This window comes from Zalophus californianus, chromosome 4, assembly GCF_009762305.2.
Source record: "Zalophus californianus isolate mZalCal1 chromosome 4, mZalCal1.pri.v2, whole genome shotgun sequence".
Lineage (NCBI taxonomy): Eukaryota > Metazoa > Chordata > Mammalia > Carnivora > Otariidae > Zalophus > Zalophus californianus.
The window spans coordinates 800104-927033 of NC_045598.1; the positions used below are offsets into that span (position 1 = coordinate 800104).

The following is a 126930-nucleotide window of genomic DNA, read 5'->3' on the forward strand; positions in this document are numbered from 1 at the left end:
GCCACCTTTCGGCCATTGTGATTAGAGCTGCTACAATTGTTAGCATGCAAGTTTTTGTTTGAACACCTGTTTTCAGTTGTGGGTTTTTTTTGTTTTGTTTTGTTTTTTTTGTATTTATCTAGTCGTGGAACTGGGGTCATACATAGCTCTGTGTCTACCCTGAGGAACCACCAAACTATTTCCCGCAGCAGCTGATCTATTTTACATTCCCAACCAGCAAGCTTTGCGCAGTGGCAGTATCGTAGCCAATGAGGTTTATCCGAGGCGCGATTATTGCTAATTGAAAACTTTTCCCAATACATTCCCAACCAGCAACACACAAGGGTTCCAAACGTTCCACAGCCAACACCTGTGACTATCTGCCTTCTTGATTGTGGCCATCCTATGAGTGTGAAGTGGTTACTTCCTTGTGGTTTGATTTGCACTTTCCTAGGGACTGGTGATGCAGAGCTTCCCTTTGTGTGCTTATTGGGCACGTGCATATCTTCCTTGGAGGAATGTCTATTCCAGATCTTTGCCTTTTTTTCGAACTTTTTTTTGTTGTGGTTGTTGAGTTGTAAGTGCTCTTTATATATTCTGGACACTAGACCCTTATCAGATATGTGATTTGTAAATATTTTCTCTGGTTCTGTTAGTTGTTTTTTCACTCTGTTGATAGCGTCATTCGATGCACAAAAGTTTTTAATTTTGATAAAGTCCACTTTATCTCTTTTTTCTTTCTTGGCTATTGTGTTTCTGGTGTCACATCTAAGAAACCGTTGCCAAATCTAAGTTTTTTTTGTTTTTTTTTAAAGATTTTATTTATTTATTTGACAGAGAGACACAGCGAGAGCAGGAACACAAGCAGGGGGAGTGGGAGAGGGAGAAGCAGGCTTCCCACGGAGCAGGGAGCCCGATGTGGGGCTCGATCCCAGGACCCTGGGATCATGACCTGAGCCGAAGGCAGCCGCTTAACCGACTGAGCCACCCAGGCGCCCGCCAAATCTAAGTTTATGAAGATTTACTCCTGTGTTTTCTCCTAAGAGTTTTATAGTTTTAACTCTTACATTGAGGTCTCTGACCCATTTGGAGTTAATTTTCTTTAAACACTTTTTTTTTAAACGATTTTATTTATTTATTTGAGAAAGAGAATGAGAGAGAGAGAGAGAGAACATGAGAGGGGGGAGGGTCAGAGGGAGAAGCAGACTCCCCGCTGAGCAGGGAGTCCGATGTGGGACTCGATCCCGGGACTCCAGGATCATGACCTGAGCCGAAGGCAGTTGCTTAACCAACTGAGCCACCCAGGCGCCCTGGAGTTAATTTTCATATGTGGTGTGAGGTAGGGGTCCAACTTCATTCTTTTTTTTTTTTTTTAAGTTGAAGTGTTCTTTTTTTTTTTAAGATTTTATTTATTTATTTATTTGTGAGAGAGAGAATGAGAGATAGACAGCACGAGAGGGAAGAGGGCCGGAGGGAGAAGCAGACTCCCTGCTGAGCAGGGGGCCCGATGTGGGACTCGATCCTGGGACTCCAGGATCATGACCTGAGCCGAAGGCAGTCGCTTAACCAACTGAGCCACCCAGGTGCCCCCAACTTCATTCTTTTGTGTGTAGATATCCAGTGTTCCCAGCACCGTTTGTTGAAGACTGTCCTCTCCCCATTGAATGGTCTTGGCATCCTTGTTGAAAATCAATTGACCACACATGTGAGGGTTTCTTTTTAGGCTCTCCATTGTACTCCACTGGTCTATATGACTGTTCTTACGAATACCACACTGTTTTCAATCACTGTAACTCTGTAGATTTTTAAAAATATTTTTAATTTTAATTTTAATTAATTAATTTATTTTTTAAGATTTATTTATTTATTTGAGAGAGCGAGAATGAGAGAGAGAGAGTACATGAGACGGGGGAGGGTCAGAGGGAGAAGCAGGCTCCTCGCTGAGCAGGGAGCCTGATGTGGGACTCGATCGCGGGACTCCGGGATCATGACCTGAGCCGAAGGCAGTCACTTAACCAACTGAGCCACCCAGGAGCCCTTAATTTTTATTTTTGAGTAATCTCTACACTCAATGTGGGGCTCAAACTTACAACCCTGAGATCAAGAGTTGCACACTCCACGGACTATGCCAGCCAGATGCCCCAAATGAAGCTCTGATTTGTGGGTTTTATGCCAGAAACGTTTCAGGAGCCCATGAGTAGAGTGTCCTGGGTCAGGTGCTCACCCCTGGCCAATTAGTGGAGGACACCGGAGCATATGGCCCACAGGGCAGACCAAGAGGGACAATTTTATTTTTTGAGTAATTTCTATGCCCAACGTGGGGCTCAAACTCATGACCCCCAGATCAAGAGTTGCATGCTCTACCAACTAAGCCAGTCGGGCGCCCTTGTATAGGTTTTATTTATTTGTTTGTTTGTTTGTTTGTTTTTTAAAGATTTTATTTATTTGACAGAGAGAGACACAGCAAGAGAAGGAACACAAGCAGGGGGAGTGGGAGAGGGAGAAGCAGGCTCCTGCTGAGCAGGGGGCCCGATATGGGGCTCGATCCCAGGACCCCAGGATCATGACCTGAGCCGAAGGCAGACGCTTAACGACTGAGCCACTCATGCACCCTCATTGTATAGGTTTTAAATCGGGAAGTGTGAGTCCTCTGACTCTCCAACTCTGTTCTTTTTCAAGATTGTTTTGGCTATTTTGAGTCCCTTGCAATTCCATAGGAATTTGAGGAACTACTTTTCTTTTGCTGAAAATAAAAGGCCATTGGCATTTATCATCTACTTCTTAAAAAAAGATGAACTCAGGAGAAGGCCATGTCTTCGGTCTTCCTGCCATTCGGAGGCGGTCAGCTCCCTTAGGGCCTGTGGCAGTGAGGGCGACAAGTCCTGTCATGGTGATGGGAACCCCTGGGGGTCTAAGCAAGGGAAAGGCCCCCTCTGGCTGCCTCAGGGCAGGGTGAGCTGTGTGGAGGGTAGCACGGTGGGCTGGACAGGCTGGACAGGGCCATGTATTCTTGAATGGGGAGGCTGTGGTGGGTCAGGGATGACGGCATGGAAGGAGCAGGGGTAACACCAGGGTGCCTGTCTGAATAGCTAGGTGGCAAGCTGGGAGGGTGGAGAGGGGTAGCTAGAGGGGGTAGTCTGATGGGACAGGGGGAGAGTATGCTGTGTCTTGGATCTCTCCAGTCTGAGATGCTTATAGGTGTTGGGTGGAGAAGTGGGTGTGTGGTGAACATGCAGAGCCACAGGCCAGTGAAGGGCCGTGGGGGAGCGTGTGTAGCTGAGGATGTCCCTGAGCTGCCAATGTCCCCCCGCCCCCCAGGGGAGAGGGGTGAGAAGGAAGAGAGCCCCAGAGAGAGGGAAGGGACTTTGCAGACAAAAGGGTGGTGTGGCCAAGGAAGTGGGGCTCAGCATGGGGGGGGAGTGTCCCAGGAATGGACGCAGGAGCTGCAGGGCCCCAGAGTTGGCCTGGAATACAGCCAGGAGGTAGGACAGGGAAGGGGCTCAGTGGGGAGCCAGCTTCATGGAGGCCTTGAGGACCAGGTTTGGGGGCAATTCAGAAGGAAGGGGAGGTCCGCGCTTCCTGTCACCTTGCCTCCACTCCAGTGCCCCTCTGCAATAAGCCCCCAGTGCAGCAACCCACCTCAGCCCCGCACCACTGCCCTCTCTCCACTTCTGGTGGCATGTCCTTATTTACTGGTTCTTGCTGTTTGGGCTGTCTGGGGAGCAGAGACCCCTCCTTACCCAGGGCCGAACGCTGGGCGGGCCCTGAATAAATGAGCTGCACGGGTGGTGGTGGGGTCTTGTTCCCTGGAGGGCCCCCGGCACCTGGTCCCACTGGGCCCCCTGCGCACTGTTCAGCCGCCGGGGGGGCACCCGCCCTCACCCTGGGTCTCCTTCATCTTTCCCTTCCCCACCCCGGCGGCTGAGGGGGTTGACCTGGCCCCTTCTGCCTGTCCCGGTCAGTCGTCCCTCAGACCAGCGGCACTCATGCCCCTCTGTGCGGCCCACCTGTCAGGACAATGGGATTGCCTTGGGACCCCTGGCTAGGACCCCTGCATAGGACCCCTGCATAGGACCCCTGGCTAGGACCCCTGCATAGGACCCCTGGCTAGGACCCCTGGCTAGGACCCCTGGCTAGGACCCCTGGTTAGGACCCCTGGCTAGGACCCCTGCATAGGACCCCTGGCTAGGACCCCTGCATAGGACCCCTGGCTAGGACCCCTGCATAGGACCCCTGGCTAGGACCCCTGGCTAGGACCCCTGCATAGGACCCCTGGCTAGGACCCCTGCATAGGACCCCTGGCTAGGACCCCTGCATAGGACCCCTGGCTAGGACCCCTGGCTAGGACCCCTGCATAGGACCCCTGGCTAGGACCCCTGCATAGGACCCCTGGCTAGGACCCCTGGCTAGGACCCCTGGCTAGGACCCCTGCATAGGACCCCTGCATAGGACCCCTGCATAGGATCCAAGTTCTGCTCCGATAGCCAGAAACCCCAAACCATCTTCTTCTTCTTCTTCCTTTTTTATTTTTTTAAGATTATTTATTTATTTGACAGAGAGAGAGCCCAAGTAGGCAGAGCAGCGGGCAGAGGAAGAGGGAGAAGCAGGCTCCCCGCCGAGCAGGGAGCCCGATGTGGGGCTCGATCCCAGGACCCTGGGACCATGACCTGAGCAGAAGGCAGACACTTAACGACTGAGCCACCCAGGCGCCCCCCACACCATCTTCTGAAGTGAAGGTGGGTGTTCAGGGAGCTATAGGGGTATCTGTGGGAACAGCAAGGGTGGGGTCACTGGGTCCCCACACTCCTCTGCTCCCACTTGTTCTTGGTCACCAGGCCCTGCTCCAAGTTGAGTGGGCACTTTACACTCAGACCAGGCACCACTGCATGTGCTCTGGGGCAGGCAGAGGGTAGAGGGACTGCAAGTGCCTTTGTGCGGGGTGGGGGGGGGCCCTGCAGCACTGCAGTCTCCCACCCCCGGGGTCTCAGTCCTGCAGTGCGGGCCAGCCCAGGCTCTCTCTGAAGGTGCAGACAGCCTCATCTCTGGAGACTGCCCCTGGGGCCTGAGGGCTGTTTGTTAAGAATCCTGCCCCTGAGGGCCAGCCCAGCCGCCACCTGGGAGGTGATGCAAGGTATGCCTGGGAAGGGCAATCAGAGGCAGGGCGGGGCAGGGAGGCCATCTGGCCTGGAGAAGGGTGGTGTGCAAGGGCAATGGTCTCAGAGGCTGGAGGACAGGGCACCTGAGGAGGTGAAGGAGGAGATGGTGGGCGGGGACCCCAAGCAGTAGGAGTGCTGGGAGGAGCCAGGAGCACCCACAGGCCCTTGGGCTGCCCCTCCTGAGGAGGCTGGGCCTGCAGGCACGGGGTGTTTTGGAAACCAGCAGGTGTGGCTAGGCCTGTGGGGCGGCTGCCTGGTGCCGGGGGCCCTGGAGCTCTCGCTGTGACGCCCGTCTGGGACCAGCTGGGCCCCGCTGCAGTCCCCTGGGTGTCTGCCCGAGGCTCATGCCCAGACCTGCTCTGGGGTACCTGGGTGGGGGAGGGGATGGCTTAGCCTGCTGGATCAAACTTCTAAGGGCCTGTCTGTCCTGCCCCATTGCCCCTCCAGCAGCCCCTGGTGGCCGTGAGGCCCAGACCTTGGGTGGGCACTTTGGTGCCCAACCTCTGAGATACACCATGGGGAGGAAGCCACTGAAGAGGATGCAGGGTGAGGGGCTTTGGGTCAGCCCTGACTGGGCACCACCTGGGGCACGGCGGAGGCCAGGATCATGGGTGCCCCACCCCTGCCGCCTGGCCCTGCCCCACAGGCTGTGGGTGCCGCTTTAGGCTAGGCTGAGTGGAGAGGTAGGGTAGGCAGTCCCCCTCTGCAAGGGGCTTCACCTTGAGCCTCAGTTTCCCTTCTGTGCAGGACAGACCTCCAGGCTTCTACCCCCCTCTGGCTGCTGGGCCAACTGGAACACCCGCCCCTGCAAAGGTCTGAGGCTCTTTTTTTTTTTTTTTTTTTTCCTTTTAAGGATTTTATTTATTTCTTTGAGAAAGGGAGAGAGCGAGCACAAGCAGGGAGGAGAGCCAGAGGGAGAAACAGACTCCCCCCGGAGCAAGGAAGGAGCCTGACGCAGGGCTGGATCCCAGGACCCTAGAATCATGACCCCAGCCAAAGGCAGACGCTTGACTGACTGACTCGCCCAGGCATCCCAGGTGCTGAGGCTCTTGATGCATTTGAAACCTCTTTTAGCTTTGGACAAAATGTCTTTGGTGTGGTCACATGCAAACGAGACTGAGGGAGAGAAGAGCCACAGAGCCCCTCGGAGGAGCAGGGGTACAGGCACAGGGTGCGCCAGCTGTGAGCCCCTGGGGGCCAGAACGGTCACACAGCAGCCGGGCAGGGCCCCAGGACGCCAAGACCAGGAGCCGTGGTCCCCCTGGGTGCAAAGGGCCATCTGGGGACCGGGGTGCTTCTCTGGGGGCCTGGACATTCAGGGTCGGAGGCCAGCCCAAGGCCCGCGGCAGCTCCACTTTTCCACGGTCGGCGTCCCGCCCGGCTCCCCGCCACCTGTGTGGCGCCTTAGGGGGTGAACGAAAGGGATATTTGTGTCTATTTTTCTCCTGACACAGGTGGGACCTGAAGTGAGGTTTCGAGGGCAGGGTTATGAGTCGGAGGGCGGCACGGGACGGCGGACCCCAGACCCCAAACGCCGCGGGCGGAAAACCGGGGCCCGCCTGGCTCCACGTGGCCCACGAGCGCCGCCTAGTGCCGGCCTGTGGAGAGGCCGCCGGCCGCGCGGCTCCCGGGCGGGAGCCGGGGGCGGGCCAGCGAAGGGCCGGGGGCGGGGCCTGTGCTGCGTGCCCTGTCGGGGCGGGGCCTGTGCTGAGTGACGGATCGGGGACGGGGCCGAGGCCGAGAGGCGGACCCTAGTCGGGCCCGCGCCCAGGGACTTGCGGGGCGCGGCCTCGAGCTAGGCTGGGGCGGGGGCGGGAGAAGCGCTTTCCCGGACACCGACCGGGCGGTGGAGCTGGGAGTCTGGCACTCCCCAGGAAGAGCCCGGTGGCCACGGTGGTTTCTTCCAAGACAGAAGCCGCCCCGGTTCGGCGCCGGTTACCGGCAGCCCCTCCCTCGCCCACTCCCCCAAGCAGAAACAAACCCCTGGAACTCCTTCCGCTGTCTCCTCGCGTCTGGATTTCGAAATTAATCGCAATCTCGGTCGTCGGAGAAGGCAGTCAGATTGATGTTGACTTCAGTGTGGAGATTTCCTTGTGAATCAATAAGTGATCGATATTTAGACCCAGGGGGTGCTGGAGATTGATGTTCAGGGGCTGCGCGCTCACACCCAGCACGCGTGCAGAGCGCGGGGTGCGGAAGGTCTCATCCCGGGACGCGCCCTCCGGAGCGGAGCTGCAGCCCCGCCGGCCCCGACAGCCCTGCAGCCCTGCAGCCCTCCCAGCCCCGCCAGCCCTGCAGCCCTGTAGCCCCCTCCCAGCCCCGCCAGCCACACCAGCCCGGCAGCTCTGCAGCCCCTGCAGCTCCTGCAGCCGTGCAGCCCTCCCAGCCCCGCCAGCCCTGCAGCCCTGCAGCCCTCCCAGCCCCGCCAGCCACACCAGCCCGGCAGCTCTGCAGCCCCTGCAGCTCCTGCAGCCGTGCAGCCGTGCAGCCCCACCAGCCCTGCAGCCCTGTAGCCCCCTCCCAGCCCCGCCAGCCACACCAGCCCGGCAGCTCTGCAGCCCCTGCAACTCTCTTGGCCACTCTCCCTCCCGCCTTCCTGCAGCAGCCTTGTTTTGAAGGTTGTGTCCTGTGAACAGAAAGCCGCAGGGATCTGTTTTGTTTTGTTTTTCAGTCTGACAGTCGGTGATTGCTTCAAATGCATTGTTTTGATTATTGGTCTATTTGGATTTCTTTTTAAAAATAAACAATTTTTTTAAACCTAATTATTTATTTTTATTATTATTATTTTTTAAGATTTTATTTATTTATTTGACAGAGAGAGACACAGCGAGAGCGGGAACACAAGCAGGGGGAGCGGGAGAGGGAGAAGCAGGCTTCCCGCGGAGCAGGGAGCCCGAAGCGGGGCTCGATCCCAGGACCCTGGGACCATGACCTGAGCCGAAGGCAGATGCTTAACGAGTGAGCCACCCGGGTGCCCTAAACTTAATGTTTTTTAAGGGGGCGCCTGGGTGGCTCAGTCGGTTAAGTGTCCCATTCTTCATTTCGGCGGAGGTCTTGATCTCGGGGTCCTGGGATCAGGCCCACGTGGGGCTCCGGGCTCACAGAGTCGACTTGTCCCTCTTCTCCTTCTCCCCTGCTCATGCTCTCTCTCTCACTCTCTGTCTCTCTCAAATAAATAGATAAATAAATAAAATCTTTTAAACATTTAAAAAATTTTAAAAAGATTAATATTTTATTTAAATTCAATTTAATTAACATGTAGTGTATTTTTAGTTTCAGAGGTAGAGGTCAGTGATGCATCAGTTGCATACAACACCCAGTGCTCATCACATCGCGTGCCCTCCTTACTGCCCATCACCCGGTTACCCCGTCCCTGCCAGCCACCCCCAGTTTGTTCCCTAGAGTTAAGAGTCAAAATAAACTTTATTTTTAGAACAGTTTTAGGTTTACAGAAAAACTGCTGAGAGTACAGAGTTCCCATGCACTTCACACGGGGTCAGGTCTGTTAGGAACATCTTACATTAGCATGATACATTTGACGTCACAGTCAACCAATATTGACATATTATTATTAACTAAAGTTTATGCTTTATTCAGATTTCCTTTTTTTTTTTTTAACATTTTATTTGACAGAGAGAGAGACAGCCAGAGAGGGGACACACACAAGCAGGTGGAGTGGGAGAGGGTGAAGCAGGCTTCCCGCCGAGCAGGGAGCCCGATGTGGGGCTCGATGTGGGGCTCGATCCCAGGACCCTGGGACCATGACCTGAGCCTAAGGCGGTTGCTTAACGACTGGGCCACCCAGGCGCCCCCTAGATTTCCTTGGTTTTTAACAACTATCCTCTTTTTGTCCCAGGATCCCATCTTGCATTGAGTCATCATGTCTCCTTGAGCTCCTCTGGGCTGTGACAGTTTCTCAGACTTTCTCTTTATTTTGATGACACTGACAGTTTTGAAGATCAGGACATTTTGTAGAATGTGCGTCTACCAGGTTTTGTCCGGGGTTTTCTCGCTGTTAGACCTGGGACTGCAGGTTTCGGGAGGACAACTGCGGAGGCACTGAACCCTTCCCCTCACATTATGTCAGCGGTGCCTGCTGTCACCGTGACCCTTCAGGGCGATGCTGACCTTGGTCACCTGACGGAGTCAGCACCCGTCTCTCCCCTTCCATACTTCACTCTTCTGTGGAAGGGAGTCACTCTTGGGGCCCGGGGTTGTGTTCCCCCTGCTTGAGGCTAGGGTATCTGCACGAATATTTAGAATTCTTCTGTGTGGGAGATTTGACTCTTCTCTCCATTTGTTTATTCCACCGCTTATACCAGTATCGACCCATCAATATCTACTTATGTTTATCGTGGTGGTAAGATATACGTAACATAAAATTTGCCATTTTAACTGCACAGTTTTGTGGCTCGAGTACATTCCCGTTGTTGTGCTGCTGTCCATTTTCAGGGCTTTTCACCCTTCCCACCTCGAACTCTGTGCCCATTAAACACCAACTCCCCCTCCCCCTCCCCCAGCCTCTGGCGACGCCCACCACTCTCCTTTCTGTCTCTGTGAAGTTGATGACTCTAGGGACCTCATATAAGTGGAATCATACAATATCTGCCCTATTTATAAATGGAAGTATAATTAACATACAGTGTTATATTAGTTTCCGGCATGTAACCTAATGATCCAACACGTGTATACATTCCTCAGGGCTCATCCCCTTTATCTGTTTCCCCCAACCCCCTCCAGCCTCCCCTCTGACAACCACCAGTCTGTTCCCTGTATTTAAGAGTTTTTTTGTTTATCTATTTGTTTTGTTTCCTGAATTCCACATATGAGTGAGATCATATGGTATTTGTCTTTCTCTAACTTATTTCACTTAGCATTATACTCCCTGGGTCCAACCATATTGTTGCAAATGGCAAGATTTCATGCTTTTTTTTTTTTTTTTTATGGCTGAGTGATATCTATGCCTCCTCTTCTTTTTTTTTTTTTTAAGATTTTATTTATTTGACAGAGAGACAGCGAGAGAGGGAACACAAGCAGGGGGCGTGGGAGAGGGAGAAGCAGGCTTCCCGCGGAGCAGGGAGCCCGATGCGGGGCTCGATCCCAGGACCCCGGGATCATGACCTGAGCCGAAGGCAGACGCTTAACGACTGAGCCACCCAGGCGCCCCCCTATTTTTAATTTCTTGAGGAACCTCCATACCGTTTTCCACAGTGGCCGCACCAGCTTGCATTCCCACCAACAGTGCAGAACAGATTCCCCTTTCTCCACATCCTCGCCAACACTTGTTATTTTTTGTGTTTTTGATTCTAGCCTTTCTGACAGGTGTGAGGTGCTAATCTCATTGTGGTTTTGATTTGCATTTCCCTGATGATGAATGATGTTGAGCATCTTTTCATGTGTCTGTTGACCATTTGTATGTTTTCTTTTCCTTTTATAAGATTTATTTGTTTATTTGGGTGGGGTAGAGGAGCAGGAGGAGAGGAAGAGAGAATCCTAAACAGACTCCCTGCTAAGCAGGGAGCCTGACTCGGGGCTCCATCCCACGACCCTGAGATCATGACCGGAGCCGAAACCACGAGGCAGACACTTAACCAGCTGCGCCTCCCAGGCACTCCTGAAGTTTTCTTAGTATTTATCCTTCTGAGGCTGTCTTCCAGTTTCTTCCATGTGGTAGCAGGTGTCAGGAGTTCCTCCCTTTTAAGGCCGAATAATAACAATTCCATTGTAGGTTGCATTGTTAGGGTTCTCTGGGAAACAGAACATACCTACAGATATGTGTGTAAATGGAGACAGACGAGGAGATTGATTATAGGAATTGGTCCATGCACTTGTCTCCACAAGTCTCCAAGATGTCCCACAGTCTGCCCTCTGTGGGCTGGAGGCCCAGAAAACTGGTGGTGTGGTTCAGTCTGAGTCTGACGGCCAGAGCGGCAGGAGGGCTGACTTGCAAAAGCAGGAGAAGCTGGATGTTCCACTCAGGCAGGGAGCAAACTCGTTCTTCCTCTTCCTCTTTTTGTTTTATTGGGGCCCTCAACAGATTGGGCAATGCCCACCTGCCTTGGCGAGGACGATTTCCCTGCTCAGTTTATGGAATCAGCTGCTTATCTTTTGCAGGGACGCTCTCACAGACACATCCAGAAGTAAGGTCTGACCAGCTGCCTGGGTGCCCTTAGCCCAGTCAAGCTGACACGTACCATTAACTACCGCAGATGTATATACGATGTTTCGTTTATCCATCTGTCCACTGGTGTACATTTGGGTTGTTTCTACCTTTTACGTATTGTGAATAATGCTGCTAGGAACACGGGTGTACGAATATCTGTTCAGGTCCCTGATTTTCAGTTCTTTTAGGTACAGACAGAATTGGAACCGCTGGGTCATATGGTCATTCTGTGCCTGCTTTCTGCAGGAATCTCCATGCTGTTTTCCATAGCAGGCTTCAGTGTTCCACGGTCCCACCAGCTGTGCGCAGCGTCCCAATTTCTCCACATCTTCCCTAACACTTGTTCTCTGTGTTTTTTTTTTTTTTTTATCATAGCCACCCTAATGGGTGTGAAATGATAGATCATTGTGGTTTTGACTTGCATTTTCCTAACGATTAGTGATGTTGAGCATCTTTTCATGTTTTTCTTTGTCATGTGTGTATCTTTTTTGGTAAAATGTCTATTCGAGTTCTTTGCCCACTTCTGAATTGGGTTGTTTATTTTTGTTGCTGTTGAGCTGTAGGGATTATATATTCTGGATATGAATCCCTTATCAGGGACGCCTGGGTGGCTCAGTCAGTTAAGCGTCTGCCTTCGGCTCAGGTCATGGTCCCAGGGTCCTGGGATCGAGTCCTGCATCGGGCTCCCTGCTCAACGGGGAGCCTGCTTCTCCCTCTACCTCTTCCCCTGCTCATGCTCTCTCTCTCTCTCCAATAAATAAATAATCCCTCATCAGATATAGGATTTGTGAATATTTTCTTCCAGTCTGTGGGGTGCCTTCTCACCCTGCTGATGGTGTGCTTTGATGCACAAGGGATATTTATTTTATACTTGGGTTATAGTCTGATCCTTCTTGATTTCTTTTCTTGCTCACATTGTTCCAGCCTCAGACCCTGGGAGCTCTGTCAGGTGGCTGGGTTTACATTTACGACATTAGGGCACCTGGGTGGCTCAGTCGTTGAGCGTCTGCCTTCGGCTCAGGTCACGATCCCGGGGTCCTGGGATCGAGCCCCACATCGGGCTCCCTGCTCAGCGGGGAGTCTGCTTCTCCCTCTCCCACTCCCCCTGCTTGCGTTCCCGCTCTCGCTGTGTCTCTCTCTGTCAAATAAATAAAATCTTTAAAAAAAAATAAAATACATTTACGACATTACTTGCTGCTCTCTAGTTGTGCTGCTTTTCTTAGGCTTCCTTCTTCTTTCCTGAGTTCTGTTGGGTTCATTACATTTTCTTTATTCTTTTTTCCCTCCTAGATATGGAAGTTACACAATCCATTTCTTTTTTTTTTTTTAAGATTTATTTATTTATTTATTTGACAGAGGGAGAGAGAAAGAACACAAGCAGGGGGAGAGGCAGGCTCCCTGCCGAGCAAGGAACCCGATGCGGGACTCGATCCCAGGACCCTGGGATCATGACCTGAGCCGAAGGCAGCCGCTTAACCGACTGAGCCACCCAGGCGCCCCACACAATCCATTTCTATTATTTTAGTGGTTAACTTAAAGTTCCACATACACTGTAATCTCGGTGACCAGCTCTGGCCATTCCTGAACGCTGCTGGGGCCTTATACTCGCATCCCTTCCCCATCTGCCGTGGTTGCTGGTCCAGAGCTTGGGTTTGCTTTTACGCCCCTTGTCCAGGCTGGGCTCCCCCGAGCAGACCCCGAAACAAAGACTCAAGACTGTAGGACACGGAGTTTTTCCTGGGGTTGTAGGGGGTGAGAGGGGTGGGAAGGAGGCATTCCTGGGGCTGAGCAGGTGACACTGTGGGCAACGAAAGGGGCTCAGCACACCGGGACCCTGAGGAGACCGCGGCGCGGGTGCAGCACCGTCGCTGGTGGGCAAGGAGGCTGGCTGCAGGCACCGTGCAGAGTGTGGGTCCTGGACTGTGGCCTGCCCTGTGCTGGCTTAGGACACCTCAGGCAGAAGCTGCAGGAAGAGGGGCAGCTATGAGAACCACTGGTAGGTGTAGAGTCTCACGCCTGCCTCGGTTATGCTCCAGCCCCTCAAAGGAGCCCCTGGGGCTGCCCGTGCTCCCCCAGCTCCTGCCACCTCGGTCCATTGGTCCCTTCATCCTTCACTGTCCTTGAGCTGTCAGACCCAAGTCGTCCCCAGCTGGGTTATGCTCAGCGGGGAGCCTGCTTCTCCCTCTACCTCTTCCCCTGCTCATGCTCTCTCTCAAATAAATAAATAATCCCTCATCAGATACAGGATTTGTGAATATTTTCTTCAACCTCTGGTTGTTGGCCTAGTGGCTAGGAGGGGAGGTGGATGTCCTAATGGGGATAAGTGTTGCCTGGGGGGGTTGGCGGGGAGGCCTCAGGGTTCTATTTCAGCTGAGGGGGGGGTGCAGCTCTTCCCAGGGAGAGGTGAGCAAACCCTGAAGGTGCAGAAGGTTCAGGGGGAGTCTGGGCCTTAGAGCTGAGGGGGACAGCCACCTGGATGTCCCCCCACACACGGCAAGGTCCCCGCTCTCCCCAGCAGGGTCCTGACAACAGGTCAGGTGCTGGGCAGCCGCCACCTGGTCCCTCATCCCCCTCCTGCCCAATCCGGGACGGTGACTGTTGCAGCAGGTGAACCACCAGGGAGGAGTGTGTGCCTACCCCCAGTGGTGGCTTGTCGCAGACGGCCGGTGAGGAATCCATCTCTAATACCCCTTCTAGTTGTGCATTGGGTCCTACGGAAGCTGACCCCGAGATGGAGTTTGGGTACAAGCTGTGCACAAGGGGTCAACCCCAGAGACAGGGAGGGAGGCAGGATTGGGCAGAGGGAAGTCCGGCTGTGCTGCCTGAAGCCTCGGGCCAGCCATGGGGACTCAGCCTGCATGAAATTACCCGTTCAGAGGTTCTACCTGGGGCCACAGTGGCTGGCGACCTGGGTCTGTACCTGAGGCTGCCCTAGAAGGGTGGGGGCCTTGTGCTCTTGTCTCACTGGGGACCCCCCAGCGCCAGTGTCCATGGGTTTCTTCCCTCTTCCGGGGAGGGGTCACTGGGGAGGCACTTGCTGGTGGGAAGGGGCTGGGATCACTTTGTCACCCACGCAGCCTTCACTACACCCTGGCCTGGGTCTCCAGTCTGTGAGTTCAGCAGCTCCCTTCGGGTGCCCATGCCTCCTTCCTGCCCGGAGGAAATTCCATGTGCCCTGCAGTTGGGAGGGTGGTCCCGAAGGCCCAGACACAGATGCCCAGGTGCTTGGGGCATACTGCCTTCAGGGGCCTTCTGAATCAGTCGGAATCTCCAGAAAAACAGGCCAGTAAGAGAGGGAGGGAGAGAGAGAGTGAGGGAGAGAGGTTGATTTATTTTAAGGAATTGGCTCCCTTTGTGGCGATTGTGGGGCTGGTGAGTTCACCGGGCTGAGACCCAGGGAGGAGCTGATGTTGCAGCTCAAACCCAGAGGCCCTCTGGAGCAGAATTCCCTCCTCCTCTGGGGAGCTCACTTTTTTTCTCTTAAGGTCTTCAACTGATTGGAGGAGGCCCACCCACATTATCAGGGTCATCTGCTTTATTCAAAGTCTACTGATTTATTTTTTTTTAAAGATTTTATTTATTTATTTGACACAGAGAGAGACGGCGAGAGAGGGAACACAAGCAGGGGGAGTGGGAGAGGGAGAAGCAGGCTTCCCGCGGAGCAGGGAGCCCGATGCGGGGCTCGATCCCAGGACCCTGGGACCATGACCTGAGCCGAAGGCAGACGCTTAATGACTGAGCCACCCAGGCGCTCTAGGATGGTCAGTTTTATATGTGAGGTTTTTTTTTTTTTTTACCATATTAAAAAGATCGTGGTATGTAACAGATGTTCAGTAAATGTCACTTCTCCCTGAGTAATAGTTCATGTTGATTTTGCCACTGTAATCAATAAATATATGAACAAAACCCCCTTCTTAACGGCATCTAGACTAGTGTCTGAGCAGAAGTCTGGGCTCTGCAGTCTAGCTAGACGCACGAAATTAGCCCTCCTGCCTGCTTTCTCCTCAGGCCCCTGCCCTGTCTCGCGGCCGGTGCCCATTGGCTTCCTGCCTCACATGTTTGGGCTTGTAGAGGGGACTAGTTTATTGAAATGTTTCTGACTCCTGTTCTAGTTTGAGGTTTTCAAGGGAAGGGAGTGGGAGAGTCTCTTCTCATCGTCACAAAGCCTGAAACCAGAACCAGAGAGAGTAGCCAGGGCAAAGGTAGGGGACCACCCCCCAGACCTGGAGCCCGCTTCCTCTTCAACCCTGTCCCCTGGGCCTTCTGGCCTGGTGCCCGCTGGAGCCATGCTGTCCGTCAGCACAAATCTTGCGGCCTCAGCAGCTGGACTGGGCCTCAGTGGGGAGTGTCCCGGAGGCTTCAGACATTCCGGCAGGCCCGGAGCCGGGCTGGTGGGGGCACGGCACATCTCACCTGCTCAGATCACCAGGCAGTCATGGGCTGGGGCAGGCGTGTGTCTGTGTGACTCTGGGGGGCCATGCACAGGCGTGAGGGTATGAGGTGGGGGCACCCATCTGTGACTATCCCTGGGGGGGAGCTGGAGGCTGGGATGGGAGGAGTCCCCTCAACCCACGAGGCTCCCACCTGTAACCGCAAGCCTCTGAGCCCTGTGGCCAGGCCAGTGGGTTTTGTGCCCCGTGCTGGGGTGGGAGGGAGGAGGCCCTCGGTGGAGGGGAGGGTGGGTGCCTGTGCCCAGGGGCTGAGCGCACGTCCGCAGTCTTGTGTGCGTGCTATTCAGGCAGCTCGTCACCGAACAGCCAGGCCGTGAGGCTCCCTCGGGAGCCAGCTTTGCTGTTCTGAGTGCAAGGGAGGTCAGGTTTCTCCGAGAAACCCCAGAATAGCCCCTGGCTGCTCAGAGGAAACCTGGTCTGGCCTCCTGGTGGCCAGTCTGGCCCCCTGGTCCTGTCTGTCTTGCCCTCCGGCCCCCACCCCATGGCCAGTTGTCCCCTCCCCGGACTGCCGACTTCCAGCCCCTTCTGCACAGGGTGGCCAGAGGGATGCATTCGTTCTCTCAGCCTGTCTTTAGAGACTGCTTGCAAAGCACTGGGCCCATAGGGATATGGGGGTGTCACGGGGCCAGGGTGGGCATTCAGAAAGAACGCTCGTACGTGAGTGCCGGCAGGGCCACTGCGAGGGTCCCGCGGCACAGCGGGGGAAGGGCAGCCGCTGCCGAGAAGGAGATTCGAGGAGGCCGACCCGGTGAAGAGGAGGCAGCAAAGGGAGAAGGCGTGTCCGAGCACGCCGGGCCTCCCGGGCCACCCGGCAGCCCCTTTCCCACCCTTGGCCCTCAGCCCATGGTGTCTGTCTGTGCTCTGGCTCCGGAGGCCTGAGGCTGGGGTGGGGCCTTCGCCGGGACCTAGGCTCCGAAAGGGAGCTTCGGGGTGAGGGGATGCTCATGCCAAGGAGGGCCAGAAAGGGGCCGAGTGTGGGGAAGGGCCAAGCCTGTCCCGAAATAGGGCCGCAGGATCTCCTAGCCATACAAGGACCGTGGAATCTGGACTCTGGGGACCCCAGGCAGCTGGACCCAGCTAAAATGCGGCTGACACCCCTCTGCCCCTAGTCACCGGTGCCACTGTGCAGTGCTCTCCCAGCCGGCCGCAGACATGGTAAGCCTGCTCCCGGCACCCGGCACCGCCCCTGGTGGGCTGGCTGGGTGGTGGAGTGGGCGCTGGGAGCAGTGCCCGGGGGTGGGGGGGACACAGAGAACGGGACAGGGCCTCCAAGCACAGGCACAGGCTGGGGCCTTACCCACGGGTGTGAGTGCCTCTCTGGGAACCGAGGGAGAAGTTCAGCAAGGCTGGAGGGAGAGGGCGGAGTGCGGTGGCCATGGCTGAGCCCTGCTGGCTGCTGATGCCACCCTCGCTCTGGTGGCCGGGATGGGGGAGCCCTTTCTGAAAGCTGCCATGGCAGTGGTAGGCCACCCCCAGAAACGCCAGAACAGGCTGGGGTCCTTCGCTCTCACCCGGGTCATGCTCCCCCATGGCGTCCTTCACCTGGTCTCACCTGGTGTCCACTGCCTCTGCCCCAGAGCCTGGGCCCACCTGACCCTCCCTCATGTGACTGGCCTGAGCCTTGGTGCCTCACACCTGGCCTCTGCCTCGTGTGTCCTTCCCCTGAAGCTGCCTGACAGAGTCCCACGCAGCCCTCGAGACCCATCCCTTGTGCCACCTTATCCGGAAGCTGCTCTGGGCTGGGGGCCTCCTTCTTTAACCACAGGCCCTGAAGGGTTGCCAAGTGGATGTACGGGGTGGGGTGTCGTGTGTGCTGGGGCCTCCACCCTCCCTCAGACTGAGGGGCAGAGGAGGCCCCGGTGAGGCTGGGCCGGCGTCCCTGCAGACGGAGCGCCTGACAGCCGAGCAGATCAAGGAGTACAAGGGGGTCTTTGAGATGTTCGACGAGGAGGGCAACGGGGAGGTGAAGACTGGAGAGCTGGAGCGGCTCATGAGCCTGCTGGGCATCAATCCCACCAAGAGTGAGCTGGCCTCCATGGCCAAGGACGTGGACAGAGACAGTGAGGCCGGGCGGGGGGCAGTCCTGGGGGGGGGGGTGTCACCTGTGTGAGCGGGGAGGGCCGCACCAGCTCCCCCTCATGCGGCCCGCCCTGCTGCTTGCTCCCTGCAGACAAAGGATTCTTCAACTGTGACAGCTTCCTGGCCCTGATGGGGATTTACTGGGAGAAGGCCCAGAACCAGGAGGGCGAGCTGAGGGCGGCGTTCCGTGTCTTCGACAAGGAGGGCAAGGGTTACATCGACTGGGACGCGCTCAAGTAGGGCCTGGGGCCGCGGAGGGGTGGGCGAGGGCCAGAACCCTAGGCGCCGCCACTCAGCGCGGGGGCCCCGCAGGTACGTGCTCATGAACGCAGGTGAGCCCCTCAGTGAGGCCGAGGCCGAGCAGATGATGAAGGAGGCTGACAAGGACGGGGATGGGACCATTGACTACGAGGGTGAGTGAGGAGCGGGCCTGGGGGCGGGGGGCGGGGCCAGGCTGGTGGCTGACCTGTCCTCCGGCTCCTAGAGTTTGTGGCCATGATGACCGGAGAGTCCTTCAAGCTGGTCCAGTAGGAGCAGGTGCTGTGGCCATGGGAGGCCTGCCCGAAGAAGGCCACTGCTGGCTGCCGCCCACCCCATCCGGCCCCACCTCTGGCCAATAAACACTCCCGCCAGACTGCTGTGTGCTTCGCTGTTCCTACCTAGCCCAGAAAGGCTCGCAAGGATCTGGGACTGGAGAAAAGAGAGGGTTTTCCTAGGGCAGCCATGGCACATGGCCCGTCACTCCTGCTGTGACATCTGACACCACCCACTGCTCAGCTCTGGGCTCTGGACACCAACCTGAAAGCCAGATTGGGGGCAGGTCGAAGACTACCACTTGCCCTTCTGCCCGCACTGGGGGCGGGGTGGCTACCCACAGGCCCCTCCCAGAGCCTTTTCCTACAGATGGAGATCACTTAGGTACAAACTTTATTCTCTCTCCAAAAAGCTGGGGGTGTCACAGCCAGCCCCGAGCCCTGAGGCTTAGGCCTGTGGGGTCAGGGCTGAATGTAGCAGCCTATGTGTGCATGCTCTGGTGTGTGTGGGTGCATGTGTGTGGCCAACACAGGGCCAGCTGGCTGGGCTGCCTGGCGTTACAAAGCAACAAGGCCAGGGCTGCAGCAATGTGCTGGACGGGCTGGCCTTCCCTGGGGAAGGATGGCAGGGATGTGCTGGGGGGTCCCTGGCTGCAAGGGTCCTTGCACCGGTCCCCTCTGAGCATAGGGTAGCTGGCAGAATTGGGAGGTTCAAGAGAGTTTTCCTCTGCCTTTGAGGGGTACCAGGGCTATAGCCAGGGGTGTTGGGCATTGGCGCCTGGCTCCTGAAGCCCTGCCGATGTCTCTAGGCCTCAGGCCCCAGGGAGAGGACTGGGTTACTAAGAGGGGGGTGGCTCTTCCTGGCTGGGTTTGGCCATCTTGACAGCCTCTTCATAGGAGGGTGGCAGCTCAGGGGCATACAGGCTGTAGGCAGGAGGGGTCATGGAGTCGAGGTCCAGCTCCCCAAAGGGAAGGGGCAGCCGCATGCCCAGTGGGTACTGCACAGAGCTGTAAGCTGCAGGGAACCAGAGTGGGTTTGTGGGGATGAGTCTGCTCTCACCTGCCCCCCACTCGCCCCCTGCAGGCAGGCAAGCCAACAGGTGAGGTCTGCAGGCACTCACAAGTCACCGTGCTGTGCACTGGGCTGTCACTATCCATAGGGCTGACCGTCAGGTCACAAGGCTGAGGTGTTGGTGGCAGGTGTGGCTGGCTGTGTACCCGTTTCCGGAGGCAGCAGAACCGGACACAGCTGGCTGTGACCCCACACAGCAGCAGCAGAAGGACAGCGAGTAAGATAAGCCTGTGCAGGGAGGAGCAAGACCCTACCACTGGACTGACCCTTGGCCACTGGGCACCACCCAAGACAGGACAATGGGCAGGATAAAAGAAAACCAGAGAATGTCTCTCCAGGCCGGAGACCTCCTTCCAGGCCAGAGCTGGGCCTGAGGAGCCCGCCGTCCTGGCATCCTGCTGCCGGGTCTGTCCTGGCTCTCTCCAGGGCTGGCCACAAGTGCCTTGGGCTCATTCCCAGGACACACCGTCCCAGGCCATCCACACAATCCTGTGCCCAGACCAATGACCATGTTCACAGGGGCCTCCTGCAGGGGTGAGGAAGGAGGGGGTGGGAAGTGGGAAAGCGGGCTATGAAGGGAAGTCCTGCCAAGGGCCTGCGTGCCCAGAGCAGTCCCGGGCTGGCGCAGGGCCCACAAGAGAGGCCGCCCTGGTGCTGAGGGCAGGAAGCAGGGGCCAGCCTGGGAGGCTGCTGAGGGCCCCAGCGCCTTCCTATCAGCGCCCGGAAGGGGACAGTGCTGGCGACTCCTCATCCGTGGAGCCAGGAGGGGTGGGGGTCTGGTGGACCTGGCCGGGGGAGAACGCCGCGGCCTGCACTTACCCCACGTGCCACAGGCTGCTCCAGCGGGCCTGCGGCGGGCACCTGCGGGGACGGCGACACCTGGAGCAGGCGGGGCACCAGCCGGGCCGACGGCCCCGCCCGAGCCTCCCCCACAGGGCGGGGCCAGGCCCCGGCTCCCACCCCCCTGACTTACAAGTCCGAGGGGTCGCAGCTGCCGTCCGCGAAGCCCAGCGCCACCTGTGGGGACAGGGGTGAGCCCGGGCCGGGGCGCGCCGAGCGCAGACCCGCCCCGCGGTCCCCGAGCCGAGCGCCGGCCACCCACCTGCGGCAGCGGCAGGAGCGACGGCAGCAGTAGGAGCGCCCGGGAGGCCGGCGCCCCCACCACCATGCTCGGCGCCGACCCGGAGCGCGGGCCCGCCGGCCGCGCCGCTTTATGGAGGCCCCGCCCCGCGCAGGCCCCGCCCCCCGAGACGCGTAGCCACGCCCCAGGGTCCCCGCCCGCCGGAGGCCTGTCCCGCGGCCACATCCCGGATCCCCTGGCCCCAAGCCCCGCCCGCCAGAGGCACCGCCTCTCGAAGCCACGCCCAATTCGGGCCCCGCCTCACGGCCCCGCCCGCCACGCTGGTCCCCGGCGCCTGCGAGCCTGGGGTGTCGGGGCGGAGGGAGGGGGGTCTTGCCCTCCGCCCGGGGGCAGAACTCCCATCCCGGCTGGGCCAGGCCTGTCCTGCAGTCAGGCTCGGTGCGGGCCGGGCGACCCCTTTTGTGGCCGCGGCTGCACAGGGTGTGGCCCCGGAGGGGGCGGCCAGGACAAATGTGACGACTTTCGCACACACCGCGGCGCTCAAGGTAAAGGGTTGCAAGAGCCAAGATTCTGGGGCGTTCCCAGCGTGTTGTTCAAGGACGTTTATTTTGCTCGCACGCTGCGGGCGCTCACTGCCTGGGGCTGGCCGTCGGCAGGCCCACCGGGAGTCTGAGCGTCGCCCCAGGCCCCTGCGGCGTCCCGGGAGCTAACCACGTTTCCAGAGCACTTCGCCTTGAAAGACATGCCCAACCTAGGGCGTGTGGCCTCTGTGGTCTCCGGGGCTGGGGGGTCACAGAATGCCTGCTGTGCGTTCTGCCAGGAAAGACTGGGGGCCATTTCTTCCATCTGGCTGCTCTTCTCACCAGGCTAGTGGTACTGTTAGGTTCCCTCCGGCCTCTACTCCACCATCTGGTGGTCAGGCTAAGGGAGGTGGTCCGCCCTGCAAGGGGCAGGGTGATCAGGCTTGTCTGGGGAGTGGGAGGAGCAGCTACCCTTGACCTGTCTTTTCTTTCTTTTTTTAAAGATTTATTCATGTATTTTAGAGAGAGAGAGAGTGAGCATGAGCAGGGGGTGGGCCAGAGGGAGAGGGAGAGAAACTGACTCCCTGTGAGCTTGGAGCCTGAGGCAGGGCTCAATCCCACGACCCTGAGATCATGACCTGAGCAGAAATCAGAGTCAGTGTCTTAACCGACTGAGCTACCCAGGCTCCCCTGACCTGTCTTCCTTCCTCCCCCTTTCCTTCCACCCCCCCTTCCTTCCTCTCTTTCTCTCTCTCTTTTTAAGATTTTATTTATTTGAGAGAGAGAGGGCAGGAGCAAGAGAGCACATGCGGGGGGAAGAGGAGGGGCAGAGGGAGAGGGAGAAACAGACTCCCAGATGAGCAGGGAGCCCAGCTTGGGACTTGATCCCAGGACCCTGGAATCATGACCTGAGCTGAAATCAGAGAGTCGGTCACTTAACCAACTGACCCACCCTAGGTGCCCTGACCTGTCTTTCTTAATTGCATTCAGGATATACTCTCCATGAGTCCCCCCCACTGGAAGGACCTCCTGGGCTTGGCTCTCCTGCCTGGATGGGCCAGGCACCTGCTTTTTGATCTCACTTGATCTTGTCCCGGGCTTTGCCCTGAAGCTGTTCTGCACCTCCAGGCTGTGCCATGGCACCCCAGGGCCCCTCCTGCCCACCTTGCTCCAGCCAGGCTGGCTGAGCTTGGCTGCTGGCCATCCTTCCTCCTCCTCCCTCCTGCCCTTCACTGGATGGGAGGGAGGGGGATGGACAGAAGTCCAGCCAGTGCACAGGAGTTCAGGCAGGGCCTTGGCCAGTGAGCACCAGGGCCTGTTAGCAGGAGATTGAGGCCAGGGTTTAGAAGAGTGGCCTGCCCCTCTTGCCCACCAGCCAGAAGAGGAGGCAGGGACCACGCCCTTCAGGGAGCACCTCCTCCTGGGGCCTGGGTTTGGCCTGGGCTGCTGGAGCCTGCCTTCTCCTCTCATCTGGTGAGAAAGTGGCTTGGGCTATGGCTGGTCAGCTCCAGGAGGGCACAGACAGAAGTCCTGCAAAACTCCACTGTAGAGTCACCGTCACTGGCCTCAGGTTAGGGAGATGACAGGCTTCCAGCCATGAAGGGCACCAAGGAACTGGGGTTAGGATAGGTGGTTCCAGGCTGGTGTCCTGAAGCCTGTGCCCAGGAAAGTCTCCAGATGCATCACACCCTCCATTCTTGCTAGGGAAAGTTGCATGTGCTCTCCTGTTGGCAGGCATGGGACTAGGGTTGGGGGGTTGGGTATGCTGTGTACAGAGGGGCCAGACTGGATGGGCTCTGTGGGGACAATGTCCAGCCAGCACTCTCCAGAAGGCAGGGGCTGGGGCAAGGGCACATTTTGAGCTCCAAGGAGTGTTGTATGGCCTGTGGGGGCTTCTACCTCGAAGGTAGAGCCGTTGGAGCCCAGAAGGCTGAGCCTGGACTCTGTCCAGAAAAATGGAAAACAAAACTTATGCTCTGGGCCTCACCCTGGACCCCCAGCTAGACACTGAGGGAGGCCCTAAGCATGAGTCCCCCACATTTGTTCCCTCCTTCCTTGGGGTCATCAGGGATCCTGAAACTTTGGAGGGGCAGAGAATCCTAAAGGGTCCCCCTGGCTTTGGAGCCTCCTGTACCCTTCTTCATCTTTGCAGGGCCTCACTGGGTCTGGGCCTGTCTCAACTTCAGCCTGTATTCCCAGCACCCTGCCTTGCTAGCGGTTACCCCAATGATCTAGGCACCCACCCTCCAGAGAGGCAGAGTTCATTGTTTATGGACTGACTTTTGTGTGTGGGTGTGGGGGGTTAGAAGGCAGGGTGCTGCCTCCCCCCAGGGCTCTGTGTCCATCTCTGATTTGGGGCACATCCCACACTAAAGGCCTGTATGAAGAAGCCCAGAGGTTTATTGACAGACCTGTGGGGGCAGCTCTTCCCCCCACTAGGACTTATAAAGTCTGGGCAGGTGGGTACTGGTGGGGCTGGGGGTTCTGAGGCGCTCAGAGTAAGAGTAGGTTGTGGGTAGGACTAGCCTTATTGCTGGTTCTGAGTGGGGCCAGGGAGGGGGTGCTCTCGGGCCTCTGGACTCACTGGGTCCGGGGCAGCAGGAAGTGGCCATGCCTGTGGGGCTGGGGTGCCCTGGCCCTGGGGCAACACAGAGGTCTGCACATTTGAACCTGCCCAGCAGGGGATGCCCAGGTCCCAGGCCTGTGGGTGGTTTGGCCTGGTTTACAGACCAGGGGAGGGCTTCAAGGGTGAACAGGAGGGTTTGAGGGGGTTCTGTGGAGAGACTCCTGTGGCCTCAGGGGCCGGTCACCACCTGGGCCACAAAGAGGACCTTGTAAGTCTCCTTCACGTCCCCCTTGAGCTGCAGCAGGGCTGACACCATGAGTGGATGATCTGGCTGGAATGGGAGGGGGAGGAAAGAAGGAGACCCTCAGCCAACTGGCCTACCAGACACATGGGTTGTCTTCCGGCCCACTGCCTGCCTCACCTGCCCAGGGCCCACCCAGCAGCCCCTTCCCTGGGTGGGGCAGGGTTGTCATCCCGCCAAGCCTTTGGCTTTTGCGGGGCTTCCTGGCCAGAGTCTGTGGCACCTACATCAAAATCGGCAGGTGGCATCCAGGAGATGCTGATGGTCTTGGTCTGGCCACGCTCCACGGAGCCCCTGGAGGGCTCGATGGTGAAGCCCTTGTGCTGCAGAGCCGTGCTGCTGTCCAGGCTGAACTCGACAGTCTGCGGGACACTGGAGCTGCTGACCCTGGCGGGCCAGGCACAGCTCCCAGGAAGCAGTGGGACTGGGGTCAAGGGGGGCTGACTCCACCTGCCCTCTCAGCCCTGACCAGCAGGCTGCCCACCCCATATCAATCAAGGGGCAAGGCCGGGAGGGGCCCAGGCTGTCCAGGCAGGGGTTGCTGGAGAGGGGCTGGGTGGGCCTGGCCAGTGCTGTGGTCACCTTCTTTGGGGACAGCTGGGTGGTCCGGATGCAGCCCACCTGCAGCTCTCGGGTGGCAGGTGGGGCTGGCGTGTCTGTGTCTAACTGGATGTAATCCAGGGTCACCAGGATGGGCTTTAGCTCCTCTGCTTCTGAAGAGAGAGGACCTGGCTGGGGCCAATGGGGTGGGGTCGGGCTGCCACCCAGAGAGTGAGGGAGCTGCCTAGGGTCAGGTGGTGCTCAGGAAATCTCTCTTTAGCATGGCCCCACCCTTTGGGCCAGGAATGAGCACCCTACCCTTCCGGCTTCCTAGGGCTAAGGGTGCAGGTGGGCAGTAGGAGTGGTCCTCTTACTGCACCGAGTCCGCCCCCGCCCCCGCCCCAGGGCTCACCCTCTCTGCGCTCAGGGTCGTAGGTGGGGATCACAGTCAGGGACTCCACAGGCACGTCCAGGGGGTCTCCGCCCTCCACGAACATCATGTGCTCACGGGCCGCGCCCTTCAGAAGGATCTGGTGGGAGAGTTTCTGGGGACAAGGAGCATAGCAGCATTGTCCTGCGACCCGTGACCGGGGCTCCAGGAGGGTGCGGGCCCATGGGACCCGGGACGGTGGCCTCTCCACCTGACGACACCCCTGGCGCGGAGCCCCCAGTTGGGCAGGCCGGGAAGGCTGGGAGGGCCCCGGACACGAGGGAAGAGGGGTCGAGGCTGGGCTGGTGGAGCCACACCTTCTCGAAGAGCACGATCTGCAGCCTGTCGGAAAAGTACAGGCTCTCGTGGTCTGGGCTAAAGGTCACGGTGAAGTCCTGCGCCTTGCCCGGGTCCATGATGCCCTTGACCGGGATCACGCTGAACACGCTCTGGCCACTGTTGTTCTGAGTGCCTGTGGGCCGGGCGGCGTCCCTGCTCAGCCGGAGCTCCTGGACCCCCACCAATCCACTGCCGGCACCCCTGCCCCGGGCCCCACCCCTGCCCACCGCCCACGGCTCAGCTCCCACCTCCCGCAGCTCAGCTCCCACGTCCCTCGGCCTTGCCCCAACGGCCCTCCCCAGCAGTGGTCCCCCGCCCCCGCGCGCCAGCTCACCCACTACTTCAGTCCTCTGGGCCCGAGAGGCCAGGAACTGCGGCAGCCGCTGCTGGTCTTCGCTCTTGGAGCGGGAGAGGCTGTCCAGCCGCAGGGAGAACTTGATGGGCAGCGTGGAGCAGTTCTGCAGCTGTGAGGACAGGCGACCCTCAGCAGGCTACCATCCCGCCACCCATGTGCAGGCTGCTGCAAAGGGGGTCTCAGCTCGCTCTCCCCCCGGGGGAGTCACGCCTCGCTGGGTGTCCAGTTGCTCTCCTGTTCACTCATTTTCACCTTGCGCTCACTGCACTTTATTGAGCTGTTGGTTCATCTCGTCCCTCCTCACGTTACCCCCCTTTCCAGGCTGGTATACCTAGCTGAATCCACTGTGCCTCAAGGTGGGGCAGCTCCCCGGTGCCCTCTGTCCTCCAGAGCTCCCTCTGTTGTCAGGCTCAGGCTAGCCTTCAGCTGAACCAGCATCTTTGCCCCAGGCTCTCCCCTGCCCTCACCCCCTTCTCCTGAGAGTGCCCCCTCCTCAGTGAGACACTTCAGGGAATCCCTGTTCTGGGTTCAGTGCCAGGTCCCGACCTAAGCCAGTGGACGAAGCAGGTGTCCTGTTGGTTGCTTGATCCCAAGGCTGGTGAGTCCCTTAGACATTGGAGAAGCATGGGGAGCTAGGCCTGCCCTCCGCAGGCAGTGAGAGGCCACAGGGCAGTGTGACCTTGCTGGACCCATCTGTGACCACGCCCCCACCCCCCACAGCAGTGCCTGAGCTGAGCTCCTCCTCATCCCAGATGGGATGGCTCCTGCAAAGGCCCTGAGCAGGAAGACAGGGAGCACTGAGCCAGAGCAGGCGAGGAGTGGAGGGAGGGGTGCTGGACAGGGCAGTGGAGATGGCAGCTGCTGGAGGGTGGGGTGGTTCAGGTGGGGGTGGCCTGCACCTCCCCTGGCTCCTCTACCAAGGCCTGGATCCTTACCCAGGTGGAGCCCCCTCCCAGGAGACCAGGGCAGGCACCAGGCCCCCCGTGATGTGCTTCACCTTGAAGCTTGAGGACACAGACTCTCTGGCAATCACATAACCCATGTCGAGAGTGTTCCCTTCAATGGAGCACGTGATCATGGATGCCACGCCGGTGCCCAGGAGGGTCAGGGAGAGTGTGCCTCTCTTGGTGATGATGTCCAGTGTCTCTTGGGCCTATGGACAGAGACCACGTCCATTAGCATGGGGCAGACGTCTGCCAGGGGCATGTGCTGGGGCTCTGCTGGGAGCAAGTGGGTCGGGGCAGGCTGGAGCCGACACTGCTCTGAGCTCCGTGGCCTCCTCCTGCCCGCCCACCAGAGGTGACGGCCTAGGGGGACTGGCCGCCCCCGGGGGCCCGAGCACACGGGCTGCAGCATGGCATAAAGTGGGCCTGGGACTCACCAGGATGCTCTCATGGGGAGAGAAGGACAGTGTCAGGACGTGGGTCTCGCCAGCAAGCAGCTTGCTGATGGCGTTCAGCAGGACGAAGGGGCCATTGGGGTTTAGCATGGAGAACTCCACCTGAGGGCCCAGTGTCAAGGAAAGGTGGCCAGGGCAGGACTGCAGCCCCCCACCAGCTCCTGTCCCGTCCATGTAGGCTGCCTGGGCTGGGTGCGGACAGGGATACAGCCAGATCCTCTGCGGAGATGTTCTGGATGGAGACTTTTTTTATGCCGTGGTGTCCTGAAATGGGAAGGTGGAATCAGGTTATAGCCCTAGGCCCAGGAGTGGGGTGTGGGAACCCAGGCGGTCACTGTGGGGGGGCTGGACCTCTGGGGTGGGGGTGTGCGTGGGGGGCTGGGCCCAGTCAAGGCTCACCTACAGCGATGTCACCGAAGTTGGAGATGGTTTTGCCTCTGTTGGAGGTCACCACGATAGATGGTGCCACTGCCGGACACCACAGCTCCAGGTACAGGGTATTGTGAGGACTGGGAGGGGGGAGCGTGTGCTGATGGCGCTATGCCCCACCTCCCCGCCCTTGTCCTGCCCACTCCAGCCACTGTGCCCTTCCCTCCGGGGCCCCAGATCTGGGATGGTAGCACAGGAGGGACGGTGACTTTCTGGAAGACACCCCCTCCCTCCTGCCAGAGCACCGCACCTGAAGCTCAGGGGTTCTGTCCCCTTCCTGTCTTTGGTGTCACCACTGGCAACGACACAGGGAACCACAAACTTGTCAAACTTCCCCTGGAAAGATCTGGCCAGGGTGGCCTGGGCAGCCTGGTACTCGTCGGAACTGGAATGACGCAGCAGCGTGCACTCACACTCCTGTGCCCATGCTGCGCGCGCCCCAGCAGATGGGAGGCCTGGCCATGCTCTCCTGGGGCAGTGGGGAGGGGGGCCCAAGGCCACACCTGCTCCCCAGGGCCCTGGACCAGAGTGGGAAGGGGCCCCAGGCTGTGGCTGTCCTACCCTTTCCTGGTTCCTGTGGGGCCTCCTCCTACCCCGGGGTCCTGGTCAGGCACCTAACAAGAGGGCTGTGTTCCTGGGGCCTCAGGCAAGGGTCTAGGACCGGCAAGTGACACAAGCCCCTCAGAGCTCTCCTGGCCTCCTTTTGTACCTGGGGAGGCTGGGGTTGCTGAGCTGGGAATACGAGAGTCAGGGGCAGCAGGGTCTCCCCAGTCCATGGTGTGAGGCTGTGCATAGGGACATGAGGCCCATGGGAATGGGGTGGGCAGATGCCCAGGAAGTCAGAGCTGAAGAGCCCTCAAGGCAGCTCCTGGATTCAACTGTGCCTGAAGCCAGCACAGCCCTGGACTTCCAGTCACATAGCTCAAAACAGCTCTGTCCCAGGCAGCCTGTGGGGGAAAGTCTCCGTGGGGGTCAGGACAGGGTCTCGTCACATGGGTGCAGAGGGAGGTGGCAGGGCGGTCTTCTCTTGGGCCTACCTGAACTTGAAGTCCTGCTCACACAGCTCTGCAATTGGGGTGGTCGAGGTCCGGTGCAGTCGGTCTTGGTTCTGCAGCCGCGGTGTGGAGGACTGTCTCCTTAGGTCCTTCCTCTGGGTGGCTGTGTCCTTGCGGAGCTGGGGTGCAGAGAGGCCAGCTCTGCTCAGCCCCGTGGGCACCGTGGCCGTCCCTCGCCGCCTGCTGTCCGCCAGCACAGGCCTGGGCAGGCTGCCCTGTGCAGGGGCCCCAGACGCGTGGGCTTGGAGCGGACGGGGACCCAAGCAGCGAGCGGCTTCCTCCGGAAGACTGACCGAAGGTGCAACAGGCAGCTAAGTGCCCAGAGACCCCCATGGGCCTGTGCACCGACCCCAGCGTTTGCCTTCACCAGTGGGGAAACAGGCAACAGAGGGGGGGATTCGCCCGGGACCAGGGTCCCCCTTCCTGATGCCCCCCCCACGCCTCACTGCAGGAGGACAAGGGCTTCCCTGTGTGGGCCAGACGCTGGACAAGTGTGCTTCGCGTCCCTCTGTGTCCCCAGGGCAGCAGTGGGCGGCTGTCACTCTAGGCCGTGGGGCTGCACAGCTCCGTGTGGGTCCGTGGGACTCCCTCTCCCTGCAGGAGCCCACGGGCGGCCGCCTCTGCGGCTGGCAGGGGCAGCGGGCCTGACGCTTGCTGGGCTTTATCCCTGGGCTGACGCTTCCCTTCTTTCTTTTTAAGAAATGTTTTTATTTTATTTATTTACTTATTTATTAAGATTTTATTTATTTGAGATAGAGCACACGAGAGAGAACGGGGGGTGGTTCAGAGGGAGAAGGAGAAGCAGACTCCACGCTAAGCAAGGAGCCCGATGCGGGACTTGATCCCAGGACCCTGGGATCAGGGCCTGAGCCGAAGGCAGACGCTCAACCATCTGAGCCACCCAGGCGCCCCTCCCTTCTTTCAAGTTTACATTTATGAGGCCTTTTTCACGGGCTTTACAGTTGTAAGAAGCCACACTTGCGGAGGGTCATGGGCCCCTTTGCCATTTTATCTGCTCTCCTTCCGCTAAAGCTCCACCTGCTTCTCAGGGGAACGCCCCCCGGGGACCTAGGCTGCCTGGTGATGCTGCCTGGAGGAGGAGACGCTCTGAAAGCTGACACACATCATGCTCCACAAAGTCCACCCAGCACTTCTGATGGCACTCGGCCTGGCCCCCTGGAGCCTGGGGCGGGGTGGGATGCAGGAAGCCACAGCGCTTGCTCTGTGCCCCCACGCCCCTCCTCTTGGGAGTCCCCATGCACCAATTTTACCTCCACTGGTTTGGTCAGGGCCTGGGAGGCTTCCTGGTGGATCAGCTTGCTGGGCAGCACGGGCCGGAACACCACCTGGATCAGGCACCTCTGCAAGGAGAGCAGCCCAGAGGGCAGAGCTGGCCCCTGCTGGTGCCTTGTCCTCCTCAGCACCCACTGAGGTCCCCCCGTCCACCCTCCCCTGCATGTCCCCAGGTCATGCTCTCTGACACTCCTGGCAGGACACCTCTGTCACTTCGTGAAGGCCCTTTCCAGGGAGATGCTCCCTGACCACTGCCCCTGCAGGCTAAGTAGGTTACCGTGCACAATTATCAAGTCCACTCTTACCATGTAGGGCAGGGGGCCTGTGACGGAGATCCTGATGAACCAGGACCCCACCCACAGCTCACATTAGGCATGCCATGCGTGGGAAAGGAAACTTTGCATTCGGCTGTCAAGATTTGGGGGTGAATTCTTCACCCCAACTTGTCCTGTGACTGGCACAGCCTGCAGGGAGGTTCTGGGCCCCACCGAGGGCTCACTCCCAAGTGTCCCCAGTGCTCAGGACAGCAGAGGTGCCCATATGATGGGGGGGCAGAGCAGATGGCATGGGGGGGAATAGAGGGAGGGAGCAGAGAGAGGGAGAGAACGCAGAAGCCAACCACAATACCCCCTTTGGGGACTGGTACTTACACAGTATTTGCTAAGTTGAATAAAATGCATTTTAAATGATCACACAAATTGAAATGCTGCCAGGGCCCAGGTGTGCCCAGCCCCTCACGTGCTCCTCCTCACTTTGTCCTGGCAGGAGCCGCCCGAGCTTTTGAAGGGAAAGATCTAAGCTCCAGGAGGCTGGGACGGCCCTGGCCCAGGCTGAGAGGAAGCCCTGTCCCCAGGCCCGGTTCTTTCTGCTCAATCAGGCAGAGCAGGGGTGGGGAGCCCTTGCTTAGCTGAGTGGACACGCACCCTGCACTTCTGGTGACCAGACCCTCTGTGCCCATCTGCTGTGAGATCCAGGGCTCTGCACGTCCTCCCCTAGTCCACACTGCCAGAGCTCCCGGGCAGATGTTTGTGGGGTCAGCCACCTGTGGGTGCCCCTGCCTCTGGGGCTTGGGCTGGGCCGGGCCTCTTCCCCCCGCCCAAGCTCACGGGCCATGGAGGCCTCCTTGGCCCTGCTTGGGTCTGACGAGGGGCGGAGCTCACCCCGCCTCTGCTGTCTAGGCTGCATCGCTGTGGCGAAGGGTGGACAGAGCCAGGCACCCCCAGGGGAGCTCCGCCCCCCAGCCTACCTGCGGGGCCCACACTTGCCTTTCCTGGCAGCACGGTCCCCACCGAGGGCGAGATGGTAATGGGTGAGTCCGGGGGCGGCAGGAACTCAAACGATGTGGGCCCCACGGGAGAGGCGTCCTCTGAGCCGATGCGGGGCACGGAGTGGGTCAGTGAGTTCATGCTCACGTGAGAGTTGATGACGTACAGGGTGGCCACGGACATGTCATACAGGGAGGTGGCTGCAAACTTGACCTGGTAGTGGGACAGCTCCAGGGGCGGGTGGACGCCCACAGCCCGGCACGCCAGCTGGAAGCACCTGGAAGGGCCGGTGTGGGTGGTTCAGCACGGGCATAGCCCATGGGGTCCCTCTGTGCTGTGGAAGGTGGCCCCTGAGGGAGACGGTGGCCTGTATGGGCACAGTGCCTGGGACCACGATGGCAGTTGTCACAGATTTTGCTCACTACCTCATTAGTGAATTTTACTGTCTTTTGAAGATACTGCAGACTGCTGCGTGCATTTAAAGTGGATAGCTAAAAATTTCATCCTAAGTTGCTGAGGAGGTGATTTCTGGCTTATTTTGTTAAATATTCATCGACTTTTAAAAATAAAACCGATAAATTGCTCTTTAAATATGAGCACAGGAATCTATAAACCCTAGTGAGTTAATTTCTGCCATTATCCTTTAAAGAAAACGAAGAGATGTGGGAGGGCGGGCTTCCCCTCCTGCTGCGTCCATCCCTGTCCTGGTGGAGGGTTCCCGGCGCTGCTGAGCCTCAGAGCCTCCTCCGCCGGTGCATCTTGGCCCCTGGCCAGGTGGTGCCGGTGCCTGTGACCCCTGCTGAGGCCCTACCGCTCTTCAGAGCTGGGACAAAGTAGTCAAGGTGCTCCGGCTGGCAGCTCCCAGCAGCTCACAGGAAAGGAAGCTCTGCCCATGGGTTTGGTGGCCACGGAGGTGTGGGCGTGGCTTTACGTCAGTGAGGCCACAGGCAAGCATGGCACCACGGGCTACGACGTTTGAAGATTAATCTTTAACTTTGGTTTATGTTTAGTGTGTTATTTGAGTGTTTTTGGACCATGTGTGATCAGCCTGGTATTTGAATTAAGATAATGTATCAAAAAAAAAAAAAAAAAGAACAGATATTTGGTATTTTAACCACTGGAACATTTCCATTCCACATCTTCTTCGGACCCAGATTTCTACTGCTCTCTCTGTGCCGAATTTCATCCTAATTACATACATTTTAACGCTTTGGTGTTGATTGGCTACGGTAACCCAGCTGTGATGTTGCTCATACATTGAAGTACTGAAATATATATTTTTATGTCTTGTGACCACAGGCTCTAAATGTGGAACAAAAATCCTTCTGTGTGGCGATATCATTGAGGTTATTGTTAGTATGCGATTAATTGAAAAACCATAAATGTATGAAATGGGATAATCATGACGTACAGAAAATGAGATTTCACTGGACGTGTTTTGGGATGGTGGATGGAGCTGCTGTTCCCCAGCTGGTTCCAGCATCAGGAGGGGCGAGACCGGGGGTGGGGGCGCTGCCTGGCTTCCCTGCAGGGCTCTGGGGATGGGCGTGGAGGGAGCTTTGCTCCCCAGCATCACTCAACCCTATGAGCCTCTCATTCCGCAACCACATCACAGCACCACATGTCTTCCCGGTGTTACTTTGGATAGTTCCCCTCTGGCAACTCACTTAGGCCCTCCTTCATTTTGTTGCAAAGAAAGAACCAGAAACCCCCTACCTGTCAGGGGCAGCATCACCAAGGCTCAACTGAGACTTGCCAGATGCTGTTGTTCTGATGACTGGGAGGCAGTTGGCTTTACCCAAGAGCCTGATGGGGAATGTGGCCGGGGTGGGGGGTAGTCAGGGCTCTTGATTTTCCTTGTGGGTTCTTACTCTGCACTTCACTCCCTAAGCTATTACCACCCGTGGAGTTATTCCTGCTCACCCACAAGCCTGTCAGATCCCAGGCAACCAATGGTCCTGCCCATGGCTACATGCCTTGGGCCAGAAGAGGGACCCAGGTCTGCCCAGGTCCCCAGACAGGGCCAAACAGCAACACAGGCCGGAATGCAGGTAGGAACAGGAGAAGAAAGGAAGGGAAACAGGAGGGCAGGAGGTGGTCAGTAGGGCTCAGTGCCCAGCTGGACACCTGCACAGGATGCTCCGGAACATTCCTCACTAGGGCTGATAATCTTAGGCAGCAACAAGAACAGGCCCTTATCCCGGACCACCCCCTCTGCACCCTGTTTGATTTCTCTCTTTCTACCATCTCCTCCATCCCATCTGTCAGGGTGGAAATGGGAAGCTCAGGGAAGTCCAGGGACTATCCCCATCACACAGTGCATTAGAGCAAGTGGGGCTCATGTCCAGGTCCTCTTGGGTGTAGAGGGACACTCTGCATACCACACGCACACTCACACACAGACACATGCTCACACATGCATGTTCACATGTGCACAGACATGCACACCAACATGTCCACACGTGCACATTCACATGCACACACATCCACCCATGCATGCTCACATACATTCATGCTCACCACACGCATGCTCACATGCATGTTTACACACACACGTCCACACATGCACACCCACAGTGCATGCTCACACACATTCATGTGCACCCCTCATGGTCACATGCACACATGTCCACACGTGCATGCTCACATGCACACACCACACATGTCCATCCGTGCATGCTCACACACATTCATGCACATCCCTCACGCTCACATGCACACACACATCTACACACACATCCACAGGTACACGCTCACATGCATGCACACACTTATACAGCTCCTGTGCTCATGCTATCATACACATGTACACACACACATACACACACACACACACACACAGGGGCGAGCTGGCCCAGCAAGCAAGGTCCCGGATCCCAGGAGCCTGTACCTGGGTCTGAGGTCCTGGCAAGTCAGTCGTGTCTCAGCCCAGCCCCATGTTCTACCCAGCCGCCAGTGCTTGAGGATGGGGGAGGGGCTGCCACCCCTGAGCCAGCTGCCCCCGGCCCTCCACGCGCTCCTTGTCTGCCAGGCTTACCGGTTGATCTCGGACTTGCAGACGAGCTCGAAGTTGTACTCCTTAGCCTTGGTGGGTTGGAAGATCACGTCAAGATGCAGCATTTCTAGCGGCAGGATTGTCCCAAACCCGTCATTGGGCTGAATGTCCACAAACTGGCAAATGGAAAACCACTGATGCCAAAGTGAAAACACAGTGGCGTTCGTGTATGAGCGAGTGTATGTATTTGGATGTGCGTGTGTTTGTATGTATGTGAGTGTCAGCATTTTTGTGAGAATGTCTGTCTGTGATCACATGTGCATACGTGAGTTGTCTATGTGTTGATGTGTTTGTATGTATACAATGTGTCTCTGTGTCTGCATGCATGTGAGCACATGCATGTATGTGCACAGTATGTCAGTGTGTTTACACACGTGTCTGCATATATATAGTGGATGGCAGGGTTGGCAGCAGAGCGGCCCAGAGAGAGTTGAGGGCAGCCTGGTCTGAGCCTCATCTTGGCTGCCCTGCAGGGCCAGGTAGGCAAGAGTTCTGGAAGGAGGGGAGGGAGAGGAGTCTGGAGTCCTGCCGGGGTGTGGGCCAAAGAGGGAGAGAAAGGCTGCGACAGAGAGCAGCAAGGCAAGGTGGGGACATGGGCAGTGGGGGTGAGGAGGGGGACAGGGAGGGAGAGAGCCCAGGCGGAGGGGCCTGGAGGTGGGTGTGGGGTCCGGAGAGGGGTGAGGCCACCTGGTGCTGGGCATCTGGACCCTGGGGCAGCACCACCTTGGCCCATCCCCAGAGCTTCCCGACTCTGCCCCCACGCCCGTGCCCCTCCCTGACTGAGCAAGGTACCTTGGGGAGCCCGACGAACCCAAACCCCTGGGGCAGGAGGGAGTGGTTGTAGAGGCTGACTTGTGTCCTGATGGCCTCGTAGATGGTGCAGTAGCCGAAGTCCACGGCTGAGGGGCTGAGCTCCAGGTCCGAGGTGGTGACCACAGCATGCACGGTAAACCCCACCGGCTTGATCTGAATCGTACGGGGTGAGTGCACCCTGGTTACTTGCAATGTCTCCACACATAAGAAAGGCAGAAGCATTGCTTCGACCTGGTGGCCAGACACAAGACTCTCTTTGAAAAAGCCGCTTCCCTGTAGTTCCTGACTTGGGAGGACAGGAAAGCAGGTGCCAGAGAAGAGGGGAGGAGCCTCGGGTGGATGTGGTGGTGGGGGGTGCGTGAGTGCACATGCGCGTGCACACACATGCACACACTGTGAGTGTGCACGTGGGCACGTATGGGTTCCGGTGCTGGGGGGGACACCCTGCCGGCCCTGCACAGCCCTCAGAGGTCTCTCCCCGATCCACAGACACCCTGTCTCATCGCACTGTGCAGGGACTGCTGGGGTGGGAGACAGATCTGCTGGTCAGGCCATGGGAACCCGCCAGGGCCCTGCCTCCCCACAAGTGCCCGGCGTTCCCGGGGAGTGTCCCACGCAGACCTGGTCAGCCACCCGGATTGTCATTGGGGCCTCTAGGACTCTGCTTTCCTTGTCGAAATACTTCCCTGCATCTTCTGGGAGGGAGTGTCTGAAAGAGAGGATGCACTTAGCTTGGAAGAGGACCCTAAAACTGACCTGCAAGTGGGGCTACACAGCGTGCTCCCCAGGGCGCTCACCGTGGCAGGAACTTGAGCTGCACGGCGTAGGAGGACTGGGCCTGGATGTAGCCTGTCTCCGGCAGGAGCTCCATGTGCTCCCTCAGCTCCTTGCATACTTCGAACTTCAGACGCAGGGCCACTTTCGACCTGCAGGACCCCCAGGGATACCAGACAGCGACACTGTGCACCTGTGCCCACAGGACTGACACACTTCGCACAACCCAGGCCCCATGGGTGCTCCGCGTAGCGTGTGTTCAGGGAGCGTTCGCAGCCTGGCTTGCTAAGGGGTGGCTTTCCTGAAGAGGAGTTCCTACAAACAGAAACCCTGCCATGGAAATACGGCCCCAGTCAATTCTCAGAAACCTGAGTGTTTTCTGGGAAGACTTTTGTGGAGTCAGGCACCGCCCAGTGGGAGGACCTAGAGGGGTGTGGGCACAGGGGGGCTCTGCCCTACTCCTGTCCAGGCCAAGGTCTGCCCCAACAGGCCTGGGGCCGCTTCGCTTCGTTTTGTCCCCTCCTCCAACTCTGGGGCAGCCGGAGGAGGCAGCGTAGGCCCCCCCACCAACCACGTGGGGCGCCTGCTTCTAGTTAGTGCCTCAGGCTCCCAGGCCCCCATCTGGGCTCACCTGGAACCTTTCCTTTTTCTACCACGAAGTTCCCCCACTCCCCTGCCTGCCTTTGAGTCTCCACCAAACCAAGTGTCCTGGCCGACTGTCACAAACACACGCCCTGAGTTTACCCCACAGGCCGAGTGCTGCCCCCCGCCCCCCCCCCAGAAAGTGGCTGCCCCAGGCATCCTGGGATAAACTGGCAGAGGCCGGTAGCCCTAGTTTCCCAAACAAATCCACGGGAGCCCCTCCTGAGTCCCCTGACGTTTATGGTCCTGGAGCCGAGACAGGCAAGTCCCCCACAGATGCAGGGTCACAGGGGAAGTCTGCGGGACTTCCACACCTACCAGCTGGTTCTGACCTGGAGGAGGGCCCGTGAAACCCGGGGGCCTGGCATCAACAGGTGCTGGGACCAGGCCTGTTTGGGGAACGAGAGCCCCCTGCATGCTAACCGCGGCATTTGCCTATTTTTCTCCAGCTAAGTTGTAGTTCAGTAAAAAGCTTTTAGAAATTACTGCTCTGGTATCTGGGAGCCTTTGCAAAACCCTGTAGAGAGAAACTCGCTTCTTTCCTCTGGGCTCCATCCACTTTTCCTCTCATAGCTGTGCTCGGGTTTTCCTGTCTGTGTCCACGAGGTGCCAAGGACCTGGGCGCGGAGGGGGTAGTGTCCCCTTGTTGCTGGAGCTGCTCACCACAGACCCAGGGGTTGGAACAACACAGACTTATCCTCCTAGAGTTCTGGAGGTCAGAACCAGACACGGGTCCCACTGGCTAAGGTCCAGCTGTGCGCGGGGCTGCTTCCTTCTGAGGCTCCAGGGAGAATCCCTTTCCTGGCCCCTCCCCAGGTCTAGAGGCACTGCATCCCTGGCCGTGGCCCTGCCTCTGCCTTCCCATGTGATTCCCTCTGTGCCCGACTCTGGCCCTGCCACGCCTCCCATGACGATGACCATGAGGTTGACCCCCACGGGAGGTCCTCGGCTGACTTGCACACGTGGGTCCCCTGGGCCCGGGCTCCGCTGCCTGCTGGGCTCACCGTGTGTGCACAAGGACGGAGTCCTGGTACAGCCGGTCGTACATACACATCTTCAGATCTACGTTGGGCTTTGGCACCCAGACTGGCACATCGATAGCAACACCCACGACTCTGAAATACAACTGAGTTTGAAGGTGCAAAGTGAGTGACACACACTTCTGTCGGCAAAGCAGGGGATGCCAGTCAGTGCTAACACGGCCCAGCCATGGGGGTCTTGTAACTCTTAACAAGTATCCGAAGGTTAATCATTAAACCAGCCATGTTTTGGAGTTCTGTGGCAGTTTTCATGTCATATAATTTAAACAACCCTTTTTATTATCAAAATGTTTAAATATAAAAAGATAGATTAGTATAATGGATTGTCATGTACCCATCCCATAGCTTCACGATGATCAACATTTTTAGCTGTTTAAAAAAACCCTTTCATTACAGAATAATGCATCTCACAGAGAGACGTACCCTTTATAAAAACTCTCCCAGCTAATACAGATGGGGGCTCAGAGGTCTCCAAGGGACCAGGGACAGAGGGAACCACTTTTTCCCCTCTGCAGCTGCTGGCTCCTCCCAGCCAAACCCTGAGTCCTAGCCCTCAGGAGGTTTGGGGGTCTGTGGGGGTCCTGCAGGGACAGCCTGTGCCCGCCCGGCAGCCCTCTCGGGCTGGGCAGGGGCCTGGCACGGGAGGCAGTGTCCTGGGGTGAAGATGCTGAACCGAGGACTCCACACACCTTTGTCCAGGACCCCCAGCCTGGGAAGGGGGCCACCGGCCCACAGGACGGGACTCATGACACTTAGAACACCCCAGCCGGCAGACCCTAGGCCCCAGGGTCTCTGGGGCAGAGACAAGAAGATTGCAGGATAAAGACAGAACATGTCAGTGGTCTGAGTGCTGGGGAAGGCGCGGAGGGCATGAATAATGTGAACCACCCAGCCCAGGGATTTGCTTACAGCCTTATACACACGTGCACACGTCACGTCGATAAACTCAGTTTTGCCTTTGGTCACAACAAATACGTCAACAAATGAAAAAAACAGAGTTTGCAGATCATGTTCTCTGAGCAAAATTTGATAAACCTATAAGTAAATAAATTGATAACAAAAAGTAAAGAGTAAAAATGGCTACAACTTGGAAATGAGGAGAGGCATTTCTAGTGATCGAGAGCAGGGGCTGCGTGTGTGTGTGCACGGACGTGTGCGCACGGACGTGTGTGTTGGCTATGGAGGCTACCATCTGTGTGCCAACTGGCTGCCAGGCGTGGGCAGCGCGGGCAGCTTCCTCACAGGGTTGTGGTGGGGCGAGCGCAGAGCGGTGGGTACCCCAGGGCCCAGGGCCCAGCCCATGCCATGGGGCGGTACTCACTGTCGGGCACTGCTGATTCTTGAACACAACCTTGAACTTGGTTTGGACCTCTCCTGGGATGATCGGCGTGAAGATGACCGGCACTTTGATGGAGCTGAAGGGGCCAATCTCACCCTCTGTCACCTGCGTGGGAAGAGAAATGCCACATGTCAGTCAGGCTTCACGTTTCTATCAAGGCACTTCCCCCGTCCTCACCGCGGGCCACGTCACCACCACCCCTCGGAGGACTTACTGCCCAGCATCACAGCAGAACCCCAGCTGTGTGTGTACTTGCTCTCTTGATGACCCGGGGCCCCTGCACATGCACGCGCACACACACACATCCCCCATGCTCCAGGGGGGGAGGCCCCATCCGTGTCTCCTCGGAGTGGACCCAGGGCCACTCTGCTGTTCCAGTCCTGCTGGCTTGGGATGGGGGTGGCCGCAGGCTGTCTGGCAGTGCAAGCTGCCCAGAGGCTGTGAGTCCAGACAAGCCTCGTCTGGCCCAAGTGGAAGGGCCACCCTGGGGGGGGGGCAGCAGGTCAGGAGGGCACAGCAGGAGGAAGGTGGCCGGTGAGGCAGCGGGCCTTGCTAACCTCTCCCAGCGAGATCTCTGTCTGTTCCTCGTTGGGAGGTATGGTCACGACAGTGGTCACGGTCACTCCCTCTGATTCTGGAAGAGAAGGAGGTCCAGATGAGAGGGCTGGCTGGGGTCCCAGGGGGATCTGGCCCCTCCTGCGCCAGGACCACCAGCTCCCAGCCAGCTCCCTCCCTCTGGCCCTGCTCTGCAAAGAGGAACGATCCAGTGGCACAGGAGGGGAAGAGTGGGGAGGGGCTTCTCAGGTGGACATGGACAGTGGCACCACGGCCTCAGGAGCTAGAGACTGGGGGCGGGAGAGGGGATCAGAGTTGCCGAGGCCCCAGCTAGGGGAGGTGAGGTCAGTGAGGGGAGCTGGCTGTGTGTGGCCAGGGGGTGCAGTGGCCTGAGGGCCAGAGCCAGAGAAGATGGAATGACCCAGCCCTTTGGGGGCCAGGGGACTGGAGAGTGGGCTCAGAGGGGTTTTCTATTCAGAGGAGGAAGCCAGCAGAGAGGAGGGCTGATGCAGAAGGAGGGGAGAGGTGCCAGGGGATGGCCTGGGGGTGGGAGGCGTTCCTTGTGGCCAGTGGAGCAGAGCGACCAAGGACTGAAAGTTTACAGCAATATCGCCTTCCAAATGTCAGGTCCCCGTTACTTAGTGTGGCCTGTGTGTGTGCCACTGGCGTGTTCCCTGCTTGGTGGGCTGTGCATGCTGACCCACCCCGTGGCTACCTGTCGGGAAGGCCCCTGAAAGCAGATGCTGATTCCTCTTGTCTGAGAAGGTCTTTCCGTGGGCTTTGCTCGTGAAGACACAGTTTGACCAGAGAGGTGAAGGTCAGTGCCCTTCCGAGTCCCATGCCTGGGCTGCCTGGCCCGGCCAGCACGGAGATGCCAGGTGCCCTCCGGTGGCCTGCCCCAGGCCCGCCCCTGACACCAAGTGTGCCCGGCATGGCTGAACGATTCCCCTACAGGGTAGTGTGCACCGTTTCTGGGGCCTGGGGTTGGTCTGGGCCCCTCCAACTTGGCAGACCTGTCACCCCCCTCAGCAGCCACAACTGTCACCTGGGTGGGGGAGGGGCCAGTCGGCTGCCACCACCTTGACGTTTAAGTCCTGTCTGCTTCAGGAGTAAGCACTATGACAGCCCGGGCCTGAGCCAGGGCAGACCCTGGGGTCACTGTTTCATTCTGCGTGGTTGGTGGCTGGGGTCTCCTGGTGTCCCAGTGTGGAACTGTGCTGATCTGTTCGCTAAGAACATGGCGAACTTTCATCAGTTCTAGAATCGGGCTCGTTAATGATTGCGAAAGCTTCCTTTAATCACGTGTCCAGTGTTGTTCCCGGCGATCAGTCACGGGATATTTACTCACTTCCGGGATACGAGTTTAGATGTGTTTCAACATTTTAGAAAGTTCTCAGCAAGTATGTCATTAAATACGACCGTTTTCTGACTCGAGGAGACAGATGAGACTTCCTCCCTCTGTCCTCCATGGCTTGTACCATGCTTTCATGTCTCCACGAAATTAGTCTGTCTGCAATTAGAAAGTTCCCTGGGTCTCTCCTTAGCAATGTCGCTCTACAGTTTACCCCATCGATTGGGGTTCCCCTTTCAACGATCACATTCTTACTTCTAGAAATTTTATTGGGTTCATTTTCCAACGTGCTTCATCTCCTTCTTTGTGATGGTTTTCCATGTATTTAGTGAGCACGCTTACTTAATGTTCAATGTCTGACAATATCAGTATCCGAAACCTGCAAGATCACAACTCTCTGCTGTTCACATGAGTTGAATGATTTTTCACCTCTTTTTATGAAGGAATCATTTACATGCAGTAAAATCCACCCATTTCAGTGTAACCTTCTGCAAGTTTTGACAAATGCATACAGTGTGCACCCACCACCACAGTCGAGACACGGAACAGGTCCATCACCCCCACGCCCCTGTGCGCCCCTTTGTCGCCAACCCCTCCCCCATCCCTGGGAGCCACTCATTTGTATAGTCTCGCCTTTCCCAGAATGCCATGCAAATGGACTCACGATTTGCGGTTTTTGAGCCTGATCTTTCGCTGACCATGGATGCTTCTGAGATTTGCGCATGTGGTGTGCATCACTAGCTCAGTCCCTGGCGGCAGGGGTGCGCCAGAGTGCTCACCTGTCAGCAGACATTGGGGGGGCTGGTTTGTGGCAGTTACAAATAAACCCTCTGGAAACGTTCACATACAGTTTTCCCTTCGAATACACGTTTTCCTTTCTCTTGGTCAATACCTGGCGGTGGGGCATCTGGGTTGTATGATGTTTGCTCAACTTGGTAAGAAAGTGTTAAACTCTTCCGAGTGGCCGCACACCAGCAGCTCGGATGGGGTCACAGCTGCTCCTCCTCACCAGCACTTGGTGTTGCCAGCTTTTTGCCTTGTTTTTGGTTTGGATCTAGCCGTCCTAACAGGTGTGTAGTGGAATTCCACTGTGGTTTTAATTTGTGGTTCTTTCACGGCTAATGATGCTGTGCTGAAATGGTGTCCACAAATCTTCTTTGGTAAGATGTCTAAGTTTTTTGCTCATTTTTTAAAAAAGCTTTTATTTTTATTTATTTATTTGAGAGAGAGAGCAGGGGAGGGGCAAAGGGAGAGGGAGAAAGAGAGAATCCCAAGCAAACTCCCAGCTGAGCACAGAGCCCAATGTGGGGCTCGATCCCATGACCCTGAGATCATGACCTGAGCCAAAACCAAGAGTACGCCTAACTGGCTGAGCCACCCATGCACCCTTTCTGCCCATTTTTAAACTGGGTTATTTGTTTTCTAATTGAGTTTTGAAAGTTCTTTACATATTTTGGGCATGTTCTTTATCAGACATGTAATTTGCTAATATTTTCTACCAATCTGTGGCTTACCTTTTCATTCTCTTAGCATTATCTTTAGAAGAGCAGATGTTTTTAGTTTTGATGAAGTCCAGGTTATAACTTTCATTTTTATTTTATTATTTATTTAATTTTTTTCATCATAAGAAGTGGATTCCTTCAGCCCCACCCCCTACTTCCCCCATCCCCTCACCTCCCCCTCTCTGGTGACCGTCAGTGTGTTCTCTGTAATTAAGAGTCTGTTTCTTGGTTTGCCTCTCTATTTTTCCCTTTGCTCATTTTTTTCTTAAATTTCACATGAGTGAGATTGTATGGTATTTGTCTTTCTTTGACTTATTTTGCTTAGCATAATACTCTCTAGATCCATCCATGTTGTTGCTGATGGCAAGATTTCATTCTATTTTATAACTGAGTGATATTCCATTATATATATATACACCCCATTTCTTTATCTATCTATTGGTGGGCACTTTGGCTGCTTCCATAGTTCGGCTATTGGAGACGAGGCTGCTATAAACATAGGGCTGCATGTATCCTTTTGAATGACTATTTTTGTATTCTTTGATAAATACCTAGTACTAAAATTGCTGAATCGTAGGGTAGCTCTATTTTCAACTGTTTGAGGAACCTCCATACTGTTTTCCAGAGTGGTTGCACCAGCTTGCATTCCCACCAACAGTGTAGGAGGGTTCCCCTTTCCCTGCATCCTCGCCAACATCTGTCATTTCTTGACTTGTTAATTTTAGCCATTCTGACTGGTGTGAAGTGGGATCTCATTGTGGTTTTGATTTGTATTTCCCTGATGATGAGTGATGTTGAGCATCTTTTCATGTGTCTGTTGGCCATTTGTATGTCTTTTTTGGAGAAATTTCTATTTGTGTCTTCTGCCCATTTTTTGAATTAGATTATTTGTCTTTTGGGTGTTGAGTGGTATCAGTTTCTTAATATATTTTAGATACTAACCCTTTATCAGATATGTCATTTGCAAATATCTTCTCCCATTTGGTAGACTATCTTTTAGTTTTACAGTTGTTTCTTTTGCTGTGCAGAAACTTTTTATTTTTGTGTAGTCCCAAAAGTTTATTTTTACTTTTGTTTCCCTTGCCTCAGGAGACAATATGTAGAAAAATGTTGCTACGGTGGATGTCAAAGAGGTTACTGCCTGTGCTCTCTTCTAGGATTTTGATGGTTCCACGTCTCACATTTAGGTCCTTAATCCATTTTGCGTTTATTTTTATGGTGTAAGAAAGTGGTCCAGTTTCCTTCTTCTGCATGTGGCTGTCCCATTTTCCCAGCACCATTTGTTGAAGAGACTGTCTTTTCCCCATTGGGTATTCTTTCTGCCTTTGTTGAAGATTGACCATATAATTGTGGGTTCATTTTTGGACTTTCTATCCTGTTCTACTGATCTATGTGTCTATTTTTGTGCCAATACCATACTGTTTTGATCACTATACCTTTGTAATATAACTTGAAATCTGGAAGTACGATACCTTCAGTTTTGTTTTTCTTTTTCAAGATTGCTTTGGCTATTCAGGGTCTTTTGTGGTTCCACACAAATTTTAGGATTATTTGTTCTAGCTCTGTGAAAAATGCTGACAGTATTTTGATAGGGATTACATTAAATATGTAGATTGTGGGATACCTGGGTGGCTCAGCCGGTTAAGGGGCTGCCTTCAGCCCAGGTCATGATCCCAGGGTCCTGGGATTGAGCCCCACATCGGGCTCCCTGCTCAGTGGGAAGTCTGCTTCCTCCTCTCCCTCTGCTTCTCCCCCTGCTTGTGCTCTCTCGTTCGTGTGTGCTCTCTCTCAAATAAATAATAAATAAATAAATAAATAAATAATAAATAAAATCTTTTAAAAAAAAGTACAAAAAAATCTGTAGATTGCTTTGGGTAGTGTAGACATTTTAACAATATTTGTTCTTCCAATCCATGAACATGGAATGTCTTTCCATTTCTTTTTGTCATCTTGAATTTCTTTCATCAGTGTTTTATAGTTTTCAGAGTACAGGTCTTTCCACCTCTTAGGTTAAATTTATTCCTAGACATTTTATTGGTTTTGGTGCAATTATATGTGGGATTGTTTTCTTAATTTCTCTTTCTACTACTTCATTATTAGTGTATAGGAATGCACCAGATTTCTGTACAATGAGTTTGTAACCTGCAAACTTACTGAATCCCTTTGGCAGTTCTAGTAGTTTTTTGGTGGAGTCTTTAGGGTTTTCTATATATAGTAGTATCATGCCATCTGCAAATAGGAAAGTTTTACTTTTTTGTTACCAGTTTGGATGCTTTTTCTTTTTTTCTTGTTTGATTGCTGTGGCTAGGACTTCCAGTGCTAAGTTGAAGAAAAGTGGTGAGAGTGGACATCCTTGTCCTGTTCCTTATCTTAGGGAAAAAGCTCTCAGTTTTCTACCATTGAATATGATGTTGGCTGTGGATTTTTCAAATAAAGCCTTTATCATGTTGAGGTATATTCCCTCTAACCCTCCTTTGCAGAGGGTTTTTATCATGAATGGATGTTCTACTTTGTCAAATGCTTTTTCTGCATCTATTGAAATGAACATATGGTTATTAGCCTTTCTCTTATTGATGTGACATATTATATTGATTGTTTTGTGAATACCGAACCACGCTTGCATCCCTGGAATAAATCCTACTTGATCATGGTGAATGATTCTTTTAATGCATTGTTGGATTCGGTTTGCTAATATTTTGTTGAGGATTTTTGCATCTATGTTCATCAGGGATATTGGCCTGTTGTAGTTCTTTTTCTTTCTGGTGTCTTTATCTGGTTTTAGTATCAGGGTAATCCTGGCCTCATAGAATGGATTAGGGAGTTTTCCTTCCTTTTCTATTTTTTGGAATAGTTTAAGAAGAATAGGTATTAACTCTTCTTTTTTTTTTTAAGATTTTGTTTATTTATTTGACAGAGAGAGACACAGCGAGAGAGGGAACACAAGCAGGGGGAGTGGGAGAGGGAGAAGCAGGCTTCCCACTGAGCAGGGAGCCCGATGTGGGGCTCGATCCCAGGACCCTGGGATCATGACCTGAGCCGAAGGCAGACACTTAATGATGGAGCCACCCAGGTGCCCTGATATTAACTCTTCTTTTAATGTTTGGTAGAAATCCACCTGTGAAGGGGCACTTGGGTGGCTCAGTCGGTTAAATGTCTGCCTTCAGCTCGGGCCATGATCTCAGGGTCCTAGGATCAAGCCCCTTGTTGGGCTCTCTGCTCAGTGGGGAGCCTGCTTCTCCTTCTCCCTCTACTCCTTCCCTCCTGCTTGTGCTCATTCTCTCAAATAAGTAAAAAAATATGAAAAAAATAAAGGAATCACCTGTGAAGCCATCTGGTCCTGGACTTTTGTTTGTTGGGAGATTTTTGACCACAGATTCAATTTCATTGCTGGTAATTTGTTCAAATTTTCTATTTTTTCCTGCTTTAGTTTTGGAAGGTATGTGTTTCTAGGAATTTATCCATTTCCCCAGGTTGTCCAATCTATTGGCATATAGGTTTTCTTTTTCTTTTCTTTTTAAATTTTATTTATTAATTTATTTGAGAGAGAGAGAGAACACAGTAAAGAAGAGGGGCAGAGGGAGAGGGAGAAGCAGACTCCCCACCAAGCGGGGAGACTGATGTGGGGCTTGATCCCAGGACCCTGAGACCATGACCTGAGCTGAAGGCAGATGCTTAACTGACTGAGCCCCCCAGATGCCCCAGCATTTGGTTTTCATAATATTCTGTGAAATTGTTTGAATTTCTGTGGTGTTGGCTGTTATTTCTCCTATTTCATTAGTGATTTTATTTATTTCTCTCTCTGGTCTCTTGTCTGGCTAGAGTTTTTCTCAGTTTTGTTGATCTTTTCAAAGAGCAAACTCCTGGTTTCATTGATCTGTTCTACTGTTGTTTTTTTTTTTTTAAGTTTCTATATCATTTATTTCTGTTTTAATCTTTATTATTTTCTTCCTTTTCCTGGGTTTGGGCTTCATTTGTTCTTCTTTTTCTAGCTCCTTTAGGTGTAAGTTTAGGTTGTTTGGGACTTTTCTTGCTTATGGAGGTAGGCCTATAGTGCTCTAAACTTCCTTCTTAGAAATTCTCTTGCTGCATCCCAAAACAGGTGATAATTTTTTTAAAAAATGGATCACACTTTTAATGTCATATCTAAAAAATCTTTGCCCAACATGATTACACAGATTTTCTCCTATGTTTTGTTTTAGAAGTTTTATGTTTTACATTTAGGTCTATGATTTATTTTGAGTAGTTTTTGTTTGCAGCGTGAGGAATGGATGGAGGTTCATTCTTTGGGGGCATATGTTTATCTAATTAAGGTCCCATTTGTTGAAAAGACTGTGTTTTTTTTTCTCCAAGGAGTTAGCTTTGCATCTCTAGTGAAGATGGATTGGCCATATTTGTGCAGGCCTATTTTTGGACTCTGTTCTGTCCCATTGCGTCTGTGTCTCCTTATGCCACCACCACACTCTTGTCACTGTGGCTTTAGAGCAAGTCCTGAAATCAGGTAGTCCGAGTCTTCCAACTTTGTTCTTCTTTTTCACAATTGTTTTGGATATTTTAGGTCCTTTGGGTATCCATATGAATTTTAGAATCAGCTGTCGATTTCCGCAGATGTGGCTGGTGGCAGCTGTGTGGGGTAGCTCGGTCCCAGGCTGCTGGCCGGAGTCTGAATTGGCACCAATGTGCTGAAAAAGAACTTAACATGAGCGAACGAGAGAGGCAGCAAGAATGCAGCGGGTGGGCCCTGCAGACAGACACTCAGGCCGGAAGGGTTGTGCGGGGGGCATGCTGGCACACACCCCGGAACCCCTACTTGTGACTGGGGGGCAGCAGGTCTGTGACTCCAGGTGTGTGCATGAAAGCGGACGCCACACAGCGGCGGAAACAGGAAGAACAGCTCACACAGCGGCGCAAGCAACAGGACTCCTAGGAGAAATCTGCTCCTTCTGGATGTGTGTGGAAGGGATTCTGTCTAGGGAGGCAGGGAGGTGATGGGAACGGTGCCAACAGGCGAGGCTGGGCCACGGGGAATGCTCTTCCTTCTCCCGCCGGGGGCTTGGGGATGCTGGCGGGGAGCCGCCTGTTTCTTGCCTCTTCTGTAAACTGTCCTCACATGTTACATGCTGCTCTGTACTGGGGGTGGCCCTAGACGGCCCAGTGCCCCATGACCCTCTCAGCGGAGCTTCTGGGTCTCCCTCCCTCCTCTCCCCCTCCCTCCATCCAGCTGCTGCACCCCTGGGGCAGGGCTCCTCAACTGTCCCAACAAGGACCCCCAAGCCTCCGGCGGCCAGCCTGGTGGTCCAGAGCTGGGAGTCCCTTTAAATATTCTGCTAGCTTAACTGTGACTGCAAATTTCAGTTCACTCCACAGCCAGTATTTATTTGAATGTATATATTTCCTTATTTACTGTCACTTAACATCAAAGTCCTAGAAAAACCCGGTGTAGTCCAGCCCTCTGGCACCACACGGCTGGTCAGAGCCTCCCGGGAGGCAGCAGGTGTCTGCCCCCCAGTGCCCAGCTCACCTGTGGGGCGCCCCTCTTCCTGTTCCTTGCTGTCCCGCTTCCCAGACTCCTTCTGGCTTGGCATGTCTGTGGGAGAGGACTCGTTGCCCTTGATCTGTTGCTCAGAAATGCTGGTGATGATTCTATCGTACAGGCTTTTATCTTCATCTGTGAACACACTGCTCTAAAAGGGAACATGATACTCTTCCCGGCAGCTTCCCATTTGCCTTTCCCACTCAGCTACCCAGACCCCTGTTGCCAGGAGGGCCACGTGGAGAACCTGGCCATGGCCCTCCTGCCTGGCTCCCTCTCTGCCCTGAGCCAAGCATGCAGATCACAGCAGCGGCTGGCCCAGGGGCTCAGGGCCCCACCGCCTGTCTCTAGCTCAGGCTGGCTCCTTGCTTCTCCACGGCACTGATGCTGGGTCTTGGGCCCGGCTGTGTGCTGGGCTCCAGCATGCAGCCCATTCTGCGGTCTCCCTCCATGCTGACGCGCTGTCCTCCTTTCCTGGGACACCTGGCTCCTCTCCCCATGTGGGGTCGGTGCCCCAGGTTCCGGCTCCCCACTCTCCTGAGTGCAGCTCAGCTCAGATGCCTGCAGGCCCGAGAGCTGACCCAGCCTGTGCCCCGCTCCTCACCCACCATTCTCCTGGCCCTGCTCTGGGTTCACTCCCCAGCCCCCACCCCATTGGTCCCATCCCTCCCTGGGGGAGACACTTCCAGGGCCTTTGCTGAGACCCCTTCACGACTGGACTGAAACCGTAAAGTAGCTCAGAGCTTCTTGCAGGAAGTCCCTCTCATGCCCATCTCTATCCCCGACAGACCTCCCAGGCCCGCGGGCGGGACGGAAGTTGTCTGCACAGATGGGCTCCGACCTGTGTCACTCTGAGTTGTTCCCCTTGACTTAGCAGTACGTCCTCACAGCCTTCCCATGAAAAGACCTCTGGAAAAGGCGCAGGAATGCACAGGGTTTGCCTGTGGCTTTCGGGCCGTGTCCTCTCGGCTGGCCTGCCCCAAGCGGGGGCTTCACAGGTGCATCAGGAGAAAGATGGGTCCCCCGCAGCTCTCAGGCCTGGAGCTCTTGGCCACCGCCCTGTCAGTTGCTACCCACTTGAAAGGGGTCGGGGTCCTGTTGGCACTGCTCCTGCCCGGTGGCCCCAGGTGGCCCCTTATGGAGCCTAATCTCTCCCACTTTGCCTGACGATGACACCCAGCCCTGTGTTGACAGACTCTTTCCTGTCACTGCTGGTTTTATACTCATAGAACTATCTTGGGTCAGAGTGGGGCATCACACCCCACCCCTGGCTGAGAAGCCACGGCTAACGATTGGGAGCAGGCAACACACTCACTATTTTCATGACCGACTGGGAGATGTCCATCTCATAGGACTCTGAGGCTGGAAGAAACTTGAACTTGGTGCCCAAGCCCCCGATGTTGGTCAGCGTGATGGTCCGGGACGTGGTCTCCCCCACCACATAGCTGCCAAAGTCGATGAGCTCCTTGTCAAGGGACAGCTGTCGGAAGACCCAGGGATGAGCCAGGGTGACTGCTAGGCAAGCTCTCCTCTCCCACCCGCTGCCCTGCAGCCCTGAGGGGACCCAGGAGCTCTGGTCCCTTCCTCTTGCGCGAGGCTGAGTCCTGTATCTGGTTCCAGTGGGGCTTTTGCACACCTCAGGGACACAGTCCACATCCTAGAAGTCACTGGTTTGTGGATTGATCGTGACAATTTGGGAGCTCCTGGGTTCCAATCTAAGAAGTCAAGTTAGCTAAAAAGAAATGAGTGATCAAGCCATGAAAAGATGGAGAAATCTCAAGTGTACATTACTAAGGGAAAGAACCTGAAAAGGGTACATGCGGTGATTCCGACTGTATGGCATTCTGGAAAAGGCAAAATTAAGGGGACAGTAAAGAGACCAGTGGTTGCCAGCAGTTTGCGGGGAGGGAGGAAGGGTCAGGCGGAGCGCCGGGGCTCTGGGGGCAGCGAAACTACTGCGAGTGACTGCAGTGGTGAGGACGGGTCGTTAGAACTTTGTCCAAACCACAGAATGCACGGCCGCACGCGACCCTCTTGTAGACCAGGCAGCCCGCGACACCGCGACTTGTCCGCGCCGCGTGTTGGACGTCACAAATGGCCCCTGGGGGCAGGGGCACGTGGGACATCTCTGCAGCTGCCCCTCAGGTCTGATGTGAACCCAAAGCTGCTCTAAATAATAAAGTCTATTGAAAAATATGTCATTTGGGAGTTTGAGGAAATCTCGGGATGGAATGTGGGATGTCACCAAACAATCTCGCTTGGTCACAGTTTGAAGAAACAACCCGACTAGAAAGTAGGGAGAAGGTGCTGAGCTGAGTGGCTCCACGAAGGTGTGGAGTCTGGGGGCTGAAGGCCCCAGCACGGGGTGTGGAGCTCGGGGCCCAGCGTGGGGCTCTGCTGCTTCCACAGGGCAGGCTTTGCCGGTCCACACTGCAGGGCGCTGGGCTGAATGACCAGGGCATGGGGGGTGGGGGTGGGGAGCCACGCTCTTGCTGTTGGACCGGAATTGGCGGGTGAGCAAGGGGAAGAGGCTGGATGGTCCACACGGTCCCGCACTGGAGGTGGAGGTGCCGGTACCAAGGTCTGGGAGCGCCGACACGCCAGCACAACAGCCGCACCTTCTGTGCAGATACCACTTCCTTTCTTTTCTCTTTTAAAGACTGGTTTCTTTATTTGAGAGAGAGACAGCGCGTGCATGCACATGAGCGGGGGGGGGGGGGGAGCGGTGAGGGGCAGAGGGAGAGAGAGAGTCTTAAGCAGATTCTGAGCTGAGCATGGAGTCAGATGCGGGGCTCAATCTCACGACCCTGAGATCACAACCTGAGCCAAAATCAAGAGTCGGAAGCTTAACCAGCTGCGCCCCAGGCGCCCCCCAGTTACCGGTTACTGACGGCACTCTCCAGCCCGAGGAACCGGGCTATCTGGAGAAAGGACTCCCTCTAGGCGGGGGCAGGAGGTGTGCAGATGAGCCTGGCGCCTTTTCTGGTATTAGAAAGAAAGGAGCTCTGCGACAGAAGTTCCAGCACAGTCATAACCGTATGGCAGAGGGAATGGGAGCCGGCTGAATTGCTCCCAGGAAGAATGTGAGCAGCAACAGAAGAAGGTTGTGTTTGACTCTAATTCAAAGAGTGAAATAAAGAAATGATTTTATAAATTAATGAATGTGGAAGAGATAAATCTCCCTTACAGAAGCATTCCAAATAATTCACGCGTCTGGCTATTCAATCCTCAGTGAGCCGGAGCATGCCTCCTGCCCCTCGAGTACTCCCCCAGACCTCAGTACGGCAGGAGGGTGGCAGAGGGGAAACCTCACAGTGAGGAAACCTGGCGGCCACACCGAGTCAGGTGATGAAGGTCACATCGCACCGTGAGGCACCACGGTGGCGTGTGCCCTCGACGTGATGCGGCCAGAACCCTGCAGTCCTCCTCCCGAAACCGACCACCTCAGTCCATTCATGAGATAAACTTCAGACAAATCCCAGCGGAGGAACATTCTACACAAAACTGATTGGCACTCCTCCAAAAGGTCAAGGCCATCAAAAAAGAGGAAGTCTCAGAAACTGTCACAGCCGGAGAAAGGGGACTCCCCTACACTATTGTTGGGAGTGCAAGCTGGTGCAGCCACTCTGGAAAACAGTATGGAGCCTCCTCAAAAAGTTGAACATAGAGCTACCCTATGACCCAGCAATTGCACTACTGGGTATTTACCCCAAAGATACAAACATAGTGATTCGAAGGGGCACCTGCACCCCAGTGTTTATAGCAACAATGTCCACAATAGCCAAACTATGGAAAGAGCCCAGATGTTCACCGACAGATGAATGGATAAAGAAAATGTGGTCTATATGTATACATATAGACATATAAACACATATACACACACACACAATGGAATATTATGCAGCCATCAGAAAATGAAATCTTGCCATTTGCAACAACGTGGATGGAACCTGAGGGTACTATGCTGAGCGAAATAAGTCAATCAGAGAAAGACATGTATTGCATGACCTCAGTGATATGAGGAATTTGAGAAACAAGGCAGAGGATCACAGGGGAAGGGAGGAAAAAATGAAACAAGAGGAAACCAGAGAGGGAAACAAATGATAAGAAACTCTTAATCTCAGGAAACAAACTGAGGGTTGTTGTGGGGGGGTGGTGGGTGATGGACACTAGGGAGGGTATGTGCTATGGTGAGCGCTGTGAATTGCGTAAGACTGCTGAATCACAGACCTGTACCCCTGAAACAAATAATACATTATATGTTAATTAAAAAAAAAAAACAAAACTGTCACAGCCATGAGGACCCACGCAAAACAACCACCATAAGGAACGTGTTACATGGGGTATGATGCTAGCCCAGAAACTGGACATTAGGTAAAATCTACAGAAATTTGAATAATGTGTCTTCTTCAGCTAATAATAATCATGATATGTTAATATTGGTTAATAATTTTAATAGTTGTGATGCACTAACGTAAGATGTTTATAGGGGAACCTGGCTGTGGGGTTAGCTAGGATTGCATTTTTTCTGTAATGCTAAAACTATTCTAAAAAACACAGTCATTTAAGAAAAAGCTGAGCTAGCGTGCCCCTTGCTGGGGAGTCACGAAGCTCGAGAGGGCATGCTCACGCTCAGAGCGTCTGGCAAGGCGGCTGCCGGCCCGGAACATCGGGGGCTGTACGCGCTTCCTCCCGGGGGGCGGTGCGTCCTCCAGCGCATGCCTCCCCTCGCCCTCATGGCCCACTGGCAACGGGCCATCTGGGCGCAGGCTAAGAATGTCGTGTGCAGGCCTTTCTGGGCCCCAAGTTTGGAAGCCCAGGGGCCCCTCTCTCCTCTGTGCCCCTGCGCGACAGAAGCTGCTGAGGGGGACCAGACAGAACAGCCTGTGTGTGTATGTGGGTGTGCAGGTGTGTGTGTGTATTCGGGGGTGTGTGAATACCAATGTGTGTGTATTCATGTGTGGCTGCAACTGTGGGGCATGTGGAATGTGCGGGTGTGCACGTGTGTATGGAGTAGGGGGCAGGTGACCTGTCTCTGGGTTATAGGTCACCAGACTTCCAGAGGCCACACGTGGACAGGATGCAGGGGGCCCTCCCCACGCATGCTGAGCTGGAGGCAGGGCCTGGGTGGGCCTGGGTTGCTGCCCGGGCAGGGCTGTGTGTTCTGAGTGTGGGGGTGATAGGTCACACGTGAAACCGGGTGGCTGGAGGGCTGCTCTGCGGGGCCCCCTGTGTGCCCCTCTAGCCGTTCTCCCTTCTTCCTCTTCATGACAGAGCCCCTGAGCTTCAGCGGGACACGGAGCTGCCCGGTAAAGACTCTACTGCCCCGTCTGCCCTGCAGCCAGGGGCCACCACGCGACCATCACCTCCGGCTCACGCGGGCCACCTCGCCTTCCCCCTTCCCTCTGACTGGGAAGGGACAAAGCCTTGGAAGCCATCTTTGAGGGTTCACCTCTGGGGCAGAAACAAGCCCCTGCTCAGCGAGGCCACAGTGTTGGGTACCTTCGTCACAGCAGCGCCCCCTGATGATTCCCTGACCAAAGTGCCGAAGAGCCCAGAGGACACAGGGACCCTGTGCTGGTCATATCTGCCTGGGGGATGCTGGCCTTCTATGTACTTGGCGATGGGCTGGGCCAGCAGGTGACAGGCTTCCTGCTGCCCAGCCTTCTCCCATGGCCAAGTCTGGGGTCTGAAGCTCGGCCTCACCACGTGTCACTCTTTCTGAGGGCCCGTTCCCAGCAGATAGTGTGCCCCGTGCCGTGGGCCACTCTGAGGAGAAGGCGGTGTCCACACAGCGTGGGGGGTGGCTTGCAAGCCTGGGGGCGGTGGTTGTCCTGGAGGCAGGAGGCGCCGGCAAACGTGGGCTCTCCACAGCCTCCGCGAGGCTCGGCAGCCACCGGCAGAGCCGCCATGGCCCAGGGACACAGCCCACAGGCTGTGTGTGAACCCAAGCAGGGGCCCAGCGCTGCCACGGCCACGGCGGGGTAATGTGTGTGCCAAGAATGGAGACTAAACGATCAAAACATGGAATACGCAAAACCCATGAATCCACGAGGAAACGGGAAGAGAAGCTAATTGCCACGATCGCAAGTGATAATTGTCCCAACTCCTCCTTACACTAAAGACTAGAAAACAAGTGAAAACTCAGAGAAAGCAACAACTTAGTGCAGAAAACTATCGGCCTTCCCAGTGGGACGGGGTCCCGGGGGTGACACCCTGGAAGCCCGGCTGCCCCAGGAGACTCGTCTGGCCTAAGGAAGGGGCTGCTTCAGGCAGGAAGTATGGGCATTGCTAAAACCATGAGGTGATGGCCACGCTCGCTGGGGAGGTGGCGGTTGGTGCCATGCTGGGGTTCCAGACATGGTGTGGGCTGTCGCCACATTACCGGGAGACTGGTCTTGGTGTCAGCCCCAGTGGCAGGCTGGAGAAAGACTCAGGGGACTCGGAGACATGACAACGGGGTGTCAAGTCTGAAGGAAAGCAAGCAGAGCCTAGGGGACCACGGACGGGCCACCACCAGTGGACCAGCATCTGCATCACGGAGTCCCAGCTGTGGGAGATGAGGAATATGGCCCGAGAATCCCAAGTTGGATAAAGGCATGAATATAAATGTCAAAGCAGCTCTCCGAACTCTAAGATGAACCCAAAGAGACCCACGCAGGGACACATTTTAATCAGACCTTTGAGACAGAGGGGGAGAGAGGTGACCCGGTGCACACGAGGCCACAGCAAGATCGTCAGCAGATTTCAGAGACTCCGGAGGCCAGAGGGCAGTGGGCCAACATGTACAAAAGGCCAAAAGGGAAAAACCGTCGACCAAAAGCCCTTCTCCAGCAAAACTGTCTTTCCAAAGTGAGAGAAACCAGGACGTTCCCAGATGAACAAAAGCCGAGGGCCTTGCAGGAAATGTGCCCGGAGCCCAGAGGCCAAACGGAGACACGGGGCATGTCGCTGGAAGCCACCAGAAGAAATACAGCCTCAGTAAAGGTGAGTGCACGGGCAACATAAAATCTAGTGTTCTTGTCAAGGTGCTTTAACTGTGGGTTTTGTTCTCTACACGATTTAAGAGACTAATGCTTTTTTTTTTTAAGCAGGTATTAGTCTAAGAGCTAATGTTATTGTCACTTTGGTTTGTAATCCACGTTTTGTTTTCTACATAAATTAAGAGACTAATGCATTTCAAACATTATGAGTTTGTGGTTCTGGACACACAGTCACAGAGAAGTAATTCTGTGACATTAACACCTGAAAGGGGTGGGGGCCACGCTATAAGGAGCAGATCGTCTACACACTGCCGAACTGAAGCGGCTATAAATCCAAATCGGAGTGCTTTAACTTCAGGATGTCAAATGTGAGCCCTTGGTAACCAGACAGGAAATAGCTACAGAATGTACACAAAAGGAAATGGGAAGGAGTTTAAACATTTCACTATAAAAGAGATCAACGTAACACAAAAGAAGACAGTGACGCCGGAAAGTGAGGGGCGGCAGGACAGAAGCAGGGCCTCTGCCCCAGTCGGCCCTGACAGGGACGCACACTCTGACACATGCAGCAATGTGGCAGACCCCTGAGGACAGTCACAAAAGACAATACCACGGGATTCCACTTCCATAAGGCACTGAGAGCGTTCAAATCCCGAGACAGAAGGTGGCAAGGAGGCGTCCTGGCCGGGTGGGGGCGGTGGAGAGCGTTGCCCGGGGACAGAGCTTCTCCCGGAAAGTGGGAGAGTTCTGGAAAGCATGGCGGAGGTGCCTGCCTGTTATGACTATATGTAATCTACTGAGGTGTGGACTTAGATACGGCTGAGATCGTGACCTCTGTGCGGGGTGTCCTAGCTGAAGAACAGCGGCGACGGGGGCTGGTGTGGGGCCGCTGGTGCATGTGAGTGTGGACCGGGCGCTGCCTTGGGGAGGGGGCTTCTCTCTCTGCCCCAATGATGGAGGACGCTGCACGCGACTCGCTTTAGTCAACGTAGTTAGGACATGAGATGGGGGTGCTCTGAAATGTGCTCGTGTGGCTGGCCCTCGTTCCGGGGCTACAATCATTGCCCACGAGAAGCTCCTGCCAGGGAGGCTGCTGCCCGTTCACCTGCAGCCTGGACGGAGCTGCCCGGCTGAGCCCAGCCTGCACATCTGTGACTGTGAGACATCATGCTTGCTGCTGTGACCAGCTGCTGAATTTAGGAGTGCAGTAAGTGCTGACTTGCTCACTCAGGAGGGGCCGTGACATGGTGGTTTCTGCAGGAGAATCTCCTTCTTTATCTCAGAGGCCGGTGGAAGTTTTCTGGGGGGGGTGTGTTGAGTGTTATGATGTTGCTGGATTATTGGAAGTGGATCAGCAGAACAGACAGATGGACAGACCAAGCAAATGTGGCAAACGTTGACAGGGATGGGAGCCAGGCAGCGCACAGATGTTCAGTGCTATTTTACCTGCTTTTCCTTACGTTTGAAATTTTTCTTAATTAAAAAAAGTATCAGCGGTGACTACACATATCACGACGAGCACTGAATAAGGTATGGAACTGCCGAATCAGTGTTGTACACCTGAAACTAATAGAACATTGTATGTCAACTATACTTCACTAATAAATATTAAAAAATAAATTAAAAGGTTTTAAAAAGAATCAGTTCCACACGGCAAAGGCAGGCAAAATGAAAAGGCAACCTACAGAATGGGAAAAAATATTTGCCATCCAAAATATATAAAGAACTCACACAACTCAATAGCGAGAAAACAAACAGTTCAATTAAAATTGGAAAGGGGACCTGAACAGACATTTTTCTTTTTTTTAATAGAGAATAAAATTAAGGTAGTTCTTACTGACGGGGCGGGGCGATCAGGTGGGCAGTCCCTGGGGGTACTACACAGCTCTTCTCCACGCCCCTAAACACACGCTCTTCTAAAGGAGACAAGCGGACGGCCAACAGGCACATGGAAATCACTCAACGTCACTCATCATCAGGGAAACGCAAGTCAACCCACAATGAGGTGTCACCTCACAGCTGTCAGAAAAGCTAGAATCAGAAACACTAGAAACAACAGGTGTCGGCGAGGACGTGGAGAAAGGAGAACCAAGCTGGTGCAGCGAGGCTGGAGAACAGTGTGGCGTTTCCTCAAAAAGTTACAAATAGACCTACCCTGTGATCGGCAATTTCACTTCCAGCAATACACCCAAGAAAATGAAACGACTAACTCAAAAAGACATCTGCACCCCCATGTTCACAGCAATATTATTTACAATAACCAACCAGTGGGTTCAGCCTAAGTGTCTGTCAACGGATGATCAGATAAAGAAAATGGGGCATACATACAGTGGAATAAAAAAGAAGGAAATCTTGCCATTTGGAACAGCATGGAAGGGCCTTGAGGGCACTGTGTTAAGTGAGATAAGCCTGCCAGAGAAGGACAAATACTGTGTGACCTCACTTACGTGTGGATTCTAAAAAACCCAGGTTCATAGACATGGACAGCAGCGTGGTGGTTGTGGGAGGCGGGGGCGGGCAAAAAGGTGCAAATTTCAGCTGTCAGGCCTAGGGATGTGACACCCAGCACGGTGACTATCGTTTAAAAGGGAAATCAAGGGGGACATCACAGAGCTGCTGAGGGGACCCGCATCTCCTGAGATGAGCCCAAAGGTCTCCCGCAGTCTGGGCTCTGCGTGGTGCAGGACTTGGCCCTGGCTTCCCAGCGTCAATGTGAGTGCTCCCCTTCCCAGCACAGTCTACGAGCTCTCACCTGCCCAGGGCTCGGCCCCAGCTCACCTGAGCTGCAGGGGACTGAGGCCGGACCCAGGATGCACTGCATAGGCGCCACCAGGACCTCCCTAGAGGTGCCGGCTTGGGCATCTCTGGACTTACTGCACATTTCTTCGGGGAGCACTTCAGCGGAACAGAAAATCCACCCGTCTGAGCCATAAATGAGATGTTTCCTTCCAGATCTTTGTTTATCTAAAAAACAAAACACCCCAACCACCATAATGTTTGTAACTTTACCACGGGCTGGACCTGGGCATGGCAGCCGCTGAGAGGAGTCTCGCACTGGCCAGGGCCCATTAGAACATTCTAACATGCCCCGTTTAGACCCAAGAACACCACCAGGTCACACCGGCTGGCTGGCAAACCATCAGGACAGCCTTGTAGTTCTTCCCAGCATCAGGAACATGCAGAATATGTTTGGAAACAGAACAGGGGCCTGTGACCCCTACTGAGGCCCGTGTGTCCCTCCTCCATCAGCACATCAGTGTCCGCAACACCCGAGGAGGAGACCCGGTTCCACCCACCACCCACTCACGATGGAGGGGAGTCCCTTTACATCATCTGGTTTCGGAACAGACACTCACCATGGGCTTGAAGGTGACAAGTACTTCGCAGGACATCCCGGCTGACATGGGACCAGGGGGATCAAATCTGCAGGCACAACCATCCATGGGGTACATGATCAGATCGACAGGGAAGGCGCCGTGGGGCTGGAATCAACTGTGTGGCTGCCACGGCCCGGAGCAGGCACTGAGTGGGCCTTCTGGACCCCGTCCTGACTGTTCTGGGTGCCGTGCCCCAGGTCCCAGGTGCCCCAGGTCCCAGGTCCCAGGAAACATTCAGGTAACATCTGAATGTGTACAGAGTGAGTGAGGGGCCAGGTGCCATGGGGTGAGCAGTGACCAGGGTTCCTGGAGGACATGCATGTGCCTGCCTGGACCAAGGGCAGGGTTTCAACACCAGTGTGAGGGGCTGTGAGCCAGGGAGGGGGCCCTAACCCTGCACACAGCTGGGACCCTCTGAACCCCACTTTCAGGGAAAGATCCGGGGAAAGATCCCCAGCTTCACAGGGAGATTCGAGGGCATTTGGCTTGTTTTGGTCTGGATCCTGAGTGAGGAAAATACGCTCCCAGAGAATCTCTAATGTGGGGTGTGTTTTCACAAGGTTCGATTTTACCTAAGGTGCTTGGATTAGAAGGATACAAGTTAAAAATTTAATAGAATTGTTTTCCCCTTGGCTGGCAATGACCTCATGGCACCAGGCAGAAGCAAATCCAAAACTTCTCTGGTTGTGAGGGAAGGTTCTTGATGCCGCATCACAGAGACCCCGGGGGGCAGAGTCCCACTGGTGAGAAGATAGGATTCCCTTGTTGGACAGGAAGCGTGGACGCCAGCAACACACGTGCAGACAGAAGGCCAAACTCCAAGAGCCTTGGATGAGAGAACGACTGATGGCGACTTTGAGAGATGTAATGTTAAAAATGATCAAGGACAGAAATAGAGACTCACAGACATGAGAAAGGAACCAGTCACCATTGCGAAGTGGTTGCTGGCCTGAGGCAGGATGCGGGGCTTCTGGAAATGAGAAGTAAGGCCCCTGAAACAAGAGACTCGGGGACAGTTTCAACAGTCAGTCAGACACAGAGAGGAGGATGGACTGAGGGTCGGACTCGAGAACACACCTGGACACTCAGCTGTTCAGACGTCTGGGTCCTCAGTGAGCCCTAACGCGTCTAAGAAAATCAGCCCACAGCTGACACACTGTGGAGGAGCTGCAGGACCCTGGAGACAGGGAAGTGTCAAGGCGACCAGAGGGAAGCCAGACAACCCACCAAGGGCTGTACCTTTGGGCTGAAAGGCAACTTGGCAGCAGGAGACGGGGGGGGGGGGGATAACCTCAGAGTGGGGATCCCAGCTCCAGCCCCGGCAGGGACTTCTTCAGGTGCCAAGGGAACAGACACCCCGAGTCTGGGCCCCTGAGGCCCCCCAGAGACCCGCAGACCAGCAGGAAGAACAAGTAGACCACAGGAAAATCCTGCGCCTCCAGCATGACTGCAGGACAGAGTAAAGGTGCTAAGCAGCGATTTCCGGCGGTGCTCTGCCCACGCAAGGCTTTGCAGATGGTGGAAGGGTCCAGAACGCTGCAGACATGGGAACGCAGGTCCCATGTCTAACCTACAGCAGCCCCCGGAAGAGAACAGCGTGTCCTGCGTGGGAGAAGCCGACCAGAGTTCAGGTCAGCGATCACAGATCCCAGAGACAGGTCGTGGGGATGGGCCGCGGGACCTGTGCTCCAGCCAGGAGTCCTAGAGCCGTCTGGGGCCATCGCGGGCCTCCAAACGCATCGACTAAAGACTGGCAGAAACCAGGAAACGCTTTTTTAAAACCAAGGGCAAAATGCTAAGAAGAAGAAGCAGAGAGACATTGCAGCAGACACAAGCAGGTCAGCACGAGAAAATGAGGGAAAAAAATAAAGCAGGGAAGAAGCAAGTGTTAAAGAGCACCAGATAGGGGCGCCTGGTGGCTCAGTCGTTGAGCGTCTGCCTTCGGCTCAGGTCATGGTCCCAGGGTCCTGGGATCGAGTCCTATATCGGGCTCCCTGCTCGGCGGGAAGCCTGCTTCTCCCTCTCCCTCACTTGTGTTCCCTCTCTTGCTGTGTCTCTCTCTGTCAAATAAATAAAAATCTTAAAAAAAAAAAAACAAGGAGCACCAGATAGATGTGAAAGAAGATCCAACTCGCATGCCGGTGGGGTTGTAGAAGGAGGACACGGAAGCACGGTACCAGAGAGGACACGCGGACAGCTGGACGGACAATCCTGGGACCTTAACCTTCACACAGAAAAGGCCCAACAACTGCTGGGGACATCTTCCCCAGAGAGGGCAGCACCAGGACATGGACAGGGACAAAAATGATCACGCAGACCAGGGCTGGCCTCAGACAACGTCACCCAAGCAGGCAGACAGAGCCGCCTCCCAGCAGAAGGCTTTTCACTGGGACCACGTGCTGTGTGGGCGTGAGGGCTGTGGACCGCGGTCTGACACCCAGGGGCCTGTGCCCCCGGCCCCCGCACCCCCAACCCGTGCCCCCCGGCCCCCATGCCCCCCAACCCATGCCCCCTGGCCCCCACACCCCCGACCTGTGCCCCCCGGCCCCCGCGCCCCGCGGCCTCTCACTCGATGTGGATGAAGTCCTGGAGATGATCCTCCACGCCCACCAGCTTGCAATAGTTAATGGTGTAGGTGGCGTTTATCAATGTGATCTTTTTCTTATACACTTTGCCAATATCAAAATCCTGGAAAAATCAGAGAAGTTATTCTGAGCCTGTCGGAGGGAAGCCGCCTGCGAGCATGCAACAGGCAGGCTCTCTTCATGTGCCCCCGATGCCCAGCATGCTGATGACATGACCAAGGTCTCAGAGACAAGCACCAGGAGCGTTGGGAGACCAGGAGCAATTCCCAAGGTTTCCCAACTTAGGAAGGGCCCCTCTGGGGACTCACGAAGAGCCGAGAGAGCGGGAGCAGGAAACAGCTTCCTGGGGACCTCAGCCAGTGTGGGGCCCAGGGCTGGCACCCGACCCTGTCTGACGGACTCAGACGTGCAGTCCTCTCCTCTCCTGCAGAGTCTGGTGACTGTGACGACACATGAGCACTGACCTCCTCACTGTCCCTTCCCAGGGAGGCTGTCCCCTGGGACGAGGGCCCTCCTGGGGCTGGCGTCTGACCCCCCCGCAACACCCTCAGCACCAGGGGAGGCCAGTAGGGCTGTGTCCCTCCTTCTGTGTGCCTGGGTGGGCTCTCGGGGCTCACCTTGAAGTGGATGAGCTTGGGCTTGCTATTGAAGGGGCGACCTTTGAACTCGCACCTGGACACCACCCGCTTGTGGGTCACTCTGCAGCGCACCTGCTCCGTGGTGCGGGCGAGGATGTCCTTGTCCATCTTCGTCCCACCCACAGTCTTCCGGGCCACCTCCTCTTTGGGCACCTGAGGTTCCAGAGACACAGCGGCCGACACTCAAGGGCGAGCCCTGGCCCAGCGAGATGCTCTGCTCCCTGTGGCCGAGGGCAGCTCGGGGGCCCCAGGAGTTAGTGGCCCAGAGCCAGGGCCCAGAGCAGCCAGGGCAGGGGACAGCCCACACCGTCTGGCAGGCCACTTAGAGAGAGCCCCGGTGGCAGCGAGGCGGGTGGTCCTTACTTCAGAGAGAAAGGAAAAAAGAGAAAAGCAGACACATCCAGGGTCCCGGCAGATTTCTGGGAAGTAATGGCAGGGCAGGTTTTCTAGATTTTTGAATCGTTCACTTTATCTGTTTTTATTTATTTTATTTATTTATTTTTATTTTTTTGGCAGGGGAGGGGCAGAGGGAGAGAGATAATCTTTTTATTTTTTTTAAGATCTTATTTATTTGAGACAGAGAGAGAGAGGGAGCACAAGCAGGGGCAGTGGGAGAGGGAGAAGCCGGCTTCCTGCTGAGCAGGGAGCCCGATGCGGGGCTCGACCCCGGGACCCCGGGATCATGACCTGAGCTGAAGGCAGACGCTTAAGGACTGAGCCCCCCAGGCGCCCCGGGAGAGAGAGAATCTTAAGCAGGCTCTGCGCTGGGCGTGGGGCACCTCAGTGCTCAGTTGGTTGAGCGTCTGACTCTTGATTTTGGCTCAGGTCATGATCTTGGGGTTAAGAGATCAAGCCTCACGTCGGGCTCTGTGCTCAGCGGGGAGTCTGCTTGTCCCTCTGCCCCTCCCCCTGTACTCCCTCTTTCTCTCTCTCAAATAAATAAATAAATCTTAAAAAAATAAAATAAAGAGCTAAAGTCTCAGTAGCAACAAAGCAAAATAAAAAGAGTCGGACGCTTAACTGACTGAGCCACTAAGATGCCCCAGTTCCCTAGATTTTTAAATCAGGCCAAGAGGAAGGTTTTGAAACGTGCAACAGGAAGCAATGTTTCCTCAAACGGCACAAATAACGGTGCCTCCCCGAGTGACACTGAGTAACCAGGCACGGGGGCTCTCTCCACGGCCTTGGCTCTGGGCCAGCAGGGTGGGCGTTTTGACCTCGTGGACCTGGAAGCAGGAATCGCTCACCTGGTACGGCTTATAGTCTTCCTTCCAGAGCCCGGGGACCTCGGGCTCAGCCAGCGTGTCATCTTCCCAGCTGGTGTTCCCGGGGTCCCCCTGGACAGACTCACTGGAAATGGCTTCCAGTAACTGAGGGGCTTTGGGGTGTGCGGCCCCGTCGCTGTCCTGCCGTTGAGGAAAGGAATTCTGTAGCTAATTACAGAAAACAGGGACTCTACAGATCAGCAAGAGGAAAATAACCCTCATCGTGAGCCACTTGGGCACATCTTTTTCTCTTTACCTGAGGACCAGAGCACAGTCTCTTTTGTAACTTTTCCCATTTAAAATATAAGTATCTTTACACAGCATTAAATTTTTCTCCAACACCCACAAAAGAATCCACAAGATACTGATTTATGGACCTACTGGGACCCTTTCCACCGACCCTTAGTTTTGCATTATTTCTAATTTTTGTCTGATTTTTGCCTCTAATTTTTGTCCTTCGTGGTTACCACCCAGAGGATGCCTGGTCCTGGAACTGGGCTTCAGTGGGGCCAGGGTGCAGCCTCCCTCCAGGGCACCTAGTGTGGAGGGGCAGGGAAGGCTCCTGGGGCAGCTGGCTGGAGACTCAGCCCAGGGGGCCGGGGAGGAAGGCGGGGGTGAAGGCCTGGAGATATGAGCCAGCTCAGTGTGGGGGTAGGGCTGGGAAGCAGGAAAAGACTGAAAACCACCTCAGGACAGAGTGAAGTCCCCACAGAGGCTGGAGGCCGAGGGCAGAGGCCTGAGGCGCTTTTGTGGGCCGCGCATTTGTTGGAGCCAGTGACCTGGACCTTCAGGTTTTGGGGTGCACAAGGGCAGAAGTGCTGCGCTGGGCTCAGGAGGGGGTCCTGATGTCCCTACCCCACACCCCCGGAGACAGGTAAACAGGTCACCTGACTGGGTGGCGGGCACGGAGTTGGCCCTTGGAAGGGATGAAGACGTGAATGGATGAGGGAATGCACAAGAAGGAAGATGCTGGTGTCTGGGGGCATAGATAGCCCTTGGCCCGGGACTGGCCTTTGGTCATTGGCCTGTCTCGGTTATGTGGGGACAGGTCAGGCGGCCTGAGCCAACCCTGTCGCTGGTGACACATGGCCACGGGCTTCTCCACCTGCAGTGGTATCCCCAGGGGGTGGCTCCCATGATGGTTGAGGCACCAGAGACCTGGGTCTGTCCTTGTACCTGTGCCGTCACCCGGGAAAGGACAGCTCTCTGGTGGCCTGCCACCCCACCCGCTGCGGAGAGGACACGACCGCCCAGCGTTGGGGCCTCCCAGCAAGGGCGGCCCCGGAAGAACATGCGGAGGAGAGGAAAAGCAGACATCCTGGTGCAGGACACGCAGTTTCTGCTGTTGGATCTTAGCTGGAGGGGTTTATACAATGACTCAAGGTCCCGGGCCCTCGGATCATCCGTCTGCTTCCCTGGAGGTACGCGCATTTGACGGGCAAGGGCACCCAGCTCACCAGCAGGTGACGGGAAAGCACTGCTGTGTCCCTCCCTTCACAGACGTCTGTGACACATCTCCACGTCTTATCCCTCAGAGTCAGCCGGTCTGTGGCTTTGGCAGGGGAAGACTGTTTCTTCTTCCTATTCTCTTCCTCAGCCGCCTCTTTCAAAATGCGACTTACGATCTCCTGCTTTCTGAGCTTCTGCTCCTCCTCGAAGGTGCTGTGGGAAAATGCCATGTGGGCCCAGAGGAGGCAAGATGCGAGCTGCCTCTGGCGGCCCAGGCAGCCCGGGCTCAGCTCAGCGGCCCTCATGAGCCCCTTCCGCAGCAGCGCAGGTCCAGCACCCCCAGGCACAGGGTTGCAAGGAGCTGGTCCTGGCACAAGCCCCCTGGCTCCTGAGGGAGCAGATGAGGTCAGGGTGGCCGCCAGGCCGGAGACCCAGGACTCGGCCCTGCCTGGCCCAGACCCAGGCCCCACAATAAACCTTGACCCCACAGGAGCTGCCCCTTCCTCCTGGCTTCCAGGCTGGCAGCTGGGGCACTCCCTCTGAGGCACGAACCAACACCACACTCACTCATCCCAGCTGCTTCCTCCTGGCTCTTCCTGTGTGCCAGGACTGTGCCAGACTAGGGGGCTCGGGGGAACTGATGCTGGGAGACCCTAGCAGGGTGGGGAGATGGCAAAGCTCCTGTGGTGACACTCAGGGCACAGTGACTCCCAGACGAGAGATGCCGTCCCCAGTGAGACGACCGGGAGGCCACCCCTGGGTAGACCCCAACAGTGACCGTGGTTGGGGGCAGGGGTCGGGGGAGCCGGGAGTGCACGAGGCGGGCAGGGGCAGAACACTGACCTTGGGATCTTGGGAAGCCCACTCCTGCAGGGGGCTTGGGGGCGGGAGGCAGGGCGGGGTACAGCCTGGGGGGCGAGGCACCAGGGCCCTGCTGGGCTGAGGGGGGTCTCAGGGTGAACGGCGGGGATGCTGGACACACTGAGGAGGCAGCACGGAGCGCCCGTTTGGAGGAGATCAGAAGTGGAGCCCCCAAGGGTGAGCTGCCGACAGCCCCCCAGAGGAGGGTCCCGGAACGCCCAGAGACAGAGTGAGCGAGACATGTTGTGGCCTCGGCGCAGCTCTTGAGAAACCAGGCAACCAGGCCAGGAGCCCGAGTGGGGCCGCGCTAGGGGTGATAGGGCTGGAAGGGTCTGTGCTCTGAGGCCCAGGGGAGGCCCCACCTGCTGGGGTCTGGATAGCAGCATGTGGAGAGAGGGCTGGAGCCCCCATCTGAGGGGAAGCCCAGGGAGGAAAGCAGCTTGGCTAACTGTGATGGACACGCCTCCCACGGCCCAGGGGCACCTGCCCTGGAGCGCCACCTCACACTCACCGTTTCTGGGCGTCCAGCTCCTGGCACCGGCGTTGATGGAAAAGGTGCTTGAAGGCGTCCCCACCTTGGGCCAGAATCATCTCCTTCTCGGCTTGGGCCTTCTGCTCAGCCAGCTCTGCCTTGGCCTGGCCCCATGCTTGAAATTTCCGGAGCGTTTCCTTGGGAACAGAGAGCAGGGAGGTTTATGGCACTGACACACGCATGTGCACACACACACACCGGAACTTTCTATTGCACGGATGACGTTAAGTTAGCTCTGAGATGCCTGAATAGATGTCTGCAGAGCCCTACTCCCTCACCTGGCCCGCCCACCTACTGACCAACCCTCCTCAAGATCCTCAGGTGCTTCCCGAAAACTGAGTGCACTGTCTTCTGCTGTTCCACAGGACTGGCCCCTGGCCTCTGCCCCCGGCTGTTTCTTGGCCACGCTGGGCTTCCCTCCAAGAGGCCTGCTCTCTCTTGCCTCTGAGCCTTTGCAAATGCTGATCCCTTTCTTCCCTCTCCACTTTCGAGGCCTAACTGCCACACCCCAGGCCCCAGGGGGGTGTCACTTCCTCCAGCAAGATCCTGGGCCCCTGCACACGGCCTCACCAAGCCCTGGTCCTCCTGGAGCCTTGTCATCGCGCCTCCCATGGACCAGGCCCCATGAGGACAGGTCTGTGTACTTTCTTCCTGCCCAGCTAGTCACCTGGCTAGGGCCAGCACAGACCCGGGGGCAACAGATCCTGGGGGCAGTGACTGAGTGGTGAGTTGGAGGACACAAGACTCCCATCCGGAGGAGCAGGGATTCAGGAGGACAGGGCAGGGCGGGCCAAGCAGTGTACAGGTGTGGACCCCTGAGTGGAAGGACACATGCCTGCCTGGACAGGCTCATGGAGGATTGCGCGGGGCCCTGAGGGTGTCGGGAGGCTCTCACGCTGTCCCTCCCGGATTGCAGTGCATCCCGCGGGCCAGGGCCCATGACAGCTGAGAGCCAGGGCGCCTACCCTGTTGGCGGTGATGCTGTTCTTCAGAGCCAGCACTGCGTCCATGCGCCTCTTCATGTGCGCCCGGGACTTCCTCTCCTCCTTTCTCTCCTGTTCTCGAATTCTGCAGGAAGGTGCATTTTTCACCAGAACTGCCAAGGTCATATTGATGCACAAGTACAGAACCAGAAGGAGCCTGGGGGTTGGTCATGTCCGCCAAGGAAATAACGGAATGTGGTGACATGAAAGGTACACACAAATTGCTGTTTGAACATCTGTTACGAGGAAACGCTGAAACACGTTTCCCTGGACTGGAGGCTCCTGCCATCTTACGGTAGGTCCTCATCTGAAAATAAGCAGGCAATCAGCTCAAAACTAAAAATAGTTTTATTATTTTTTGACAGTAAGGTGATGATTTAATAATAAAATTGGGGAATTTTAAAACAAAAACAAAGGATCAATTCTTACATTTCTTCTCTGGGGAATCAATGGGAAGAGAGTCTGAGAACGCTACCTTCTCAGGGAGGCCTTCAGGAACCTCACTGCGATCTTGTGATTCTTCTGGGCGTCTTCCACCAGCTTCTGGTGCCTGAGCCCGTGCTCCCTCTGGAGGTATATGGACTTCCTGCAGTGGCACAGGGCAGTGGAAACAGAAGGGCCTGAGCATCTGCTCTGGGGGGCCACGCCCACCTGGGGAACAGGTGTCCCTAAGAACCAGGCTGGCGGCACCTGTGTGCTTGTGCCGAGGGCGAGGGCCGGGAGGGGGATACGGGGCGGAGTGGGCACCACAGGCAGGCCGAGGACCACGCTGGTGGGGAGGGGCAGGTGAGGACCCCAGGAGTGGCCAGGGGCTTGGCTCCCACGGAAAGAGCAGAGAAACCTGGCAATGGATTGTCTGGGGTGGGGAGAGGAAGAGTCGCGAGGACCTCGGGTAAGGACTGAGAGCTAAGGAGATGGGGAGTGGGAGTGGGGTGCTCTGGAGCCTGGCCCAACAGGAGGCCCCTGGATGCGGGCCGCACTCGGGGAAGGGCGGGGACTGAGCCCCTGGGAACGGCCAGAGCAGGAATGGGAAGGAAAAGTGACGTAAGGTCGGCGGGGTGGGGGGAGCTTGGGGCAGGGGCGGGGCTCAGGCAGGACCGCAGCTGAGCGGGCTCTGGAGAAGCTCTGGAGAGCCCCCCTCCCCGCTGCAGCAGGGCCTCACCACCTACCTGGCCCTCAGCAGCCGGTTCCGCTCAGCCTTCTCCAAGGCCGCCTCCTCCTTGGCCGCCTGCTCCTGGAGCCGCTTCCTGCCAGCCACCTCCTCCTCCTGGGCAGACTTGGGGCCGTCCTTGAGCGGTCGCTCCTGGATTGCAATGTGCCACATGCTGCTCCTTCAAACAAGAGGCCCTTCTGTTTCTGTCAGTGAAGGTGTTGGAGACCTGGGGCCGTACCCAGGCATAGTGTCCATGCCAGGGGTCTGGGAGTGCCTGGGTATCCAGTTTTGACAAACACCACGGAAGGTCATCTCTTCCTCCCGGGAGCCCTCTGGGCCTGCCGCTGCTGGAGAGGGAGGCTCCCCCTTCACCTCAGCACCAGCGGCCCCTGCCCTGCTTGAACCTGGATCTCCACTTCCTGAGTATCCTTGAGCACTCACCTGCACCTGCCCCCTCCAGGCCTGAGGACAGGCCAGGGACACAGGTGGGAGATGCTGCCTTTGAAGGGGGCTCCCTGTGGCTCTGGGACAGAGACAGGGCCGGGGCAGCACGGGGCATGGAGGGGACGAGGGCTGGTGTCATAATGGGCAGAGGGTCAGGGTTCTGGGTATGGATGGGTGGCAGGGATGTTTGGCTGATTGATTATAGGGTCCCTAGGCCTGAAAAAAGATGTTTTGTTTTTTTTTTTACTAAGGTCTCACTTTCTCTGAATAACCAGTGTGGTCAGTCAGAGAGAGGTGACCATGGAAGGAAGGTCAGAGGGCCAGAGAGGCTGCTGGAGGATGGGGAGGCACAGAGACTCGCCCCTTCCAGGGCTGAGCGGGCCTCAACTCCCGCTGAGTGGCCAGTCCACCCTTGGCTGAGAGCAGGCTAGGCCCCACTCTGGTACACGCCCTTCAGGACCCAGATGGTCTTGCACCAGGCTGGGCACGGCGATTTGTGCTCTCAGGAACGGTCACTTCCTCTGGACACAGGGCTTCCTTCTTCACCTGTGTCCTTGTTACTGCTGTGATTCTCTGAGGAGGCACAGTCGCTCAGCTCACTGTGCATCACCGTGACTTCCATACAATGATGTCATTTTAGAGACCAAAGTGCCGTGGTGGGGTGAAGGCTCAATTCACCGCGTGCCAGGCACCTCACGGGCACAGCAGCTGGTTTTGCTGGGGAACGTCAACTTGAGACTCAGTATGAGGTGGCCAGTTCCCAAGATGACAGCCCGTGACCCTGCCTCTTGTGTGTACACCCTGAGCAGCTTGCACCCACCTGGTCTCACGATGGATCCAAATGTGACGGAAGTGGGTACATCACTTCCGAGATGATGCTGGGGTTTTTGCTTGGCTACTTCCCCTCTACCTCCACATTGCCCACCCTGGGGGCTCAGTGCCCTGTTGTGAGCAGCCTTAGGGGGAGGCTCATGTTGGGGAGAACTGAGTGATTGGAAGCTGATCCTCCATCCAGCCCAGTGAACCTTCAGATGATGCCACCTTGGCTGACATCCTCATGGAAGACCTTGAGTCAGAAACCCTCAGCTACACTGCTCCTGGGTGCCTGACCATCTAGGAAGGCTGAGGTAATGCTTGTCATGTTCAACTGCAGATGCACTGGACTCTGCTACACACAAAAACATGGATGCACCAGACCCCCGCTACACACAAGAACACGAATGCACCGGACCCCTGCTACACACAAGAACACGGATGCACCCGGACCCCCGCTACACACAAGAACACGGATGCACCCGGACCCCCGCTACACACAAGAACACGGATGCACCCGGACCCCCGCTACACACAAGAACACGGATGCACCCGGACCCCCGCTACACACAAGAACACGGATGCACCCGGACCCCCGCTACACACAAGAACACGGATGCACCGGACCCCTGCTACACACAAGAACACGGATGCACCCGGACCCCTGCTACACACAAGAACACGGATGCACCTGGACCCCTGCTACATACAAGAACATGGATGCACCTGGGAACCTGACAAGGCAAGACCGCCAGCGTTTTTGTGGCTCTTGTAAAGACAACTGCGCAGCTGGGTGCTGGTTGATGAGCCTGAGCCTTGCGGCCAACTGTCAAGCAAGGGCCATGTAAATGCCCATCATCCTTCTGGCTTGCTCACAGATGGATCTACCATCCTGGCCACCTTTCTTTCCTCCCCTCTTCTCACTAGATTATGGAGAGGGTGTTGTGCTTTATCCCACAGGAGCCAGGGGCTCAGACTGGACTGTGCCTGCCTTACAGGGGGGATGGGTTACAGACTGATTCCCGGCAAGACTTGCTGTGGGGAGTGGGCAGCTGTGGTTCTTCCGGCAGAGGGGTGGCGTGTGGCCGACGCCCTGTCCCAGTCCTCTCTGGGCCCTCCTGCATGTCTCCCAGAGGCCACCTGGCCAGCACCTGGGGGAGGGGCCACTGTACAGGGGTGGGGGTGGGGAGCAGGACACGAGCCCCTCCTAAATCCCTTGCTTGCTTCTACAAGCTAGAGGTAATGCTGATGTTTACAACCTGGTCTGCAAAATACTGGAGACAATGCAACAGTCTCTTTTTCTGGGGGATGATTTTACAAAGGTTGTGAAACACTTAAAAAATTTTTTTTGAGGGGCACCTGGGTGGCTCAGATGGTTAAGCATCTACCTTCGGCTTAGGTCATGATCTCAGGGTCCTGGGATCAAGCCCCGCACCAGGCTCCCTGCTTGGCAGGGAGCCTGCTTCTCCCTCTCCCTCTACTGTTCCCCCTGCTTATGCTCTCTTGCTCTCTCTGTCAAATAAATAAATAAAATCTAAAAAAAAATTTTTTTTTTGAGAGAGAGAGAGAGAGTGCGAGCAGGAATGGGTGGAGGGAGAGGGAGAATCTCAAGCCGACTTCCCACTGAGTGCAGAGCCTGATATGGGGCTCCATCTCGACCCTAGGATCACGACCTGAGCCCAAATCAAGAGTTGGACGTTTAGCTGACTGAGCCAGCCAGGCACCCCCAAACACTTTTTTAAAAAATGGTGTTGGCAGTTCTATGGAAGCACAAAGCTGGAAAGGGGAAAAAGGAAAAGAAGCAGGTTTCATAGTTCTTAAAAATGTAAACAAACATGGAGAAAGTGGGAAACATTTACGTGAAGTCTTATCCTGTCAGTGATTTCATTTAACGGGCTCCCTTCCAATTTCTGGGCAGCTGGAAGGTCAAGCACACAACAACTGAAGGGCGGTGTCCTGCCACCCGGCTGGAAGGGCCCGTCCGCTCCCGCCTGACTCACTCGCTCTTCTGCAGCAGCGCCCTGATTTTCGACTGCAGGTCTCTCTCGTTGTTCAGCTCCGTGCAGAGGCGTCTGGACACCGCCTGGAGGCGGCCCACGGCTGCACTGCTGAGGCACAGGGCAGGTGAGCAAGGGAGGTGGGGGGTGGCATCAGCCTGGCCCCGGGAGAGCCCCCTACAGCCGCCACCCAACAGAGGCCTTCCCAGGGCCACCTTCACCTGGCCTTTTCATCTTCCTGGGAGAAATCTGTCTAAACCAGCCAGCGGGAACAGCGATGGGTGTGAGGTCCTATGCCCGCTGCTGGCTGCTTGGCCGGGCACAGAACTTGCTAGACAACCCGCCCTGGTCATGCCACTGCCCACTTTCCTCCAGGGTCGGGGAGCCGGTTCCCCTTGTTCCAGCCTGTCGGAGCTGCAGGCCCGTTCAGATCCAGGAAGGCTCCAGCACACTCACCCTAAGACCATAAGCAGCCAGGCGGCCGAGAAGCCAGTGGAAGACTCTCTAGGTTCCGAGCCCACTCTGTAACCTCTCATTAGGTTCCTTCCCCTCTGGCTTTCCGGACTCGGGGCTGGCCAGTGCACTACCCGGTCATCCGAGCGCCCAGGTGTGTTCTGAGATAATGACGGGGGCGCTGGGCCGAGCGGGGTGGCCGGTGGGGCTGCCCTGTGGGAACAGCCTCGGCTGACACTGACCACAGGACCCGGCTGTGTGGATATCATGGGGCAGGACCCCAGGCATGTGCAGCTGGAGAGTGGGTTTCGAGCTGGTCAGTCAGGCCCTCATTTCCAGACACCGGCCTGCTGTGTCCCATAGAATCAGGTGGATTTCAAAACCCTACAAAAGAGCCTGTTTCTCCTGGCGGGGGCTGGGGCTGCAGGCCTCACGAAGCTGTTGCTCCATGCACTAGCTGGCTCCTCGTCCTGGGGCCCCCAGGACCCCTGCCTCCAGCAGCCAGGAGCCCCTCTGCCCTCCTGGGGCCAGTGGGGCCAGGTGTTCGCCTCTGTGGCTGGCGCTCTTCCCTCTCCCGGCAGCAAGTGGGGCAACTCTCAGACCGCCAAGGTCTCCAGCTCAGACCGCCAAAGTCCCGCTGCATCCCTTCTCAGCAGGGTGACCTTGGGCAGGTCACTTAGTGTCCCTAAGTCCCTTCAAGGGCTGCTGTAAAATTACAGGGTTGAAGCACATGGACGCCATCTGGCTCCCAGGGGGACCTCAGGGCGCATCTGTGGACGCCAGCCCCAGGTGCACACAGAGCTCCCAGAGCTCCCAGCTGGCATGTCCGTGCAGTAGCCATGCAGATATCGGACACCCTTGCCTGCCCTGCCCTGCCCCCTAGTTTTGGTAGTGGTACCACCTAGCTGGCTGTTCAAGGCAAAGCCAGTCCTGATGTTTCTTCCCCTTAGCCCACTGGTATCCCTACATTGTCCCCACAGAGTGGCCCCTCTGTTTGGGCGCGCCTGGGGCTTTGCACATCCTCACCCCCCAGAATGTTCTTTCCCGGTCATTGCAGGCAAGTTGTTTTTGTCACTCAGGTCCTAGCCTGGAGGTAACTTCTCAGGAGGCTTCCCTGGATACCTGCCTCAAAGGGATCACCCCTCCTGACCTCATGGCCATCAGCTTTCTTGTCTTGTGATGACAGGTTTCTTTGTTTCCAATTTGGGTTGTGTCCGTTTCCCACACTGAAGGGCAGCTAGTCTGCTTCCTCATGTACCTAAAGGCTGCAGGTGTTAGTATAGATCAAGGTTTGGGGGAGACTAGATGCCCCTCTGTGGCACTGCACTGGTGATCCCCAACCTCCTGCCCCCCTCGGCGCCCAGTGTGCATGACCTACGTGTTGTTGGCCTCTTTTTCCGCAGCCACCTCAGCCGACACGCTCGCCTGCTGTTTGGTGATGAGATCCATCCTCTGGCGGCAAGCACGCAGCTCTCCTCTGAAAGTAAGCCAGAATCTAGATGAATGCTTCTCTGGAATCCAGTCTCGCTGCATGCTCACCCAGGTGCCTCCGACCGTTACCCATCTTCAGAAAAGGACAGTGGGGCTCAGGGCAGTGAGGGGACTAGGCCCTCACAGACCATGTTGACATTTCCCTCCAGCTCCTCTCGCCAAGGCTAGGGGCCATGGTCATCTGTCCCCCTCACCCAGGCCAGGGGCTGAGGTCACGTCTTCTTTCCAAGGATTTCTCTCACATAATCAAGTTGCATGATCAGGGTCTTGGACATCTGTTTTCTTGAAAGTCACCCGTGTGACCTCAGCCCAAATGAGAATTAACATGAATCAACACAAATGAATGAGCTCAGGCATGTCAAGGGCACGGGGGAGAGGCCTGGGAGGGCTGTGCGCAGGGCACACAGCTGTAGCCCCTCCTCAGTGTTCTAGAACTCACAACCGATGTGTGGGTCTAGACTGAAGTCCGATTCAAAACTCTAGCTCCTGTGATTAAAACAGCAGAACCAAAGTAGTTCTAAATGACTTCTGGAGGACACGCAGGGAACTGCCATACGGACGGGTATGCGGTGGCAAGGAGATGTCCGTTTCCTTAGGGGAAGTAACCAAGCCAAGGTTCTGCACAAAGATGTTTTTGTATTTTTACTATTTAGGAGTAAAGTATTGTGATCTCTGCAATTTGCTTTCAAACAACTTAGCAAAAAGAAATCACATAAATGTACACATACACAGAGAAAGAAATGACAGGAAAAGGTTAACAGTGGTGTAACGGTGATAGCTATTAACATTTCCAAAAGTTTCCAACTTTTCTGTATGATTCAGCTTTTCTTCACAGACTTTCGGGGAGCACGCTGAATCAGTGTTAGTGCTGATGGAGCTCGAGGGGCCCGTAAGGGCAGGACCGGACCATCTGAGGGCAAGTCCCACCCAGACAGGTCACCAGCCAGGCCCAGGCCCAGCAGGAACAAAGCGGGCACCCTCTGCACACTTTACGTGACAGCCCAGAAGGCAGGAGGAAGTCTGTCCATCAAGGACGGCCAAGGTCCCTCCTGTGGGGCCTGTGGGGTCAGCAGGGTCAGAGGGCTGGCCAGGTCAATGCCTCCTCGGAAAAGGGTAGCCCCGCCCACTGCCGCTCACCCCGCCCACCGCCCTACCTTTTCCCTGCTCGCCACGCCCACCGTAGCTCCCTCCCCGCAGCCTATCATCGCTTGCCACGCCCACCGCTCGCTGCGCCCACCACCTCTCATGTCCACCCCCCCGCTCTCTCCGCCCACCACCCGTCGCTCCACCCACCACCAGCCCTGTGCCACCTTGCCCCGCCCACCACAGCTCACTCCCCCTGCAGCTCATCCCACCTGCCGCCTTCACCATTGACCACGTTCACCCCGCCCACTGTGGCTTGCCCCACCCAGCGCCCCACCCCACCCACCCACCCACCCAGCGCCCCACCCCACCCACCCACCCACCCAGCGCCCCACCCCACCCACCCACCCACCGCCCCACCCCACCCACCCACCCACCGCTCACCCCCGCCCATCACAGCTCTCTCTATGGCCCCGCCCATCACCACTCGCCACGCCCACCATTTACCACGCCTGCCGCCGCGTGTGGCGTTCACCATTGCCCCCCCGCACCCCGCCCCGTCCACCACCCACTCCGCTCACCACTAACTTGGTTTTCTTTTCTTTTTAAATTTATTTGAGAGAGGGAGAGAATAAGGGGGATGGGTGGGGAGGAGGGTCAGAGGGAGAGGGAGAAGCAGATTCCCACTGAGCACCGAGCACCAAGCAGGTGGCCAGGAAGCAGGTGGCGGGTGGGTCCCAGTGTGGTACTTGATCCCAGGACCCCGGGATCATGACCTCAGCCCGTCAGACACTTAACTGAGCCACCTGGGCGCCCCTCACCTGGTTTTCTGAATGAAAAGCTCTTTCTCTTCACGCAACTTCTCTAGGTGGCTCAAGGTCTTTCGCAGGTGGCGTGCCTGGAGTCCATCTGGGATGGCTGTTTTCTTCTTACTTATATCAGCATCAGCGTTGTGCTGTTTCTCTGGGCTTAATGCAGAAAGGACACCAACTGCCCTCGCAGCCCAGCTCCACCTTTCTGCAGAGGATGCCCAGGCTGGGGTGGGAGGAAGCGAGCTGCCCACCCAGATTGATTACCAGAGGCATCCTGAGTCAGCACTGTTCCCAGCTTCTCCAGGAAGAAATTCAGCCTCAAACTCTCGATCCTCTAGTTCATCTCTTTCTAGAAATTGAGGCAAGAGAAAAAAACAAAAAGCAGATACAGACATTCAAGTCTGAAGCACTGGTATAAATCTAGACAAGCTCACACTGATAGGCAATGATGCTGGTGGTGTCTTAGAGCAATGGTTCTAAAAGTGTGGCCCAGGGAACCCTGGTGGGACGGCCTAAAATCCTTTCAGAATGTCTGCAAAACCAAAAACTATTTTCCTAACAATACTAAAACATCATTTGTCTTTTTTATTCTCATTTCATAAGTGTACAGTGGAGTTTTCCAAAAGGCCGCATGATACATAATATCACAACAGACTAACACAGATGGAGATATGGAATCCAATTGTCTTCTGATAAACCAGATTTTTTCTGTTCATATAATAAATTTAGTTTTGCTAATTTAAGTGAATAAATATAAAAAATTTTCAGCTATAATATTTAATACAGTAAATGTTATATGATATAATCAACATAAAAGCTCTTTGGGTCTTCAAGAATCTTTAAGAATGTAAAGGGGTCCTCTGACAGAAAACTTTGAGAAATATTGTCTTAGAGAATCTCTGTAGACTTCCAGCAAAACATGGCCAATGGAAATATCCAATAGCATATATTGCCACTCCTTCACTAAATCTCAGTGAAAATGACTGGAAAGGAATTTAAAAAGGCATCAACGCAAATCACAAGGAATATGGGAAAGAAAGTGGACAAGAAAATCCTATACAATTTTAGAAGATGGAAAGGTGGGCACTGCTTTACCTCACGACACTCCACCATACCTCACCTCACAACTCCTCACCTCACCATACCTCATCTCACCTCAACTAACCTTACAATACCATACCTGACATCACCACACCTCACCATACCCCACCTAATCTCACCTCAGCTCACCTCACCAAATCTCACTCACCTCACTACACCACACCACACCACACTTCACCTCATCTCACCACACCTCACATCTCACCTCACCTCACCATATACCTCTCCTTACCTCATATCCCACACCTCACCTCACCATACCTCACCTTAACTCACCTCACTTTGTCTCACCCCACCTCAGCTTACCTAATCTCATCTCAACTTGCCTCACCTCACCTCACTACACCACACCTCACCTCACTACACCACACCTCACCTCACCTCACCATACCTCACCTCACCTCAACTCACCTTACCTCACCTCATCTCACCTCACCTCACCATACCTTACCTCATATCACCACACCTTACCTCACCTCACTTTACCTCACTTCACCTCACCTCACCATACCTTACCTAATCTCACCTCAACTCAACTCACTGCATCTCATCTCACCTCACCTCACCATGCCTCATACCATCTCACCATACCTCATCTCACCTCACATCACCATGCCTCACCTCAACGCATCTCACCTCATCTCATATCACCTCACCGCACCTTACTATACAACTCACCTCATCTCACTACACCTCACCTCAACTCACTTTACCTTACCTCAATAATCTCAACTCAACTCACCTCACTTCATACCACCACACCTCACCATACCTCCCCTAATCTCACCTCACCTCAATTCATCTCACATCATCTCCTTACCTCACCTCATCTCACCTCACTGTACCTCACCTTACTTCACTTCACCATACCTCACCCAATCTCACCTCACCTCATCTCACCACACCTCACCTCAGATTGCCACACCACACCTAATCTAAATTCACCTCACTTGGGCGCCTGGGTGGCTCAGTTGGTTAAGCGACTGCCTCCGGCTCAGGTCATGATCCTGGAGTCCCGGGATCGAGTCCCGCATTGGGCTCCCTGCTCGGCAGGGAGTCTGCTTCTTCCTCTGACCCTCCCCCCTCTCATGTGCTCTCTCTCATTCTCTCTTTCAAATAAATAAATAAAATCTTTAAAAATAAATAAATAAATTCACCTCACCTAATCTCACCTCAACTCACCTCACTTCATTTAACCATACCTCACCTCAATCACCACACCTTACCTCACCTCACTTCACCATATCACAACTCATTTCATCTCACCACACTTCACCTCACCTCATCATACCCCACCTTACCACACCTCACCTCACTAAACCCTACCAAACCACAAAGCACACCACACTGCACCATGTCTATCCTCACCTCAATCACCATACCACATCACTCCACACCTCACCTGACCTCACCAAACCTCACACCACCACACCTCACTTTATCTCACCTCACCCCACCTCACCATACAACTCACCTCATCTCACCTCCCCACACCTCATCTGACCAAACCTCACAACACTACAAACCATGCCACACCACACCATGACTCATCTCACCTCATATCACCATACCAAACCACTCCACACCTCACCTCACTTCATCTCACCACATCTCATTTTACCTCACCACACCACACCTCTCCTCACCTTGCCTCACCACTCCTCACCCCACCACACCGTGCCTTATCATACCTCACCCCACCACACTGCACCTCACCTTGCCTCACCTCACCTTACCACACCTCAGCATACTTCACCACACTTCACCCGACCTCACCACACCTGACCTCACCAAACCTCACAACACACAAATCACACACCACACCATGCCTCATCTCACCTAATATCACCATACCACACTCCACATGTCACCTCATCTTGCCTCACCACACCTCACCTTGCCTCACCTCACACCACACCTCACCTCACCTCACCACACCTCACCACACCACCTCACATCAACATGCCTCACCTCACCTCAGCTCACCTTACCACACCTCACCTCTCCTCACCTCACCACACTTCACCTGACCTCACCTCACTACACCTCACCTCACCAAACCTCACAACACTACAAACCACACCACACAACACCATGCCTCATCTTATCTAACATCACCATACCACACTCCACATGTCGGCTCAACTCACCTCACCAAACCTCACATCACCACACCTCACCACACCTCACCTCACCTCACCACACCTCACTTCACTTCATCTCATCTCACCTCTTCTCACCATACCTCACCTCATCTTACCTCAACTCACCTCACCTCACCTCACCACACCTCACCTCATCTCACCACAGCTGATCTCACCACACCTTACCTTACCTCACCACACCTTGCCTCATCTCACCTCACCACATCACAACTCACTTCATTTCACCACACTTCACCTCACCATACCTCACCTCATCTCACCTCAACTCACCTTACCTCATCTCACCATGCCTTACCTCACCATACCTCACATTAGTTCACTTCACCCTCCCACATCTCACCACACCTCACCATACCACACCTCACCTCACCTCACCTGACCACATATCACCTCACCATAACTCACCTTACCTCACCTAATCTCACCTCACCTCACCATGCCTCACTTCACCTTGCCTCACCATGCCTCACCTCACCACAACTCACCTTATCACACCTCACATCAGTTTACCACACCACACCTTGCCTCTGCTCACCACACTTCAGTTACCTCCTTCACCACACCACACTTACCAAACCTCAAAATACCACACCTCATCTTACCTCACCTCACCACATCTCACCTCGCCTCACCACACCACACCTCACCTCATCTCACTACACCTCACCACACCTCCCTTCCCCTCATTTCATTTCACTTCACCCATCTCACCATGCCTTACCTCACCTCACCACACCTCACCTCACCATACCTCACTTCACCTCAACACACCACATGATACCTCACCTCACCTCAACATACCTCACAACACCACAAACTGTACCACACCATACCTCACCTCACCATACTTCACAACACCACAAACCACACCACACCATACCTTACCTAATCACACCCCGCCTCACCATATCTCGCCTCACCAAACCTCACTTCACATCACCACACCACACCTCACCACACCTCACACCACCACAAACCACACACCACACACCTCACCTCACCACAACTCACTATACCTCACTTCACCTCACCATACCTCACCTTACCTCACCACACACCTCAACCTCCCCTCACACCACACCTCAACTCACCACATATGAACTCACCTCACCTCACCATACCCCACTTCATCTTACCACACCTCACCTCACCAAACCGCACTTCACCACACCTCACCATACCTCCTCACCACACCTCACTACACCTCACAACACTGTGAACCACACCACACTACACTCACCTTACCACATCTCACCTCACCAAACCTCACCTCACATCATCATACCACACTCTACACCTCACCTCACCTCACCTCACCAAACCTCACCTCACCAAACCTCACCTCACCACACCTCACTTCACCTCACCAAACATCACCAACCCTCACAATACCACAAACCATACTTCACCTCATGTCACCTCAGGTCACCTCACTTCAACGCTGTTCACCTCACCACACCATATCTCACCTCAGCTCACATCACCATACTATGCCATACCACACCTCATCATCTCACCTCACCTCACTAATCTCACCACACCTCACATCAGCTCTCCTTATCACTTCTTACTTCATCACACCTCACAATGCCATAACTCGTCTCACCTCATCTCGCTATACCTCACCACACCTCACCTCATCTCACCACATCACACTTCAACACGTCTCACTTGATCACCTCACCTCACCTCACCATACCTCATATCACCTCACCTTGCCTCACCTCACATCACCATGCCTCATTAAACCTCACTTCCGTACTGAGAAAGGAGCCATCCTGGGGTTAAACGGAGGACCAAGGAAATTAGTCCAGGATTGTCCTGCCTGATGCCCAGCACTAGCCCAAATCAAAGCATATCTTAGAAAAATTTGAGATTATCAGTGATTTTTTTTAATCTAACAGCTTTCAGGGAAAGAAAACAAAAATAGGTCATATTCAAAGGATTGGGATAAAAATGGCATCATATTTCTCAATAAAGATGTTAGAACTAGAAAACTGTGTTCTGCCACTTTCAAGATTCTCAGCCATAATTTATCTTTCTTTCAACTAAAGACAGAAAAATATAAGCTCCCTCTTTGAGAAAAAAATATAAACTTAAAATATGTAGTCTTTCTGAAGAAAAGGAATTAACGGAAACTAGGAAGCACATCATTTATCTTCATTGTTGCTGAAACACCTGTTATTTGTGAAAAGACCTTATTACCATCTTCCACAAGTGGGACATTGTCCAAAAGCTCCTTCTTAGGAAATAGGCTAGCATCTTCTTCCATCTTGGGAAGCAGAAATTATCTACAAAAAAATTATTACAGATATAGATGAATAAGGTCATAGTTTAAAAAAAACCATAAGTATTGGATTTCATAAGAATTAATAATTTCTCTTATAAAAAGACATTAAGAAAATGGATAAGCCACAGCTTAGGAAAAAGCATTTGTAGCACATAAACCTGACAACAGTCTTATATCCAGAATGTATAAAGAGCCCCTAAATAGCAACAATATAAAGTCCAAACTCCAACTGAAAAGGCACAGAAATTTTAGGACAGACATGGTAAGGGAAGATACACAAATGGCCAATAAACTTGGGAAACTGCGTGTAGCAGCATTAGTCACTGGGGAAATGTGAAGTAAAACCACAATGAGACACTGCTGCACACCTACTAGAATGCCTAAAATAAAAAATACAAATATTAAGTCATAACACTAAATGTTATTGACATAGACTTACCGTGGGACCCAGAAATCCTACTTGAGGTATGTGCCCAAGAGAAACAAAAATATGTCCTTAAAAAAAATCTTGTACATGAATGTTTATAGCAACCTTACTCACAGAGCCGCCAAGTGGGAACAACCTAAGTGTCCATCAGTGTGAGAATGGAACACTGCTCAGTAACAAGACAGAATGAAGCTGATCCATACAAACATGTGGATGGATCTCAGAAACATTATGTCAGGTGCAGGAAGCCAGACACAAAAGAGAACTAGGAAACCCAAATGCAGGCAAAACTAATCGTCAGTGATAGTGGTTTCTGGGTTAAAAGCAAGGAATGGGGTGTGGGAGCATGAGGAACATGGTGGGTGGGGGATGTTCTAGATCTTGTTTGGAGAGGTGGTCACATAGGTGTATATAATTCCCAAACTCATCCAAGTGACTATTTAAGATGTGTGCGTGATATAGAATGTGATGCATGTTACAGTACAGTTCAAAGGCAATTCTTTTTTTTTTAAAGATTTTATTTATTTATTTGAGAGACAGAGAGCACGAGCAGGGGGAGGGGCAGAGCGAGAGAGAGAAGCGGACTCCCTGCTTAGCAGGGAGCCCGATGTGGGACTCGATCCCAGGGCTCTGGGATCATGACCTGAGCTGAAGGCAGACGCTTAACCGACTGAGCCACCCAGGCGCCCCTTAAAAGTGATTCTTAAGAAATTTCAGAATATTCATTACACTTCAGTTATCATTTTGGGAATGTTAGGAGCTTTTCTGTGTAGAACTTAGTATGGAATGTTGGTATTATGTAGGAGATGCTATAATTGTAGATGAATTTGTTTTTCATTGCTTGATTTAACAATTACTTCAGAATAACTCCCTGAAAAATATTTTCAAAGCCTAATAATGTTTCCTGGATAAATCATTAATAAGTCAATGCTAATAATTCTTTTAAAATGCTACAAAGAAACAATCATGCGTTACAATTCTGAGAGGCAGAATTTTAAGGCATCTTGTAAAATGCCAACAATGTTCCTCCTACTTGAAAAAGTCTATTAACTTGCTGGTCGGTGAATGGCAGAGCTTTCAGAAGATATTCATAAAGTGGTCAAATCTGTTCTGCTTCGTGCCCATGAACTCCATGTGCTCATGATAATGTAGTTTAATTGACCCCCCAATGAATGAATGACTGATAAGAGGTGGAACATCACAGTTTCATTTAAAACAACTACATTAAACCACATATACTTTTTTTAAAGATTTTATTTTTAAGTAATCTCTACACCCAACATGGGTCTTGAATTCACAACCCAGAGGTCAAGAGTCATGGGGCACCTGAGTGGTGCAGTTAGTTGGTTAAGCCTCGGGTTCTTCATTTTGGCTCAGGTCATGATCTCATAGTTGTGAGATCAAGCCCCATGTCTGGCTCTGCGCTGGGCATGGAGTCAGCTTAAGATTTTCTCTCTCTCTGCCCCTCCCCAACCCCCTCTCTCTCCTTCTCTCTAAAAAAGAAAGAAAGAAAGAAAAAAGAGTCACCACTCCACTGACTGAGCCAGCCAGGTGCCCCTAAACCACACACACTTTCAATGTCCAGTTAAAAACGGTAGTTCCAGCAGGTGGCCTCTGATCCCTCTTAAATGCTCACTAAAACAACAGCAGAAGGATTCAGTTCTTCCAACACATGAATCTGTAAGGACAAGGCAAACAGGAGAAGACATAGTTCGAACAAAACAGAAGCTGGGAAGCGTGAGATGATATCGCCCCGGCAGGTGGAGGCGTGGACTGACACTTCAGAAGAGAAACCTGAACCACGAAACCCCTTGGTGTATCATTAGCCAGTGAAAGGCCCCAGAACTGGGTGTCTCTGAAGGGGGCTGAAATAGAATCAAAAACAGAGATTTGCTAAAACATGCTTAAGAAGCAGCTGGAACTTCCATTTCTGGTTTTGGCAGTGTGGCTGTCCAGTGTGCCAGCCATCACACTAAAAATAAGCAGAAATGCTGGTTAAATTGTATTTTAATTGCCTTAAGAACCTCGAAGAATTGACTAGAAAATAAGAAATCTTCAGGTCAAAATCTAAGTGAAGGCAAGAATATAAATGGTTTAAATGGCCAAGGTAAAAAAAAAAAAAGTCTCTTTTTAAATGTGATGAAAAGACCAATAACAACAACCAAAAAATCTAACTGTATGGAAGCACTGCATTTTAAAAGTCAGAAAAAGATGCACTGGGTAGAAACTGTAAATAGGAAGTTGGTGGAGTTATCTAGAAACACTCAGAATACTTGAGGCAAAAAGCAGCAACAGCAATAAAGAGCCTCCTAACCAGATGTTCAACTCCCCAGGAAGATGCAACAATTTTAACTCCACGTGCATTCACTAACATAGTCACAAAGTACCAGAGCAAAGAGGAACAGAACAATGAAAAGGTCAAAATACAGACTCTCGGGTCGCCTGGGTGGCTCAGTCAGTTGGGCGTCTGCCTTCGGCTCAGGTCATGATCCCGGGGTCCTGGGATCGAGTCCCGCGTCGGGCTCCCTGCTCGGCAGGGAGCCTGCTTCCCCCTCTGCCTCTGCCTCTCTCTCTCTGTCTCTCATGAATGAATAAATAAAATCTTTAAAAAAAAAAAAAAGACTCTCACCGGAAATTTTAACACACCTCTCTCAGGAACTGGTAACAAAACCAGACAAAATAAGTCATCAATGACATACATTTAGACAACATCATTAACAAAAGGAACTGACAGACATATCGAACATGACAGCTACAGAATTTTCAGTGCTCCCTAAAAGCAAACACAGAACATTTACAAAAGCCATCTCCTGGCCCAGAGCAGGTCTCCATCAATTTCAAAGGACTGGAATGGTACGCAGCTTTGTACAGAGTAGAGGACATAGTCAATTATGTCCTGATGACTTTGTATGGTGACAGATGGTGACAGGACTTATCATGGTAACGATTTCATAAGGTAGATAAATATCAAATCACTATGGTGTCCACCTGAAATGAACACAATATTGTATGTCAGTTATTCCTCAATAAAGACAATGCTAAAAAGCTTGCTCTCTGACCAAAAGCCATCGGCCCAAATCAGTAATAAATAGAGAACTACTTTTTGAGAACTACTAAGAAATATATTATTTAAAAAAAGATTTATTTATTTATTTTAGAGAGAGAGCGAGGGGAGGGACAGAGGGAGAGAGAGAATCCCAGGCAGACTCCCTGCTGAGCCTGGAGCCCATCCCATGACCCTGAGACCATGACTTCAGCCGAAATCAACAGTCGGAGGTTTAACTGAGTGAGCCACCCAGGTGCGCCTAAGAAACATACTTCTAAATAACCCATGGGTCAAAGGAAAAACCACTGTGGAAATGATACAATACTTGGAACTGAGTTATAATGACAAGAGCGCCTGACAACCTGCTGGGCAGCTAGAGCCCAGCCGACTTGCGGCCCTAACCGCGCCTATCAGGAAAAGGGTAGCGGCGAACGTGCTCACCAACCAGTTCAAGCAGTTACACAAAGAACTGCAAACGAAACACAAAGAAGGTGGAAGAGAGAAGATTAAAAAGATTAGAAATTCATGCAACAGAAACAAACATGAGAGAGAGGCTCCTGAAAACCAGAAGTTTGTATTTTTAAAAGATTTATAAAAGTGACAAATATCTCATGAAACGTTAAAAAGTGAAAAAGTCAATCAACAACTTTATGCCAATAAATTTGAAAATTTAGACAATGGACAAGTTATTAGAAAAATATTACTAATCAGCATTGTTTGAAGAAAAGAAAAAACTTAAAGAATCCCATAAGCGTAAAAGAAACTCAATGGACAGAGATGTTCCTGCAATGGGAGCTCGGGGTGAAGAGGCTTCCCTGCTGAGTTCCGGGAAACCCGGGAGGTGCACACGCTGCTTCTGGGAAGCAGGAGCAGAAGGCCAGATCCCTGACTCATTTCCTGTGCTCACGTCACCTTTGTCACCACAGCTGGACAGAGCAAGTGGAGAGAGACTCGCGGCTCGCCTGGCTCAGGACACTGCAGGGTGAAGAATCCCCAGCCTGAAGCCCGCAGAGGCGCGTGGGTGAAACCTCAGGACCCCCTGGGCTGATCTGGCATTAGAAATCGGCTTAATTCACCACGGTGACAGACCAAAGGAGGGGAATTAGGTGAGCAACTGGATCAATGTGGGAAAAAGTATTGATAAAATTCAACATCCCACTTAGGCTTTTTAAAAAGACTTCGCAACCTTCTACTAGACACAGACTTCGTTAATGTGGAAAGGCTGTTTGCAGGAAGCGTCATGTGTCTTCCTAACCATGAAAAGCGTGCCTGCAGGACCGAGCGCAAAACAAGGGTGTTCGCTTCCACTCAGCGCTGCCCGGGGCTCCCGGCCAGAACCCGCTAAAAGGAACCAAAGGCGCTCAGAAGTGGAAATGTTTTCAGATCACATGACTGTGTGTGTAGAAAACCCAAATGGGCACACAGATATCCACAGTTATTGAGACTATTTAGTAATGTCGCTAGATACAAGTTCAGTCATAAAGACCAAATGTATTCCCATTTATCAAAACAGATGGGAGAATGAAATTTGGAAGAGATGGCATGTATTTACAGTCACGTCAATAAATCTGAAGTACGTAAGAACAGACAACCAAAGAGGTGCAGAACCTCTCTGGAGAAAATGCTGGAGCCTCCCTGGGGGACATTAAAGGAGACCTCAATATACATAAATGGAACAAATGATCCAGAAACTTCAACAAATGGATGTCACGGTAGAGAAGAGGGACCGGGAGGCTGCTTTAAACCAGAAGGGCCTTAAGAAACAAGTCAGCCACCTGCGGTGTGGGGTCCTGTTTGGACCCTGATTCAAGGGAGCAACTGTAGAAGACATTTTTGAGATGATGTGGGAAAATGAACCCAGATTGGTATTAGATTTTATTAAGAAATTCATGTTAATTTTGTTGGGGTTGATAATGATTTCGCAGTTATGCTAAAAGTGAATCTTCACCTGTTAGAGCTGTAGTTACAGGTAAAAACATCACACCTAGGCTTTTTTTAAACTACATCAACCAGAACCTGCAAGCGGGGAGCAGCAGGTGGGCTGCATGGTACCTGCGAGGCCCCGTCACCACCTTCTCTACCTTTCTGAGATCACACATTTCCACAGTAAACGTGCAAAAAAAGAATAAAGCTAATATAAACAAATAAGGCTCAAGTAGTGGAGACTCAGTGCTGTCAAGATGCCAATTCTCTCCAAATCGCTCTGCAGATTCACTAACCCCCGCCCCCCAAATCCAGCAGGAGTGTGTATGTGTGCGCGTGCACGTGTGTGTCACCAGCGGGCAAGGGTGGACACCTCCGTCACGGGCTGAGGAACTGGGCTTCCCGCAGGGACTCAGTTCCATGAGGAGTAAAGACTCCCTCGGGAAGAGGGAAACTTGGCTGCAGTGGATGGTGGGGGGTGGGCAGCTTCACGGTGTCACGGTTTCCTACACAGGACACTGAAAACATCAGCCATGAGAGGAAAAGCCGGCAGACGGTCATGTACATTTAAATTAAAAACTTTTGTTCAGAGGATGCCCGAGGGAGAGTTAAAGTTACAAACCAGAAGACAAATTCAACAGGTTACCCAACAGGTCTGCCGTCCCAACCACATAAGGACTACCCACGAATCAACAAAGGTGGGCAGCCTTGTGGCAAAGCAGCGAGACTCCCGCGCACTTCACACCACAGAACTGCCCCACGGCAGTAAGTGCGGCAGCCACACGTCCGGTGTGTCCGCGGGCCCCAAGTCATGTCTGCTCTCCCGGCGGTATTCACGGTGCTCCCTTTAAGTCTTAACCAGGCTCTTGCTTTGGATGAGAAACAATTTGTTGGTAATAAAAATTGCCCAACCTCATCTGTAATTAGGGAAATGCAAATTAAAACCACAATCTTGGGGGCGCCTGGGGGGCTCAGTCGGTGAAGCGTCTGCCTTCGGCTCAGGTCATGATCCCAGGCGTCTCCTGGGATCGACCTGCTCAACGGGGAGTCTGCTCCCCAAATAAATAAATAAAATCTTTTTTAAAAAAAGTAAAGTTAAAACGTACACACCTCTGTATTACTTTCCCATTACTGCTGTAACAAGTGACCACAAACCCAGCGACTTAGCAGATTACCTTATGATTCTGATGGTCAGATTCTGAAATGAGTCTCACTGGGTTAAAATCCAGGTGTGAGCTAGGCCGCATTCCTTTCTGGAGGTCACCCACACTCTTTGGCTCAAGGCCCCATTCTCCCACTGTCAAATCCAGCATTGTGAGCTACCGTCCTATCCTGGGACCCTCTGACTCTCTCTCCCGCCTCCCGGTTCCACTTCAGACGGCCCTGTGGTTGCACTGGGCACACCTGGATAATCCAGGATCATCTCCCCAGCTCAAACCCCCAGTGAACAACCTGAACTCCCCTGCCATATCTTCTAACGTATTCCCGAGTTCCGAGGATTAGGTCATGGACACCTTTGGGGGGCATTATTCTGCCTCCTGTTCTGACTCCGTGGTTCCACTCCTGGGTGTGCGTCCTACAGACGCTCTTAGATGCTGTGGTAGTGTCCTGGGGTTACCACCGCCAGTGTGACACACTGGGTGTCTCAGGGCAACAGAAATGTATTCTCTCACACTTCCGGAGGCCGGGAATCTGCCATCAAGGTAGTGGCAGGGTCATGCTCCCCCTGAAGTGCGGGGCTAGAGGATGTTCCAGGCCTCCCTCCGAGGTTCTAACAGTCCCCTGGCTTGTGGCAGGCTAACTCCAACCTTCATATGATGTTCTCCCTGTGCACACATCTACGTCCAAATAAAGACACCTGTCATATGACCTCATCTTAATGGATGACGTCCCCAGTGACCCTATTGCCAAATGAGGTCGCATTCTGAGATCCTGGGGATTGGGGCTCAACCTATTATGTTTTCTCCTTGAAGAAACACAATTCAACGTATAACATGCTCAGGCATCGGGACACATAACGGGACCCCCCAGAGCGGCAATGCTCGGAAAGGCAGCAAGTCCGGAAACCCACAGCAGGATGGCAGCAGCCGCAGGATTCCTCCCCTGGAGTGCTCTGGGGAGCAGAATGGGAACGAGAATGATCCACCACCACGGGTCGTGCTGCGGGTGCACCAACATGCCTGACAGGGAAGAAGGTGCAAAAGCACATATACTGCCCTTGCCCTTTCCTCCACTTTCAGAGTAGGTGCCCCAGATGCAGCAGGTGAAGCAGGGTCCACAGCGGCCCAGAGGGGGGGTGTCGGGGCCTGACTGCCGAGGGGGATGCCAGCGTGGGGGAGTCGCAGCCCAGAGCTGGATGTCAGACCCGAGCAGGAGGAGGGCCGCCCTGTGGGGGGCATCAGAGCCCAAGCAGGGTGTGTGTGGGGGTGTCCACTGGGAGCCACCCAGCTCCAGCCTCGGAGGGATGACCCGGCCACATAGCTTCAAAGTATCTCCTGACAAAATACGTGTACGTTACAAAGAGAAAAAGTAACTTCCCAATGCAGACGTTGGCAGACACCGCTTTAATTCAGTGATCAAGGCGAACATCAGCGGTAATGTGAAAAATGGGCCACCGTGAACCACCTGACAGGGTGGAATGAGCAGAAAATGGTGCATAAATTCTGTGACTTTCCTGCCAAGGATGCATAATGCAAATCTTATCTTGGGGAAACATCAGACAAGCCCACACGGAACAGCTTTCTACAAACCCGCCTGCAGCCATCAAAGGTGCCCTCACGAAAGTCCAGGAAAGGCTGGAGAATGTTGTAGGCTGGAGATTAAAGAAACACAACGATCACAGAGTGCAATGCGTGATCCCAGACCGGGTCCTTTTGCTTTTGTGACTTTATGGGATCAACTGCCAAAACATGCTTAACTGGGGCCGAGGACCAGTGGTGGTGACACGTCCATGTGACTGTCCTGTGATGGCCATCCTGCGGTCACGCGGGAGAACGTCCCTGCACAGTGTGGCGCAGTCAGAATGCACCACGTAAGTGATTTATTCCCAAATGCTTCAGGAAAAGAAGCCTTTTGGTGCTGAACTTGCAACTTTTATGTAAACTTGGGGTTGTTTCAAAAATTAAAAAAGAATATATACAGTATTATTCCATTTATATGAAGTTTAAAAACCAGCGAAACTTAATTATGTTGTTTAGGAATGCATACACAGGAAGTATACCTGAAGAAAAGTAAGGAAATTAGAATCACAACAGCCAGTCCCGGTCCTGGGGGTGAGTGAGGTTGGCCTGCAGCAAGGGAGGGGAGGGTTGACCTTTGCGGTGTTGACATGGTTGTATTTCTTGACTTGGGTAGTTGCTACTGATGTTCTTTTTCTTTCTCTCTTTCTTGCTTTCCTTCCTTCATCCATCATCTAACTATCTATCTATCTATCTATCTATCTATCTATCTATCTATCTATCATCTCTATTATTTTTTTCCCTAAAACCAACCAGTGCGCTGTGTGCGTGGATGCGCGCGCGTCTACCTGCAGGGAGTACCTGTGAGGGAGCTCTCGGCGCCTGGCGGACCAGAGCGGGCCTGCTCAGTACCTGGCGCAGCACCTGGCTCAGCGCAGATGTTCAGGCAAGGCTGCGAGGAGAGGAGTAGCAGCTGATGGGAAAACACAGCACGGGCCCCTCCACTGCCCAAACTGGGTTAACCTTTGAAAAACCCAATGGGGGCGCCTGGGTGGCTCAGTCGGTTAAGCGTCTGCCTTCCGCTCAGGTCATGATCCCGGGGTCCTGCGATCCGGCCCCACATTGGGCTCCCTGCCCAGTGGGGAGCCTGCTTCTCTCTCTCCCTCTGCTGCTCCCCCCCCCCCGCTCGTGTTCTCTCTCTCTCTCTAATAAATAAATAAAATCTTTTAAAAAGTAAACTTAAAAAAGAAAGAAAAGCCCAGTGGGGAGGACTTGGGGAGGACTTCGGGCGCCCTGCCTCCCATGGGCCCACCAGCCCGGCTCCCCCCAGCCGGCGTGCAGAGCCGGCGCACGACCCCGAGGGGCGGCCGCCCCAGGGCGGGGACCCCGAAACCCACCGGGGGCGACACCCACTGCAGCAGGTGCCTGCCTAGCAGAACCTGGGCGGAGTGCGTTGAGCCGGGCCGGGGGCTCCGGGGCGGACGGACCCACCTCTCTGCAGTGGACGGGACGTCGCGGAGGCTCCTCCGGGGGCTCCCAGACAACCGCGTTGGCGGCGTTGGCGGCGGGCGGCTCCATGGCAACGGGCGGCTCCACGGGGCGGGGAAGCTCGCGCGCCGCACGCACCCCTGCTCGCGCGATGGTTCGGTCCGGCGCGCCCACCGCGCAGGCGCAGTGCGGCCGGGCAGAGGGTCCCGCAGGGGCTCCCGGGGCTCAGGGGACTCGGAAGGGCGCGGGGCCGTCGCCGGGGGGTTGGCCCAAGCAGGCTCAAGTTCAGATTGGTTGTCAACGCAAAAAAGTAGGTGTGCTCACATAAGATGGAGATTTCCCACTGCTGTTGTGAGATAGGAGAGCGGGCACGACGTGCGGGCTGCGCTGGGGCTGAACCGAACGTCCCCTTCCTCCCCACCGAGGCCCAGTGTCGCCGTTATTCCGTAGCCCCTGCCCTCCTCTCTCATTAGGCGACCTCCCTGGCCGCGGAGGGTGAGTTTGCCGCTCAGACGTGGGGCTGTGACGAAGGGCCCCTCCCACCAGGTCACGCGAGGACACGGGAGTGCGTGGGGCGCAGCCCTGCCCTTGCGGAGCGCCGCGCCTGCCCGCACGCTGCCTGCACCTGACTTGCAAGGTGGCTGGCCCTGCTATAGCCACGCGCTGGCTTTGACCCGTGCCTCCTGGTGCCACAGGGAGGTCCAGGAAGTGCTTTGGTTTTGTGCTGGGAAGACCATCCATCAGGATAGCCACCAAGCCTTGCAAAAAGCGCAGCAAAGGTGGGAACCGTGCCGGTTAGCCGGTGGCAGCACGCACCTCCGCGGTCATCAAGCGCTCGTGGTGTGCAGGTCTTCTCCCCGCTCGGAAGGCTGGACCTGAGGAGCAGAACTAAGGGCCCGTATGAGCCCACGATAGCTTCTCTAACAGAAATTGTACTTCTCCTCTCCCACCCCACCCGCACGACCAGGCTTCTTCCTTACCAGCTTTGCCTCTCTGGGCCTTTCCATATTAACCAACCATGCACTTTCCACTACAGAAGGGAAGGCTAGCAGAGGCCTGCAAACAGCCCCTTGTTCACCAGGAACAGCCGCCCAGCGGAGCAGCTGTGAAGACGTGACGACTGTTCCTATGCTCTGCCTGGCGTGATCTTCAAAACCTATTGTTAAGAAAAAAAAAAAGTTGTAGAACAATGTGTATGGTATCTTGCTAAGAAGGGACAGAGGCAATAAAAACATACATGTGTCTTTTCCTACGTTAAAAAGTAACATAAAAATAGTTCCCAAACAGGGTTAGGAAGGTGAGTTGCATGGAGAAATCAGATTTCTCTAAATGTGTTTGTCCCTTTGGCTATGGAACTGTGTGAATACAGAGCCAAAAATAAATCAGTCCCTAAAAATTGGAAACAAAATGAAGCCAAAGAACCTAACTGCATGTCAGGTTGGTGGCTTAACCTTACAGAAAAGAATTCAAGTGACTTTAAAACGCAACAATTTGATTGTACTTAACTAGTAAGGGCAAAAAGAGCTGTAAAGAAATCTCAAATTGTTTGCAGTAGTCCTGGTCTTAGTAGAAATATTGCTATTGCCCTTCTGGAATTGCATGAAGTGAGATACAGCAAATAAGTAGTATGGTAATATTAGGAACCAACATTTTCACCTTGAGAGAAGAGATAGAAATATAAAATAAGTTTAAAACCGTAATCTTGGGTGTGAATGGGAAATACTAGTATGAATTAATAGAATTTAAAAAAAATGTATTTCTGGGGTGCCTGGGTGGCTCAGTCGAGTAAGCCTCAGACTTGATTTCAGCTCGCATGATCTCAGGGTTGTGACGTTGAACCCCGGTCCAGCTTCGTGTTGCACGTGGAGCCTGCTTAGAATTCTCTCCCTCTCCCTCTGCCCTTCTGCCCCTGCTTGCATGCACACTCTCTCTCTATAAATAAATAAATAATAAAAAATTTATTTCTTAGCTCTGTCCACTGAAAAGGTCTAGAACTGTCCAATATGGTAGCCACTGGACGCATGGGGCCATTTCAATTTAAAATTAATTAAAATTAAATACTTGAACAGGTATTTTTACACCAGCGTTCACAGAAGCATTCATAATAGACAAAAGGTGGAAACAACCCAAATGTCCATCAGTGCAAGAATAGATAAACCAAATGCGATATATACATGCAATGGAATATTATCCAGCCTCAGAAAGGAATGAAATTCTGACACAGCATGCATGAACCTTGAAGACATTGTGCTAAGTGAAATGAGCCAGACACAAAAGAACAGATATTGTTTGATTTCACTTTTATGAAGTACATAGTGTAGTCAAATTCATAGAGACAGAAAGTGGAATGGTGGTTGCTAGGAGCTGGGGCTGGGTGTGAAATGGGGAGTTAGTATTTAATGGGACAGTTTCAGTTTGGGAAAATGGAAGGATTTTGGAGATGGGTGGTGGTGATGGATGCAAACAACATGAATGTAGGTAATGTTGCTGAACTATACACTTAAAAATGGTTAAAATGAGGGGCGCCTGGGTGGCTCAGTCAGTTAAGCATCTGCCTTCGGCTCAGGTCATGATCCCAGAATCCTGGGATCAAGCTCCATGATGGGCTCCCTGGTCAGTGGGGAGTCTGCTCCTCCCTCTGCCACTCCCCCTGCTTGTGCTCTCTCCTTCTCTCTCTCAAATAAATAACACCTTTTTAAAAAATGATTAAGATGGTAAAATTTATGCCATGTATATTTTACCACAATGAAGATACATCAATTAAATAAAATTTAAAATCCCATTCCTTGGAGCGCCTGGCTGGCTCAGGATGTGGAGCATGCAACTCTTGGTCTTGGGGTCATGAGTTCAAGCCCCATATTGGGTGTGGAGCCTACTTTAAATAAATAAATAAATAAATAAATAAATAAATAAATAAATAAATAAATAAAATTTAAAAAATGAATAAGATAAAGTTCCATTCCTTGGTTGCAGTAGCCACATTTCAAGTGTTCAGTAGCCCTGTGTTGCCATATTAGACAGCAGAGATATAAAAAGTGCCCATTTCTCTTGGGTTGCACTGGTCTAAAAACAATCACCAGTTCAGTAGCAGTGAGCACTCTTAGCTCCCAGCTTGTTGTCCCTGCTGCCATTCCTACAAAAAGAAACCACAGCTTCTTAGAAAAATGACTGATTTCAGATCTGAGGCAGAAAACACACAAGATGATCTTGGAGACTCTTCTCAACAGAAAGCAAGGAAATTATCAATGAGTCCAGCATTGTGTCAGAGGACTTGCTAGCCAATGTGGAGGTGCTCCTATTGGCCAAAGTAAGGACAATTTGAGTATCAAAAAAATAAATAAATATAGTGGATTGAAGCCCAGCAAATATGTTAACATCCATGAGTTCGTTTTAAAAATAAAATCCTCATTGATCACTTTTGAAGGATGCAAGAATACTACGTCACTATTCTGAAAACCGTTGCAGCTTCCGTGGAGAAGCTCTGCTCTGATCTCCCTTCAAGAAAGGTTTTGCATTTAGCCGAGAGGAGTGCAGCAGTGCCATAGTTGAGCTGAGTCACCTTTCTGGGTAGTTCCTGGTCAATGATTGAGCATATGGCAGGGGCTCTAGGTGGGCCATACCCACCAGCCCTAGGACTCCTGTAATGGACAGTCTCTGCTCCAGAGTTCCTCCACCCCCTTCCCTTGGGTTGGCCAAAACTTTGTCAGATTTGCGTTAGAGTTAGGTTCTCCCTGCCCAATTCTGCTTCTTCCCACTGTCCATCCACAGGCTTCAGATCAGTACTGCAGTCTGTGGGTTTCCTCAGCCCGATTTCATTTCACCCCCCTCCCATCTTTCACAGGCATGAGCCCCCAATAAATCTCTTGTATTTTGAATGCCATTTCATAGTCTGCTTACTGGAGGACACAAATTAACAGTTGGTAGCAGGAATGGTCTTAGACAGTAGATGGTAAGAGGGGGATTTGTAATTAGATCACTCACTGCCCAGCTGGCCATGAGTACCCCATCCTGGGTTCTATGTGGCGGCCCACTGATACAGTGTTCACCAGTAATAAGTTGGGAGAACAGTGGTTGGTACAGTGATTGACGAGAACGTGTGTTTGGGAGGACGAAGGAGATACATACAAGAACAGTACATCTCAGGGTCGTGAGATCGAGCCCTGTATCAGGCTTTGTGCTCAATGCCGAGTCTGCTTGAGATTCTTTATCCCTCTCCCTGTGCCCCTCCTGCTCACGCTCTCTTTCTCTCTCTCAAATAAATAAATACATCTCAAAAAAAAAAAAAAAAAGAACAGTACAATGATCTCCTCACCAACTGCTGACCCAACAAGAAGAGAGCGACCCTGCAGGTGGATGTTACTTCACTACCGCAGCAGGAGGAAGAAAGGCTTTCCTCATCTGCCCAGCAACAGTTCAGCCTAAGAGACAGCTACAACTTAGCCAATGAGAAACAGTCACAATTTAGCCAATGAGAGACAGCCACAACTTAGCCAATGAGAGACTGTCACAATTTAGCCAATGAGAGACTATAACAGCTCGGCCAATGAGAGACAGCTACAAGTTAGCCAATGAGAGACAGCCACAACTTAGCCCATGAGAGACAGCCAGACTGTCACAGCCCAGCCAATGAGAGACTGTCACAGCCCAGCCAATGAGAGAGACAGTCACAACTTAGCCAATGAGAGACTGTCACAATTTAGCTAATGGGAGACAGCCACAATTTAGCCAATGAGAGACTGTCACAGTCAGGCCAGTGAGAAGACATTACACTTCAAAGTCCTATTTTGCTCCAATGGACTTTTTGCTTATAACCACCTTTCCACTATAAAAAAGCCTTCCTTCCGTTTGGTTTCTGGACTTACTGGATGTTCTGCTGTGGCTTGCTTGTGTGGGTTGCCCTTCTCTTTTGTTCCCAAATAAACCCATCTTTTGCTGGTAAAATAACTGGAAGTTTTATTTTTAAGGCTAACGGGCTATATGCCAAAGGAGCTGCAAGAATTAGCAGCATGTATCGGCTGTGGAATGGATTTGGAGGGTGCGTGATCAAGGGGCCAAACCTGAGCCTATAAAAGGGAGAGCTTGTTGACGTGGGGCATTCTCTCAGGATATGGATTTAATACCCTGGCAAGGACCCCAGAGGATGTGAAATTTGCTGCCAAAGTGGTTGAAAATCTTCCAGGCTTGATGAAAACGATAAGCCCACAGATCCAAGAAGCTCAACAAACCTCAAGCAGAACAAATATAGGAAAATCACACCAGGGCACATAATAATCAAATTGGTGAGAATGAAAAATAAAGAAAAACTCTTTGAAACACTCAGAGAAAAGACACATTTCATACAGAGCAACAAAGAAATGTCAGTAATCTCTTTGAGAGAAACTATTCAAACCAGAGACCATGGAGCAAAAACTTGAAAACACTGAAAGAGAAAAAAGAAAAACAAAAGCCACTGATGATATGAACCTCTGTACTCAGAGAAAACAGCTTTAGAAAATGAGGGAATTTTACGGTATGTTAATTATATCTCAATAAAGTTGTTATTAAAAATTTTTATATGACGGCAAGCTTCTGCTTCTGACTGGGATGGAGTAACAGAGACAGATGTACTTTTCTGCCCGAAACAACTAAAAAACTGAACAAAATGCACATTTGCAAAATGACACCAACTGTCAGGTTATCGGACACCAGGGAAGTAAGGACAATGATCCCTGAGAGACGGGAACAAATTAGATGAGCCCTCTGAGAATCCCAGCTTATTGCCTGGAGAGTGCTCCCAGGCCACTTCTCAGGGAAGGGGGACCCAGGAGGAACATGAGCCATAAAGGAAAATTGACAACATGGATTTCATCAAGATTGAGAACTTTGGCTCTTGAGGAGTGACTAACTGTGAAGAAAAATGAATAGACAAGCCCCAGACTGGGAGAAAGGATTGGCAAAACATACATCCAAGGAAGGACTTCTATCTACACTGCACAAAGAAACTCTTACAACTCAAGAAGAAGGCCAACAATCTCATTTTAAAATATTGACAAAAGGGATGCCTGGGTGGCTCAGTTGGTTGAGTGTCCGACTCGGTTTCGGCTCAGGTCATGATCTCGGGTCATGAGTTCAAGCCCCACATCAGGCTCCACACTCGGCCAGGAGTCTGTTTCAGATTTTTCCCTGTGCCCCTCCCCCTGCTCTCTCTCTCAAATAAATAAATGAATCTTTAAAAGAAAAATATTGCCAAAAGATTTGAACAAGCACATAAAGAGGTGCTCAGTGTCATAAACCATTAAGAAAATGCACATTAGGGGCACCCAGGTGGCTCACTCATTAAGCATCTGCCTTCGGCTCAGGTCATGATCTCAGGGTCCTGGGATCGAGACCCGCATTGGGCTCCCTGCTCAGCAGGAAGCCTGCTTCTCCCTCTCCCACTCCCACTGCTTGTGTTCCCTCTCTTGCTGTGTCTCTCTCTGTCAAATAAATAAATAGTCTTTAAAAAAAAAAAAGAAAATGCACATTAAATCCGCCATGAGATGTCTATGCATAGTTACAAAAATGGCCCAAATTAAAGACTTATAAGCAAGTGTTGATAAGGAGGCAGAGCAACTTAAAATCTCATTCATCGCTGGTGGGAATACAAAATAGAACAGCCACACTGGGATACAGATTAGTAGTTTCCTATAAACATACATTCCCCTTAAAATCCCATAATCCTACAACTAGGTATTTATTCAAGGAAAATGAAAACCTGTGTCCACACAAAGACTTGTACTTGAGTGTTCAAAGCCGCCTGATTCCTAATAGACAATAACTGGGTACAGCCCAAATGTCCATCAGCAGGTGGGTTTGAGCAACTCGGGTATATTCATACAATGGAATGCTTCTCAGCAATAAAAAACTTCCTATCCATGCCGCCACATGAATGAATCTCAAATGTGTTATGCTAAGTGAAAGGGGTCTGACAGAAGATTACTGTATTAGTCATTCATCACTGTGTAACAAATGGCCATGAGACACAGCGGATCAAAACAACACACTTATCTCACAGCTTTTGTGGGTCAGGGTCAGGTCCCCAGTTCTGACTCTCGCAAAGCTGTAGCCAAGATATTGGCCAGGGCCACAGTCATCTTGAAGCTCAGCAGGGTCAGGCTGCACTCTCCAGCTCACTCTGGCTGTGGTGGGCGTCAGCTCCTTGCTGTCTGTCGGACCAAGGGCCAGTCTCCAACTCCTTGCCTGGTGAGCCTCTTGCTACATCAGTTCTCAATATGGCCGCTGGCTCGTCAAGGTGAGCAAGTAGAGAGCCAGCAAGACCTAAGTCACAGTCTTTTACAAGCTGACCCTGGATATGATGTCTTGTCACTTTTGAGGTATCGTTGAAACAAGTCACTAGGTCCAGACCCCACGCCAGGGAATGCCCAATACCAGGAGGCAGGGGTCACTGGGAGCCATCGTAGAAGGCTGCCCACACCAACTTCACACTGTGGGATTCCATTTATATTATAGTTTAGAAAAGCAAACCTAAAGTGACAGGATGCAGATGCTTGAGGTTACTAGGGACCAGGCCTGGGGAGGAGATTGACCGCAAAGACGGTAGAAATGGGTAATGTTGGCTGTAGCCCATTAAACCTGTGAAATTGTATACTTAAAATTGGTGAACTTTATTGTATATAAATTATATGTCAACAAAGCTGATATAGAGTGAAATAAAATAAAATAAAACCTAGATCCAGACCGCAACCTAAAAGGCCGTTCATGACCTAACCTGAACCCCGCCTGCCTTACTCTGCTTCCCTCTCTCACTCCCTGTGTCAGAGCAAGTTGGAGAGTGCACCCTGACCACACAGGCCTGGCTTTGCCTCTTTTTGAACTTGCTGGTTCATCCCAGGCTCAGGACTTTTGCACTTTCTTTCTTTTAAAAAATATTTTTAAAAAAATTTATTTTATTTTATTTTTTAAGATTTTATTTCTTTGACAGAAAAAGACACAGCGAGAGAGGGAACACAAGCAGGGGGAGTGGGAGAGGGAGAAGCAGGCTTCCTGTGGAGCAGGGAGCCCGATGCAGGGCTGATCCCAGGACCCTGGGATCGTGACCTGAGCCGAAGGCAGATGCTTAATGACTGAGCCACCCAGGCGCCCCTTAAAATTTTTTTAAATAATCTCCACACTCAACGTGGGGCTCAAGCTCACAACCCAAAGACCAAGAGTCACATGTTCTTCCGACTGAGCCAGCCAGGTGCCCCAGGACCTTTGCACTTTCTGTTCTCTCTCTGAAACACTTACCTGGGTCTTGATGTGGCTAGCTTTTTCTCCAGGAGGGATAGGATATAATTCAAGTTTCAGATCAAATATTACCTTATAGTGAGGTCTTTCCTGACTACCCTGTCTAAGCGCCTCCCCACCCAGCACAATTACTCTATTATTTTATCTTGCTTACATTCCTTCACAGCCTGTATTTCATCTGAAATGATGGTTTGTTTACTCACTGATTGTCCATCTTCCCCTTTCTAGAAGGTGAGCTCAGTGGGGATGGGCACCTTTTATATCTTCTTCACACCCAATGTCTAGATCATTACTTGGCATGTAGTAGGATGAGTAATCCATTAATATTTGTTAAATGAATATTGATCTGTGTGGGGGCTTTTCTTGGGGAAGTTTAATAAAGGTAATCAAATGTCAAGTATGAAAAAGATCACTGTTTTTATTTGTCCAACATCCTGCCCACAGGATCAGCATCGAGGACCAGAGAGAGAAGAGGGAAGCCGGCATCCTCCTGTCACAGAGTTTGGGGAGTAGCCTCATGCCGGCTGGTGGCGGAAACCCCTCTCCCCAGAGGCTCCCTGAGAGTTGATTCAGCCCCAGCTCTATCCAAAGTAGAATGTTTTCCTCATTTGACTGACAGCCTTTTTGTGAGGAATGTTAATTTGTGTTTACTGTTTTCTTTCACGTGAAAGAATTCAAATCACTACTTTAAAAAACATAAAATAGGAGAATAGAATTCTGGCTTCTCCACGTTAAACATGACCAATTGTACTGGAATGTCTATTTGACTCGCGTAGAAACAACTCTCTCGGAGTGGTCAAGTCTGATGTTTATCGGTTCTCAGGGCCTGGATTCCTGAGAACAGCATGGCAGTAAGCCTCACTTCCTGTGAGCCCGCCTTCGCCCTCCGTCTAAGTAGACAGACAACCTCAGCCCGCTGTAAGTGCTTTGCGTTTGATCCTTTCTGCCAAGTTCCCTCTGCTTCTCAAATGAATGGATTCCATCTGAAAATCACAGCATTAATAATTACAGCCTAAGCTCAAGAAAATTCTTCCGTGTCACTGCCATTTCTCTCCCCAGGAAAATAATAAAGCAACCTCACAAATATATCAGGCAGGGATTTTAAATTTAGCTAGTGCTGCTTCCCCTCCCGGATCCCTATGACTCACCTCTACCTCCTGGGTCCCATCCTGCTGCTGGGATGGATGCGGGCCAGCTCCCCGCCCAAGCCTCAGACTTGGTGCCATCCCTTCCCATTTGCTGTGAGCACCGGGCAAAGCGATTACCCAAAAGGTAAATAATACGAAAAAGGCTGCAGGCTGATGATTTCAAGACTCTAACAGACCAGCAGAACATACTTTTCTAGTTTTTCCAGATGCATCTTCAGGCTGCTGAGCCTGGTCCCAGGGAAGTGCTGCCGGCGACTCCCAGGGGCTAACCAAGGGGGCAGAGTTTCCAAACCTTCCAGGGCCAAATGCATGATTGTCCTGCTCAGGGCCACAGGGGAAAGCATAAGCCTCCCTGCACTAAACAGGAGAAACAGTGCTGTCACTGGCCCAAGCTTGGAACCAGAGGACTCTGCACGGATCCTGCCTGACGGAGAAGCCACCATGTCAAATAAGCCAATAGGGACACCATGGACGAGTTAAGTCGACGCAAGGGGACCAGATGCCTTAGGTTCGAAATTTGAGTTTCTTTCTCATCCTCATTCCCCTGGTCTGGTACCGGGCCTCCTGTTCTGTACTCTTAGTGGTACCAAAAAAGGGGCTAGGGTTGTCCAGGTGTCTAGACAAAGAGCACAGATCTCATCTGAGACGGAGAGCCTTCCACTGCAGAGACCCTTCTTCTTAGGGATTTTGAAAGTCTCACCAAAGTCCTGCTTGAAGGGTGGGTTCTCCCTCTCCCCTCAAAAAGTAACAGGCATGGGATTAGCATGGGGAACAACCTACAATGTTTTCCAGAGAAGGGAGGTGGCTTGCCCCAAATCTCTGAGTGGGGGAGCATTTCCCAGATCCTCAAAGGGAGGGGGAGAAGTGGGCCAGTTCCCTTTCACAGGCGCGGATGCTCCTGTGTCCTGGGGCTCGCTCCGGCCCAGCCAGCGGCCAGCCACCCAGAACCAAGGGCCTGGTTTCCTGATCTTTGCTGGGGCCACCCAGAATTGGCTCTCTCTGTTCTGGGGCAGCTGGAGCTTGTCTGAACGGGATCAAAGATGAAAAAGGGGACACTGCCTGGTTATGTCCAGAAGTGGCCACAAACTAATTTGAAAAACTTGAAGAAGGAATAATGAAAACCCCATTCTTCAGATCCAGACAAACCCATTAGGGACAACATAGACCTGAAATGGAGCTTGCAGATTCTGGGGAAGAAAGTAAAGGATCTCGACTGAAGGTCATGGAACATCCTGATTATCCCGGCAGAAAACTTCGCCAGGTGCGCGGATTGCAGGTCGGCTGTGTGAGCAGGTGACTTCTTTACCTCTTTGTCTCTTTGTGGTTTTTGAAACCGTGCTTGCCTCCAGGGCTTGAGGAAGAAGAGGCAAGTTGATGCCACCAAATAACCAGAGCTATGGCTAGGATACCTGTCCAGAATCCTTCTGCAGTGAAAGTTTAAGGTTGATTTTATGCCCCAGGTAATAAGAGGCAAGTGAAGAAAACAGCAGCAGACTCTGGTTTGCCCTGAACTAATTGAGTCAAGTGATTCAAGGTCAATGCTATTTCTCAGAGGCTGTCAGCACCTGGACCTTCTCAAATACCCAAAGGAGAGTGACAGTGAGCACAGCATGGCTGCCTGGACCAGCACAGAGATCAGAGCTTGGGACTGAAAGACAGAAGCTCCAGAGCAGTAAAGGGGCTGCTGACCATGCTCGTTTTGCTGGCTTTTGGAGACTCTAAGCCCGTGTGTTTTCCTATATTTATTAAGCACCCATTATATGCTAGAGGCTTAGACATGAGGGACACTGAAGAAGCAGGCAGGCAAGATCCCTGCTCCAGCAGGGAATGATAACAATCCTGGTGGACACTCACGGCTCTCACTCTGTGCAAGGACAGGCTCAGGGCACTTGTTGAAGGATTAATTCCTCACTCTCCCAAAAACGCGTGCAGAAGGACCCACAGGAAAGAGGCCCTGAGGCCCTGAGACTTGTCCAGAGTACATGCACATACACGCAGTGTGGGAACACGCTGAGATCAGTGCTTCCATACCCAAAAGGGGCTGGGAGGACCCTCCAAAGGAGGCATTTACACTGACATCTGCCTGGCTTTCTTAGCACCCATTCCTGGCTTTAGGAAAGAAAGCTGGGAGCCAGCCCCATCCTTGGATACTTGGCATTCAACATTGGGTTGGAAATTCCCAGCAGCAAAGCCCTTTCTACCTGCCCCTGCTCTAGCCAATGTCCTCGGTCTTACAAGGAGGCTTAACCCACTCCAGAACAAGTTCGTCCATTTTTAGGTGTTTTCATGAGAATTCACTTTCTATTGTCAGCTGATGTCAAGTCCAGAAGTGAATAAATGAGACCAAACAAGGATAAAAGTGTTTTGAGGGAAACTGCGCAGAACTTCATATTGAAAAGAATTCAAATAGAAAATGCTCAAGGCCTTGACATTCTTAGATCTTTGTGGGGGTGCGGAGCATGGATGTCACCGTTGTTACAGCCCAGCCATCCGCAGTGCCCTTCAAAGGGGTGTGGACAGGTGTGACAAAGCCTGATCAGGCCAGACGGAGAAGTCACTGCATCCCGTGACCAGGACCTCGGCCGGTGGAGCAGCGCCATGGCCCACCTCCCTCCTCTCTCCCAGGCCGGCCTTTCGAGGATGGGCAGAGCTGCTCTGTCCCGTGATCGCTCAGGCTCTGGCTCTGCTCTCCCGTAGGTGCGAGGGGTTTGGAAGGAGCTGCTGGTGGTGGTGGTGGTGGGGGGGGTCTCTCCCAGGAGCGGGTGAACGCTAGCCCCCTCCCCGCGCCGCGCTCCTCAACTGCCTAAACCAGGTTCCCGGGACCTGTGACCCCCACAAACAGCCCCGGGGAGGAGGCCGCGGCGCCCGTCGGTCTGCAGGCGCCCGGCGGGGCAGCGGGAGGCGGCGTCCAGGCCTGGGTCGCCTCCCAGGCAGCAGTGCTGCGGTGGGGGAGAGACGGACCCCCCGGAGGGGGGGCGCGGCTAGGCGGGGCGGGAGCTGGAGGCGGGGCGCTGCTGCGTGGTTCAGGGGCGGGGAGGAATCCGCGCGGCTCCGGAGTGCGGCGGGGCTCGGCTGCAGGTGGGGGCGGACGGGCGGGGCGGCTGGGGGGCGGCCCGGTTCGGGGCGGGGCGGGCTCCGGGTTCCGCGCTCCGTCCGCCCTCGCGCCCGCGCTGCGCGCCCTCCCGCTCCCGCCCAGCCTGTGCCGCTACCGCGGCCGCCAGAGAAGCAACTTCTCGAGCGCCCGCGTCCGGCGGGACCCCGGCGCCGCCCCCCGTCCAGCGCCGAGCGCCGAGGCCATGGACGCGCTGGCCGGGCTGCTGCCCCCGCTCCTGCTTCTCTGCGCGCAGCAGCACCGCGGCACCAGGTAAGCGAGCCGGCGTCCGCGTGCTCCCAGGGTCGCCCTCGGTGGGGAGTACCCTCTGTCTTCATCCCCACCCCCACCCCCTGTTTACCCCATCCCCCTCATCTCTCCCGCCGACTCCCGTCTTCATCCCCCCGTGTCCACCCCCATCTTCCCGCTAGGACTCCCCCCCCACCCCGTCTCCCCCGCGGGCGCTTCTCTCCGGACTCACCGCGCTGCTGCCCTTGGGGCGCGGGCCGCGGCCACCCCAGCTGCGGCCGCCCCGGGTGCTGTCCGCCGTCCCGGTGCTGAACCGGCGCCGCTCGGCTGGACGAGGGCGTGGGAGACGCTCCCAATTCTCCCGGGTTCCCCGGGTTCCCCGGGTTCGCTGGGGTCCTCGGCCCCAGAGGCACTTGGCCGGTCCCTGGCTGGCTGGTGCCCTTCCAGGCGCGGGCTGAGCGCTCAGCTCGGCACGAGCGGCAGGCAGGCAGGAAGGAGCGATCCTGAGGACACGGGGGAGGAGGCTGCTCCTTTTCCCATGGGAGCAGAGCTACACAGACGAGCTTCCGCCGCAGCTAGCAGGGCTGGGGTGGACAAGATAAGGGTTGTGTGCGGTCGTCAGAAAGTTGGGGCCCAGGACGCTGTGGAATCTCCTTTCAGGGGCCGTTTCAAATGGAATCCACTGAACTCCAGAGTATGCAGGTGGGAAGGAGCCTGCTGCCTCTGGTGGGGGGTGGGGGGCGAGGTGGGGTGGGAAGTGAGGGGGTGAGGGGGTGGGGGACAGCAACGACAACTCAGGATTTCTAACTGTTGGGGGAGGGGAGGAAGGAAGAGGTTAAGAAAAGGGTCCCCCTGGGCTGTGGCTTCCTCCCTTTGGCTTCGGGACCAGTAGGGTCCCTGCTGGCTTGGCTCTGCTCTGGGGACTGGAAATGGGCTCCAGGTAGCCCGGCTCCCATGCACTTATCCTAGCCACCTTCCACGGGAGATGTGAGGGGCCTTTTTGAAGATCCTCTTGGTACAAGGGCTGCAGAAAACCAGAAGGACAGCCCCCTCCCCCAGCGTTCCAGGCTTCTGGATCCTTGGAAACTGGAAAATGTTGAACATCAGCCTGTGTTTGGTCTGTAGGCACTCAGGCAGCACATATCAGGGAGGTAGGGGAGATGTGGTCAGACTTTCCTTGTTGGTGGTTGGGGGGCAGAACCAGGAAGCTCTGGGTCTGGCCACAGTGTGGCCCTTGTGCCCAAGACCACAAGCAGCGCTGTGCCACCCCTGTGCTCGGGAGCGCTTTGTTCTTTTATCGAGCTCCACGGCCCCTTTCCCTCTTCTTGCTTCAAGGTAACGGGAAGGGCAAAGCGCTGAGGCGTGGCCATGGACGTATGTGCTAGAGGCCTGGGATCAGCTGTGGGCCCAGCACAGCCACGTAGCTGTGACTCTGAAATCCCAGCTGCTCTGAAACCCAAAGTCTTAGCCCAAGTTTGACACCGAAGCTCATTTGGTGGCAAAACCTGTTCTGCTCTTACATGAGTCTCATTCACCCTACTTTTGGGGCCTACTTAAACTTTTCTGCTGGGAAATTCTCCAGACACCCCCCCGCACCCCAAGTCCATATGTGCATTATATCGCCTTTCTAAAAGCGGAAACATTCTGCACTCTGACCCACATCTGGCTTGGGGTTTGGGTAATGGATGTGTCTGTTTGCCTGTGCAGGGAGGCCGGCAGGCTGTGGCCCCAGCCGGGAGGAAAGCCTCTGGGCTTTGTGGGCCTTGGTGGGCGACCTTCAGACAGCGCCGTGCTGTCAGCCTGGGGCCTCCTCTCCTACCAGCTTCTGTTTCCCTCCACGCCAGAAGCCAGGGGTACAGCACCCTCCCTTCCCTTGGTCCTGGTCCTCACCCCTGGAGTGGCGTGGGAGGACAGGAGGTGCTGGCTCTGGCCGCTGCTGCTCAGGTCAGATCCTGGGCTTGCTGGTGGGAGGGTGTTGGCGGGAGAAGAAGGAAAGTGCTGTGCTGCATCGGCGGGTGGGGCCAAAGCTGTGCCTACCCCGAGCCCGAAGACCCACTCGTGCAGCAGGTGCCTGAGCTTGCCGGCCGCAGCCCCCTTGGCTGGCCCCCTCTGGGTTGCTGGCACCTCCACCTCCCTGGGGAAGCTCTGTCTGTAGCTCCCGCCTTGTCAGCTCACTGTGCGACTGTCGCCGTGTTCCTCTTCCCCTCGTAACTGAGGTGCCAGTGCAGCTGTCAGGGACCGTGGGCTTGTGTGTGCACGGTGGAAGGATCCTCGGAGGGAAGAGGGCCCGCCGCCTTGCTCAGCGACACCCACCTTTTCTTTCTGTCTCCAGGGACACAGACAAGTGACAGGGTGGGCTTGTTTCTCAAGGGGTCAGTCGAGGGAGGGAGGCCTGATGGTTCCTGACAGCTAGGTGCAAGCCGCAAGTGTTTTCATGGTGCGTGCTTCATCCCAGGAGTCTGGGCGTGTGTCTCTGAGCTTCTCTGTTTGTCTACACAACAGGAGCCCCCACCCTAGGCCATCGTTGGGTCCAAGGCCATCAGATGAAGCAGAACCTCTCTCCCAAGGTGCTGGTCAGAGTCCCCATAAGCTTACCCCATGCTGAGCAACCCCCACATGGAATGTGGACCCCGTCCACCCCTTTAGCTGCCTACCTGAACCATGGGAGGAAAGCAAGGCCCTCCACAACCCAGGCTGGCATGCAGGGCATCCTCCTTGGATGGCCCTTGACATCTCTTCACAGCTGGAAAAACAAGCAGCCCCTGTCCTAGGTGAGAAATGAGATGGGGCCAGGAGCCTGTCCCCTCCGCACCCCCTTAGGGTTGACAAAGGCTGAGAAGTCCACTGGCATCCTTCCAGTTCAAGGTGAGCTTCATGACCAGGGGCTTCCCCACCGTCTTGCCTTCATGCCTGTGAGTGCGCATGGGACCCAGCCGAGGAAAAGTGCGCCTGCCTGGGCCACCACCCTGAGGCCAGGCTTGGATGGTGTCTCCTGACAGCCTTGTTCCTGGCAGGCTAGCCGCTGCAGCAAGATGGCAGCTGGGCCAGTCCAAAAATAAAACCTAATTCCAGTTCCTTTCCATCCGACCTTCAGGGTGACCTCCATTTGTGTTTTTAACTGGGCTTTACTTGGGGCCAGGACTTCATTCAAGTCCTTCTTATACTTCGTTACCAGATCACCTACCCTACCCCCGCCCTGGACCAGGTCATTGCCTGGAGGGACCAAGGCGGTCCTTTGGGATAGGTCAGGGTTTGTGAGTTTCCTTCGCTAAGGAGCCCTTGGTTCAAATTCGACCTTCTTTAAAGGGTCGGTATATGAAACAGAAGAGGGGTTGTCCCAGGCAAGCCCTCCCGGTGTTCAGCATTATTACAGAGTGACACAACGGTGCTGTTCTTGAACGCCCTCCTGAATGCCCTCCTCCCTTCCTGCCCGACTGGGGACGGGCCCTGCCCTCTGGCCGGGGGGCGGGGTGTGTGCATTTCCTGGGGCTGCTCTAACAAGTGACCACAAACTGGGGGGCTTAAGACCATAGACATTTATTCTTTCCCAGCTCTGGAGGCCAGAAGCCCGAGATCAAGTCTGAGGACAGGGCCGACTCCTTCTGGAGGGTTCTGAGGGAGGATCCGTTCCTGTGCTTCTCTGCAGCTTCAGGCGCTGCCAGGGTCTGTGGCATCCCTTGCCTTGTGGCTGCATCTCTCCGATCTCTGCCTCTGTTGTAACACGGCCTTCTCCCTGTGTGTCTGCTTTCTCTTCTTATAAGGACACCACTCATTCGGTTTAGGGCCACCCTAATCAAGCACGATATCATCTTAACTAATTATAGCCCAATTTCTGAGGTTCTGGGTGGACATGAACTTTGGGCGACGCTGTTTGCCCCAGGACAGGTAAGCACAAGCAGGGGTGGGTAGCCTTTGGCAGTCTGGTGTGTACCGGCCATACCCATGCAAGGCGGCCCTGCTGCAGACAAACAGGACCACAGCACGGGCTGCCAGTGGGACCCGCTCGCGACCCTTGGCACGGGCCCCCACTGCTCTGAAAGGGATAGAGAGCAGGAGGTCGGCTACAGTGTCCCCATGGGCCCTTCACCTTGCCCTGGGTCAGGTTTGGGACTTCACCCATCCCCCCTTCTCCCTGGCCCTCAGCTTCCTGGTCACACATCTCTTCTCTCAAGTCACCTCCTGCAGAACACTTTACCCTCAGAGGCTGAAAGGGAGGCCGTGTGCCCTCGTCAGGGTCCTCCGAGGTTATTCATCGAGAGTCTCCAGGGTTGGGCACTCTGCCTGACCCAGCAGGCTCGCTCAAGCCCAGGTGGGCAGGAGGTAGCTGAGCAGAGAGGCTGGTGGGTGAGGTGGAAGAGTCTTGGGCCCTGCTCCTCCCTGGGGCTCCCTGGTTTTGGCAGGAGTTACTGGGACTGGCCAGGTCCAGCCTGGAGGGGCTCTCACAGTGGCTCAGGCCCAGCAGGGGACCTAGGCTCCATCCCTGGCACCCAGACTGTGACCAGTGGGCCTTTGTTTCCAGAGCAATGAACGATATTGGGGACTATGTCGGCTCCAACCTGGAGATATCCTGGCTTCCCAACCTGGATGGCTTGATGGAGGGCTATGCTCGCAACTTCCGGCCTGGCATTGGAGGTGAGGGCGGCCGGTGGGGGCACGGGTAGACTCCTGCATCCAGCTGGGTGTGTGAGCCTCGCTGGCTCTGGGATGGCTCCCCTGAGGGGTACATCTGCAGTCCCCAAGGGGTGAGTCAGGCTTCGACAGCTAGTCCCCTCAGGGAGACAGCTAGGAAGATGGATCTCAGCATCTCATTGCAGACGCTCACCAACACGGTCCTCCCTGAAAAACCCTGGCTAAGCCGTGTCCTGCCTGGCTGGGTTTTCACTGGGTGGAGAGCCTGGCCTCAGCGCCTCCCTTGCAGGGCCTCCTGTGAACGTGGCCCTCGCCATCGAGGTAGCCAGCATTGACCACATCTCGGAGGTGAACATGGTAGGTGCTGGCCAGCCTCTGCTGCACCCCTGCCCTGGGCCCCCAGGACAGGAGCAGGGCTGACGGCCAGGGGCCCTTCCGGCCTCTGCAGGAGTACACCATGACCGTGTTCCTGCATCAGAGCTGGAGGGACAGCAGGCTGGCCTACAACCACACCAACGAGACTCTGGGCCTGGACAGCCGCTTCGTGGACAAGCTGTGGCTCCCGGACACCTTCATTGTGAACGCCAAGTCCGCCTGGTTCCATGACGTGACTGTGGAGAACAAGCTGATCCGGCTACAGCCCGACGGGGTGATCCTGTACAGCATCCGGTGAGCCCGGGACCGGCCCCGCCAGGAGGCTCTGCTGGGAGCTGGTGGGCTGTTGGCAGCCTCCGGCCTCCAGCACCGCTTCACACACGGCCGCTGCGGAGGTGGCCGCCGGAAGCCCGCAGGTGCAGCTTTTTGGCCGACGCGGTGCCTTCCTGTTTTTATGCGGGGGTGAAATTCACATAACATAAAATTCACCATTTCAACGCGAATGATTCAGTGGCATTTAGTAGATTTGCAGTGTTGTGCAAACATCACCTCTATCTGATTCCAGAACGGCTCATTCCCCGAAAAGGGGACCCCGGGCCCATGAGCACTCACTCACCCCTCCCCCCGCGTGCCCCCACTTGCTTCCTGCCCGTTCTGCACATTTCGTGTCCTTTTGTGTCTGCCTTCCTTCCTCTAGCGGTGTTTCTGGGGTTACCCCTGTTGTGACGTTTGTCAGTATTTTGTCCCTTCTGTGGCTGAGCAGCATTCCATGGCCTGGCGCCCCCTCATGCACTCACGAGCTCTGGGCGGCTGCCACGTGCCGGCCGTCGTGGGTTGTGCTGCTGTGAACATACACGTACATGCATTTGTTTGAACACGAGCTTCTGACGTGTGCCTTTTGAAAACAGCATTAGCTGCCAACACTTTAAAAACCGAGAGATTTATGTAAGAATCTACATTCTTCTGGAAAGTCAGAACGTTTGGCAGCCCGGGCTTTCTCCCACACGGCCCGGTCAGTGGGGATGCCCAGAGGCTGTCCTTTAGTGCAGGTCAGGTGCTCAGCCGGCACTTCCCTTCTAAGCCCCCAACGTAGCCACACAGTCAAGCACTTTGAAGGACGAAGAAAGTGAACGAAGCCCAGCTGCGATTCCTGAAGACCCACAAGTATCTGTCCACGGACCGCAGCTTTCCGTTCTCCCCCCGATGCCAGCACCTTGCCGACAGAGCCTGAGAGGCCGCTGGGCCGCCCTCGCTGGAGGTGGCCCTCTGGGTGGGGGGCTGGGGCGTCTGTGCCTGTGGGGGCAGGAGGACCACAGCATCTCGGGCGCCGGCTTCACTCCTGGAGACCTCACCAGCATGTTGTCTGGGCAGAATCACCTCCACGGTGGCCTGCGACATGGACCTGGCCAAGTACCCCATGGACGAGCAGGAGTGTATGCTGCACCTGGAGAGTTGTGAGTGCCCTTCCGGGGGCCGGGACAGGGTGGGGCTCCGCTCGGGGCAGGCGGTGCTTGCATCTCCGGTGGCTCTGCTGGGGGAACACAGGGAACTCACACTGTCGGGGAGCTTTGCAGCTGGCCTGGCTCGGGGACCAGGAGGCAACTGGGACAGGCCCCGTGCAGTCAGAGGCCTGGGCTGAAGAGAAGGAAGACAGAGCTGGAAGGCCTGACCAGCCCCGCCCTCTTCCCAGGGGTCAGTGCCTTGCCAGGGACAGACGGGTGTGGAGCCCAGATGAGGCACGTATTTGTGTCGTTCGGCCAGCCTGACAGCCCCTGTGGGTCACCTGCAGATGGTGACCTGCCCTTTGTGCAGCTCTTCTGGCCCTGTCCTCCTGCCTGGGGTGCTGGGCATGGCCGCAGGCCTTCTTGCTCCTGGCTGGGTCTTCCCGGGCTGTCCCCTGTCTCTGCTGTGTCAGGCTCCCCGTGTGGACGGGGTGCTCCTGCTGGGGGCTTCCAGGGGCTGGGGGACACCAGGCTCCGCTGCCCACCTGGGGCTCTCCTGCAGATGGCTACTCATCTGAGGACATCGTTTACTACTGGTCTGAGAACCAGGAGCAGATCCACGGGCTGAACAAGCTGCAGCTGGCTCAGTTCACCATCACCAGCTACCATTTCGCCACAGAGCTGATGAACTTCAAATCCGGTAACGCGGCTTCTTGCGGCCTCTTCCTATGGGCCTGGCTTGTGGTTTTCTGGCACTTTTAACTAAGCTGTTAGTCGACTCTGAGGACCCCCTGAGGAGGCAGCTGGAAAGCCACGGATGGGCACAGGCTGCACCTGACCCGGGGACTCAGGACGCCACAGTGTGGACGTGGGTCAGGCTTTCTCTGCCTTATTGCTGTCCTTTGCTGCTTCCTGGAGGCTAGCAGTGCTTGGGGTTTGGGAAACATGAGGGGCGAGGGCGTCAGGGGCCACACCTCCTGGGGCTGCCTTGTCTCCTGCCCACTCCTGCCCCTTCCCAGCTCCTACTGTGCGGTCACTGGTACCAGTGAGCCCCGCTGGCTCTTTCCTTTAGCTTGACTGTGCACCGAGGAGGGCCAGGAGAGGTGAGCCGGCCACACGGTGGGGAGGGTCCCCTGGGCCCGTGCAGCACCGGAACCTGTCTCCTCTCCTTCCTCTGGGTGGCCCTGCAGAGAGCCAGCCTCTCTCCGGGGACAAGACTCAGGGCAGGGGAGACCCCTGGCCTGTCAGGCTGTGTGCGGGAGGTGACGAAGGCAGGGTTCTGGGGTTCACAGTGGCCCCCAGTGCCTGCCAAGCCTCCCACTTCGCCCGAGTGCCGCCACGTGTGGGGGTCGGGCCCCAACCGGGAGCGTTTCCCCGGCAGCCGGTCAGTTCCCTCGGCTCAGCCTGCATTTCCACCTGCGGAGGAACCGGGGCGTCTACATCATCCAGTCCTACATGCCCTCCATTCTGCTGGTCGCCATGTCCTGGGTCTCCTTCTGGATCAGCCAGGCGGCAGTGCCGGCCAGGGTGTCTCTAGGTACGGGGCCCTGACCGTTCCTCGGAGGGAGGTGGCAGGAGTGCGGGAGCCCAGAAATAGGACCCCAACCCTGCTAGCCACAAGCTCAGGCCTTGCCTCCCAGCCCCTTGCTCCCAGCTGTCCTGGGTCAGCGGCCAGCCGGGCCAGGCCAGGCCAGAGGAGCCTGACCTGCCCCTGGGCCAGGGGTAGGGGTGCAGGGAGATGACAGGGGCACCAGCAATGTCACCGCCCCTTCCCAGCAGGTATTACCACGGTGCTGACCATGACCACGCTGATGGTCAGCGCCCGCTCTTCCCTCCCACGGGCCTCAGCCATCAAGGCGCTGGATGTGTACTTCTGGATTTGCTACGTCTTTGTGTTTGCCGCGTTGGTGGAGTATGCCTTCGCCCACTTCAATGCTGACTACCGGAAGAAGCAGAAGGCCAAGGTCAAGGTCAAGGAGCAGAAAGCAGAGGTGAGGCTGAGCCTGCTGGCCCTCTGGTGTTCAGGATCAAGGACAGCCTCTCCTACCACCTCCTGGTGCCCCCAAGCCCCACCCCCAGCACAGAGGGGCAGCAGTGCTGGGGTCACTTTTCCTGGGACCCACTCAGGACCCTCTGCCCACTGCTCTGGGGAGGTCATCTGCAGCCCCCCTGTGCACGAGAGCAGGTCCAGACTCTGGCCCGTCCTGCTGCTGGACACGGGCCCAGGTTGGGGGTCCTGAGGTGGCGGGAGCCTGCCCTCGGCTCAGCCATGTCTCCTACTCTCCCCACACCGTGCAGATGGATGTGAAGAACGCCATCGTGCTCTTCTCCCTGTCGGCCGCTGGTGCCACCCAGGAGCTGGCTGTGTCCCGCCGGCACTGCCGCAGGCCTGGGAACCTCATGGGCTCCTATAGGTGTGTGGACATGGAGACGGGAGAGGCCAGGAAGCAGGGGGAGGCCCGCGCGGGGGGCCAAGGAGGCCTCCGTGCGCTTTTCAAGCCCATTGACGCAGACACCATCGACATCTACGCCCGCGTGGTGTTCCCTGCGGCCTTTGTGGCCGTCAATGTCCTCTACTGGGCGGCCTACACCATGTGAGGCTGGAGGTGGGGCTTCGCCTGTCCTGGAGCCCCCAGCCCCTAGGAGGGAGGCTCTTGGGTTGATGTGCCTGCTCTGCCTGTTTCAAAGGGGGCCTGACAACAGGCCACATAAAGCAAGAGGAAAACGTTGGCCTCCCTAATTACCCCAGGCTCTGTCCCCACCATCACCTGGAAGACCACCCTGGGGTTCTCCCGTGCACCTCTCCTGCAGACCCCCGGCCTGGCTCCTCCTGGGCGGCAGAACCAGCCTGACCCGAGGTGGAGCCAAACAGGCTCAGGGGCCTTGAGGAACTCTGCATTCAATTCAGAAAACAATCCTGATTCTAGGCATGTGCTCTGTGGGCTTGGGACCAGGTCATGGGAGGCTGGGCGTGGGCGGTGCTGCCTTCATGGTGACATGGTGGAGAATGGCATCCATAGGCCTTGGGTCCCAGCATGAAATAAAACAAAGCCTTCAGCTGCTGGCTGTGTTCTCCGTCTCTGAGGCTGAGCTGCGGCCGCAACCTCGCTGACTAGAGAGTTGTCCTCGAGCTGTGGGCTCCCTGGGCTCAGGACAGAGGGGTTTAGAGCTGTGTCTCACAGGCGAGCCATGTGGTCACGTCCCTGGGCATCGGTGGGAGGGGTGGAAGTGCAGAGACCTGGAGCTTGAGGAGCCACACCCCACCTTGGTCTCTGGGTCCCGTGGCCAGGGTGCCACAATGCTGTCTTCCTGGACGTGGTGATGGGCGAAGGGAGGCTGCTGAGTCCCCACAAATACCACTCAGCCCCTTCTCCTCTCTGCTGCCACCAGGGACGTGGGGTGACAAGGCTGCAGCAGGGTGATGGGGGTTGTTGGTCACTGGAGATCTGAATAAGGGGGTCCGGATTTTCCATGGCACCAAAGCAGAGCAAGTCAACACACTCAGAGGGAACCGGAGCCGGCAGTGAGAGAAGCTGCGGTCACTGCAGAGACCGGGCAGCCAGCTCCCGTGGCCAAGGTCAGCCATGGGCATGCTGTGCTGTGGTCAAGGTGGCAGCCAGGCAACTGCCCAGCTGGCCCCATGGTGCCCCTCCTGATGGGCCCCCCCAAGCCACCTCAAGGGGAGCATGATGGTGACTTTGCATGAATCAGACTCTGTGAATCAGGTGGCCCTGCCTTCTGCCTCCAGCCACACAACCTGCCCAGGGGTCTGCAGCGTCTTGAGGCCGTGGGGACAGGAGGCTAGAGGATGCTTACTCCCAGAGGCCATAGCTGGCAGAGTGACCATCGAGTGTCCAGCACAGCCCTGCAGGGGAGCTGCTTCCCAGAAGACTCGGCCGCGTCGAGGGCAAAGGAGGGCACTGGCCCATCTGCGCAAACCACAGCCCAGGCTTATCAGCCCTCCCCCTCCCCTCTCCCCTCCCCCTCCAGCTCCCCCTCCCCCTCCCTTCCCTTCTCCCTCCAGCTCCTCCTCCCCTCCCCCTCCCCCCCTCCCCTCTCCTCTCCCCCCTCCAGCTCCCCCTCCCCCTCCCTTCCCTTCTCCCTCCAGCTCCTCCTCCCCTCTCCCCTCCCCCTCCAGCTCCCCCTCCCCCTCCCTTCCCTTCTCCCTCCAGCTCCTCCTCCCCTCCCCCTCCCCTCCCCTCTCCCCTCCCCCTCGAGCTCCCCCTCCCCCTCCCTTCCCCCTCGAGCTCCCCCTCCCCCTCCCTTCCCTTCTCCCTCCAGCTCCTCCTCCCCTCCCCCTCCCCTCCCCTCTCCCCTCCCCCTCCAGCTCCTCCTCCCCTCCCCCTCCACTCCCCTCCCCCTCCCCTCCCCCCCTACCTACCCCTCCCTTCCACTCCTCCTCCCCTCCCTTCCAGCTCCCCTCCTGCTCCAGGTCCTCCTCCCCCTCCCCTCCCCTCCCCCTCTGGCTCCCCCTCCCCCTCCCTTCCCTTCCCCCTCCAGCTCCACCTCTACCTTCACCTGCAGCTCCAGCTCCAGCAACTCCTCTAGCTCCAAGGCCCCTCACCTCCTAAAGACCCCTCTTGGTGCAAGGCTGCCACTTTGTCCCCTGCTCTCAAGGACTGGGCTGCAGAGCTTGGCAGAGTCATCCCAGTGGACTGGGCCAAAGGAGCAAGACCTTCAGGATCCAATGTGACCAGAAGCTGCCAATGGAGTGGGCCTGGGGGCCAGTGGAGAGCAGGGGCTGATGAGCAGCCGAGCTTGGATCTGGGTCAGCTGGGGATCCGGGCCACCTCAGGACAGCAGGGGGTGTTGGGGGCAGCCAAGCCTGGCCAACTCCATAAACAAGGACAGCGATGCCCAAGGACAGTGGCCCCTTTCTCCCTCGCCCCCTCGGCACCTTCTTGTCGGCATGATCCCATGCAGGGTCACTGCCCCCTCCTCCCTGGAACCTGGAGAACTGCCTGGGGTCTCGTGTCTGAGCCCCAGATGGTGCACTGAAGCTACCGGGCCGGGCTCAAGGCTGCCCACCCTCCCCAACCCTGGAGGCAGCCAGGGTCCTGTCCCAAGTCCTGTGCTGCACCGAGGAAGGCCAGGTAGGGTAAGCTCCATCCCTGGGCCTCCAGGGGATGTGCAAGTAGGTTCAAGGTTCATGGAGCCGCTGAGCTCACCTGGGTGCAGGACCTTGCCCCACCCCATACCCGCCTGTCCCCACTTCCCTGCAGCTTGCTGACTGCCCTCTTTCTGCTGCACATAACCCACAAGGAGCTATTTAAAGCCGGCCTTTGTGACTGCCTGGGGCACCCACGCGGCGAGGCCCACCCGGGCAGGAGCCTTCGCCTGGTTCTGCAACCAGCAATCACTCCCTCCAGCCTGCAGGCTGCTATTTCTGCCCACATATTTACAGGGCCAGAAAAAAGGGACGGGAAGGGCTGGTGCTTTTTAAACGCTGAGTTCTATTCCGGTGGTGATGAGATGGGCAGATTGAAGGCCGGGGCGGATCAGGTTTGCAGCTGAGCGGGGCCAGCTTGGGAAGGAGATGTCAGCAGTTCCTGTGTCAGAGGCATCTGGGCCGGCTGTGTGTGTGGGGGGGTGGGGTGGGGGGGGCTGCCTCCGGTTGTGCCTCATTGCAGCAGGGACAGTTTTGGGGGGCTGGTGGCTTCCTGGTCTGTTGTCTCTGGCAGGGGCTGGAATGTACGTGGCCAATGCAGACTTTGAGATTCCTCCCTGAGAGCTGGGACAGCTCCTCCCCAAGTCTGGAGGGTCAGGGGCAGTGCCTGCAAAGACCTTATTTCCAAATAAGGACTGGGTAGGCATGAATCTGGGGGGCACACTGTTTAACTCAGTATAGGGGGTGATATCCCAGAGGCAGGAGTGGAGGAAGAGGAAAAGCTGACAAGGTGTTTTACAACCTGAGGCGGTCGGGTCCCAATCCCACTGGGGAGCCTCTGCCCAACACGTGGAATGCACCTCTGAATTGTCCTTTTGAAGAATGAGGGACTGGGGCGTTTGTCACCCACTGCCACCCCAGGGCCACCTGCCTGCAAGCTCAGGACAGCCCTGCGGCACTGTGGAAAGTTCTAGAGGGGCTGCTGCTTGCGGCAGGTCAGTGCAGGGGCTGCGGCACGGGCACCACAATGGTGGGGAGTCATCCCTGTAGTGCTCACATCCGCTCAGGACATTGCTGGTTCCTCAAGGTGGTGGCTGTCACCGTGCCACCAACAAAGACAACCCCGGTGGGCACGAGAGGCCACAGTCCATCCCCGTGGCTGCAGGTGCTCCTGAGAGTCATGCTGTCCCCCCACCGCCCCCATCTGTCCCTGCCCAGCACCTCTGCTTGCTTCGGTAGTCTCCTGGTCCCGAGGGCTGAGCCTCGGCTGCCTGGCCCTAGCTGGACTGTGTGTTGCTGCGGTGACCCACTCTATGCCACGGGTGTGGAAGCCCCGAGAGGTGAATCCTGCAAAACTGAAACACAAGCATCCCGCTCGGATTTCTGGCCGCTGGAGGATTCCCACTCACCACTGCTCCTGATGGGCACTTTGCAGTGGGGCAGGGCGGCACAATGGTCCAGTGTCACCTTCACCCAACATGTAAAACTGGCACGTCTATATACCAGGAAGGAGGTGGCATCCCCCCTTCACTTGATTGTAGGGACCCCAGCCCCACATGAGGCCACAGATTTCAGCTGGGGGAGAGGCGTTGAAGCCGTGGGATAGCTGACCTGGGCACCTGGGCCACCTTTTCTGTAACTTTTTGACCCTCGAGACTCGCTTGATCCTAAGCCAAGTGATGCCTTTCCACGGTCTGCGGACAGCCACTGTGCCCACTTAGCAATGTCCGTGGCGGGCAGCTCTGGGTATGTCTCCACTCCACATTCCGTGGCCAGGTGCTGTGGTCCTGGTTGGTGCCAGGACCCAGTCTCTTCTTGGGAGCCACTTTTCATGGGGCAAATAGCTCTTTGGTGTGGCCTTGCTGCAGAATCCTAGGGGCCCTTCCATGACACTTTCCGACAGGGGCTTGGCAGAGACCCACCACCGGCCTCTCGAGCACCACTGGACTTCCTACCAGAAGGCCCGAGAGACAGGAAGGCTGGCACCCAACCTGGCCCTGCTGATCACACCAGCGAACCGGACGGGAATATGAAGGGGGCTCCACTCCCGAATTCTTTGTGTCTTTGAGGTTGGCCTTAACATCTGTGCTACCACCTGGAAGGAGGCGTCCTTCTGAGTCACTCTCTGCTGGGCATGAGGGCAGCTTCACACCGTGGCTGGCCTTTCTCCATCACAGGGCGCTCGCCCCACAGGACAGGGAAACACGACAGGACCCTGGCAGTTGCCAAATAAATCCACCCATGAGGAATGTGGGGACCCGGGAATGACCACAGGATGCATCCACAAACCCACTGAACCCATTCCGAGGGGCACATGGGCCAGGACTCCATTTACCATTGACATCCATAAGCCTTCGTGCTACCTGGGGGCCAGTTTTGACATTTTCGGTTTCTTGGTATCATTGTCAACTCAGACCCTGTATCCAAAATCCTTCAAAACTGTGGGTGTCCTTTGTCCAGAGTAGCGTTCCCCTAAATGGCGGCAGGAAAACTCTGGGGGGATCTGTATCATGAACGTGCGTGTGGTAGTGAAGAGCCCTTCCGGGAGGAGACCCAGCCTCTCTTCCACAACAGGGGTCTGGACTGGAGAACTGGCTCACCTGGGAAGGAGACCCAGTTTTCCTTCTTTTTTTTTAATTTTTTACTGTTATGTTAATCACCATACATGACATCATTAGCTTTTGATGTAGTGTTCCATGATTCATTGCTTGTGCATAACACCCGGTGCTCCACGCAGAACGTGAGGAGACCCAGTTTTCTATCGTGGCTTCTGCGATCGTTCCTGCTCATACAAGTCAAGCAGTGCCCTAGTTAGCGGCTCGTCTAGTTACCCAGGGCCGCTATGGTCCGCGAGCCGGCACCACGTATTCCCGCAGGCGCCTGGTTTCCTTCCAGACCCTCTTCCCGTTGCCGTAATGACCCCGCCTTGGCCATGATGATGAACTGCAGCCATCTTTCTCCTGCTGCAGCTCCCATGGCAGCTTTCCTCCCCTTAACACCGGCCATGCAGATCAGCCATCGCCGGCCGGGTACCCTTTCTGGTTGCTTTTGTGAAGGGCGTGTCTTCCAGGCCCTCCTCGGGACCCGGTAAGCTGGTGGTTCCTATGGCCCGCACCCTGCACCGCCCCCAGCCTTGGGCGTATTCCTCATACTCGTCCAAAGATGTTTCAGTGTCTGCACCCCATGGGTACTGGCCACCATCACGTTCCAGCCTCAGAGAGGCACCCCAAGTGTGTTAGGGCTGGCTCCACTCTGCTGGGGTGTTCATGCCTAGTTGTAGGTGAGTGCCCCCATACCAGTAAACTGCCCCCTGCCCAGCCTTCCATTCCACACAGCCCATCCAACAGTCTTCAGACCCGCTCCGTGCTTGACCTCAGGTTTCTGCCGGTACATATCAGCCAGGAGCTGCAATCCCTCTGAGGGTGAGCTCTTCCCTCCAGTGTGGTCCTCGGCACCCCTGCTCAGCTTTGTCCCAGCTGTTGGTTTGGATGCAGGGAGGGAAGGCGGGCACAGATTCTTAAGAGGCCAAGTGTAATAGGTGGAAAGGTTTGTCAAGTCCTCATCCCTGGTATCTGTGAATGTGATGCTGTTTGGAAGTAGGGTCTCTGAAGATGTAATTAAGATGTGGGCTAAGATGAGGGCATATACTGGATGAGGGCGGGTCCTAAACCCAGCCACTGGTGTCCTTATACGGGAGGACACGCAGACGGACACAGAGAAGGCCATGTGAAGACAGAGGCAGAGATGCAAGTGTCTATAAGCCAAGGAGCCCCGAGGACGGCCAGCGACACCAGAGGCTGGAGAGAGGCACGGATGGCCCCTGGAGGCTCCAGAAAGGCCCTGCAGCTGGCACCGTGACCTGACCCCTGGCCTCCAGCCGGGAACACAATGAAGTCCCGTGGCCGTAAGCCCTGTAGCCTGTGGTCACCTGTTACAGCAGTGACAGGGACGAATACGAGAATCATTTTGCAAGGTCTCCACCTCAGATGAGGTATTTTCTGCGACTCCAGACAAGGCAAAGCTCCTCTCCACGAACAAATGGGCCATGAAACGGGAGGACAAGACTCCCAGGTGGACTCGTTACCAATGATCCCAAACCAGGCCTCAGGCTGTACCCCTTCCCCTCAGGGCGCCGATCCGAGCACAGGGGACCGGTCAAGGCCACCCCTTGTTCATCCCTGGGATCTCTCTCCCTTATGAAAGCACCTTTGGCCTAACATTCAGCACCATCTGCCCTCTGGCTGGAGGCAGCCAGGCTTCCTTAGATGCCAGGGAGAACGTCTGGCTTTCACAGCGAGCCATGCTTGGCTCTGCACCCCACACGGCCAGGGCCCTGCAGGCTGGTCACCACCCCACGTTCCACCAGCAGGTACCCTCGCTGTCACTGTACCAGTGAGTGAGCCAACCCCACATCCCCTGCACCTGCCCATGGAGTCTGCCGCTTCAGTGCCAGCGCTCACCTGGGAAGGGGCCAGCAGGTAGCTGGGAGCCAGTGGGGAGCGATGGCAAGGAGGAAGTTGGCTCTGTGCTCCTGAGCGGGCTGTGTGCTGGGGGCAGCTCACACGGATGGGTGTGTGGCCTGCTCCTCCCTGGAGACCGCCTGAGGGGCCACATGGAACCACCTTCCAGGGATGGATTCCCACACCCCAGCGGTCCACGCCTGTCCACGGGGGTATTCACTCCCCACCCTCTCAGGCTGCCCTGGGCCGAGCAGGTCAGAGAAGGTCCTGGGGCAGAACAGTGATGGGGACAAGGAAAGCTTTGGAGGTAAGACACGGCTCGTTACCCCCCAGCCCAGGACCTCAACATCCTCTTCTGTAGAATGGGGTAATGATGGCACGGACAGTTGTGGGAATTAACTGGTAGCATAGGTAATAAAAAACGCTTAGAACGGTGCCTGGTGGTTCACACCCCTCACTAAGTGCTATTATTTTTTATTGGTTGGCCCAAGGCACCCACCTGTCTGGTTTGGCGAGTGATTAGCCTTGTTAAAGAAGAAATGCACAAAGAAGGCCACAGTTAGTATTTGGGTTTAGATATTCAGAATAGGATTTGCAGGGCGCCTGGGTGGCTCAGTCGCTAGGCGTCTGCCTTCGGCTCAGGTCATGATCCCAGGGTCCTGGGATCGAGCCCCACATCGGTGCCCTGCTCGGCGGGGGGCCTGCTTCTCCCTCTCCCACTCCCCCCTGCCTGTGTTCCCTCTCTCGCTGTGTCTCTCTCTGACAAAAAATAAATAAAAATCTTAAACACACACACACACAACCGAAATAGGATTTGCAGCCAGAACATAGCCTCGCAATCCTGACTGTGCCTTGGAAATTTCCTGAACTCTTTCGGCTCCCGTTGGACACAGGAAGGGCAATTCTAGGAGACTTGGATTTTCTCCTCAGTGTGCTGTAGGGCAGGCCCCAAGGTCTGCTGTGCTGGTCGGGGGAGGGGAGTAGAACTGATCCTGAGAAATGGGGAAAGCCCACGTCTCCTGGCCTTGGGGGGGCTGCAGGAAGAAGGCATATAGGGGGTGGAGGAGGAAGGGGACTCCCACAGGCTTACAGGAGCCGACTGAACATCCAGCTCCAGGTTCAGTGACTTCACACCATGGAATCTGGTAAACACTATAATTGGCGCTTTGATTTTTCAGACAGCTGGTTTACCAGAATGGCATGTGATGTGTGCTGTGCAGCGACATACGTCAAGGGCACACCGGCTCCCATTCTGAACTCAACACAGTTCTGAGGGGGGCGTGATGGGATCAGCCAGGCAGGTTGTCCGGCTAGCTCTCTGGAGCCTCTGGAGTGCCTGCCCTGGGTCCACTGAAGCTGGGTGGGGTGTCCTTAGCACAGAGGCTGGGGCTCCACCTGGGCCGAGTACAACCAGGCAGAGGCCTGGAAGAGTCAGCCAGGACCGCAAGGGGAGGCCGCCCGTTCTGGGCAGGCTGCTGGGGCCTGCCAGGTCAGGAAGCAGGATCCCAAATGCCCACTGGGAGACAGTTTTCTACGAGTCTCTGTTGCCACACATCCTGTTGGCAAGATGCCAACTGCCTTTGTTTCGGACTGTCTCTTCAAGGAGGTTTGTTGAATGAACAGTGTGGAATTATCTCTCTCCCGAGAAAGGGGGTTTTTCTGTCCATTATGGAATATCTGGGTTCCCTGAGCTTGGGGTTCGATTTCTGCATGTACAGTGCCCACCTAGGCCCCCCGTGTTCTCCTGTGGGACTCGGAGACAAGCAGACTGATGCAAATTCACTGATGTTCGTGCCACTCTCCGTGCTGGGAGCAGTAATTCCTTCGTCTCTGAACCAGGACTCTCATGTCTTCTGACAGCCTCTGTGAGCCAGAGGGTCACAGTCCCAGAAAGCTCCTCAGCTGCGGGTGCAGACAGGATGCTCCGGTCAGAGCTGCCTGCTTTCGCCTTGCAAGCCCCAGGCCGGCCCAGCGAGGGTCCGAGGGCCCCCTCCGGCCACCGCCGTGAGTTCGCATTAGCCCCTTCCCACGGCACCCAGACACATCTTTGCAGAGGGAGGCGAGTACGTAGAGATGAGGGACACCGGACAGAACCTAGAAGGCTGTTTGAATCAACGGTTCAGATGAGAATTTTAGTCAGATGAGAACTTCAGTCATTCGTTTTCCTGCTGCCGAGTGCGTAGGGCTCGTGAGGGAGACCAGAGAAGATGGAGGGAAAGGCACAGAAGCAACGTGCTCTTCCCCTCCTGGTCAGTTGGCTTCTGGTGCCAAACTCCCTCTGCTGAGTCTCCTCGGGAGGGGCTGAGAGCTGCCCCAACAGAGGGGGCTCCCCTGGGGCCGGCTGGCAGCCCCCAGCCCTGCCTGGGACCTGGTGGCATCAACTGTGCCTCTTGGGCTGACACACTTCTGGATAAACGGAAGGACGATGACAGCGACAGAAACTGCTTGCCATTTCCTAGAGGCTAAGTCAGTATTCTGCCTTCCCTGGTCATCCCCACCTCACAGGTGAAGAACCTGCGGCCCAGCAAGGCAAGGAATGACTCCTGGCCACTTCCCCATGTCCTGAGTGTCTCCCAGGCCAGTGCCTCCTGCCCTCCTGAGCCAGGCTACCAGGCTCCACCCCAAAGGGCCTCACCCCTGCATGTACCACTCCCTTTTGAAACACCTGGTGGTCCCTCCTTCCAGGCCCCTCTCAGGATGGCCCCTCCCCAGGTGCGCTCAGGTGCACAAGCATCTGGATGGGGTGGCCGTGGACTTCCCATCCTTAGCCCGGGATGCCCTACATTTTGCTACGTGCCGAGGACACCCCCAGTTACAGCCCTGGAGCAGCTGCAGACCCAGCGGCCGTCCCAGGAACAGTCAGGCACACTGGGTGGCTTCGCCTGGAGGCTGGTCCCGTCAGATCAACCTTGAAGACACAGCTCTTGGGGCTCCCCGGAGGTGCTGAGGCGAGGAGGTGGACAGGTGTGCCGAGGCACCGGGGTCCCTGCTGTGGACGCCTGTCAGGTGCTGCTTCTCTCAAAGCCTTCCCCCAGGTGGGTGTTGCAGGAATTAGATGAGGTCCTGTCCTGAGAGCAGTTTGTCAACTCCAGCTGTCCTGCCCTGGGAGGGGTCACTGGGGGCTGACAGGGGCTGTCAGGGGTCAGCGAGGGCTGCGTGTCACCTCTGGGGATGGCAGCCTGGACCCTGCCCATAGGAGGCTGCTGACCGTGGGTGACCAGGTCCCAGGGAATCTTTCCCCAGCTTGGGGATGCTGGGGCGCTTTCCAACAAGAGCGGCGCCTGCACACAGCCAGGCTGCGGGGCCATCTGCTGCTTCGCTGGGGCCACCGGCAGGGGTCCCACCTCCTTCTGTCCCGGCCGAGCCATTCCTGCCTGGCCCGAGTGAGCGTGAGCCCAAGCGTGCATGTGCCTGTGTGCAAAATTAGCTCTCAAAGGTCACATGGGGCCCGCAGTGGACTTTGCCTCCGCTCTGCAGCCAGCCGCGTCACCTCCCACCCTCGACCCTGCAACTCTCAGGACAGACGTCTGGGTCGCACAGATGTCGGCATCTCCAGTTCCTTCCTTACAGCGGATTTCCAGAAGTGGAATGATGAGACCCAAGGCTCTGGATGCGTGTTGCTTTCTAGAAGGTGGTCCCAGCTGCACCTCCTCCCAATTCCTTCCCAGGACAGGGTGACTGGATACCATGGTGGCCTGGAAGCCTGACCCCAGCCTGACCCTGGGGCAGTTTATACACAATGCCAGGCTCTGGGGCCCCCCAGGGGCCCCCAATCTCAATCTCTGAGTAAAAGGCAAAGAAGACTGTGGAGGGCAGGCTCAGCAAGGTGGAGGCCCCATGCCCAGTGCGTCCCCTGACACCCGACACCCCCCAAGACCAGGAGACCAGGGGCTCAGCCAAGCAGCTGGGGACCTGTCTCGCTCTGGCACTGTGTCTCCCTGTGACGCTTCTAGTTAACTATGGTTTTCTTGTGGCTAAAATAGCGCCCACACACAGCCCCCATGGAGTGGCATTGCCATGGTGACCGTGGTTTTGGGTGCTGCCTCCTCAGACTCGTGTCAGGCTTGCTTGGGGTTTTAAATATAATCCCCGGCAGCTGAGGAGATTGAAAGCGGGACGGACTCCATTTTCCAGGAGGGGAAGTGCCTTTCCCTCCTTGGTGCCCTGGCCCTGCGAGTCCTGGGCCCCAAGGAGAGGAGCTCCCTTCCATGACCCATTCTGTGGACACCACCAGCAGGAAGAGGGAGATGTCAGCGTGTCCCCACGGGCCCAGGCAATTCCAGCCCTTCCCCTTGCCAGCCCTGCGACCCCGGACGAAGCACTGGGCCACCCAGACTCTCAGTGTCCTCATCCAGAGAATGGGCCTACGATACCCACATCCTAGGGACCCTCCCAGGGGCAGGGTGTAGACCCTGGGGACTGGTGCCTCACTGTGCCCGCTCGTGCGATAGGACAGCGGCCACCGCAGGCGTCTCTGTGAGCTGGCTGAAGGTGGGAAGCTGCCAGCCCCGCCGCATCCAGACCCGAGCAATGTCCCGCGTGGTTGGCCCCGCCCTCCCACGCCGCTCTGCCTCTGCCAGCCAAGGCCTCTCCCAGCACCTGTTCCAGGGCGTGCACACAGACACACACACGCTTCACAAACGCAACACACACACGGGGACCCCACGGGGAAGGCCGCATAGACACGCGCACATGCGCAAGCGGATCCTACCCACCCGGGGCCCGCCGGGGATTCTGAGCAGGGACCGTTTACTATCATGGACGATTAAGCTTAATATAGTGGACAGTGACTGCAGGTAGAAGACAGGCCTGGCACCCTGGGCGGAGGGGGCGCCCCACGCCAGGCTGGAGTCGGGCTGCGTACCGGGTGGGGAGGGGGTGGAGGGGGGCAGACAAGAAGCCCTGAGCGCCGCCCACGTGAGCTCTCCGCCGCGACCGGCGCCCCTCCGGCGCCCTCTGCTGGGAAAGCGCAGCACTGCGCTGCCGCGGGAGGACAGGGGCTCGTGGCTCCCAGCACCTGCGCCCGGACACCTGCGGTGCAGAGGCTCGCCCCGCTGTGATGAATGATCTGCCCAAGTGTCAGCAGTGCCCAGAGCGAGAAGCCCTCACGCTCGTCCTGCAGGAATGCCATCCATACTCCCAGGTAGGAAATGGTGAATTTGGAGCAGAGAGGGAATAAATTGGTCGCTGGCACATAGATATACACGGATGCCTCAGACACATCCATACAGAGACACACACACAAACACGAGACACAGACACTGCATTAGGATACTCACACAATACGCACAGACACACACGGAGACAGATACACAACCAGGCCCAGAAGCCCACAGAGATGAAGACATACCTCTCCCTCTCCCTCTCCCTCTCCCTCTGGGCAGGACCTTGCCCAGTGAACGGAGTGATCTTTTCTGAAAGCTCCCAGGGCCCTGTTGCTGGCTCCCCCACCCTCCTTAATGTGGCCCTAGAGGCCCCTCGGGGTCTGTTCCAGCAGCTTCTGCAGCCTCGCCCTCACACCTCCAGACAACCCTGCTCCCTGGGGCCACAGAGCCTTTGCAGGAGCCACCCAGCCTGCCCATCCTGCTCTCCTGCTTCACGGCACACATCCCCATCCCATCACCAGACTCTCTCCCAGGGACCTGGTCTGACCTGGCTCTCTCCAACAAACTTCCATGTCTGTGTGACCAATGACGGTGGCCCATCTCTCCACCAGTGTGCAGTTCCATGACAGAGCTGCCACGTCTGGCTGAATCCCTACTGTATCCTGGTACCCAGTAGGCCCTTGGTCAACATCCGTTGAACAAATTAACGAGCGAGCGAAGTGAATGTTGTCTCTTGAACCAGTTTTTCCAAATCCCGTGATCTATGACAAAGAAAGGAAACACCTGCTGCCCCTCCCCTCCCACAGCTGTGTGCCAAGCACACGCCCTGGGCTTCCTGCGACTCTGCTGTGGTCCTTGATGCCTGGGGCAGTCTCACACCTGGCAGGAGGGCCAGGGTCCCCCAGCCCCCAGGCTCCCAGAGATGCCAGCCCCTGACAGCCAGTTCTTTCTGGGTAGTCCCAAGCAGGCACAAATGCAGTCCATGAAGTTTGATGAGGAAGACAGCCCCTTGGCTGGGGTTCTGCAGGAAGTTCTTATTGGGAGGGACCCGCACAGAGGCCTCTGCTTGTGTCTGAAGAGTCTCACGGAGCATAAACTCCGCCTGGCTTTCACACTTTCCCTAAAGCATCTTGACATCATTTGAAATCATCCTCAGAAAGAACATTTATGGAAGAAAATCAGAGGGCGAGCTAGGTGGGGCCTGGCCACTCTCGTCACCCACGAGCACCGCACCTGCTCTGGGGTCCCAGGTGACGAGAGGGACACCCTCCCAGTGGGGTTTGCTGGGAGAGGAGGGAGGCAGGACAGCAAGAGTTCCTTCCTGACACCCTTCTGTGATGTTGAAGATTTACAGCAAGCCTCTATCACTTTTATAATCCCTTTTAAAATGCCCACACCTTTGTTTTTTCTCCTTTTGGAAATGATACGTGTCGTTATGAAAGCACATGAGGTGTTTACAGGGAGAGCTGGGAAACACAAGCTGCTGAGAGGTGGAAGGACCTGCCCTCAGCCCCAGGGCCCCTTTGGCAGGTTTGTCCCTGGGCGACAAAGGCCACCTCGCTGCCCCGCCCTCCCTGGCCCCCTTACTTGGCAGACTGGAGAGGCAGGAGCCCAGTGCCCCTCAGCACAGGGCCTGTGCCCGCAATTCTGAGGGGTGTCCGCCCACTCATTCCCTCTCTCATTCTTTCCACGATGTGCCAGACGCCCGGATACCGTGGGGACACGGCAGTGGCCTATGCTGACTGGGTCCCAACCCCGTCACATGTGGAACGGGGAGTGGTTGTCGCCAGGGCGCAGGGCCTGCAGTGCCACCCGCCTGCCGATCAGGACCACGCCTTCTATCCTTGAGGCCTTAACGGTTGGGGAGTGCTCAGCGCAGGTGGCTGTCCGCCCTCTGGACTGTCCACAGGCCTGGTGGGCAGGGGGGACCCGTTGTTTTGTAGAGCTGTTTTTTTAGGGGGGAGGATGCAAAAGCCAAAGCCCTCCACACTCAGGGGCAGTCCCGGGAGTCTTCAGGTAAGTTTTCTGGGTGCCGCAGATGACCCATGTGCCCTCACCCCAACCTGGGACAGGATGTGTACGAGACTCAGGGTGGAACCTTCCCCTGGCCCTCCTCCCCTCCCCCAAACCCTCATGGAGAACAGAGGTCCCCCCCACTCCAACCCCGCCCCCCCCCCACACCTGGCCCTCAAGCTCTGCTGCTTCAGCCTCTCTTCTCCACTTCCCTCCCTGGGATTGGGGGTGCTGTAGTACCAGACGCCGCCCATACAGCTTCCAGGACAGAGGTTCCCCGTGTCAGCTCAGATCTGCAGGTGAGGTCAGCCCCCACAAGGGTACCAGGACCCTCGAGGCTCCCACCCTAGCAAGGGCTTCCCTGGTTGGAAAGGGCTCTGTGGCCAGACTTGGGCTGTTGTGTCTGGTGAGGCATGTCAGAGAAATGGTAATGCAGTGGGATGGACATCCTTAGGCCCATCCTGCCTGCAGTGGGTGGTGGGCATCAAGAACTGGACTCGCTGCTTCCTTCCCTGCCTTTTAGGCAGGAAATCAGAACACGGGGGAGATGCTGTGGGGTGTCAGAGGACCCCCCCTCCTCCATACGGAGATGGCCTGTACTGAGATGCAACCTGCTCTTCTGCTCCTCTCCTCACAACTGCCCAAGGCCATGGGCCAGGCTGGGCTCTGCACGGCCAAGGGGGCAAGGCCACAGTGCTGGCCATGGGCTGGTTGAGGGGCCTGACACAGGGACAGGTACATCCCACACACTTGCCTCCTTGGTGCTGCTCATATGGCAGATTCCCGCTCATCCCCACGGGCACTATGCTGCTCCCCTGGCCTGGCAAACCCTGTGCCCCATTCCCTTCATGCCCAACTGACAGCCACAGAGCTCTATGTGCCCATGCTGGGGCTATGGGGGAATCACCCACAGGGAGTCGGGGAGCAGAGCAACACAGGCATCGGGGATATTAAGTGGAGACTCAAAGAAGTGTGGGTCTGGGCAAAGGTGCTTCTGGGAGAGGCATGCCAGCATGTGCAAAGGCCCCGAGGCAAGGGGAAGCAAAGTGGCCAGGTATCTGGAGGGGAGTGAGACAGGATGAGGGTGGTGGGAGATGAAGGCAGAAAGGAATGGGGCCCCAGATCCTGTAGAGCCTATGGGCTTTTCCTGGGTACAGTGGGAACCACTGGGGGTTTTGAACACCAGATCGATGGACATGGACTGACTTGTGCTTTTAAGGAAATTGGAGGCTGCGGCAAAAATCACCACACAGAGGATGTGGCTTGGGCCAGTGGTAGCAACGGAGGTAGTGGGATGTGGTGGGATGTGGTAGGAATCTGGAAATATGCTGAAGGTGGAGCTGCCAGGATTTGCAGATGGAGGCGGGTGGAGGTATAAGAGGGAAGGGAGGTTTTTGAGCT

General features: G+C 55.0%; 4 protein-coding genes and 1 pseudogene across 18 annotated transcripts; 3 read left to right on the forward strand and 2 right to left on the reverse strand.

The window, feature by feature from the left end:
• Positions 1-219: 219 nt before the first annotated feature.
• On the forward strand, positions 220-302 carry LOC113917889 (annotated as a pseudogene).
• Positions 303-14980: 14678 nt separating this feature from the next.
• Positions 14981-18451, forward strand: CALML6 (calmodulin like 6). Its single transcript, XM_027579672.2, has 6 exons — positions 14981-15500; positions 16859-16904; positions 17635-17809; positions 17920-18064; positions 18141-18241; positions 18313-18451. Exons 2-6 carry the CDS (start codon positions 16902-16904, stop codon positions 18357-18359), a joined length of 471 nt encoding a protein of 156 aa, XP_027435473.1. The 5' UTR covers positions 14981-15500; positions 16859-16901; the 3' UTR covers positions 18360-18451.
• TMEM52 (transmembrane protein 52) lies at positions 18397-20659 on the reverse strand. Of its 2 annotated transcripts, none has more exons than XM_027579660.2 (5): positions 20536-20659; positions 20407-20450; positions 20253-20294; positions 19422-19661; positions 18397-18518 (listed from the first exon to the last, which is right to left on the reverse strand). In XM_027579660.2, the coding sequence occupies exons 1-5, from the start codon at positions 20599-20601 to the stop codon at positions 18488-18490; spliced, it is 423 nt and encodes a 140-aa protein (XP_027435461.2). In that variant the 5' UTR covers positions 20602-20659; the 3' UTR covers positions 18397-18487. The 2 variants fall into 2 exon arrangements, with proteins under 2 accessions (XP_027435461.2, XP_027435452.2); XM_027579651.2 differs by lacking the exon at positions 18397-18518 and adding an exon at positions 18895-19376 and having other exon boundaries at positions 19483-19661.
• Positions 20660-21868: 1209 nt separating this feature from the next.
• CFAP74 (cilia and flagella associated protein 74) lies at positions 21869-94035 on the reverse strand. 7 transcript variants are annotated; one of them, XM_027582317.2, is made up of 40 exons: positions 93958-94035; positions 89649-90801; positions 79999-80084; positions 74792-74876; positions 74537-74683; positions 72520-72618; positions 70692-70796; positions 67451-67612; positions 66757-66867; positions 66264-66366; positions 65278-65435; positions 63914-64118; positions 62439-62597; positions 61171-61344; positions 60538-60656; positions 57948-58014; positions 57466-57555; positions 48924-49088; positions 47597-47759; positions 39228-39304; positions 38653-38775; positions 37296-37417; positions 35673-35801; positions 35497-35584; positions 34855-35028; positions 34045-34178; positions 31008-31284; positions 29721-29810; positions 28432-28568; positions 27645-27779; positions 27365-27474; positions 27174-27229; positions 26948-27067; positions 26564-26719; positions 25546-25675; positions 25190-25344; positions 24855-24987; positions 24485-24615; positions 24130-24264; positions 21869-23932 (listed from the first exon to the last, which is right to left on the reverse strand). In XM_027582317.2, exons 3-40 carry the CDS (start codon positions 80063-80065, stop codon positions 23831-23833), a joined length of 4893 nt encoding a protein of 1630 aa, XP_027438118.2. In that variant the 5' UTR covers positions 80066-80084; positions 89649-90801; positions 93958-94035; the 3' UTR covers positions 21869-23830. The 7 variants fall into 7 exon arrangements, with proteins under 7 accessions (XP_027438118.2, XP_027438137.2, XP_027438128.2 ...); XM_027582336.2 differs by lacking the exon at positions 93958-94035 and having other exon boundaries at positions 89649-90533; positions 90626-91540; XM_027582327.2 differs by lacking the exon at positions 93958-94035 and adding an exon at positions 89019-89109 and having other exon boundaries at positions 89649-91540.
• Positions 94036-102197: 8162 nt separating this feature from the next.
• On the forward strand, positions 102198-111926 carry GABRD (gamma-aminobutyric acid type A receptor subunit delta). 8 transcript variants are annotated; one of them, XM_027617962.2, is made up of 12 exons: positions 102198-102422; positions 105219-105263; positions 105950-106283; positions 106542-106707; positions 106918-107030; positions 107317-107384; positions 107476-107696; positions 108774-108856; positions 109407-109544; positions 110226-110381; positions 110621-110835; positions 111143-111926. In XM_027617962.2, the coding sequence occupies exons 5-12, from the start codon at positions 106922-106924 to the stop codon at positions 111440-111442; spliced, it is 1290 nt and encodes a 429-aa protein (XP_027473763.1). In that variant the 5' UTR covers positions 102198-102422; positions 105219-105263; positions 105950-106283; positions 106542-106707; positions 106918-106921; the 3' UTR covers positions 111443-111926. The 8 variants fall into 8 exon arrangements, with proteins under 8 accessions (XP_027473763.1, XP_027473838.1, XP_027473589.1 ...); XM_027618037.2 differs by having other exon boundaries at positions 105950-106061; XM_027617788.2 differs by lacking the exon at positions 106542-106707.
• The last annotated feature ends 15004 nt before the right edge of the window (positions 111927-126930 follow it).

Excerpts from the sequence above, each read along its gene's own strand:
- GABRD (XM_027617423.2), top strand. The coding sequence starts at position 102,937 with ATGGGAGCAGAGCTACACAGACGAGCTTCCGCCGCAGCTAGCAGGGCT. Across the intron at positions 107,031-107,316 it reads CTTCCGGCCTGGCATTGGAG|GGCCTCCTGTGAACGTGGCC; the intron begins GTGAGGGCGGCC and ends CCTCCCTTGCAG. Across the intron at positions 108,857-109,406 it reads TATGCTGCACCTGGAGAGTT|ATGGCTACTCATCTGAGGAC; the intron begins GTGAGTGCCCTT and ends GCTCTCCTGCAG.
- TMEM52 (XM_027579651.2), bottom strand. The coding sequence starts at position 20,601 with ATGGTGGTGGGGGCGCCGGCCTCCCGGGCGCTCCTACTGCTGCCGTCG. Across the intron at positions 20,451-20,535 it reads CGCTCCTGCCGCTGCCGCAG|GTGGCGCTGGGCTTCGCGGA; the intron begins GTGGGTGGCCGG and ends CTGTCCCCACAG. Across the intron at positions 19,377-19,482 it reads AGTGCACAGCACGGTGACTT|CTTACAGCTCTGTGCAGTAC; the intron begins GTGAGTGCCTGC and ends GGTTCCCTGCAG.
- CFAP74 (XM_027582317.2), bottom strand. The coding sequence starts at position 80,065 with ATGGAAGAAGATGCTAGCCTATTTCCTAAGAAGGAGCTTTTGGACAAT. Across the intron at positions 72,619-74,536 it reads CTTTTCATTCAGAAAACCAG|AGGAGAGCTGCGTGCTTGCC; the intron begins GTGAGGGGCGCC and ends GCTTACTTTCAG. Across the intron at positions 39,305-47,596 it reads GGAAGAGGGGCGCCCCACAG|AATCAGAGGGAGTGACCGTG; the intron begins GTGAGCTGGGCA and ends CTTCTCTTCCAG.
- CALML6 (XM_027579672.2), top strand. Across the intron at positions 18,065-18,140 it reads ATCGACTGGGACGCGCTCAA|GTACGTGCTCATGAACGCAG; the intron begins GTAGGGCCTGGG and ends GGGGCCCCGCAG. Across the intron at positions 18,242-18,312 it reads TGGGACCATTGACTACGAGG|AGTTTGTGGCCATGATGACC; the intron begins GTGAGTGAGGAG and ends TCCGGCTCCTAG.